This window comes from Echiichthys vipera (assembly GCF_963691815.1).
Source record: "Echiichthys vipera genome assembly, chromosome: 15".
In the NCBI taxonomy this organism is placed as follows: Eukaryota; Metazoa; Chordata; class Actinopteri; order Perciformes; family Trachinidae; genus Echiichthys; species Echiichthys vipera.
The window spans coordinates 19,306,190-19,419,086 of NC_139840.1; the positions used below are offsets into that span (position 1 = coordinate 19,306,190).

The following is a 112,897-nucleotide window of genomic DNA, read 5'->3' on the forward strand; positions in this document are numbered from 1 at the left end:
GGTGGGGGCGGGGGGGTTGACGTGTCTGCTATAAATGCAAAAGCAAACCCATCTACAATGCAATGTTTAATAGCTGAAATGCAAAGAGTGAGCACCACGTGAAGAACCAGATGAAAAGGTGCTTTCATTTAAATTCAGTTAAATCCGGAGGTGGCATCATAATTCACGGATATACCTCATGTGACTGTGCTGCTGTAGACCAGTGAGCTGCGGCTGCTTGCTGCTGCTGCTGCTGCCTCTGATGTTGATGGAGGGTGTGCTCTTTCCTCATGCCAGTCTTGTGAACCAGAAGCTGGTGAGACAGAAGTAGAAACACGCAGTCAGACCGGGTCGACTTGTGCTTGCAGAGAGCCAGGGCACTTTCCACGGATTCTTCATCACGATGGCTTGGAGAGGAGGAAGAAGAACACGGTTGTTTTTTTATCGACCAATCTATTATTTAAACTAAGGCTGGTGCAGGGTATTGTGTCTTGGCCCGAGGACTCGGAGGAAAAAGAAATAAAAGGTAATGTCTCAATTTAAAATGACAACGACACGTTGCTACGGCCGTGTTTCAGTCGACAGTTATGGTGATGATGATGGTGGTGGTGGTTAATTTGGGGGAAACCGGTGGTCCGTGAACCTCCGCCGGATTACCTCAGCATTGTTCTCTCGGTGTACTGTTATTTATCCGACATGTGTGGACTGCTTCAGCCACGGATTACTGCTGTACCTATTAAGCCCGTGTCTGGTCACAAAATTTCCCAAACCAGAGGTGTTGTTCCGCTGCGGGCCTGCCGACTGGATCAAGGCAATTTTTTCCTCACTATGCCAACGTAGCGTTGTTAGCATAGCGGCTAGCTAAAGCTAACGTTAACGGTTAGTGCTTAACGTTCGTTTCAACTGTCTGTTAAATGTCTGGCGACCGTTAATATATTTTCGTATTGCAAATTCAACGTTAACGGGAACAGTCTTTTTTTTTTAAAGTAAGATAAACCCTGAAGTTAATACTTAGGTACACACTGTATCTAAGTTATAGCGTTGAATTAAGGGGACCTTCAAAAGTTCCGTTATATTTACGTTTGTCTTGCTATAGCTCCCTGAACTTCGTTAGCCGTTAACGTAGCTAACGTTAGCTTGGTGAACTAACGTTACACGACGGTTAGTTACAAGCGAAAATAAAAACCTCGCCTTCGACATGGCCCCGGAATATAACGCTTTTGCAACTGTGCATAAGAAATGAGTGTCAGTCACTGCTGCTGCCATTGAAACCCGTTACACACAGAGATGTGGTGAGTTTAGAAGCTAGTGTTGGACTCTATAACCAAGCATTTTAAATCATTTTCTCTGCTGCTAAATTAGCAATTTCCATTTAGTTGTGTAACGTAACTGTTGGACAACGTTCCTCTGTGGCAAGTTGGTTAAGCTGGAAATGCAATATCTCTAGGTGGGAATTAACCCTGTGTTTTGACTACTAAGGGTATCAACTGGTGTTAGCTGCATGTACATTTGTCTGCATTGTACTAATACAGAAAATACAGTTGAATTTATTCCGCCAGTGTCTTTTTTTTCTCCATTTGAGCTATTGTTTATCAAGTATATTCAGTGATCAATCTGAACAGTTTGTCAGGTAGCTAGAGTAAAACCTATGTTTTTTGTTGACCTGGGGTTTTTGACATGCAACATGATGTTGATGTTGTTTCTGTAGCTATAGATGGGTTAAGTTGCAAATGAATCGGCCTCTTTGGGACCAATAAAGTTGTATGAATCTGAATAAATTTTTGCAGAGGTATTATCTGAGCTCCACTTTGCTCAGATATCTACCCCCCTGTGCTAAAGCTTTTACAGTTCCTCATTTGCACTTGCTGCAAGCAGTTCTCAGGATGACAAAAATATCCCCCATATGGATTATGCTATATAAATATTTGAAATATATCACATCTGAGAAATGTAACCTGGTGGATAGCATCTGTTGCCTCGTGGATTATGAACTGCTCTTTCGAAATGCATTGTTTTGCTGAGGTATTATAGGACTTATTTTGCTCAGATACTTCCCTGTGCTAAAGCCATATAGTTCCTCATTTGTACTTGCTGCTAGCAGTTCTCAGGTTGACGCAAAGATCCCTTGTATGGACTCTGATATATAAATATTTGAAATACAGTATGTCACATCTGGGAAATTCTGCCCTGCCTGTTGTTTCACTAGGGACTGTTTTTTTTAATGAAAGCTGTAAACTGTGCTATTTTAAAAATGAACATATCTGGTGTTGAAAGCAGTTGCACGATGCTGGGTTACTGTTCATAAAATGGTAGATGACTCTAGCTAATTAGCAGAGTTTGTTCAAAACAGGCCAGGCCAAACTGACACACAGATGACTAATGGGTTGTCTTGTCAGCTGTCAGGCGGCAAGGAGAGTGGACATGATTCACTGCATGTAGTATGGCATGTTTTGCTGGTTCAATGTGTGTATAATCTGGGCGGTCCATATCTAGATCCTGTGTTCCTGCAGCACTTTAACTGGTAGGTTAGATTAATTGAATGAAGCAATAATTTTAGGGTGGTAGGGGAACATGCCCCCCCTTTATCTTATAACGGTCATCTTTTCTGCAGCATTGAGGGTGTGGTTTCCTGCAAACTACTAAGAATGTTTTTTTAAAAGACAAATGTTTTTAACGGATACTTGGACAACTGATAAGTAGCAGTGTGTAGCCAATAGCCATTATCAACACCATAACATAATAACCACAAAAACGGACATCCTGGTTTTCCTTACTGCTTCTCCTACCAAAAAAAGTTCAATAAAAGAAAATATTTAGTTTTATTGCTTTCTTCAAGACACGGTTGAATAGTCTTCAAGGATAGAGGGAGAGAGATATCAGATTCAACCTTTTTGGAGACTGAACACAATCTTTAAAAAACTACCTACCATCCCATTTACCAACATTATTTTCTCCTTTTTACATATTTCCCTTAATCATCCTTTTACCTCCAACCTGTCTAGAATTTTGACTTGACCAATTCTCTCTCTCCGCACTCCCCCCCTCCCTGTGGGTGTGTGCTCTTCATTGCTCTTGCTGTATGTTATCGCCTTGTTGGTTTTGTCGTTTTTTTCCCCTTATTGCGGACAGATGAGTTTCTCGTTCGGGATGTATAAATACTATGTCCCTGTACCCTGTTGTCATTTCAGGTGATGACCTGGATGGTGCCATGTGAATGACTGAAGACCATGAAGCCCACACACAAGCTGCTTTTCATCCTGTGCCCCATGCTGGTCCTGGGCTTTATTTACTACTCCTCTGGGAAGCTACATCTACACGTCTGGGGCCAGAAGCCTCGTAAGTTACATCTCCAGTTTGTAACATTAATTAATCACCTGATCATCCATTTGTCATAATCCTTTTGAGACATACACATTAATGAGCAAATGTGTTTGACACCTGTCTCTGTTTTGCCTCTGTGTGCTGACTGCCATTTAACTGTCCGTCTATTTCAATCTGTTTCTTTGGTTTTATTCTACAGTCTCTCTGCTTAACCGTATGTCGAGCCTTGTGTTGGTGTCTTTAAACCTGACTGTCTCTGATACTAAATTAGTTTTTCATTCACTTCACCAGAGCACCGGATGTGGTCGGGAGAGCTTAATCAGATTTTCTTGTACTGCCTGTGTTAGTTGCTCCATTTTTGCCCATGCGGGTTGTCTCACAGATGGAAATCTACTGGCAGCTGTCTGCCTTGGCTTCAGTGAGAATACCTATGAAAGAGATGAAAGCCTTTTCTGACTTTGTCTTAGGCGGCATGCTAATTTTCTCTCTTTTTGAGATGAGAGGAAATAACATTTTGAGATTTCCACACTTGGATGATGAAACCAAAAGTCACACACTGAAAATGCAGTTTTGCAATACCCTTTATAATGTACTGAGAGTGCATGTCTTTGCTGCTTGTCTTTCTGCCACTTTCCACTTAAAATTACCCAGGGTATCTTTGGGTGTTGGTTATTCAAATTCAAATTCAAAAAAATGAGTCAGTGTGATGTCCTTACAATGTTGGATATCCTTAGTTCAGAACAGTAACAATGATAAACCTGGATGTTTGTATATTGTTACTATGTGGCTTACTAAGAACCACTTCTTTAAGCAAAATATGAGATGAAACTGTAGCTTGATGATGGAGGGCGTAGGGGGTGATGTCACATTTTTTGGGGGTGCTCTGAAACAGCTGTTAAAATCCAGCAGAGGGGGCTAGAAGATTTCTTAAACAAATGAGAAACTTTCTTGCCTGGGCCTCCTACAGAGTACATTTTCTAGGAAAACATTCTCAGGGAACAGCTTTTTGCACAGAAAACACGAATGCCAGTGTTTTGAACCAGATTGAGAGCATAGCTGCAGGGAACAGCATTCTGTCTAAAGAGTAAAGCTTGGAGAACTTTTTTATTTTTTTCCTTGTGTTGCATCATTAGTAGCTTCACACTGGCTATACTTTTAGTCTATGGAACTGGAGTTTTTGTAATCAAAGACCATACCACTTTGGATAAGCCTGACAGAGGAGTGTGTCCATATAAAGTGTCAAATCCACTGCTTTCTTAACTGCTGCCTGTGTGATGCAGAAAAACAGTAATGCGCAAAACTGATCTTAGGTAGATGGATTATGTTGCAGGTCGGCAATATGATGACTCAGCATGGCGTACTGAAGTCAGGACCAGTGCTCTGGCATTGAACCATCAGTTCACACCACTCTAATCAACAGTGCCAATTATCAGCAGCCGACTCTATTTATCTATGCTCTAATTATCTATATTGCTATCATCATCAGGAATATTTGCCCTGAGCTTTATTCATGATGCGTTCCAGTTGAACTGGGAGTTGTAATTTTTGAGTTCCCAGTCAGAAATTTGAAATGTAACTCTGCCTGAAGTCGGATTTCCGACTCAAAAAGACTGGAAAACATCACCTACGTTTACAATCCACCGTGGATGCGCCAACAGCAGTAGTGAAACTCTAGTTATATAGTATTTATTAGCACCTCTGTCTTTTTTGTGTCTCATTTTTATCAGCTGTACGCACAGTACTGTCCATCTTCTATTAACAGAGTTTGTATGTGCCAAATACTGCATAATGCGTTGTTATAAGCCGTTAATGCTAATTATGGTTTACCTGGCTAACCTGGCTAATGTTGCAGTTTGTCCACATTGTAGTGGCCTTAGCAAACTACCTGATATAAATAATTCCAAATATCACTAACTTTCTATAGACTACAAATATATAGTTTATATAGATAACAGTTTTCTTCAGTATTACAAAAGCTTCTTTTTTTGTGTGTTGTATCACCGACAATATGCCCGATCAACAGATGACCTTGGCTGTGCTCCATATCAATGAGATTTCTTCAGCTGTGATTAAGGTCTCTGTTTAACAAGGCTTTTGGTTTTCTGTTGAGACACCTTTCATTTTGTCTAAATTCAGCATCAACATTCACTCCAAATTGGTGAATATAAATGCTTTCAACCTTGTAGCTTGTACCGTCACCTGCATGGGATTGAAATTATATGCAGTAAGTTTATTTTAACAACCGCATGACACCCTTTGATGTGAAGAGATCGAAAAGAATGTAGCTTATTTTTGTCCTGACTAGTGGTTCAATAAAACAAAGCAAAAACATAGGAGCTTTGATTGCAGTGGGGGAAATTGGCTTTCTGCCTTACTGTGGTGCCAGATGTTTAGTTTAAAGAGGGTCAAAGGAGAAAGAGGAGCATGTGGACGGTCTCTCCTGCCCTCTGCCCTGGTCAGCTTAAGCTATGCTGTTTCACTGAGAGGATCAAATCTGGATGATCCCTCTTCCTCATTCTTGAATTGTAGACTGTTACTGCTCCACATCAAATGGGACACATAGAGGCTTATGCCCTACACATCCCTAAGATCATCCCAGTAGTTATTCTGTACCTTTTTTTTTTTCCCATTGCTTGATGGCGCAAATATATGCTTATTCATAGGACACCTCATTTCTGTCTTCTTGCAGCAGAAAGCACAGGTTTGAGATGAAATCCAGGTGAAATGTCAGCGAACTTACCATTGAAAATTGATAAAAAACATTGAGCTTAAGTATTTGTCAAATTTTCTTTAATGCCTTTGTAACGATTTATACGTATGTGCTTAAGTAATAAGGCCATTGTACCCATTGATGCTATCAGGTGAATTCTGTTTCTGTCCTGTTCTGTCCCTTGATTTTTATCAGTGTTGACTGCAATGCTGGTATTGTTTTCACCTGGTTTCAGTGTGTTTAAGATACTGTCATAAAACATTACAGGTATGTAGTTGAGATCGGCAGATAGATAGGCAATTACAAAACTGTTGTCATTGATCTGTATTCATGGTTTGAGACACCTTTAAGATTGTATTAAACAGTCATTTGATCGACTTTCCCAGTGTAGCAGGGCTGAAATTACTGTTGATCATGTTTAACTAGTAGTATAGTATTTTAGTATTGTATTAGTGTTTGACAAAAGAAACTGGTAAGTTATGCTGGTGGGAATAACTAAAAAGTGTGTTTGGTTGTATTGTTAAACACTAGAACTGATGGAGAGTAGAGGGCTACAGAAGAATGATTTGAAACTTTCATCCACATTTCGTGGTCAGCGGGTGGAGTTTGATGTTGTCAGGGAAACAATAAGATGTTTTCATGTTTCAGTGCAGTGTGGATGGCGAACTTTTATAAAATAATCAGTTGAAAAGTTGTTTTTAAATGTAAATGGCGATTTTTAGTTCAGTTGTTCAGTTGTTCCAAATAGATTGGCCACTTGTCATCTTCAGCTTTGCTACAATGCAGTTGGAGCATACTTCCTTTTGAATCCAAAGCTTCTTAACAGCATAGTCACTTATAATAGTTAGTTATGTTGCTAGTAACAGAAACAACCACCCCAGGACGTTAAATCCCACTTAAAATTAATAACTGCAGGGTGAGAAATGAATGGCGTTCCACCAGCCAAGCTGCGAACGTTTGTGCCAACAAGCCACAGCTTTCCAGCCCTGTTAATTTTACCCTTAAACCTTTTTTTAAAATATAACATTGAAACAGTTAATGAAAATGTTGTTATGGCCTAAATCCAGTTGTTTGATAATAGTCATTCTCTGTGTGTTGTCAATCGAAAAAAATTAAGAATATTTTTACACTTGGCTCATACATTTTTAAAGACAGATGATCTTTCAAAGTGGTATTCCTGACCCCAGCTTGTTTTTCAACATCAGGGATTGCCTTCTCTTGTGGTTATTAGTGATACGCCTATACAGTTTCAGCTGGAACAGAGTTTAGCGCTTACTTATACGTGAATTTGATCTGCCAGAAGTCTTAACATTGAGGGGCTGTGCTGTACTTGCAGCTTTTTGTGAGGTTGTGTACTGCAATTTAAATGTGCAGAATTTGATGCTGTCCTTTTGTCACAAGGAGCACTTCTTGTTCTTGTTCTGTTTTGAACTGTGGTTTTGTCATGCAACATGGCAGCCCCCAACCCCTATCCTTGATTGTTTTGATGGAAACAAGACCTTTCTCCTCTTTTCCCCCTGAAAAGTCTGTGTGGAGTTTTGTTTGAAGCTATCCCACTTTTTAATTACTGTGAAGGTCCACAGTTTGTATCTGTTTGGTATAACAAATAATGATTAATGGAATTAAGCATGTTCAGAGTAAGTCAGTCATTCACTGTGGGTCTATCACATCTTGTTACAGAGATGGTTCAGTACCTCTGACGTTGTTCTGTGAATCTATGATAGGACAGATGCCTTTTTTTAAACTTGCTTGGATTGTTTTTTATGTAATGTTTCTGAACTCTATGAATGGCACTACTGTGATGGTAGATATTAGAGGATCAGCATTAAACCTTCAGTGTTGTGTTTCTTTCTGTCTCTGTCTGCCTTTTGTGTGCATCTGTTTTTGTGCATAGCCACGGTCTGTGTTTTGCTGACGCTGATGTTGAAAACGTATTTTTATATTCTTACTTAGTACTTTGGTCTTGGTTAATAGTTACTTCCACAGATACAGTGATGATCTTTTTTTCAGTGTCTTCACTCCCTTTTGTTTTCAGAGAGTGATGCAGAAGAGGCAACTGTAGTCCTGACTAAAGGGGCTGAAGTGAAAAGAATAACAGGTAGAGGCACTCTGCCTATTTATCCTGGGTGACTGTCAAACAAGCGGGTGATTTTACTCTGGGCTGAGGTTGTTTTCTGCTAACTCAACAATGAAAGCTTTTCATTTTTACCACTTCCATCTACATAGCCTCTTGTTTTTTGTTTTATTATCATAAATGTTTGTGCTCATTCACTCATTCAGTTCTTATGAGCATCGGGCAACTTTTAATATACCACTGCCATGATAACCTCAAAAGTACAATTGGTGCTTTCTGCAGTTAATTTGCCACTTCATTGGGCTTTCCACCTTTTGAATGAAGATTAAGACTCGGTAGCTTTAATCCCATTAGGCTGAATTAAAATTCTAACTTCTCCTTCTCCTCTACTTATTCTATATCTTCTGGCATTTTTCAGTTGGCTTTATTTTCAAGTCCAGTGCTGCCATAACAGACTGACCTCAAACGGTGCTGACTGACCATTTTGTGTTTCAGAGTTGGAAACAGACATCACCGTGGGACGAATAGTAGGCTCAGGTACATCTGCAGCCCCACCAACCGAACCCCATACTCATCCTTGTTGTCCCTCCACCATTTAAGAGAAAATGAAGGAACCTTTTAAAACCCTGCGATACTTCAGCAGCCACACTCGGGCTGAGAAGCTAGACATTTTGAAAACTGTGTGTGTGTTACTAACAGGGAAAGCATTTTTTTTCAATGTAAAAATTCAATTCTTATAATAATAAAATATTGAATTTGGTACCTATAACAACAAGTGAGGAATTACACAGTCATCATCCTCTACATGAAGCTGCAGTGTGATACAACACTGCCCTCTGTTGTCTTGGCTCAGTAATAGATGGTTGGCAAGTGAAGAATTCTGCAGGAGTTTTGGTGCATAGTACTGTAAGGTTCCACAGACCAACATTTGTCTTACTGTTAGGACGCCTCCGCTTTAATTTATCCCAAGCTGTTGCCTCAACTTGGCCCTTTGGCTGCTTTATGCTTCTCAACAGAAACATAATGCATACACACACACACACACACACACACACACACACACACACACACACACACACACACACACACACACACACACACACACACACACACACACACACACACACACACACACACACACACACACACACACACACACACACACACACACACTCACTCATTTTGGCTGCCATGGCAAAGCCCCCAATCCTCCAGGGGGGTGCTTGGATCCTTCTCTCAGCCGTCACGCATTCCCATTGTCTTTTTCTTTATCTTTCTCCTCCAGCTTCTCTGTGAAGACAAGATCCGCAACCACAGGAGTAATACCTCACTCTTCCTACTTTCAACTAATGCTCATGACAGCTCAAATGTAGTCCTCTCTGTCATGCTAATTATAGCATTTTACTGACAGAAATTTATATAATATGTTAACTGTTTTATAGATTCTGTAATTATCATTATAGAGTATAAGACATAGATACTCAAATGGCATCATTGGGAATACATTTTGCAATTTTCGATAAATATATACCTCTGTGCTTCTCTGTCTTCTGCCTCAACGCTTCACCAGGCACCTATTGGCTGCCCCTTTGGTTGTCCATAGGTGATCTCTAACTTTTCTAACTTTATTTTAAACTCAACAGATTGTTTTGGCTGGCTTCTCCCTAACCTCGCTTGTTTGTCACAAATCCTTAATTCTAATGCTTTATTTTCTTTTACGTTTGCCATTTTGTTTTCCCTGTGAACGATGCACAGGTTGTTTACAACTACAGCCAGCGAGCTGATAGTTGAAATTATGTACATTGGATGAACAGTACTAATGATCCAACTATATAAAGTTTCCAGATGGCGTACTCTCTATCTTTGCTTTGTAGATCTGTGTGGTAATTTCCCTCTCCGTTCTTGTCTTTCTCTTCCAGTGTATGATAAGCAGGGCTTTTTGCTGCAGCTGGACACAAAACTGTGAGTACATCTCTTTCTAGTAAACATTTGTCATTTAATGTAATATGTTTGGCAATTCTACATCATATACCACATGGGATATTTCTTGTTATATTTAGAACAGATGCATTTACATTTATACTTTGACTCCATTAGTTTAGATATGTTTTACAGTTTGTTCCACTGAATTCATACAGGTTCTGCTTGATCAATGAGGAAACGTGTAGCATGAAAACGTAAACCTTCGACTAATTAATCTCACTTTATTTTTTTATTTTTTTTTAAATAAACACAGCATCTCACTGGAGCCCTAATCAAAACCTGGTGACAAATTTAATTTGGCGGTTTGAGTAATACATTAAGAGATTTTGTGAATTGAGATGTAGTTGGTGTTTTCTCCTTTACTCCACAGCGGCTGCAGTTTGTCAGGGTGAGAACATGCTGCATTGAGTCATTACGCAGCTGTCATCGTGTCAGTGTGTCTGTTGATATGTGTATAATTCCCTGAATTGGTTTGACACTCTTGCTCTAAACTGCCACGATAAGGCCCTTACTCTGGCCCTCCCATTACCATGCAGGCAATAATCACATGCTCCCATCACCACCCCAGCTCTCACAGGACACGTCTGTTCACACTGCACACACACTGTAAGCAGTACGTCAGCACACACTTTAAGGTGGTTTTCACATGGGTTCAGTTTATATCATACAGCTCCTTTATATTATATCTACAGTGTCATTAATTACTCCATTAGAGCACATGCATACAATAGCGCAATTCATCTTAAAGCTAGTAATTACCGGTAGTTGTAATGTATTTCCGCAGGTGGTTTAATGGAAAACTGCCCCCTAGATTCCATTCTCACCAAATCACATACCAGCTTGAGGCCAAGCAAGTACATACAGCCTTCTAGCATGCTGAAATATAATATATCACCATAGAGGAGCAGTACATTGTTCAAAAGCCCCAGTCAAGCCCCTTTTCCTGCCAACTCTGATTTTGGGCCTCACATGGTGCAAAGACTTGGGCCTCCCTCCCTTCTCCCTGTTTATTTGAACTACATTCGTGGCATTCATCAGGTTATAAATGATCATTCTAGTAATCGGGAGGTTCTAGTTTTAGCACTGCCAGTGTGATTATTTGAACAAGGCCCCTCTGCTTTGTCTCGCCACACACACCGGTGATCCGCTGAGCTGTCGCTGAAGTCTCCAACTTTCTAAGAATCCCATTTTCCCCCAACTCTCAAGCAGATTGTTTGACAAGCTCAGTTTTTGAGGCTTGGAAATGTGTCTGTGTAATTGCTAATCAGTTATCACGATGTGTCTGATTAATCGCCCCCTCTGTTCTTTGAATGTACAGGCCACCAGAGTTGGCATACAAGTATGGCAACCTCAGCGAAGGAGTATGCAAGCCAGGATATGCAGCAGCCAAGATGACCACCATCTATCCTAAGTGAGAAAGACATCCTTTTCTTTAAATTTCACATTACAATGTGGATATGCATTGGATGCAAACTCTTTTTATCATGAGCTTCACAAACAAAACCTTTTAATTGCATGTTAGCAGGAGAAAAACTAAAACTGTCACTCGAGCATACCAAGACGCATGATGTCACTCAAGCAACTTTGCCTTAAGGGGTTGAGTCCAAAACAGAGAAGCCCCCACATTCCTGTCCAATCTTCCCCAGTTTCAATCATGTTTCCATCATCTTCTCCCCCACTACAAAACCCTGACTGTTTCCTTGTGATCCCCTCCTTACACAAAAGAATCTTTGTCCCCTGAGGTCTCCCATCGTTCGCCTATCAAATCTTACAGCCTTCGAGGCTTTCTCTGTGAACGGCACCAAACAACTTCCTGTCCTGACTCATCACAAGCTTCCTGGTACCCAGCCCACACAGTCCACACAATCCTCCATGGCTCTCTCTGATGTCATTGGCTCTTTTGATTTCTCTATTTGCCGTACATTTCAGCTCAATCTATAGGGCATTGTCCCAGCAGCATTCTCAGAGCTAAGCTAATAGAGGGGCAATTTAGCACATCACTGAACAATAGGCAGTGGCACTTCAATGCAGTTCTTAGACTAGTTATGAGACAAATTTCTATTTCCAAGAATAAGTATTGAACTCTATTTATCTATTGCCAAACGATGCACAATTACATTCAAAGCGTTAAAAAATAGTATATTAGTCAGACAGTAAACTCCAATACATTACAAAATGTGACATTTATAAGTATTATAAAGTAGTATAAGTGTTTTTCCCACTTTTATTTTCAATCCTGCTACCAACCCCCCTATCTAACTGTTCCCCCCCTGCCTGTGTGACATTCTGACCCAATATTCTGTTAAAATAAGATGCTCTTAAAGTGTTTAAATGATGCTATCCAAATCATACGGCATAATATACTAACATATCCTAACAATATATACAGTATATGTTGAATGAATTGACAAACAACCTCTAAACAACACCGTCAGCTGTAAACTGCAGTGCTGCTTAACAAGACAGACGGAGCAGTTTTGTGGAACTGCCCTCTACCTATGTGAGAGGCTACGCGTTAACAATGTCCTCCCTCTTAATTACTTCCGCTAATCAGCCGCACGTGTCGGATCAAAGTTCTGCATAACACAGAACCCCCACCGGGAGCCCACTGATTACTACCACCTTCAACCCAGTCACACATAGGTCAATGAGCACAACTTATGCTGCACTTTGTGTGAGCTTGTGTGTATGTATGCGTTTGTATGCATGAGTAAGTGTATAATTGAATCTGCACCATCTTTACCACATCCTGTGTGAAAAGGAGTGAACCTATTTACATCCTGTTTGTTAACTGTTTACCAGGCAAAATAGGTAAATTTTAGATCTAGATAATCCTTTCTTAGTCCCACAGTGGGGCGATTTTTAGTGTTAAAGCAGCAAATAGGATTGTGCAAAAAGTCCTTGTTAGCATTTTGTTTGAATAGGCGTGGCCTACAGTTCAGCTGTTAGAGAAAACCTACTTAACCTCTAGCAGTGAGGTCCTCTTTTGGCTCTCCCTCTAATCATCTCCTGCTTCCTCCATGTTTGTCTTCTCTGAAGCCCCTTGCCCTGCAGAATCCAATTTATTTTCCACAACTCCCCTTGCCTCCGCTTTACCCAAAACTGTTTGTATTGGAGCCTTAAATCAAGTGTTGGCAGTGAACTTGAAGCGGCACGGTTATGAAAATATTGCCCATGAGAGATGGACCAAGCAAAGGAAATGAGCACAATGAGTTCCTGCCTGTTGGCTGTTTTGGGAGCCCTCTCTTTTTATTTAACAACAAGCAGCCCCCTGTCTCTCTGCTTTGTCAGGATGTCAGTGACTGACTGTTGGTCAGGGCTCAGTGACTTGCAATGGTCCTGTGTTATTTATAGCTCCCTCTGGCCTCAGAAGTCCTGGGTTTAATGAATCTCCATTTGTTTTGGCAGGACAGAAGTCTCTGAGTGTGTGTGTGTCAGGTGATGTGAGGAGGAGAGAGAGCCATACATAACAGCCTCTCCTCTTGAGTACTCTCTCTGCTTTCATGCAGGATAATGAGGGTATCAAAGACTGATTAGGGTGGCTGGAGGAGGTTTAAGTTAACCGGAAGGCCTTCCAATAACGTCAGCCATGTTTGGTCATTGTGCTTCAGAGCTCCACATATTTCTTGGCAGTGTTTTGCCATCTGGGATTCCTGCTCAGAGAGAAGGGACGGTGATGGTGCTTGTGTGTTCCCTCCTGATTCCGGTTTAAAATGCCTTTGCTAGTTGCTGTAGTCGGATTATGTTGACTGTGGGAGCCATGATTTATGGTTGGTGAGAAAGAACAGCCGTGTTTGTGTGGGGTGTGTGACAGCACACCATCAGTCCCTCAGCAAAATGCAATAGTGTCACTGGTGGTCTGGTTTCCGCTAATCTCTGTAACTGTCTTTTATCATAAACAAAATAATAAACTCCAGCTCAACAGATCTCTTCAAGGCGCCTAGCATTGTCTTTTCTGTGTCCTGATTGATTATTTAGGTCTGACACGGAAACGCATGGAGCTCCATGCATGGTAACGTCAGAAGAGAGACGAGTGCGCCCCCCCTCAAACCACCCAACTACTATGACAGCAGGTCATAAAAACACACATTTATCCTGGAGCCACACTTGCAGAAGTGGCACGTAGCCCAGCACTCGGGTCGCAGGCGTGACTAAGAGGAAATGGCTTCTTTTGATTTTAGAGCTGCTATTAATCAAAGTGGAACACACTCATACAGGCACACAGAATAAGGAAGAGGCAATGCTGGAGGTAGCAGTTCATGGGGAATTAAAAACACTGGCCACAAATGTAGTTTTGAATATCAAATACTCAGTTTGTTTTTTAATGGGGCAGGATGACTTGCTTCTCTCCAGAGCTGTTTAGCTTGATATACAGATATTTCATATTTTAGACTCAACTAACCTTTCACACTCGCCCCAAATCATTTGCGGAAAAGCATTCTGGCATTAGTGAATTGTCTCAGATTTAGGCCTGGATGTAGAGGTTATATTGATGGGTTATGTACTGCAGTCGCCTTCTGTGTTGCTCCGTGCCTCTCCGTTTTTATTACCTGCTTAGTTTTTTTGCTTCACTACTAATGTGTGTGCAGGCTTTATTTGTTTTGGGAGGCTTCAGCAGAAGCGGCGTGGATGCTGTTTAGATTGACAGTGGAACAAGTGATTTTGTTTATCACTTTGTGGCTTAAACATTGCACAGTTATTAACACCAATGTCCCAGGTGGAGCAGGGATTATGAAGCCACAGGGTCTCTCTATGGAGAGTAGAAAGGGTGTGATAGGGGAATGCACAACAAAATAAATAATTTCTCTTTCTTCTTTCTTTCTGTGTGTCTTTCCTGCTGCTCATTGCAGGTTCATGAAACCAGCACCCATGTTTCTTGATCGGAACTTCAAACGTCTAGCAAAAGTCACCAATTACTTACCTCCATTTGGATTTAAAACACAAGGTAAGAACAGTTCATTCTGTTTCCTTTAAACAGTGACATCTACTGTACTTTTCTTGAACAATGAGCCTCATGCAACATGCATCCTATAGAAATGACCCTTCATAATAATGTTGACATTATCCTTTCTGATTCTGCAAATCGAATAAAATAATTCTAAATGTATTCCATAATCAATATTTTGAATAAATATCATCAAACAATATCATGAAGAACATCTCAAACTGCTTAAAATTTCATATGGAACCACTTCTTCTTTATTTTAGTGACAGTACAACTTTACTTTAAGGTGCTCTGATAGTGGGACATATGAGGCGGGGTGCAGAGTCTAATATTGTATTATTTACGTGCAGGTGGCATTCAGCATGTTTACACGGGTCATTTACACAGTTTTCTGAAGTTAGTGTTGCTGTTTCTCTGAGGTTTACATGCTATGGGAGCTTGACTTTGGCTGCATATTACAGTATGTTTTTCCTGCAGTGCCTGGCATCTTAATGTAACAAACCATCTGACTGAGTTGGTACCAAGCTCAAATGTGTGTTTTCAATATTGATCAAATGGTTTACAGTTTTTTTTTTAAGTGGCCACTATCACAATTGTGTCAAAATGATGACATTTAAAGTAAAGTCTGCCGACCTTCTATCTTATCATTATCATCAGCAAGCTTCTGATACTGTATCTACTTGAGGCACATTGATGCATCTTTGCGAGACTCGTCAAGATATCAAATCAAATCAATCTTTATTTATATGGCACTTTTAATACTTTTTACAGTAGCACAAAGTGCCATACAGAAAATAAAAGCAAAACAAAAAACGAAACAAAACATGAACAACAAAGGAACACCATGAAAACCCAGACCTCCCACCCCCAAAAATATACACACAGAGAAACACAACGACATACACACTCACACACACACATAGCAATACACACAGCCACACCATACACTAGCTGTTACTAAGGAGACATGGCTAGGCACCGAGATCTGAGGTGAGGAAGAATCTACCTTTGGGGGCCGCGCACACCGATAGGAATCATGGTGCATGGCTGCAGGGGCCCCGCCACAGGGACCACCCCAACCCAGGCAGACAGGTGCACAGCACTGACATCGGTGGACCAGAGACAACTCCCGGTGTGGTCGGCCCCCTGAAGGAGATAAGTCACTGCGTTGTCTGATGTTCTGAGTGAATTGTAATTTTGTTTCTTTCTTTTTAAATTGCTGAAAAGAATCAAGAATGTGGGCAGTGATTCAGAGGTATGAAACCAAGCTTTGAAATATACGCGCTTTTAATACTCTGAAGTGGTGGCTCAGCTGTGGCCAATGTTCTTTCACTTTACACTTTTTCATCATTTGTCATTGTTGCAAGGCTGGTATTTTTGGCACAATATATTCTGCCTTAAGCTCATTAGTGGGCCTTGTCCTGAGTTGAGAGGAAGTGAGATAGGAAATCTATCACAGTGTACGTTTAGTCACCTTTAGTCAGTCGGAAGCCGTTTTAATTCAAGAAATGACCTAATTTTGCAACATCCATGCTTTGTTGTTGTGACTTCTGGGCAGGGATGGTTTTCAATAGCTGGTTGCTGGTCATCAACATACTGAGATTTATTAATCCCTCTTATCGAATCTTTTATCTCTTTTCAGTCTTTTCTTTTAGCAGAGAGAGGCATGGAAAACATATCGGCAGCTTGTACATTCATTCTCTAATAGTTTAAATGAGGTTTTGCTTTTCTCTGGTTAATGTGCTTTCTGCAGATGGTGTCTGAATTGCTTGACTGTAAAGTGAAAAGACACATTACTCTGTTACACAAAGGTTTTTTGTAGTTCAGTAATGACCCAAAGAGTGGTGACTCTAGAGAAACAATATGGCTGATGACCTAATGTCAATTTAAGAATTGAAGTTAAGGATTGAATTGATATATCAAGGTATTTATCTGATCAATGAAATGATTGACAGGACCTTCAGTATTTGACATTATAGTACAGTAGGCTACGGCCATTCTTTAAACGTTTCGGATACATTTAAGAAACATGCTTATCTACTAACATGCTATATGACATGTTAAATAGAGTTTTACCTCCTACCTTTCTGCCTCGACCTCAGCCAGTGTTATCACCTTGACCAGGCTGAATGTATGAATATAATTATTTTCTAGTTATTAATTTACAATGTAGGCACCATAGGCTTCTCATCGGTGATGTTTATGAGATTAATTCTATTTTGGGACCAGGGAACTTGTACGTCTCCCAACACTTCAACTTTAATGTTTCCACACATAGTGCTTGTACTTGTTCCCTGACCTTAACACACTCCAGCACTTCAGATATCAAACCAGTACACAATGCCATGGGAACTGAAGAGATAACATTAAGCTGGCTTCAGTGACATGCTCTGTCACATATTTTCCAACACTTAGAAGCAGAGGGTACACTGAATGTTACCTTTGTGCTCTGGCAAGTTCTCCGATGTCATATGAACACACACACACAGATTGTCTCAGTCGCGATCAAAGAACACTCCCTGTGTGAGTGTTACACCTGGTTTCTGTTTTCTCCACGGACTGTGATTGGCAGTGGGGTTTCCCTTTTAGTGCTGCTCATGTGAAGAGATGATACGTGTGGATCTTGAATAGAAAGGCACAAAGGATTCCAAATTGGGAACATGGAGTGGCGGTGGTGGGCGGGAGTTTTATTTTTACTTTTTATTCTGCCAAGAGGTATCTTTGGCACACATCAACCACAGTAGAGAACAGTAAAGCTGTGTTGATTCACTCCCAGAGGGGAAAAAACATACTTGTCAGCACTGCATGATGCCAGTCAGCCACTGAACAGTCAATTTGAGTAACAGCCTCAATCAATTGTTTAATATTATATTGTCTATATATAAAATTTTATTCTCTAGATATCTTTCTGAAGTCCAAAGTAAATTTAGTAAAGCTGCTTATACGATGTTTGTCAGAAGCAAAAGGCTTTTGATTTAGGAGAAAATCTATATTTGCATAGTGCTTTGAGAATATGCATCACAGCCCTTAAGAGTGTTGGCTAAAGGGATTTAACCGACTGAAAAGTACCTTCGTACAATATTTCCTACTAGTGTTGTTTAAGACGGATTTAATTTAGTGGAGTGCAGATCGCACTAATGTTTTATGATTGATGCTAGAATGTATGGTGCAGAGTGATGGGTAAAGGCATGACCCGATGCCCTACTCTGCCTCTGATCGGCTCACACTGATACTCTTACTCTAACCTTTACCGATCTCACTTCTCATGCCTTAACCTAACCAACCGTTCAACCAATCATTGAGGTCACGCCTTTGCCCGTTTTGAAAGTGTTCGTTCAACCAAAAAGGCCCTTCAGCTTTCATTCCTTTAAGGCTCATGTTAACTGATAACAATAATAATTATAACTGTGTAATACTTTGAAACTGTGATATATTATGAGACCGTTATCACACCATGTAAATCTTGTACTTTTGTAACCCTACTATCAATCATGTTTTATTAATAAGGAATATAAGTATAATAAGTTTAATGTTTACACAAGCTCTACCTCAGTCACATGATAACACCGTTGATGTGACAGGTAATTTAAATGCTTTATCTTCTTTGTAACATTAGAATTAAACTTTCTGAAGTATAATTTTTCGCTGCAAGTGAGTGCACTTGTGCTCTCATCAACTTATTCAGAAGTTGTATACATCATATGATATAGTTCCTGTACATGAACTTCTGTCTCAGTAAAGTCGACCCTTCAAATTGAGATGCATTGTCTGATTCTGTATTGTGGACTGATTGATATTTGATCTGTTTTTTTTTTCCCACTTCCCACTTGCCCACCGACTGTAGGCCCACACACACCATTATGCAACCTTAAACAGTTAGGAGGAAACATGATTCAGCCAGAAACATGTAGCAAACTGATTTGAACACAGATATTCAGTCTGCAACAGGAAAATAAAGACGGTACCACCTTGGTCCCTACAGCTCTGCTTCAGAGTTGTTCAGTTATAAAGAACATTGATAAATGAATCACCATACTGCAATCAAATTATGGTTTTTCGCTTTTCACCATGGTAGTTGATGTTGAGTCAAAAGCCTACTAAAATGCAGGCCTGACAAATACCTCTTCTCTCATCACATGATTCTTTTATATTGTTTAGGCTACACTCTTCCCAACAATTTGTCTGTGTTTGTGTTATGTGATGCTTCCGAACTTCCTCAATGTTACCAGTAAAGATTTTTTAGATTTCAAGAGTTCCACGTTGGACCAATGTCTGAACCAACAGCCATTTGTCTTCGGCTCTACCACGAGACATACTTTGCTGAAATGTTTACCTCGGTTACTTATAACAATTAGCTTCCATGTCGTCCCCTGGAAGAGAGTCCTGCCCATTGCGATTTTTCACATTTCACGCGCTTGGATCCAGGTGTGGTCCTCGGCCTTGTGTTTATGCTGCTCGGGGTGATGCTTGACGCCAGACATCGACACCACATCCAAACAATGGGCTGTTGCTCTGCTCGCCTCTCCTCAAAAGGTTAATCATTAGGATCGTTAGCCAGGGTGAATGGGGCTGTAATGTGTCTTACAAACTGCTTTGAGGCCCCAGTCTAAACTCTCTTGTTCTCACTCTCCCTTGACTCTCACTTTTGCTGTTTCTATTGACCCCCCCTTTGCAGACTATGTGCAATATGGTGATTATATTAAGTGGAGTAGAGAGGGCAATGAAAATGCCTCATTTTTTAACAATGTGACGCGGGAAGACTCTTTTCTTTACACTGGGGTGCAGATAAAAAAAGATAATTAACTACCATCATTAAATCCATGTCATTCTTCTATGAAGCTTCCGCATTACTACAAATGTTACATGGATCACAGATAGTAACAATGTTTATAGAATCTGCACATTTGGGATGTCATTATTAGCAATTAAAAGTATGAGAGGCCTAAAAATGGTCAGGAGAAGAGAGAAATATATGTCATATCTAATGCAAGAAGCATGACTCCAGCAGAATGCCATGTAGAACATGGCAGGAATGTGTGCTATGGCTAAACATCCCCGTTTCTCACCCTGCGATCTGGCCACGCAGGGAGACGAGCTCAACATCGCCCACTTATTCAGGAGAATGTGCTTGTTTGAAAACAGCATTCCTCTCTGAGTGCTTTTATGGGAGAGTTTCTACATACACACACATACCATCCAGAACCCTGTATGTCTGTTTCTTTCGGATTCACTCCTCTTCGCCTTTTTCCCTCTTTAATCCCATCACCACTATTTCAGAGGGCTGATAGGTCACTCCTTATCTGTGACTGAATAAACGGAGAAACGTGTTCTCTCCTCAAACTGTCTTAAGACCACCTAGATTGTTATACCTCTAGTGGTATGTTAAAGTCCCTGGCAGTTTGTCAATCTTCAAAAGGAGCAGTTCCCTCAAATAAGTCATTTTCATGATTAGAGAACATCACCTCATCTGTGATGTTGAACCGCTGCACTGCTCCATCAGGAGTGCTTTAGGTGACTGACCCTGACGACCATGCTACATTTTCCAGTGTCAAATTACGGAGAGAATTGGAATTAGTCTCCCATTCATTGCCAAGAAGGCAATTATCCTGCAGTGTATTTTTTACAGAGACTGCTGTGGGCAATACAATTACCTGCACAAGTGTTTACAAGAAGTACAGTGTAGGTGACAACTTAATGTAATCTCAATTGTCCTCTTATGGGTGGTTATTTCTTTTTTTCCTCCACAGAGAGAATCATAGACAGCATTTTAACTGCCACCAAAAATTATGGACTGGGAGAGGAGCTGGACAGGTAATTATTGCTACTCACCCACATCAACAGGAAGTCCTGTTTTGTCTCTCCATCACTTCTAAATGTCACTAACTGACCCTCCTGCACTGCAGTCTCAGCTGTAAAAGATGCATCATTGTGGGCAACGGGGGAATCCTTTTCAACAAGTCTCTGGGCTCCCGTATCGATGACTACGATGTTGTAGTGAGGTAAGATGACGCCATAGTAAAATAAATTAATATAAACGTCTAATCTGTCCCTCAAAACAACAGTATTGTGTGTTGATATAAGCAAAACAGCACGAAGAGGGTGCAAACACACTGTTTGTATATTCAATACGTATCCTAACACCTTTTCTTGACCCAAATTCCACTCACTGAGACATAGTTTTTTGCGTGCAGGTTGAATGAAGCCCCAGTAAGCGGTTATGGCAAAGACGTGGGGACCAAAACCACCATTAGGATTACATATCCAGAGGGAGCTATCCAGAAGCCTGACAGCTATGAGAAGGACTCGCTCTTTGTTTTTTCTGCTTTCAAACCACTGGATTTCAAGTGGCTCCGACAGATGGTGTTCAAGGAGAAACTGGTAAGGATACGTTTAAAATCATTAAGCAATCAAAGTGAAAATCTTATAACCATATAAAACATATAAAACAACCCCAGAGATATAGGAATGGTGATTCAACGGCTACTAAAAGAGCAAAGATGTTTCAGGTGTATTTAATCAGGCTCGCTTTCTTATTTAGGATTATTTCACATTATGTGTGTTTGACCTACAGTACACTGCAGATCATTTCTGCTTCTGTGGGTGTCTAAATGTGTCTGAATATCTGAGTTATGTGTTTTGTTATAGCAGAACATAGCGGTCTAACCTCTGATCACATTCTGTACATTCCTTTCTGTAGAAATGTAAGCCGTTTTCATAAAGGGGTTAAGAGGACAACTTGAAATCTCTGCTGTGTAATGGGGATGTTTTAGATGGTTTGGATGTTTAATGGGCAACGGACACTTAGGAAAATACAATGACTATCGTTTTTTGTTCTTATTTAGTTAATCTTCTCCATGAAATCTTATAAATTCAGTTGACCTCTTCTTAGAGTTTTCGATGTTTCAGTACTAATATTTCAAATGAATTTACCTCAGAACAAATATTTCGATGTCGTTCAGAACTTAATGATTGCTGCAGTTAAATGACAGGCTGGGAATTAACCTCTTAATCTCAGGGGTCAGACTGAATGACAGAACTGGCTTTCCCTTATCTCTGAGTACAGAAGGCAGTCATATTTAATTTCTTCTGTGTCCTTTTATATCCATTGTCACAAAAAAGCTCTCATGAGCACTTTCATTGTCTCTAGTATCTCTTTATTATTTTGAGTTCATTCAACTCCAGGACAGTGGAAGTACTTAATACAAGCTCTTCATAGATTCGTTAAAATAAAGAGAGTCGTATTTTAAAGTGTCATACCAGTGTTTTTACATGTGTTAATCGATTTAGTACAAATCTTTATTTTTCCTAAGAATGGAGTGTAAAAGATTTGTGAAGATTTATATTTTTTCATACAGTACTTTGGCAATACTGTATGTTTCCCAGGAACGTTTAAACCTTACTGCAATTTACTGAGAAAACATCAACAAAAAGATCGGAAATAAAAAAAAGAATTATAGGTAGATACTGTACAGTATGTATGCTCTAGCAAATGAGCTAAACCATTCACCACTTGTACAATCAATAAAGGTTGGACATGTGAGGGATGCCTCTGTCTAATATGGCAAACCAGAATTTGGGAAACCTGCTCTATTTTCCAGCACAGCTGTGACTTTAGGGACCAGCTGCCAGCTGTAGTTTTTACAAGGTGACATTTGTCAAAATCATATGAGTGGGTGAAGGGGGAGAAAAAATAAAGAGGAAAGGACAATACAGTTATAATCTGGAATGAAAAGGGCATACAATGTCAAGCTGATACCAAGTATGGGGTGAAGTTGGATTTAAGGTTGGGAGAATGGAGGAGAGCTTGATGGAAAGGACAAAATGAAATGGGGTAAAGGGATAATAGCTGGGGAAAAGAAAATGAGCAGTGGAAGGTAATAGTAAAGTAAAATGGAGGGAAATAGCTTGCTTGGCTTGCTGATGGCCTCTTCAGCCTTTGATAGGGCCCAGATTTTTCTGGTGTGTCAGAAGGAAAGGACAGTGGAAATGGCTGCCTGGGATAATTGATCTGGCCCCTGGCATCCGACTCAGCGCTCTTTGATCTGCTGAGGAGGGAAGAATGTTTCTCATTGGTTAAAAATTGGGGAACAAAAAAAAAATCAGTGTTTGGTCAGAGCCTTGATGATAATATGGAAGGAGAGAGTTGACAGATGTGCAAAACCTCATATTTGACCTATGGATAATGTCTTTCCCTCTTTGTTTTAATACATCTGTAATAGTTGATTTACTATCGTATAAATATATTGCTCCATGTACATTTATCCTGTGTAATTTACTCTGTTTGCACGAAGTTAAGGATCCTTTTAGTTTATTTTTGGTAGAGTATTATAGCCATAAAAGTCATATAATATATTATACATGTGTACATATACAAACTTGACACGGATAACACACCCAAAACATTTTAAACCTAGTAAGATTCCAAGGTTTAAAGTACTCTAAGCCTGTGGTAATGATAGGCTGCTTTTTCTAGTTATTGTGCCATTAGACCTGTAAGAATATGTGTGGGTTGGTGTTTTCTAGAAGGAGTATGCATGACTGCATGTCCCTTTCTCTATTTTGTTATAGCTATATGTGCAATATTGTGTAGCAGGTGTTACTTGATTTTATATGGTGATTTAGATTAACTAATTCAAGTTAATTTAGGATTTATGTACTCGCTTAAAAGCTTGTTATTATAGACACCATGCCCATTACGGTTGTGAATTCTTGCTAATTGCAGAATACACGCATACAAGCAATCTGTTGTGGTGTGTACATTTTAGCACATAACTAGCATAAAAGCAGAGACAAATGTGGAAATGACCTTTCTTTAAAACCAAATGTTACCAGAGTATCATTATCAGTTTTACGATGGAAAGTGGGTTTTCAGTCGTCAACAACAACAACAACATGAAAGAAACTGAATTCCTGTTAAAAGAGTTCTGCAGTGAAAACATAAACATGAAGAGGTGTTTATGTGTGTATGTAGATGTGCCTTATGTGAACACTTCTGGACACATTTCCAAAGACAGTGACTCATTATTGTTTTATTTTTTTACTAGACAACGGGTATCTAAATCAGCTAGAAGAACGCTCTAGGAACACAGACCTGCATCCACAGGAAATATGATTTTTTTATTTCCCCCCTCATTGGTTTTAGTGATATTTCTGGTTTGGTAAAACAGCGTCCCTGCCAGCGCACCATGAACTGTTTAGATAGAGTGGTACTGCAGCACGGGAGATGGCGAGACACGGCTTCCAAAACAAAAACTCACAAAATGACAATATATTCAGATGATGTTCTGTGCGAAGTTGATGAAGGAAAAGCTGCTAAAATCAGAAAGCCGTACAGTGCACTGTGTTGTGTCGAAGGGCTGTTTGTGAAGAGAGTGACGCACTGCTTTTCCTTTATGTCCATTTCGCGTTAATGGGAAACACGGTGGATTATGTGTTTGCCAAATTAGAAGACATGCTTGGGGACAGAATCAGAAAATATGGTGAATCAAATTTATCAGGACCTTTGTTCGGTAATTGGATCTGCGTTATTATTTTTGTTGTTTTTTGAACGGAGTTCTGCTGTTACAGACACCAGCTCAGAGCGCTTCTACACACCCAGCAAACTGTACGTGATCTGCTTTAATCTTCGTTTCAACTTGATTTGTTGACCCTATTATTATTATTATTATTATTATTATTATTATTATTATTATTTTTATTATTATTATTATTATTATTTACCCTTTTATAGCATATTCCCACCTTTAACTTTATACATCCATGGCCCAACCCGCAGAAAAGTTAAAACCGCGAGCTTTCATGAATTTTGTGTTGACAAGGAGAATCCAAATGTAGTCTTCGTGCCTAATTATAATGGAAATGAAAGATAATTATATGTATCCCCCAATGACTCAGATCTGCTCCTAAATATAATGGGTTCTTTCTTGGTCCATGCTACACCCTTCCACCAAGTTTCATGAAAATTAGGCCAGTAGTTTTTCTTTAATCCTCTTAACTGACAGACAGACAAACCAAGCTGAAAACATAACCCTTGGTGGAGGTAATAAAAGGCAACCTGGTTTGAGAGAGTGATGCCGTCTTCTTTATGATATGCTAGAGGAAATCCTCACCAAATGGCAGCAAGCATTCCTCTGTTTCCTTTAAATCCATTTAGTCCATCCCAGAGGGAGACGTAATGTAACATAGGACAGCTGTCCTTTGGGAGCTTTCACGTCTCTTGGTCCAGAAGGGGGGGTTTTCTTTGTGAAACCCACACACTCACTGCTGCAAGGGATGCAAAACCTTTTCAGTCTTCCTCTGTGGTTATGAAAGAAAGTGTATTTTCTTCTCCCTCTTCTTTAAAAGGTTAGTGGCGGGTACACAGTTGTTGTGCAGCCGCAAGTGACTCATCCAGCCAGTTGTGAGAGTGCTCAACTCTCCTGCGCTATTGTGCTTTTTCAAATGCATACAGCGCGTTCTTGGATGGCTGAACTGAATACAAATTAGCGAGGCAATTTCCCAATCTGTTATTTAGTGTTTTGTACACTCACAAACACTCCCACGCACGCGCACAAGTCCAGATTTGTAAATTGACCTTGGTCCTTCATTTAGTCAGTGAAGCCGTCTACTACATATACAATTACAGTACTGGAGCATCACAAGGCTTCAAACTTCCCTAATCCCTCATTACCACAGGTCTACATGATTACGGCTCAACTTTGTCACTGTTGTAATGTCCGACCCCACATACGCAGCCGCCTGGTTGATTGCCCGGTTACATGCTGTTTAGAAATGTGCTCAAACACGATTTCCACAATTGTCAATACTCTCTTTTTTCCTATTTGTCTAGTTTTCGATTTTTCCCTCATGCACAGCACGCGCTCACGGTTCATGCACCCACAGCCGCAGTTGTTTGTATATCCAGGGATATTTTCAAACAGAGCCGGTGAAGGATATACAGCCGGTGGTAAACACAGGGTTCGAAGGTGGAGTGCCGGTGTTCTTTCTCTCCTGTTTGTTTAGAGGAGCTCTCCCTGCTCTCTACAGGCCAGAGAGTGAAATGATGGATGGAGACAATTTAAGGAAGAGAGTATTTCTCCTTTAATAGAAATACTGCCAGTGGATCTTACTCAGAAGTATCAAAATATTGTCATGAAGCCAATATTTAAAAAAACATTGCACATCTCTTATGCAATGCCAGTAACTGAGCATGGAATAACCAAAATAGCCAGTTGCTTCACATCAACAAAAAATTTCCAAATGATTGCCTTCCTGCTAGAATATCATTATAAATCATTTCCTTTTGTTAATCTCTGTGCAACAGCCAGGTTTTTCAGTTTAGACATGTCTTTTTAGCACAAAGGGTTTATTGTACCGCTTTCACTGAGAGATACTGTGGGACAGAAATAACAGATATATGGCTCATTTTTAAGCCCAAACATCTGTGCAGAAGCCCAAAGTAGCATGCATACATGCATCCATAAACATTTACATACTTGTAAACATGGATTTTGAACATGATCCAAGTGACTAACATAGGGTCCGGATGACACTGATTACCATCAGTGTTACATTTCAAAAATGAGTCACCTACCTACCTACTCCGGGTTCCTTTTTGGTAGTGTTTTCTGACACAATGGTTGTTGGGTAATTGAGTATTAATGCAAGTTTAGGAGATCTTTAGATGATTAGAAGGACTAATTAGTTTTTTTCTCAGATACCAGCAGGCACTGCCAGGGTCAAAATGCTGTCAAGGGTTGACACTGTTTTCACGTTTGTCGTCATGGGACTGTGGAGACAAGGGTTTCACACACTGGATAACCTAAGAGAGGCCAGAAAAAGAGACTCCACCATGACCTCAATGAGGGCAGAGGTCTTGGTATGTGTCAAGAAAAGCAAAGGCATATTGGGTGAATGCTTCAGATTCCTGGCTAACACACAGCAATAAAATAACCAATGTTGTCCAGAATTTTACCTCTAGGATTTTAGAAACACACATCCCCTGCTGTGCATCTAAGCATTTACCAGCTACTTAGGAAAAACCTCTCTTTCCTTTCAAACATTCTTTCTGAAATGGTTCCTCTTCAGTGAAGCACTTATGTGGTGAGACACTGCAACTTGTAAACTCAAAGGTCTAACATGTACACAGTGCTAATGACCTCCAGAACAACCGTAATTGTGATCGTTAGCAGTTCAGTGCTGCCGTTTTTGTTTCTAAATTGCTCTTAGTCTACCTTCCGGAATCCACCTCGTTTGAGTCATCCTCTCCATAAACATCAAACACGACCACATCCTCAGAAAACAAGAAATGGACAGATTGCATGATGGCTGTCAGGCAAGGAAGGACGGACATCTGTGTCATTCCAGCCATATTATGAGATTAAAACACACAAGAATAGGTCAAAACTTTGAAATGATACATTCTGTTTACTGTATCTGGTGACAAGATTGTCTTGTTTTACTACTTGTGGTCGGCAGAAAGCCGAGGTTTGTTTGTGTTTGTTTACACTGAAGGGCTTTAAAGCCACCTGTAGTAACCTAGCAGATGTGAAACTTTTTGTTCTTTCTTCTCATGTTACACTGATGTTCAGTGCTTCACATTTCTACACTTTTTACTCAGTCCCTCGGGAACTCCAAACTCAGAGATCTACTTCATTCAATGCATAGAAACATTTTAGTTTAAAGGTGGATTAAGTTTTATTGGCCAAACTGAAACCAAACCACACTGAAAACCATGAACGCAAACCTCTAAACCGAGCATTTAACATTTGTAGGGTGAAGTGCAACCGTGCCTTTATTTTTTTTTAGTTTTCTGCAAGTGGAAAAGGATGTAGTCATCATGTTTATGCCCAGCGTAATTTAAGTCTTCAACACCATAACCCATCATTACTTTTCTCATATTACTAGTAGTTTTGTACATGATTTTAATTGTGTTTAGATGTTTTGAACACAGCTAGATGAGGGAAATCTCTGGTAGTTAACTTTTTTCCATTTTAGCACTAATTGTGTCATCATTCTTTTCTTCTATATCTCTAAGTCCACATCATTTTTTTCCATCGGTTTGATCCCTCACTTGTCTTGGCTTACATTAGGTCTTCTCCTCGCCCTCTGACATTGTCTTGCTCTAATCCTGCGTTTTAAGCTCCTTTGGTGATGGTTTGTATAGCTGTGATTTTCCAACAGCTGTGAAATTACAAGACAAGTACACTACTGTTGTGACTGACAACGCTGACACAGAGAAACTGAGTGCTTTTATGGTATTAATCTACATCCAATGATGCATTAATGGTAGCTCCTTTTGCATCAATAACACTTGGGAAGCAAAGCAATAAAGGGGACATTTTCTATGTTGTCATAAGAATGGATAATGCCAAAACACCAATCTAGCTAAGATGTGTATGACTTTTGCTTGTTCAAGGCTCCGTAATACTGCCTGTTAAGAATTAAAAGGAGGTCAACTTCAGATAGTGAATAAGTGTTTCCGTCCACCTGATTTTATGCTTATTGAAGGGTTAATTGCAAGAAATGCTTTATGTTTGGCTGAGGTGGAAAAGTTGGTAAATCAAATATGCGCTAAAACTGGAAGGAAACTGACTGACTAATGTCAACACAAGTGGAACTTTAACAACTCCATTTACTTTCTTCTGACTGAGTGATGTCAACCTCTCTGCAGTATATCTCCTTGCATTGCAAACAATTAACTCTCCCAGTTCAAGGTTGTTTTAACAGGTGCTTTATTGAAGAACACAGCCTTGCGCACACACTTAAATCTAATAATCCAGACCAATTTAACCATAAAGCTGTCGCAGGAGAAGGGAAACAGCCATTTCCTCTGTGACCACAGTCCAGCGACAGCCTATACACCAAAGCCACACACTTCTTTTCCCCTTTTGTATGTGTGTGTGTGTGTGTTTGTGTCAGGGCTCGGTAAGTACGTGGTGTAGGAGCACTCTGCAGCTTCCTGTGCCTTACTGGTCAAATGCCACTGGCTCAACAGTGTTTCTCTTGACAAACTCATACATGAAGAGGTTAGCGGTCAGTCCGCAGTGGAAGCCACATCCTGTTCCCTGGAGGCTATTTGCTTTGAGCTTTGAGTAACACTGTTACAGTGCAGTTGTTTAACAGTCTTTGATGAAAACTTTCACTATTGCGAATGACTTCAAAGTTTGTTTTAACCTTTATTTAATTTAATTAGCCTTCTTATTAAAACTCACCTTGTGTCATTGTTGCACATTTTAGTGTTCATTGCATTTACTCTAGTTTGAGAGCTAAACAAGGGTGGAGCGTTATCATCAACTTTCCCTGACCATCCCAACTAGTGGAGCATTGAGTTGGTGTCTTTTCATTTAAGCAACTTCCCACATTCCTCAACTCATAACAGTACCCACAGGTCCCTCCCTCCTGACAGGCATGAATCCTTACATACTAATTGCTCTTATATTTCTCAAAGCCACCCTTACTTTGCCAGTTGCTTGAATATCTTCAAAGAGATCCGCTCCCCGTGGCATTTGTGTCTACATACATGTCAGGTCATTTCTGTGTAAAGTGAGGGGCGTGTGTTGAGTGTCATTAGCTTCTCTCCTTCTTAGTATAAAGAAAAAAAATGCCTCACTCTCTTTTATTCGCTGTACACAGACGCGCACACATCCAAACAGCGCTGCTAAATAGATTCCTGGCAAACACAAGCTGTGTTGACAGGAGAGATGAGCTGCTGGTCCTGTCACAGCTTGCCGAAGGCACAGAGCAGGGCCCACGTTCAAAAAGAGCCGCCACTGTTGAAGCCACAAAGCCAGCAGACTTGTTGCTACTGCCTCTGCCAACACACACAAACACACGCACAGAGTCGTGCATCACTGTATCAAAGGCGGCCGGGTGGGTGCTCGACTATTTGAACAGGTGATTCCCATTTACATCTGCTCATCGAATTGGCTTCATGCCTCTAAGGAACTCGCACTGTCGGGCGAGTCAATCATGCATTGCTAGTTTCACGTTCATTTAGTTTATCTTTGGAAATAATGCTGTTAAGGAGACTGATATGTTAGATGTTATCTTGGCAATTAACATGATGTAGTCTATCATTTTCATGGGTACTTTTTGGGAGTTTGTCTGTTTCCTATAAAAAAAAAAGGGTTCTGTTATGAATGAGTTTAACAAGTGCTTTTCATCAGAGGTGTATACTATTATTGAGTTGTCTCTGCCAACCTGTCTGCTACTGATGATGATTGGTGTGCTTTGAACCATTTTTCTTTTTTGTTGTCATATTTAACCATAGATGATTGATGTGGCCACTGTTTTGGGCAGTGTGATTTTCCAACCGCAACATAACAGCAGATATTTAATGTAGACTTAACAAACGTTTTTCCACAATTAGAAATCATGCATCATGTAGCAAATATCAAGTCTGACCAAATGTGGAAGACACTGAATTTGCCACTTGTCTCTCAGGGGAACAGAAGCTGTGATCAAGAGGCAATATGTTCTGATGGAAAAGTCGTTTTTTCTCTCTGTTGTCTGGTTTTAAGTCAGGTGGAAATTACTTGATGAATTAGTGATTTTAAATGTAGCCTATTTAAAAATAAAACAAGACAGGGTGAAAGTATGTTTGAATCTTCTGGTACTTTGAGAAATACTACAGTGAAGAGGTTCAAATGTGTGCTGAGATGCATTTGGAATAACATTATTCCCTAAAAAGGAGACAAATAAATGTAATAATATTTTGCTTAAATAATGAGATCCTTCATATGAATCAGTCCCCAAACATTTTACTAAGGAACACTTTAAGCACTAAACACTGCAGGGCAGCTGTACCCCTCACCCACTGCTCGAGTCCCCTCCTACCAGGAGTCGTAATTACTGATGTCCTGTGAACCCCTCACCCTGACTTCATCCGTTAAAGGCCCAAAAGCTATTTCCCTAATCAGTGTAGTAGGGGTCTGGCTTCTGGTTGGCTTCTGTGTTTTATGTCAGTGTTACAGAGGATAATCTAACTTTGATGTTCAGTTGGTAAATTGTAGTTGGCTCTCCACCGTGGAGGTAACATCATGTGAATGTCAGTTTTGTGTTTTTTGCACATGAAACTGGCCTTGCAGAGAAAAAACAGTCCAGTATTTATGTTGACAACTACTAATGCACCACTTTCTGTTTTTCCTCCCCTGTTTTTTCCCTGTGTTCCTGTCTATTTCCTTACCTATACCTCAGAGGGGTACAGAGGGTTTTTGGAAGTCGGTGGCTCACTATGTGCCTCGGGAGCCGACAGAGATGAGAATCCTCAATCCCTACTTCATCCAGGAAGCTGCCTTCCAGTTCATTGGCCTGCCCTTTAACAACGGCCTCATGGGCAAAGGGGTAAGACACATGCAGGAATCAGTCTTCAGCACTTAGACTGTGTTTTCAAGGGAAACAATTGAACTGAGAAATCTGATACTGGATAATAATGAACTTTATGTATTTATTTTTATTATATTTATATAGCCCACTTTAAAAATATGATGAGACGATTCAGACTTTAACTGCACCAAACAATTGTTTTACATTTACTGTATATTCTGTATACAGGACAGACATTGTGCAGAAATGATCCATTTCAGTGGTACAGCACTGAAGCCAAGTTTACGACAGCACTGTGCTCTGCAGTTACAAATTTATCTTTAATTGATGTAAGAAAAAATGCATACGTTACATAATCTACTGTGTCTAGAGGCATGTAAGGCCTTTGACCTACATTTTATCAGTCATGTAACAGTCGCTCTGATCAGGGAACACTTGTACCAAATTAAATGTACTTTTTGTCAAGTTTTACCATCTTTTTCAGATGTGTATATGATCTGCTTTTCAGTCGTGTTTTACTCTTGTATGTTTGTTCTTGAATCTTATTTTCTGGAGAAATACCTCAGAATGGCAGCATAACCACCACCATTTTCAAAATAAAAGGGAGAATTAAAGTATATTAAAAAAAATGCCAAACAATTTCTGATTGTTGACATTGCCAAAATGTTGAATACCTGCTACAACCCTGCTCCAGTCTGACTTCTACACTGCTGCACTGTTTTTATTCAGTGTTAGAAGTATATATATGGGCTTTGCTCATGGATCATGTTTGTCTGGACGCTGCTGAATCAGCTCTTGACCAGAAAACTTTTTGTTGGAGAAATAAAGTGAAAAGAGCAGACAAATGTATTGATCGTGATTGTATTCATGTATTATTGAGAAGTGTGTTTGGTTGGTAAGTAGAGGGGAATATTGTTAGAGAATTAGAGAAGACATGGGATGTGTATCACCGTAACTCTGCCCTCTGGGGCCACCAGAACACCCCTGCATGAACTCCACTCTGCAACATGTGTTCAACATGTGGGTATCTGGCCCGTGTGTGTGTGTGTGTGTGTGTGCGTACATGTGCGTACATTTCTAGGTGTTTGCAGCATGTATTGTATGAAACAGTACTGCAGAGTTGTATGATTTGGCACATTCTCCCCCTAGAACACTTTTCTGTCTATCTTCTGACCATCGCAGTTAATGTTTATATATGTGGAAATTAATGAGGAGGCCTATTTGTTATACTAGTGTTTATGTTGAGTGTGTATACGAGTGTGTGTGTAAATTAATCTGTATTAGAGCACGCAGTAGGGGGTTGGCCAGCTGCTGGTTCAGCTCCACCTACCCTGAGGGCTGCAAATCAGGGTAATGATTTAAATGGGGCCTCCCTCCGCGCTTTCTTCTGCACCCACTTTTTTTTCCCTGACACACACTCTTTTTTTCCTCTCTTGTTCTCCAACATCCACACACACAGCCCCTGTACCCCCCAGATCTCTGGCAGCCCAAGGCGGTTAGGAAGCACAGTTCAACCCTGTAGATCACTGTGTTGCAGCAGGGGTCTGCAGGGGTCGCGTCTTAAAGGTAATAGTTAATCACCAAGTGCTCAAAGTCAGTTAGCAGCAGTGGAGCAGAACAAAGTCAGAGGTACAAAGGCAAAAGGGAAGCTGATATATGAGAGGGACAGTAGACATCTGTCTCTGAACTAGTGTCAGAAGCCATGATCAGTTTCGAAATTTTATGAAAGTGGTGATGCCGCACATGTTTTGTCAATTTTAATCCCTGTGTTAGTCTAAATACATTTTCATGAATAAATGATGCTCCTGGTGCGTATACGCTGTGAGGTCCTGACGGCCTCCATCTCTGTTTTTTTAACTACAGAACATTCCAACTTTGGGAACAGTTGCTATAACGATGGCACTGCATAACTGTGATGAAGTGGCGGTTGCTGGTTTTGGCTACGACATGAACACGCCCCACGCACCTCTGCACTATTACGAGACGGTCAAGATGTCCGCCATTAAAGAGGTGAGTTTTGTGAACATCTGAGCACAGCATTAATTTCTAGTGTGTTTTGGTCAGAAAGTTAAAAAAAATCTGTTGCTCTGTTCTACAAAGTTGGCACATATCGTGCATAATCATAGCGCTCTTAAATTACCAGATTTTTAAATGAAATCTGGAGTGACATTCTCCCCTTGCTAATGAGAACATTATTTTCTGGCTTCACGCTGAAGAATAACTGAAGAAACAAAACACTGTAAACTTTGATGAGGAGGGACCACCGCTCCTGTGGAGGAGGGGAGAGGTGAACTGGCCTACAGCCAAAATACATTCTGTACAAAGCCTTCACTGTTTAGTCTGATGGTAATATTAGTGTACAAAATGTGCATGAATAAAACTTCTATCAGCTTTTGTATTTGCATCCAAAGATATAGCTATATATGTGTGGAGTTGCACTGATTGGATGTCTCTCTCTTGTTTTCTAACTGACGAAGTTATTCAGAAATAAGAGTTATTGACAGCCTCTTTGGTGCTGTTAAAACTGTGAAGGTGGGAAGAAAAATGTCTGCAGAGTGTAGCTCTGAAACGAAATAAAAACTAAAACCGAAGAATGAAAGCATCAAAAGGTTAAATCTGTAATTTACCAAGATTGAAGTTTCGCTGGTCTTCCATCAGTCACTGAATCAACATACAAACGGCTTAAGTGCGTCGTTTGAGCGGCCATTTTCTAAACGCCCTCCTTCCTCTCCATCAGTCAAGTCTTCCTCTCCGTGTTTACACTGAAACCCAGTGGAATCAAAGATGTCACCCGTGTGCTGACACATGTAAACCATGAGCTCAGTATGAGGATAACCTTTGTCTAAACTCCCAGTGAACCTTTAACATTTATTATCATCATCTTCATCAACATTGTCATCCGCCACACATGGCTAATTAATGGGAATACTTCTGGCTTTTGTTGTTTGGAACACTTTTAACCACAGCCAGACAGTGTGATGCTACTGAGGTCATCTGCTATGAGATGCTTTATTTTCTTTAATTCTCTGATTTCAGCTGATCAAACTTATTGACAAATTGATTTAGATTTAAATGATTGATTTAAATTTGCTGTGATCAATATTTTTATCTAAAAAATAATCTAATGAGTACTTGACTGTGAATGCTTGTTATCACCCAACTGTGCAGTTCCCCTCGGCTCTACTGAGGTTTTTGCGGTTTTGATTCACACTCGCAGCTGTCATTGACCAAAGCTTTGATTAATCCGCTGTACGTTATCTGCTCAACCCCAAACGGCACACAGACAATTAGCCTTCCAGCTGGTGAACATAGTGGAGCAAAAAGGGGATAAATAACCAGCTGTTTGATAATGATTTAGTCATATAAGCGTAAAAGGAGATTACACGGGAGATCAAAATTAGAGAACAAACTATTGATACTTCATTTATTCCGAAATATTGCTATTTTATCAGAAGCGAAGATTTAAACAATGTTTTCTTCGGGCTATAGGATTCAAAAATGAATAGGAAGTGTAGAGGCCACAGCTTTGAATGACTTCAGCACATCTGCGCCCACATCACTAGTTTCTCACACTGCTCTGGTTTGATCTCGGTCCATTCTGACTCAGTCTCTTCCACAGTTCAGTAACTGTAGTGGGTTTCTTTACATTGTGTGTCTTTACAGACATTACTTTGTTGCCAAGGGTTTTCCAGAGATTCTCTACTCTTTAAGGATTTAAAGATATCTTGAACTGAATTTTGACAAGGAGAAATAATGATTTAAATATCTTTAAATACAATTTTTACTAGTAAAAAATGTTATTGTGGATATCTTTATCATTCTGACTAGTAAGAATATAATTTTGACTAGGAGAAATGCTACTGTAGATATCTAGAATGTAACTACAGATAGGACTGTGATTTGATTAAATGTTAAAAACCGCTTGCCATAGCTAGCTGGCTAATTACCAGGCCAGATAGGAATATTGTACAGCGTAATTATTTACCTGCAAATGTCAACATCGCTCTGGTTGGATGGTGAATGGTGCTGGTCAATATTCTTCAACATCAGCTGTCAATCAAACAGTAACACCAGCCTGCCCTACCAGAGGCTTGGGAGCTAAATCCTGATGCATCTTTGAAGGCTTTTTTTCTTTTCAGAAATAACATTTGCTCAGTTTATCATGACAGCACACACAGATGTCAGTTGGACTTAATTACAGCCTTGTTTCTCATGTTGGTTTCCAGTAAAACTGTAGCTTATTGTTCCTTCTGGTCCTGCTGTGACCCATCACGTAGGGGTAGGAGGTCTGACCCAGACGGGCCTAGAGTCTGTAGGAGAGTCTTGAACCTGCCGGATAGACCAGAGGCAGCTGCAGGGCCCAACCTCCTTTTAGATCTCCACTTTTTCCTCTTCTTCCCATTCCCTCCTGTACGTTTCTTCCTCCACCCTTTGTCTCCTTTATTTGCTCTGTGGCTGTTCCTTAGTCCCTGCATCCCAAAGCACCACACAGGAACCACCGGCTCTGGTTACATGTCGACCCACTGGACTGAATCCTCATAGCACAGTAGGGAGGAAAGCTGACCCACTGTGGCTTTACTCATATACCGTATATACACACCCACATGTATAGACACTGGGAAGGGAAAGTCCTCAACCTACAGGTTCAAGTGCATATAGCAATGCTTTTGAAATACGTGCTCATGAATGCTAATGTAGAAGTATCCACATGATGATCATGTTTTTTTCTTCTTTTGATTCTCCCACAGTCATGGACACACAACATATCCAAGGAAAAGGAGTTCCTCCGCAAGCTGGTGAAGGCTAACATTATCACAGACCTGACCAACGGTATCTGAGTTTACACCCCCCACAGTCTCTTTCTGCCTTTCCCAAAGGACTATAAAACAGGAAAATGAGAAATGGATTGACTCTGGAGAAAGAACCCTTAGAATCTGGGTGGCCTGCACACTGTCTGGGTTTTTTTCATATCAAAGGAGATTATTTAACAAAAAAAAACATACAGGAGGGTTTTTGTGGAGAGATGCACACATGTGCCTTCTGAACCAAAGACTCCTGCTGATTCAAGCAGGGAGCGGAGGGGTTGGACACAGGGAGGACTGGATCTGCCCAGTTCCTGTCTTATCAAGGGACAGTCGCAGGAAAGCTCTGCTGGCCCCAGCGCTTCAACGTTTACCACTTCACCACCTGGAGTATCACATGAATGAATGGTAAGGAACAGAAGTGACATGTTGACATACAGATGTCAGGATTCAGCTTGACTCACTGGCTGACTTGATGAAGGGACAGAAGAGAAAGGAATGAAAAGAGGACTGTTACGGAGAGCGTGCGGGAATGGGTTGAGTATTAGCAGTGCCAAACGTACCTCGTACAGGGGAGAGGCCGTCCTCCTCCTTTTGCTGCCTGAATGTATTCACTTTCCTCAGTGTAAATATCAAAGATTTTTACTGTGCTTTTAACAAGCTGCAGCAGCCCCCACCCCTGTCCCACCTATCCCCACTCTCCATTTGTCCATTCATTCATTTTTTTACTGCCTGTCCAGGGTCCAAAATTAACACTTGCCAAGCCAGTTGACGGTAGATAAATCAGTGAGGGTCACCTGACACACAGACTTGGGTCACTTTAAGACGCTAGCAGTCGAGTGTTTAAGTAATATACTGACTTCAGTTTTTGTAACTTTGTAAAAGAATTATATTAGTGACTCTAATAAAGCAGGTTCTTTCTTTCCTCAACAAAGTGGCTGTGTGAGTTATCCACATGTGGCTGCTTATATCAAGTGAGAGGTCACCGAAGAGATTTAGATTCTCAACACTAAATGGCATTGAAAGCACGTATCGGGAAGAATTGTGTATTAATTATTTTGGTCTGTCTAAATTATTTTAATTGTGGGACTATTTGTTTTTAGATTACCAGCTCTGGCAGGTGAGCCCAAAAGTAAGACACTGCATCTCTCTCTTCCACCTCTTTGTCTCTTTGTAAATCCCTCCTCCTCTGGGCTCATCCATGTCACGGTACTGTCTTCATCTCTTCATCAGCTGCAAAGCCTCCAGGCTGCAGCGTAGACATACAGTAACGTGTCCTGGTCAAGGAGAACAGATTCTGTATGTCGGATCCCTCCTCCAACCTCCTGTTGCTGCAGGTTTTAAACAAGGTTTTATAGATATATATACATATATATATATATTTTTGGTTCAAGGTTCATTTTAATTATTTATTTGTCATTGTCACAAAGTCCCAACTGTTTGGTCACAGGCAGGCCTGCTTTCTGTTGTTTTTGCTCAGAGAAAAACGCAAACGTTTGAATTTGTGTTGTTTTTTTCTTTTCACCAACGTATTTCCTTAGAGACTGCATCATCATTTAAGTTTGTGGCAGAAGCAGTGTTGTGATTAAGCCAAATAAAAACAGATTCATCAATGACTTTGGTAATAAATTATGTTAGACAGCAGCCTTTTATGTCTGTGCTTTATGCGGTTTATATTAACAGTGGACACATAATAGCAAATTTCTTAGATTTGAGAGAATCTATGAGGTGGTAATCGCGGCACTCAATTGTTAAATTAACATCACATGTGCTGATCAGGCCTTTGCACTTTGTAGATGAGGGTTCTGCCACATGTTTCAGTATTTTAACACTGCATGAACATAGAAAGTGTTCAGTATTAATCAAAACTTTTGCTTCTCCTTCTGCTTCCCCCCTAAACACGATGTGACTATGTTAACATGTCGCATCTGTTTTCCTTTTTGTCATATCAAATTAGTGCGATAATCACTTTTACATAGTAATTTTAAAAACAATTCAATGAGGGTTTTCAACTATTTTCTGTTTCTACGTGGTCTTGTTTGGAAGTGCATATTTACTGTACATTGTGCACACACAGATTCACTTCCTTTACTCTCAACCAGTAAGCTGCTGCTGTTGCATCTGCTTTGTTGCTCCATACGTTCCTGTTCTTGATTAGTTCTAACAAACACCGCTGGGATTCTGCAGCAGCGTGTCCGACCCAGTCCCTTCAGAACGGCTTCACCGGGTTTGAAGGAATGGATCACTTTTTTCTGGAAAACTTGGCCCCATTTGGGACTTTTGCTGAGAGCAAAGGTACAGGGAATAGCTGACCATTGCACTATCATGAGGCGCTCTCAGTGCCTTACACCTCATCACCTGGATACTGTAGCGAGGAGTTTGACCTGTGAAAGTAACTGCAGCTGATCCAGAATGTAAGATCAGCTTCAGGTCAGGACAGGCCATGTCTCATTTCTGTGATTTGGAACCAGTCCATTTCATATCTGTGCTGTATATACATTATATACAGTCTAGGAAGACCTGAAGCCCCATACTGGTTGTTTTGTATGTTTTAGCCCATAAACTACATATCTAAGTGTATGTTAAATGTTCTAATACAAAAAACTTTAACTTTTTTCATGGTTGCTCATTGCTCATTAGTACTATGAGTTTCTGGCAGCTTACAATTAAAGGGGCACTCCACCGATTTTACAACTGATGTTCAGTTTACTCGTCACAAGGAGTACTTCTCAGCCTGTAAGAACTTGTATAATCAGGAGGGAGCTTTCTAAAGTCCAAGAAAATGTTGGATTCAATGTTTTTGGAGCTCATGCTAGGGACTAAACGTCAGGATATCTTGCTTTCTGCTGCTACGTTTTGGATTTTAATTGTCTTTTCTTTTTTTTAATTATTCCCATTTTTATGGAAGTGCAATGTCAAATCACTGGAGTACCTCTTTAATGCTTGAATGTTTGAACATCCTTTGAATGCGAGGAGAGTTTGAAACTGGCCCCTGCCGACTGCTGCAGGGTCGTATCGCTATAATGTGACTTGACAAAAAATAAAGGAGACTGATTATGCGTAGCAAACAGGTAAGATTTATAGCTTACTGAAATCATTTGATACCAGTGGCGTCTAAAATCTCAATATGTTTTGAAAAAAAAGGCCATTAATAATGTAAAGTATGTGTAGTCAGCGGGCTAAAACATGCCAAAGCACCAGTATGGTCCTTAAAGCTTTGAGACTAAACAGACCCTCCGCTGGAGTTTCTTCTGTTTTTTCTTCTTCTAGGTTTTTCATTTTCATTTTTACTCATGCTGGAGGAGTTCGAATGGATTGGACCCAAATCGCCTCTACTTCATAACCTGTTCATTTTAAAGCAGAATGTATATTCGCTTTTATCAATCATCATATTTATGAACATTTTCTTTCTTTTATTTTTGACATGTACATTTTCACCACCACCATCAGAAAGAACTCAAAGTGATCGAAGGTGTTACCGTTTGTTTTTTTATATACAGTTATAAATGGCTTTCTGCAACTCAATAAATACGTTTGTAATGGATATTTGCATGTTGTTTGCATCTTTTGACAAATGTGGAGTAACTGGTTGTTTCCCCAAACATTCTTGCTTTTGTCAAAATGTTACGGGGGGGCGAATGTCTCCGCAGCACACATTGGCCCTGCAGCATGCTTTGGGTATTATACTGTCTGTGTGTCACTTAGTCCCATTCAGAGGTTACAAACTGCAGGAAGCTCACAGTAAAGATGAAGAAGGGATGAACGGAGGAGCGTGGACAAGGGGATTTCCTCTCCTGCTCTGTATCTCCTACCTGCAGAGCCAGAGGAAATCATTTTTCAATTCCCCATCCACCGGACTTCCTCCCTAATGTACTCTCCTTTTTTCTCTTGTGTGTTTATGTCTGGCCCTCTGACTCTCACTTTCCTCCCCTCACCCATTCCTCTTCCCTCATTCTTTTCCATTTTTGATGTCTGTTCCCATCCCTATGCCGTGTATTTTCTTTTCTCTTCACCTGCTCCACTCTGAGGTAGATCTTGTTTCATTGCTGTGGCCATGAGGGACCCATTCAAGACCTGTTGCACGCACGCACGCACGCACGCACGCACACACACACACAATAAACACATGGGCTATTCAGCTGCAGCCATGAATCTCTCACTCACTTTCACACACCACAACATTGTAATAAACCAAGAGGAGTATTGCTGAGAAGGAGCGAGAGCTGGCCGTCCAGCTGTGGCTGCTGTAAGTCAGTATTGGTGTGAGGGGAAGGAGGACAAGACGCTGAGGGCCCTTAAAGCGCCACTGGACCATCCCATCCTGCTGTTAATGGGGTGCCAGAAACTTTCGGCCCCCACAAGTCACGCCTCACCGGTCACCAAAACCACCTCGCTCTGGCTACTCTTGACTCAACAGATTTCCTGACCTCCGCAGGGTGGGATCGAATGCTTGCTCCCTCGCAGCAGGAGGATATTTGCCACCTGGGATCTCGTTGAGGCAGCTGGCCCGGCTGTAAGCAGTCATTTCTGTTGGTCCGGCAGACAGGGGTATGAGCACGTCTGCACCTCTTCAGCCAACAGGCCTTTTATTCTGTGCGACAGGTTCCCCGCCCCACCTCCTCTCCGTAGGATTGGAACGGAGGGGCCACGACCGCCGGGGCCTGAAATTTAAACTTGTAAAAAAAAAAAAAAAGTTGGAATGGTTAGAGAAAACACCCAGTCGGACACCCATTTTTTCCCCTCTGTTTACTCAATGTCGGGTCAGCTGAGATGAGGGAAAACAACATTCCCTCCTTTGCACTGTGTCCCACATTCATTGAGTTTACCTTTGTCTGTGGATGTGACACACCTACAGGGCTGTCATGCACCTGCATCACTCCAGTGTTTCTTCTTGTCCTGTTAGCCTCTAAACTACAAATGACACAAAATGACACAAAACATTTCAAAGAATTGTTAAAAGATGGCGAGACCTTGTGTTCAGTGTTTCTGATCGTCTCCTCTGTTGTGATGGAAACGCACAAACAAGGGCTCATAGGCGAGAAGCAGGTCGGAAACATCTGTAAGTTAGAAAACACTCCTCAGTCAGATATGTGGCCTTTAGGATGAAGTATGAGGAGGAAAAAGTACAAAAACATTTGCACAACACCTTGCTGTAAAGACGGCAATACATCTTATACTCACAGTCTCGGATCGCTCTGGCAATATTGTGTTCAATAATGCTAATATCTTTATTTGTAGCTAGCCTGGGGGCCGGATGTCAGGCCCTCTGCTATATTTTGCACAACACCTTCCGCTTAACCCCACCCAAGATGATTGTGATTGATTTAAAGAAATACAATACAGCCAGAGTTGTTGTTCGCCTGCTTTTTAGTGGAGTCACACCCTAATCCAGCGCTGGAGTAGATGAAATCCCCAAATTGTTTGCAATTTTACATTAAGAAACATTATTTTTAAGTTGTTGCACTAATGCCGGCGCAGTCTTTCACAGAGGGGTGAACCCTGCCCTATCTTTACTTCAAAGAGATGTCACCATCCTGTGATCCTGTTCTGCTAAAACATTTAAGTAGCAGTAGTTTTTCTGATATCCTCCAAAACATAACCTACATAGCGGAGGTAAAGAGATTTAAACTTTTTACCTGTTAAACCAGCTCCTAAATCTGTAAAGTTAGCAGTAGTCAAGAGGACTCCTAAATCATAAATAATCCTAAAAATGGCTGCTGCTGGCAATCTGACAGAATAATTCCAGTTCCTTAGTAAAGGTTTGTTAATAAATTGGTTAATATGACTCATTAAGTGTATTGACTTCTCACCAGTGTTTTTAGGTCACATAATGTAGGTTTCCCACACAGAGGCACTCTGTCTGTAGACTCTTGTTGCTTAATATTTACTTAAATGATTAATTGATTATCCAAATTGTTGCTGATTCATTTTTGATTATTCAACTTATCATTTCAGCTGTACTCCCCTGAGATAAGACGAGACAAACTGAAGTTTCACACTCTGCTCACCCTCCATCCATCCACATAAGAACGCCTCTAATCAAGCCACATGCCGACACTTTGCTTTATGATTTGTTTGTATGAACAGTGATACAACAAATCTGGAGAACGCCTGCGAGAACGCAGCTTTGAAATGCTCTGATGAAATGTAAATCACTGCAGATTTATTTGCGCGTTATGCACTCGTTTGAGCTAATGTGGAAACACGTTGTTATGGAGTTCACTGTTTTGCTCTTCCAAACTACAGTATGACTTTGTCCCACAGATTTGGCTTTATTTTATAGATTTGAGGGCCTGAGGGCTTTGGACAGTGTGCTGGATGAGGGGAGTTCCCAGCTGGAACAGGCCCAAGAAAAGAGAGGCACCTTTAAGATGGAGACAGCACAGAAGAGACGGAGAGGAAGGACCTGTGCCTCCAGAAGAAACCAGAGAAACCTTGGAGGGAATTTAAAATGACCTTAACTGTCCATCAAATCTGGAACAGTCACTTGTTTCTGTCTCTCCCTTTATCATCATTTAGCATCATCACTCAAAATCCAAAGCACACACCCGCTCCCCCATCCAGTCCTGAACTTGGATGGACTCAGCAGCTCCAAAGGCCCAAAACAGCACCCTGTATCCTTGGAAACCACTGTGTACATCCCAAAGAGAGTCGCTACATAACTAAATCATTTAAGAATATTTTTATATCTTCTTGTTTAAAGCTGTTGCCATAAATTTAGTTTTATATTCTTACAAGGAAATGAAAGATATATGCGTGTTGTGCTTGCACGGTGTTTAACTGTTGGTGTACAATCGGTGTCATGCTGCAGCTCCCTCCATAACAAGGTCATCGCCACTGCTCACGTTGATAGATGGTGTAGACACACTTCTTAAATTTGTTGCCCTGCTTACAGTGTGGTGCCTTCTGCTAAAACTGCCACCCACCTGCTGACTTATAGTTTACACAGTGATTCATTTTATTGAGGACATTTTTCACTCTGGAGTTTATTATCTGATCTTCTTAAGAGGAGGACTGGTACTTTTTAGCAGCCGTGTCAGTTTGATGTGTGTGGTAATGTGTGTTTAAGGAGTAAAAGAGGCTTGTTCTGGGCAATACTAGGGAATTAAACTTTTACAAAGCCATATTTCACTTGTCTTGGATCTCAACAAGACACAAATATTAGATTTTTATGATCCTAGCAGGTCACCCTTCCCTCCTGTACTTATTTAACTCATCCTATCCTATCTGACGGTAACATTCCTGCATGCCATGCACCTCAGCTGTGTGCATTGTTGCTGTGTTGGTCTCTACTAATAATAGCGTTGCGGCTGAGACCAGGGATCCTCCCTGCATTTGTCTCTGCCTTTGCGTGGAGAGTGGGCCTGGAGAGAAAATCTAAGGAGCTGTTTACCCAGCCTTTGTACTCGGCGGGCCTCAGTGTTTGCCCTGCAGGGAGTGCCTCAGCCGGAGGGCCCTTCCGTGTGTTGAAGAGTGGGTGGGTGGAGTGAAGTGGGGTGGAAGGACGAAACGGGACAAACCTGCAAGGTGCAGGGGGTGGAGTGTGGCCAGGAGCTCCGCTGGGTGAAGGTGTGTGGGGTTGCTGGTGCAGTGAGCAGGTGGTGTGTCAGAGGAGTCCTCTTCCCATCCTTCAGGCCTGACAGCAGGTGACACCGTCTGATAAAGAGGCCAGCGCAGGACTGACTGGACAAACATATGAAGCAGGGTGGCAAACACACCTGAGTGTGTGTGTGGAGGGGGTGTGCGGGTGTGTGTGTGTGTGTGTGTGAGTGTGTGTGTGCTTGTGTGTCTGCGTGTGTAGGCCTACGGGTGCAATCCATCATGCATGTGCACATGGAATGATTTCTTAGCGGGCCAGCCTACTGGGCACAGCTCAGGAGCTCAAGGGGTCAATGAGCTGCTGGGCCACAATTGAGCCTCTGTTTGAAGTGACAGTTAATATTTATTGTTGGAAAGTAAATCAATAAAGAGACACAAAAAAACACAAATAGATGTAGAACTACCAAAAAGACAGAATAACGGATCACAAAGAGATGAGTCTGCATCTTTTGTAGTCGTTTTGTGTCTCTTTCAGTCTGGGTGCTCTGTAGGAAGTGTTATGGGGACCTTTTCCATGTATGTGCCCAGGGGCCCATTGTCTCATAATCCATCTGTGTGTGTGTGTGTGTGTGTGTGTGTGTGTGTGTGTGTGTGTGTGTGTGTGTGTGTGTGTGTGTGTGTGTGTGTGTGTGTGTGTGTGTGTGTGTGTGTGTGTGTGTGTGTGTGTGTGTGTGTGTGTGTGTGTGTGTGTGTGTGTGTGTGTGTGTGTGTGTGTGTGTGTGTGTGTGTGTGTGTGTGTGTGTGTGTGTGTGCGTGTGCGTGTGCGTGTGTGTGTTACAAGTGGAATATACCGTAGTGAAGCATTCACATGTGTGAGTCAGGGAGTGTAAACACTGAAGGACAGATGTCACTCGCCGGATTCTTCCACTGGAACTCTTTTCCAGAAAGGCTCCATGACCGTCCTGTGTGACAGTCACTCCCCTCTCTCCCTTCCTCCCTCCCTCCCCAGCGCAGGAACAAAAAGACATCTGAGCTTTGTGGATGGGGAAGAAAAATCACAGCACTTTGTAGAGCGGTCACCGCGCTCCGGTTTCACAAAGTCTCTGACAGGCGGAGCGGCGCGCTACATGTTTTTACGCATAGCCTCCAGTCCTGCGAGGCATTGTAGACGTTGTTTAGTAGCTGTGTAGTAGACTCCTGAGAAGACACCGGAGCGGCACAGTCTCTGATAACTGGATACCTGAGTCCAAAGTAAGAGAGTTTAAAAAAGAAAAACAGAAGGTCCTACTTGGAGACGCGGACCATAGCTGCGTAAAGGCGTGACGCATGGACTTTTTATGTTTAAGAGATATATTTTGACCGACACAGCAGGTTTTTTCTTTCAGTTTGAACTTCACATTCAAATTTGCTTAAGCCCAGCTGACGCGTGAAAGAAGGAGGAAACAAGACTTTCGTCCTAAATTAGGGGACCGCGCACAGTCTCCTCGGACGTTTTGATTCTCTGTCGACCTTGACTTCACTTTTAAGTGACGCAGAACATGTTGTGAGACATTTCCCGCGGTGTTCTTTACTCATTAACCATAAGAGCTGTTTGGAGGCAAGACTGAACAGGTTACTGGAGGTAAGGAAAGGGGAAGTCATGCCTGAAAAACTGGCTTCATTTCACTAAACGATGGTTGGACGTGAATCAGCAGAGAGACTGAGCACGAGCGGCAAATTGAGGGCAAACACTTTCTACACTTGTGACTGTCTGTCCTTCTCTCTCGGTCACCGTGTAGGAGGGTTTGTGCCACCGCAAACAAACTCCTACTGAATTAGATTTTATATAGGCTTCACCCTGCATGCTCCAGTCTGCTGTAAAGTTTATTTTCCCTGACATGTATACAACTATCCATCTTAACAAGTCATTTGGTCACGTATTCTTTCTTAAAATGCACATTTCTTTAAAAAAAAAAAGAAAGAAAGAAAGAAAAGGGACATTGCGTTAAAGATAACTTATCACTCGTAGAGTTGGACATGTTACAGGATTTATCTAGAAGCGACAAGAGCTGACAGAGAAGGAAGGAGAAGGAGCCATGATTAATTTCACACAGAGACATCTATGTTAGAAAGACTTGCTTCAGGATTATTATTTTTGAAATGGTGTTATTAAAAATTGAGAAAGGATCTCACCCAGCGGGGATATTTCAATCAAACTTTAACAGCCATTATACAACTCTTAATAATATGACTAATATGACTTCAGGCCGCAGGTTAACAGTCAGTATTCACCCTGCACCCTCTCTGTTCTTGTCCAGGGTGCTGAGACTCTGCAAGGAGCCGTGACAGGAGACCGGCCAGAGAAAAAGGGATTTTTTTTGGCCTGCGTAAAAAACGAGGAGGAGGCGCCTCTCGTGTTGAAGCAGAACCGCTTTAGATGGATTCTTCATGTTTGCTTCAGCCTCAGTGGAGACAGCCTGCTCTGAATGCTCACAAGCCGTGACAATAAGGTGTAAAACATGACGCATCGCAGCGTATGGATAGACAAAAACATGTGCTGCGCCCAGCGTGGAAGAAGCTGCTCTCCTGCCCTCTCCGGTGCGCACTTGGAGCAGAACGCGCACAGGACAGCGGGTAAGGCGCCATTCAGATTCTATAAAGTTGTTTATGAAGGCATTTAGAAGAATATTATTGGGCATTTTTATGCGTAAAGTTGCTGTGAAAATAGACTTGATGTTTGCTGTGACAACACTCAAATGGCTGTTTGATGTTTGGCTTCTTTTCACATCACCCTCCTGCTCGCACCTGCCAGCTGGTTTATGCTCCTCTGACTCTGGGGGTCATTGTGGTCTGGATTCAGTGTCAGAATGAACTTAGTGTCTATTAGCACAGTTTGAGAAATGCAGTCTGGCCGGATGAGGATGGAGGAGGTGTTATGTTCTCTCTGTTTTATGAAGTGAAGTTTTATGATTTATGATCTGACGTGTTTACAAGGTGCCAGGAGGTGAGTCTTAATTGTGGAAAAATATAAATCAGTGTGTGTGTGTGTGTGTGTGTGTGTGTGTGTGTGTGTGTGTGTGTGTGTGTGTGTGTGTGTGTGTGTGTGTGTGTGTGTGTGTGTGTGTGTGTGTGTGTGTGTGTGTGTGTGTGTGTGTGTGTGTGTGTGTGTGTGTGTGTGTGTGTGTGTGTGTGTTCTTATGGATGGGGAGGAAACAGTGGCAGTCAGTTCCAGTGTGACCCTCCTCTGTGATGCTGCATCCATTTCTCTTCCCTCCAGTACCTCTGAGGGGATCAGGGACAGATCAAGTCTTTAAGCTTCAGGTGTTTTGACGTGCGGTTTGTTTGTTTTCTGTGTTCGTTACTCCACCTACATGAACATGAACATCCTCTGAACTCTGGATTTTTTATCTTTAGCCCGCTCACAGATCCAGTTTGGGGTACTTCCCATCCTAAAATGTGCAATTTGTCCGGGTTTGTTATCTCAGAGATGTGAGAAAATCTGCACGATGCGTCAGTGAACCTTCATACTTACTCTCTGACTCAATGTCCCACTGACTCACTGAGTCATGTGCATACAATGTCACTCATGCACGCAGACGAGGCTCAGTCAGAGGACGGCGGGCCTCAGATGACCAGAGTAGAATCTCGCTTTTTTTCTTTGTTTCTCGCCTCTTCTTTACATTTCAAGACTGGTGTACTTAATGAATGTGTGTGTGTGTGTGTGTGTGTGTGTGTGTGTGTGTGTGTGTGTGTGTGTGTGTGTGTGTGTGTGTGTGTGTGTGTGTGTGTGTGTGTGTGTGTGTGTGTGTGTGTGTGTGTGTGTGTGTGTGTGTGTGTGTGTGTGTGTGTGTGTGTGTGTGTGTGTGTGTGTGCGTGTGTGTGAGAGAGAGAGAGAGCTTTGGCCTCACCTGAGACATGTCACACATCCCCAGCAGGCACCCCCCACTAAATACCTATAAAATGGGTGAAAACATGTCGTGAAACAACCTTGTTTTTTTTACTGGTGTCGCTCAAAATCGCCAGTTTGTTCTCAGGGTGAACATGAGAGCGTCGTCTCTGCTCCAGGCATCTCGCACTCCCCCGTCACGCTGCCACAGCTTTCACTTCCTCCAGTCAAAGGTCACGGGGTCAGCGGTCCTCGCCGAGGGTCAGGTACAGCAGGGCCGGCGTGTTCGCTTTACCAGCAGCCTCCTGATGTGTGGTCTGGTTTGTTTTAACTGGCATGTGGCTTTACGAGAGCTAGCGTGCCGTTTGTTGTTGTTATGGGTTTAATATTTTCTTGCTCTCATGCTGTTTTGTGTTACTAGTCCGACTCACACACGAGCAGTCGAATACTCGTAATTAAAATGACAAAATAAGTTGTTGTTATCACAACTCATCCTCAAAAATCTGTCCAACTTCATCATGGCTTCCTCGCCCACTTGTCTTCATTACTCACTAAGCTTTCAGCTGCAGAGCCACATACGTATGAAATTACTTTGAGGTATTTCATTAAAGACTTAGTCAGGATAAAATCCCTCAATTTTAGAAAATGTAACTCTGTAAGATTGCATCTTTGTCGCCAAGAATAACAGAACATGCACCTCACCCTGCAATCGAGGGGAACGAATTTGAGGAAAAAAGCAGAAAGAAACAACAAATTCTAAGAAAAATATTTAAATAAACAATAAAAAAAAACAATGTTTCGAACCAAACAGGGTCGTCTCTTTCTGCTAACATCACCTTTGCTTCGCCACATTCACATTAATGGTTGGATTTCATGACTTGAGAAGGCAGCATGTTGCAAATTGTCGAGATTAGACATTTCTCAACCTTGTGTTATTGGGCAAGACTGTGTTAAGTAGTTAAAAAGGCAATAAGATGCAGTTTTCCGGAGTAAAGCTTTAATATAGTTAGGAACGCAGCAACTTCTCACATTAAAAGCCCTTCTGTTTAATGGGCACTTTATAACCCAATTAAATGTTTAGCTAAAAAAGTGTAAAAGTAACTTTGTTTCTCTTAAACCTTACATTGCAATGGGATGTTCGATGGACTTAAGGTGATTATTCAATATGCACCAAAAAACTACACTTTTAAACACCCACAAAACAAAACAAACATAACATTAGTTAAATACGTCAAATTAAGCCCGCCTAAATGACACTCAATACCTTTAGTATTCAACTAGCACGAGACGCATCTGTGTCTTGACAATAACTTTTGCTTTACAGCCTAATAATGTGTTTGTAATATATTTTACTCGCCAAGACCCTAGCGTTAACCCTACTCGTTGCAATAAATTCTCTTCTTTGTTCTACATCTCTTTAAAAAAAGAGAAAAAAGGAAGCGATCGCAAGTGCAGTTAACTGTTGGCTCAACGTGAATCTGAACTTGTTCGTCCAGTATGTGTTTAATGAGACTTTAAGAGAACTAAGTAATGTGCTGTCAATTAATCAAATTATCCATCTGAAATAAATCTGCAAACATTACACTATACTTTCAATGTTCATCCAGTTCCCTTTTAACCGTGTGTTTTTCTCCCTGCTGATTGATGGAGTAGAGTTTTAGATCTGATATTGCATTGTTATACATTTCCAGGTCAGTCATTCTCGAAGCACTTTAAAGATTGTTATGAGACATAATAAAAGTTCGATTAAGTCCTAAGTCTTGTAATACAACTTTAATTGTTGTGTAAAAAGTGGCCACAAGAGAACAATAAAGATAAAAACTGAGGGGCTCCAAAAGTCTTGACACAAACACAAAGTTGGAAGGGGAAAAAGGAAAATGTTTGATTTATAGGCAAAAATCCATCAAACACAATGACAAGGAACAGATTCAAGTATTTTGCTCCTTCCATAGCAACGTTAAAATGCAGTGAAATATTAAAGGAGGAGTGTAAATCTGCCGTTTAAAGATGGACGTGCGCGATGCTCTGGGAGCCTCGTCCGTATAGCTGTGTCAGCCTCGGTGTGTAACGTTACTCTAGTTGTTTTGTCCCAGCACTAATGGAGAGAGTGCAGTGAGAGAGATTGATTATGCAACCTGAAGTGCCACAGGGCAGCTTCAATCTGGAAGTGCTTAGAGTACGCAGCGAACCACAGTGATTCCTTCAGGGCGAATTGAAGGAGGCATGATCTGACAAAAAGGAATTTCAATTTGTTAGATATATTCCTTCAGACGAACGCTTCCCATGCTACTTTTGTTTTTGTCGTGGTCCTCGCGTTTGTAGCGTTTGGACAATCTCGTGTAAGTACGCCCAGCGAATTATTTCTGTCTCTGATCTTTGGATTGTTTTGATGTTGTTGAGCATTTTTTGGCTTCTTCAAGTTCAAACAGCTTAAATAATTTCGAACAAAGCAGCAGTTAATACTTCTGGAGCCGCTGATGAAACGTAAAAAGCGAACTCCTGTCCTTATCGTGAAATCTCCCTCCTTAAAACAACTTTTTTCACGAAATACAGAAGAATGTTAACTAGCCCGGAGCAGTGTTTGTGTCTGTGAAAGCTCTTTCTTTATACAATAAGCTGTATTCTTCTGAAATTAGCAGGTCAGATTCATTAATCATAGAGTCTGAGGGCTGCTTTGAACTATCAGGCCAGGTCATTAAACCCAGTCTGTCTGGGGCGCGAGCGGGCGACACGGAAACACTTTGGAGAATGCTGGTTCACCCACAAGACACACTAATAATGACCAATGTGAGTGCGTGTGTGTGTGTGTGTGTGTGTGTGTGTGTGTGTGTGTGTGTGTGTGTGTTTGTGTGTGTGTGTGTGTGTGTGTGTGTCACAGATGGCCACGTTTCTGAGTGCTACTCTCGGGCTCAGTGTGGGCTTAATTTGGAGAAATAACAACATGAGATGGGAGCAGGAAAAGGTCGCGAGGGTGGGAGAGGGGATTTCTGTGCGTGAGTGTGTGTTTTGTATGAAAGGTAAGGGGTTCTGTGTGTGTGTGTATGTGTGCAAATTGACTTCCTATTAGGAATATTGGTTTTACAAAGTGTGTTTGAGAGAAATTAGGCCAAAGGAGAAAAAAAGACAGAACCAGAGAGTGTTTTCTATCTTCATCTCTCTCCATTCTTTCCCTCTGTCCTCTTTGCGGCCTTTTAAGCGCTGTGGTCCTCACAAACACTGGAAAGTGAAATCCTACCCTCTGATCATCGCTCCAACGTGGCTAAAATGTGTTCCCATTTAAGGTGAGGCTCACCCAACCGCTCTCTGTGTGGCGCCCTTTTAAAAAACCAACTTAATCAGGCAGGAATTCAGGTTATTAGGGTCAGAGACACAGTGGGGAAACTGCCTTAGCGAGAAACAAAGTGAGGAAGAGCGAGGCACAGTGAGGATGCAGATGTGTCGCATCAGGAGGCTGTCTTTATCTCAGCACTCATGGGAAAACAGGGCCCAGTGTGGTGGATAATGGTGTCCAGTCTAATTTACCTGAGTGGGTCACAAGACGCTCATACGTCTGTTGCATTTTGTGGCTAATCAGTACTAACTGCACACTTAATCTTGTAGACGTCGTGGAAGTTACAGCTGATGTGGAAAATCCTACAGTAGGCTTATTATCCTTACTGTACTGGAAACATCTTTCTCTTCTTGCTCTGCACTTTTTGAAAGCTGACACAGTTGTGCAATAAAGGATCATTTTAGTTTATTACAACTTGGTCTTATTATGGTCTTTGTTATTTACTCAAATGATGCTTTGATGTTGAAATACATACATATTAATTTATTTTCCACTGGTGTCCACTGGGTTTATTTCATCCCATGCATCACACATGCACACATCTTTACATGCAAAGACGGCGTCTCAAAGCCAATCACACAAGTATAAATGATTTCAGATTACTTAGTGACTCTGAAGCAGTCACATTAGTAGGCCACTGTTGGAAGAACGACTGTAGTTCAGTTTTCCTTTTCTCTACAGTAGATGAAATGTTATTGACAGATTGATGGAAACACTCGTGATGATTAGTGGGAAGACAGAGCTCTTGGCAGGAGTTGACAGAGTTCCTACCAACAACAGTAACAGCTATTATTACACAGATTTACCGAAGCGATTATAGACATGTAGAAGAGCAGAAACACAAAAGAATTTGAGTTGCATATCTGAAACCAGCTAACAGGGAACATGAGGGTCTGAGATATCATCATTATATATCGGTCAATTTCCTCCGCTGTGAGCTCTATTACAGCCTCCGCTCTCTGGGGTTTGTCTCTCGCAGCTTCACAGTGAGAATATGTTTCCGTTAGTAGAACCAGGTGCAGGTGGCTGAGACGATGACAGCAGCTCTCTCTCTCACTCTCTCTCTCTCTCTCTCTCTCCATCTGTCGTAATGATGCCATCAGGGTTGCAGCTCGAGGTTAACATGCTGGTCACACACGACACTTTGATGTCGCCGTGGAAACCCGCTTTTTATTGCGCCTTTCGTGACCCGCTGATCCCGGAGCTTTGATGACCTGCAGTAACTCTCCGCAGCACCTTTTGGCAACTTGAACCTGCACGTGTGAGGGAGTTAATCCAGAACTGTTACACTTCAAACACATTGTTTTCTGGTAAAAGCGCTTCATTCATCCCACTGAAAATCCATTAGACACGTTTCTGTAGAGCTCCTCTCTTTGGTGTGGAGAGAAGGCTGCAGGGTCAGTGGAGTAAATCACTGATCACTCAGGTTTATCATTAGACAACCAATAAGTTTGCCTCTAATAGGTACTTCTAATAAGGTCCAGGTTGGACTGTTTAACCCTCCGGGCAAAGCTTGAAAGAGGTATTGTTCTCCATAATATGTGGATAGTTATCTCTGCACAAACTGATAACAAGCCAGATAATCACCTTAATATTTAAGATGTATCTGTAAGATGCTTTATTTTTTTACGCCTCCACACCGGTGACAGTTGAGGTGCTATGTCTGCTGGTTTGTTCGTCCGTCCCTTTCTTGTGAACGCAATATCTTAGGACCACCTTGAGAGAATGTCCTCACATTTGGCACAAAGGATAAACTGATTAGAGTTTGGTAGTCCAAGGTCAAAGGTCAAGGTCACTGCAAACTCACAAACCATGTTTGGGCCAAAGATTCCTACGCTAGTTCTGAGAACAACAAATGTCACACAAATGTCTAAAAGGATACAAATGATAAAGTGATGACATTCTATATCCAAAAGGTCAACGTCACTGTGACCTCAAATTGTTCTGTCCGTTATTCAGCGCCATAACTCAGGAACAGAACAGGAGAAATTAGTTTGGATACTGAACTTGTGAAACTGATCTTGAAACCGTGCTGATTGTTCAGATCTCCAGTGCTGCCGGGCTGAAGATGTGTGTAAAGCATTCAAAAAATACACTTATTACCTTTACTAAATTCTTTCAAGGTCTTCACTACGTTATATAAGTCAGGAAACACATGGATTTAAACAGCAGCTTCAGTGATTAGTGGAGGCGAACAACACAAAAGGCCATAATTCTAGTTTTTCTTTTTTTGGCAGCAGCTGTCAGCACATCATCGACACATTATCATGTTATAAAGATGATATGAAGTCCTTTGGAGTTGCTGTCCGTCCATCTGATCCAATATTCACTCACCTTTTTGCTCTATTTCAGTCTTTTCGGTTTTCAAGCTAACCTTTCACATTACTTGTGACCTTTTGATTCATTGTTTATATAAAAATATTGACTACAGCAGCCTTCAATATTGATATAAGTTTAATCTGGTTGTGCAAATGATTCATAACTTATATTTTTGCTATTTGCTATTTTTTTAATTTATCATTTAGTCCTGTAACATTAACTTGTGTCCTTTAACCTGTCCCATCAGTTCAAATCCAAATATCAGTTTTTATGTGATTTACAGTAAAGATAACAACATTTGAAACATTATCAAATAATTAAACATTTTATTGATTATTAGTGAGCATTTGTAGACAGTAGGCACAGCAGTTCTTTGAGCTAAATGCTAACTTTATTATGCTAACACCCTTCACAGTGACAATGCTAAGGTGCTGATGTTTAAGTATGTGTATTAAGTATGTGTTTACTATGTTCATGCTAGCATTTGCTAATTAGCACTAAACACCAGGTGAGGCTGTGTGGTTATAAACCAAAAATATTGGATGGGTTGAAATGTTGATCTGAAGTCAGGGGATCACAAATGTCAGTGGAGTTCATTCTCTGGGGACCATGAACATTGTTACAAAATTTCAAGGCGATCCATGCAATAGTCCCTGACATATTTTAGTTTGGACCAAAGAAGTGGATCGCCCGACAGGCCGACAGTGAAAGTTGAAGCCCAGCTCACCCCGGCCCGTGTTTTTCACAGTCCATCACCCTGCTCTGACAGATAAGGACAGGTTGTCTCAGCCCACCAGCGTTTCCCTCCCTGCGTGTTTCTCTCTCTTGCTTCACTGTCTCTTACTGGCCTGAAAGAATCTCAGACACCTACAGGCTCAGATGTTGTCAGTCAGTTAATAAAACCTCCTGGTGGGAGAAACATAGAGAGAGAGGGGGGGGGGGGGGGGTGAGGTCATACAGATTCACTCCTCTCTTCACCATCCTTCTCCAGGCTATGGAGTGTCCACACCTCTGATTGCCACGGCCGCCTGCGTGTGTATATGTGCTGAAACTGTGTGAGAAAGTGACAAATATGGGGTGTTTTTTATGAGAAAGGATTATGAGAAAAGGGAAGCTGACAAAGGAGAAACAGGCAAGAAAAGCATATGTGTGTGTGTGTGTGTGTGTGTGTGTGTGTGTGTGTGTGTGTGTGTGTGTGTGTGTGTGTGTGTGTGTGTGTGTGTGTGTGTGTGTGTGTGTGTGTGTGTGTGTGTGTGTGTGTGTTGGGTGGGAGTCCTCCCCACCTATCTGAACTGAGGCATGGGACCACCTGATATCTGTTTCTCATTTCGCCGGCGCTCTGTGGTTTTGCAGCAGTGACAGGCCTCAGAGTGGAAACTGGCACTAACGAGCAATTACATCCTGCCTGCCTGCCAGGGATTATGGGATTACAGACTGACCCTGCTTCAGTCTGCGCTCACTTTCTAAACTCTCATTTTGTCATTCCCTTGCTTGCCTTTGTTCACCCTATCTCTGCTTTTGGACTTCTCTCATTCAGTGCTTCAATTATCTTTTTCTTCCCCCTGACAATAACCTACTCTCTATTTTTAATTCTCTTTATCATGTGATTTTTTTTCTTTATTAACTCATTCTTTCTATCACTTTTTTCTCCTTTGGCTTGGTGGCTGCCTCGCATAGTTAAGGCATGCTGTCGTTAACCGCTGAAGGGTGAAATTGTTTTAGTCGGGAAAGGGGAAGGCAGCGTATTTAATAGGAGAAAAAGACATTTAATGTGTATGAAGCTTTAAATGAAGCATGATGGAAATGAGAAACAGGAGGAGAGGATAACTCCTTCACATCATATTAATGTAAAAAAAAAAGTCGTACAGTAGTCTTGGCGTTACACCCTGGAGCCTCTTGTGTGACATATTTCTGAAAAAATCAGTCAATAGGACGCTACAAACTAGATTTAAACAAAGTTACAGAGCAAGTTTTTTTCGCACTGCTCTCTCTCTCTCCCTGGATGCATATATGCAGAGCTTTGGGGCACATGTAAGTACAGAAGATATCATCACGTTTTGTTGGACCTCCGCAGGTTTCTCAGTGTCTGGTAGTGATCAGACAGCTCTCCTGGTGTTCTGCCTTTCTCCTGCATCTCCTCTTACACTGCAGGTGTCTTTTATTGAGCCAGAGGTGATTTACTGTAGGACTCTTGTTTTTCTCCTTGCTCCTGCAATCAGGCGGCCGCGGTAGTGACAGGTTAAAGCTGGAGGTCAGATCATTTCACTCTGTGCCGCACAGCAGAGAACAGTGTCTCTAATAGGTCATTATCAGAAGAAGTTTGGCTTTTAGAGGGAGGCAGAGCTGCAGGTCCGAGGATGTAATAGTATACGGTAGGCACTGAGATCAGAAGATCACAAGCACATTTTGCAAGATGTGTCTGTCGGAAAGAGCAGTATTAATAAAAGCATGAATTACACAATTATTTCATTATTTACAAAGGCGGAGAGCAGTCCCAGTGAAGTTGAAAAAAAAGGGTTTGATGTCTGAATGCTGCCAAATGTGCAATAGATACGTTGTAGGAGCTGAATTTGATGCTTTTGAAGTTCATTATTATTCATCATCACATAAAGTTTGAACAATCTACAGGACACGAGGAAAATGTGTTGTGTTGTCATCAGCTGTGTCCCTTTGGACAAATTACTATTTAAGATGCATTAATAATGCTCATAGCCATCACTGGAGTCAGCAGAACTGCCACTCTGCCAGGCTAGGCCAGTTAGCTTACTGTACTGCTGAGCTAGTTTATGTATGTGTTACTTTTCCCTTTATTATGATTGCAATATAATATATGCCGTGAAAATTTGAATCAAGATGTTGGAGCTTCAAAAGATATTACAGGAAGTAGGAAAATGAAGGTAAATTAGCTTTAGGTAAGATTAACTCACTGGCTAGCCTTATTACAGTCACTGCCGTTTGGTACTTACCCCCTTTTTCTATTTATTTCAAATGTTCAAAAATCACACATTTCTGTATAATATATCAGGTCAGATTTGGCTGAATTTTTACCAATTACTGCTAAGGCTATCTCTGAGCCCGTCGGTTTTCTGTCTGACTGCGGTTTAGCCTCTGGGGGCAACAGCTAATATTTCGGGCTCTCCGGTGTAGCCAGCGGATATCCGGGCCAAGACTTCCTCTTGCGAGCGGTGTCCATTGTTTTCGGTCTCACTTCCAACTTGACATGCAAGGATGAAGTTGAAGTTGTGAGGCGTCGTCTTTATAAACAGATATCTGCTTTTGAATGCAAATGAATAATAACAAAAAGATAATGAAACGCTAAATCGTCGTCAGATGATAGCCGCATGACAGAAATCACTATCGCTACCCAGATCTTGTCCCATTGCCTACAGATTCTACATGTCTATGCATAATTTGTTTATAGAGATTATTGCTATGGTTGATATCAGATGATGTTGTGGCAATGATGAATAAAAACTCTCTTAATATCCCTGCATTACTGCATACTAGTGCTTTTCATGATTTTCAGTGAACTGAGCTTTTGTACTGGCAACCTTTGTTTTAAAGCTGATACTCTTCTTTTTACCTCGTAAAACAAAATCCACATCCATCCTCTCCAAGCACTTAAACAGCATTTGTAAAAGCAGTTCAGAGCAGCAGAATACGCTCTGGAAATAGTAGCTGGCTCAGGCTTTATGGGTTTGCTTCAGGAGGGCTTTTCCACTTAACTAACTGTGAACAACAACTGGAGCGCAGACGACCAACAATGCAAATGGAAGGTGACAAGAACTCTCCCTGCTGCAGACATCCAGCCTGATGGACAAACCAAAGGCTTTAATGGGAGGGAAGAAACACATGCTCGGCTTTCTAAACACACATAGAAACATGCACATGCACGCTGTTGGGTCTGAAACTGTGCACACATCATGAGCAGGCTTGTGTCAGTCTGGAGCTCTTCAGGACCAGAGTGACACTCCTTCCCTTCCTCCCGCACCCACCCCATCCCCGAAAAAGGCTGGAGGCATCGGACTGTAAACAGCTCCAGAGTGCAGGAGTGAAATGAGCCAGCAGACTGGCCCGCGTAGACTCCCAGCTCGCTGATCTAAAAGGGGCTAAACACTCCCAGGTGTGGTATTAGGGTCTCAGTATGGCACCTCTCCTGAGACCCAGCGAGGATCTGTATTACTCTGTCCCGCCTCACACTGCTGATGGTTTTAAATCAGCTCAGAGACAGAGGGAGGTGGAGGGCTTAGGAGTCCACACAGTTTGGTTTTAGGTTGCAGCGGTGGCGTGCACTCTGTCTGTGTGGCTGATTTATGCTCACTTTGTCTCCCTCGTCCTCCTGTTCCCTCTCCAGGCCCTCAGCGTCTGTAACTTAGCTTTCCTTCGTCTGCGTCGCCGCAGCTGGAACATCAACAGGTCTTATCGTGACCTGAGATCTGTAACCTTTTGTCAGTCTTCCATCTCATTGCACAGACAACTGCTGGGATTGTTTTTGACTGTTATATAAACATGGTACACTACATATCGGCGAGATCGACAAATACACGCTCAAATACGTAACTGTGGGTGCAGTGTTGCTGTAGTTCAACACCAAGGTTATACAAAGCATCTTAGAGATGGCTGATGTGGTTTCAAAGCACAGGGATGTTTATAAAAGATTGAAACAGGTCAGACATTGGTGCTGAATTGAGGAGCTGATTAGAGAGAAAGCACACTGACTTTACTTGTGTAGCGTTTTTCAAAACAAAGGTACTTTACGGGATAAAGAAAAGTGAAATGAGGAGTAAAGGATGGTGCACAAACAACAAAATATGAAGTTGTGAAATTTTAGAAGAGGCCAAAGGAAAGTAGGATTTACAATGCTTTTTAAAAGCTTTAAACAGCAAGAAACCCTCCCAACTCTTTAAATATAATGGAATAATAAATTCTAATTAAATGCACAATAGGGGAATTCCCCGAGGAACGGAGCACCGGTGATGTGCCAAAATGTGCCGGAGGGCGCGTTTCACATCTTTTGGCGACAAACCAAACACCGTTCATCTGAACACAATGCCCACATTGCCATGACAGTAACCTGTATTAAAATGTGTTGCAAAATCTCTTTAAGCTGTGGTTCCCAATCTGAGGGTCCAGATCCCCACAAGGGGTCACTCAGTAAATATGAGGGGCCGTGAGGGAAAACAGAAAAAAAAGATCTGCTACACACATTTTTTTTCAGACTTGTTTTTCTTGATCTTTGCTTTCATGTTGTGAATTACCATTTGACCTCTACATACCTCTAAACATTTAACTGGCTGATCTGGTCATAACAAGTAAACAACCTGTCATTTAAAGTGACCAGCCAAAAACGCTGGGAACCACTGGACTGAATGATTCATCCAATGGCAGTGTGTATCGGCCGGTCCACCTCTCTGTTCCAGACTGAACTATCTCAACAACCTTTGGATGGATCGCCATGTAATTTTGCACAGATGTTCAGTGTATCCTCGGCTGTGATCCTCTGACTTCTCCTTTAGCAATACTTTTCTGTAGAACTGATGCAAGATAGATGAAAAGCATGTAAAGGTAATGGAAGTACGTGATACTCTGACCTCGGATGTGAGGGGGTGACCTCATGTTATGGGATGGTTGCTCCACAGCCAGCACAAACCTCCACACTGCACGTACTATATATAAACATCTACATCCGTGACACTTCTTATCACCTGTCCTGCATCTCTGTGGTTTTTTCGTCTGGGACCTCCGTGGAGTGCTCTCGCTATGCCTGGTTCCCCCCGCTTGTGCCTCTGCCACAGGAATAACCCTGAAGAATGCCTTTGACAAGTGTATTGCAGATGCGGCCTTTTGTTGCCGGGCTGGGGCTGTTTGCATGGATGTATGAACCCGACAAGCCGACACTAGCCACGCTGGTTGGCAGCAAACACTGGTCTTTTACTGAAGCAGCAACAAACACGCCGTCCCCGTGCATTGAGGACGTGATTTATGTGACATGTCGGCTTTCTCAGGGGCCTTTTTTGTGTTGTTTTGTTTTTACAGTATCTGGACAATTGTGAATGTATGCACATCATATTGCCCGCATATTGTGCCTTTTAGTTTATGTTAACCTTTCCGAGAGGAGTTCAGGGAGGAGGAAAGTTGACAGAGTGAGGCCTTGTTCTTGTTCTTACATTCCTCTCTTTCTCTTTCTCTTTCTCTCTCTCTCTCCAGGTGGGACCAGATGGAGGGTTCGGAGGAAGGATAGACAGGAGATTACCTCAGTAATGTCAGCCAAGGCCAAGGTTTGTCAGAAACAGACGTTGTTGCTGAAAGAGCACCCTGAAAGTGTCTTTCTTCATCACTTTCTCACTCTTCGTATTTGCCGTTCTTGCTTAATAATGAAATCACGGCCACTTCAAATAACCTAGCCTTATCATTTTCCATTTCCACTGTACAGACCTCTATAAACCAGAGGAGGAGTTATGTGTAGGTATAAATTGTTAATGAACTCCATCCCCCACAAGGCTCAGAACTGAGCTTTCCATAAAAAGCTTATATTGGAAAGTTTTCTGAGCCAGTGGACGAAGTTTGATCCGGAGCGGAAACAGCGCCGAGTTATTTGACTTAAGTATTACTGAAGAGTAAGTGAGATCATGTTTAATGAAATAGGCTTAACACGGAGCACTGCTGTAGCTTGTTTAAGAGCTTTTGAAGAGCTGTGTGTATCATGAGCTCTTAGAAGTATTATCTCATTTATCTGTTTTTAAATCTGTAAACCGCTCTGTCAACTTTGTTAAGTGCAGTCACCACGGAAGCCAAAGACCCAAACAGCCAATTCCTCGGGTGGTGACACTCTTTTATTTGTAAGTAAATGAAGAGAGCTCAAAGCCAACATCAGAACTCAACACCACTCTGTAATTAATAGCTTTCTACAAACATCTGAGAACAATCTACCTCAACAGTCTACTTAAAGGAATATTTTGGCTTTTTGTAAAATACACTTATCCACTTTCTTGCTGAGTTAGATAGATAGATAGATATCAGGCAGCGGGGACTAAGCTTAGCACAAAGAGTGAAAACAGAGGGAAACAGCTAGCCTGGCCCTTTCCACGGGGCAATAAAATACAACTACCAGTACTAAAGCTCTCTAGTTAAAGCTGCAGTAGGTAAAAATAAAATGTGGATGTAGTCACACGTGTATCCTTCCACTAACTCCACTGAGTCCCTCCCCGTCAGCTCGCTCTGGGCCGTTTGAACTTCTCATCTCTTCATAAACATTATAAGTAATAAGAGACAATGTTTTTTTTTCTTCTGATAACAAGTGAATTATCTCAATATCTTGAGCTTGCTTTCTCAAGATGACGAAATAATTAACTTGTGATCTCAAGATAACGGCAGAAAAACATAAGCAATCACCCCCTTTCTCACCTTCTGTATTATAGCTGCCCTCAGCTCTGTTTGGTGGATCCAGTGAACTATAAACCCGCTGTACTCTACCTGCTCAGCACCAAATGGTCGACAAAGTTAGTGGCTAGCTGGTGAGCAAGGTGGACTGTTTAGCAGCTGAAGAGTCAGATCTTTACCTCAGGCTTTTAGAGACCAAAACAGAGCAAAAGTAGAGTTTTTTCCAAGTGAAACATGATTCCAACTAAATGCATTTTTTATGTGGATCTTTGTGCTGGACATGTAAACAGTCAATTGTTTGTTAACACATTTATAAGGTCTGTCTTGTTTACAGCTTGTTACCTGACTCCTGAGTGGCCAAAAATTAAAATAATGAAGATGAAAGAATGATCAATTTTATATAATTTTATATAAGTGCTGAAAAAAACGTACCAGTGAATGAAAAATCTTCACTTACAGAAAAGAAAGTACTTGTAATAAGTTACTCTCCATGCCCCCTCTTTTGTTTATTTATATTGCTTATTTTAGACATGCAAGAAAGTCATTCCCTTATAATTTATTTTTGCACAGCTAACATGTGGCTCGTGTCTCCTGTAGGTGCTGCTGTGGGTGCTCCTCTCTCTGCTGCCTCTAGTGGAAGGAGCTCATATGAAATCTGGTGCTGCAGGGGCGGGATCGGACTCCGGACGCGCTGTGGGCATGATGGCAGGCCAGGAGGAGCGAGAGCTTCCTGTGACACTGCCAGAGGTGGTAGAGGACGAAGAGCAGGAAGACGACAGTGACCCTTACTCTACTTGGCACTCTGTATACGGTACTGAGGCTATTGTCTTTTACCAGGCAATGTTAGAGTGTAAGGAGGGCACATGCCATGGGGATCGGCTTTAAAAAAGTCCTTTTAAGTTTTAAAAGTAGCAGTGAAATTGTAGATTTTGTAGGATAATTTCTCTTGCACATAATTACCTGTTCTTATATTCATACTGTATTTGTTTTCATTACAACTCTCTCTGTCTACTCCTCTTTCCACTCCATTTTAGACCCCTTTGTAATAGATGAGGTGGATGACCATCCCAGTAGTCGCTGGGCAGGGCGCTCTCCACGCTCCTCTGACCCCTCAGAACCTCAACCCAAGGGATCACCAAAGAAAAAGAAGAAGAGGAAGAAGAAAGAAAAGGAGGAAGAGGAAGAGACAGGAAAAGCAAATAGAAAGGGTAAAGGTAGGAACAGGCAGCCAAAGCAGAGCAGCAGGGACTGCCGTGTGGAGAAGAGAGAGATGAAGGTTCGGGACCTGGGTCTGGGGTTTGACTCTGATGAAATTGTCCTCTTCAAGTTTTGCGTGGGCTCCTGCCAGTCTTCGAGAACAAACTACGACCTGGCACTGAAGGCGCTGTTGGAGAATGGCTCGCTGCCCCGGCGCACAGCCCGCAAGGTCAGCAGCCACCCCTGCTGCCGGCCCGACCGTTACGAGCCAGTTTCCTTCATGGACGCCCAGACCACGTGGAGGACCATCCAGTCATTATCAGCCGCCAGCTGCATGTGTATGGGCTGAAGACATGAACGAGGGAGAAAGTGACGAGGAGGGGTGTCACCCGTCCTGAACAGAGAGGAGTCAAGAGGCTCAGCGTGAGGAAGGCCTGGGTGCAGGGAAGAGCCACAGGGGGGCGCTGTAACACACAGAGCGAGGATGTGACCTAGGCCACTTGTTGGCTTCCTGTGGCGTATTTCCTGTTGAGGAAGAGCTTGGGTGCAGCTGGACAGTTAAGGTCAAAGTCAGAGACTGAGGGGGAAGTCATCAGGGAATCAAAGTCTGGATTTATTGTTGCACCTTCAAAGGGTGAATTGTTTTCAACTGAATAACTGGTAACTAACGCAGGATACTCCGAACCAGTTAATACACTTCAAAGACACTCTGTTTGTCAATGTGACTGTTTTATATGGGCGAGACCTGAAGGCTGAATTTCAAGAGATAGAAAGAAAAGACACACTTAAAGGACTGACTGTGTTTATATTCTAAAACAAAGACTGAGACGATGCTCGCCGTCACTCACAGTGAAGCCGGCTCCTCCCAAAAGCTAAGTCATTTATTTTCAACATAAAAAGAGGGACTTTACATTGTATCGTCTCTATGTTCGGGTGAACTCAGCCAAATGGATGCCATGCATCTTCATGTATTACTGTATAAAAGTAACATATATTTATTTCTGATAAATTATTTATTTATTATAGCTTCATATGAGAGCTGTTTTTATTAACTCTGTGGATGAATATCTATTTATTACCGAGATTCAGATTTCATGTTGACAGTTACGCGCTTGCATACTAGTACATACATTTTTTTATTAAGGTGCTCATGTTCACATTTATCTTACGCCTCATAAACCTGGTCTTGTCAGCTGATTCTGGGCAGAATTAGATTGGATGCTATAGTCATTCCTGAAACTAATGGAGTGATTTTGTAAAACAGAAACATGACCCAAATGCTCTGATTCTCTCCTGTATGTTTCATCCCAGACGTCCGTGGATGTGATGGATATCAGACAGATGTTGACCTACATTGAAATGATGTGGTATACTTAATAAATATGTGTCCTCAAGAGCACCTCACACACTTGAGACGGACATGTGGTTAATGATATCAGTGTTTTCAAAGCGTCATGGAAACAGTCCAGAATGTAAAGCGTTTATACTACAGGACCTCGACATTTCTCATCTTAAAGTGGTGATTTCCATTCAGTTTTCACACCCTCAGTATGTCACATTATTATTATTATTATTATTATTATTATTATTATTATTATTATTATTATTTCATAGTTTTCTTTATTTTTGTATGGCATTATCCTCTAAGGGAATAAAGTTTTTTTTAAATATATTCCTCTTGTTATCACTATTTACTTCATCGTTTACAGCTTAAAAATGAAGTGACCTCCGTAATGATTTGTTGCGAGCAGGATCAACTACCTTTGACTACCTTTTGTTCTAGTTGAGTTTAAAAAGGACTTTTTATGTCGTAGAGCCACCTGCTGGTCTAAAATAAACAGCAAAATGTGAACCTGTTGTTAGTGTTGCTCTCCTGCCACCTGTCTGTTCAGCTGAGAACATTTACTTTAAAGATCATTTCTTGATCTTAAAGCGGCAGATCAGGTCGAACTAAGCAGTGTGTCATTTTTATGCATCCGCACAGATCAAAACCAGCAAACACCACAGGTGGTACAGCTTTCAGCAACATTATTTATTATTGTTTTAAAGGTGATATGTTCACATTATCAAAACATTATATGCAATTGTGCAATACAAAACAAGATTTAACAAGGTTCAAAAGGTCTACATTCAGTCTCCCTGCATCATGCAACACAGACACAGAGTCGATTAGCAGCATGTGGATTTTTTTATATAAAAATATGAAATGAACAACGACAAATAATGAATAAACATGTGTACAGTGTATCAAACTCTTGGAGTATCACACCTTTTTATATGTACCCATGGGGTATGGTTTTGTTTAAATTTCCATGTTTGGAAATCATCGGGTGTCCTTTCAGCAGAAGTTTTTTTTATGGAGCAGATCTGATTCCACTACACTTGTAGCTATTGGTCAAATTCTGTTTGCTCAGGGACACTGGAACAAAAAATGTTCAGCAGCTTCTTCTTTTTTTTACCAGCATTTGAAAACAATCCCCACCTGTGTGGTAGGCTCCTGGACATCACCTCAATGGAGACATATTCTGGTTCATATGAATTCATATGAACCAGAATATGTCACATTAACTGTTTTCCTTTTGTTTGATCCCCAAGTACTTAACCTTAAAATAACGTGTCTTCTTAATAAATTACATTTAGATACCTCTGTGCAGCAGGTTGAGATCAGTCACAGTTAGCTGCTTAGTGCTGTTTCAAGTGTTCCCTCCATTTTAAACTGATGTGGCTCAACCACCAAAAATAATCCAGTTAGGTGGTTCAAAACCATCAAAAGTGACATTATGGCGTGTATCACTGTCAGCTTTGATTTTTCTCACTGTTGAATTGAAAAGTACCTGCGCGCTATGAAACATTTCTAAACCGATGCTGACAGTTAACAAATGTTGATCAAAGGCATTTCTCTGTCTGACATGAACTCGGTGTGCTGAACGTGCAGGTGACAATGTCCACTTTTCTAACGTGCGCGGAGAGGAGCGGCGTCGCGCTGCGTCCTGGAGACGCTGTGGCCGCCGCCTCTTGTTTGGTACCATCCGCGACCTCCTCTTCACATCCGAGGATTTCGGTTGACTCAACGCTGAACGGGTGGAAGTTGACCTGTGCCGTGTCGTACTCCCACGCTTGCCTCATTGCGAAGTCTGTAAAGGTTGTATTCTTGATGGACACCCGGTGTTCCACGTCGTTTCTGTAGCTGGCTGTGCGTAACGATGCGTAACTGGTGTCGTTGCTGTTTAAAGACGGAGGGGAGTGTTGGCCTCCTACCCAGTCGATGTTGTTGTCGCGACCGTCCTTCACGCGGGCCACAATCCTCTTCAGCTTCTCGCAGCCCTTTAGCAACAGGTTCTTCCGGCACAAAATGTACACCCATGGGTCTAATATGGGGTTGAATGAGGCGAAGCGAATCGCCAACAGGTCGCTCCCGTAGTCGGGCTTCCCCCCAGCAGAGACATAAGCAGGGTCGTATATCTGGTTCACGAAGATTCGCACCTGTCAAATATAAACAGAGAATGTCTGATAAGTGACTTCATAACAAAAGAAACAGAGCAAATAACTACATGTATTTCACACGCACCGTGCGCAAACATTGGGATAGATTAGTAATGATAAGATAACATGTTGTCCTTACCACTAAAGGGATGGAGCAGACCAGGAAAACGATGGTCATGAAGATCAGAAGCCAGAACATTTGGATCTCCGCAGCTGAAGTGACTGGCGACAGCCGGGGGAAGCGGCGACGTGGTCCTCCCTGCTCACACAACTCCGTCCTGACTATTCCTGTCCTCTGGTTCATCCCCACCAGAGACCTGCACACCGCCAGATTACAGAAAACGGTCACTGCGATCAGCACCAGCATCACGCCGCCGTACAGGAAGGAGTAGCAGGCTCCGAGTGGATCCGTCGCCCTCCAGTCCAGAAAGCACCAAGTCCCGGGAAAGTGCCTGACGTGCTGCCCGAAGCCGAAACTGGGCATGATGCACAGTACAATGTTAGCCAGGTATGTGACCAGGAGCGCAAAACGTGCCATTGTCCGGTCTATGTGCTGGGAGTAGAAGTACGCATGGTTTATGGCCAAGTATCGTTCCACCGCCATAGCGCACAGAATGGACATCCCGGCTGAGCCGAAGAAGAGCATGGAGAAAGAGAAGAAGTGGCAGAGCAGCACTCCTCCTGGCCAGCGGCTGGCCACATATGTGGCGATCACCACCGGGCTGGTGAAGCATGTTCCCAACAGATCCGTGATGGCCATCCCGCAGACCAGAGTGTAGAAAGTGGTTTCCTTCTGCTCTTTTTTGGAGATACACAGTACAACTATGGCGATGAGGTTCCCCAGGACTCCCACGGCGAACATCGTGGCTGAAGTGACCAGAGACTTGGACTCCAGTCGGAGCTCAGGGAACGCACTTTGGTTGTGACTGAGAGCGAGAGGCGGCAGCGGCTCAGAAACATTCGTGTCCAGTTCTCCAAACGCGAGAGTGTCGTTGATCATACTTAAAACCAACAATACACACGAAGTTAAAGTGCAGGAACTTTCTTTTACGTTAGGAAAACTTGCTCTGCAAATATAGATGGCTAGATCAACTTAATTAACTGTAAAATAACATCCTAAGGTATTTTCTGACAGAGCATAACGTGCATCGCATTGAAGGTCTTCTTCTGTGTGTAGTTGAGCGGTGTGTTTGCTGCTGATGCGCCCATATGAAGGAGTGTCTGGTGCTGTTTACACCGCTCGGTGCTGCGGGTATTTAAGCTGTGTGCTGATGTCAGGACAGTGACGTGCGGGTTTCCCAGGATCATATTTCTTCAGCCAAAGAATCAATAATCATAATTGCTCGCCATGTATCGTCATCAGAGTTAAAATGCAGCAATCGATCAATAAACATACAGTATATATCATAACTAATATCACGTCAAATTAAAAAATAAATAAAAACCTGCTTTTTACTATATTGTCTGCATATTTGCATACTTCCATAATAAAAGCTACCAGATATTTTCTGGATCTAGAGGCTAAATACATAATGGAGCGTCTCCAGCTGAGATAATGCAATATGATTATGATGATCACGTGATTGTGAGAATGCAGGGTTATTACCTATGGTTCATTAGGCTGGATGGGTCGATTAGAGCAATAAAACTTGTTTGTTTGACCATATATGGTGCAGACCTGTAAAATAAAGAGACGGAAATGTTCATAAATGCCAAACTTCAGCACCAAGGTCAGCGCCTCAACACAATCAGCACCACAGAGACAGTCATCACCCCCCCCCCCCCCCCCCACTGCTGTTTAAAACCACACACTCAACATTTAACCTTGTATCGATTACTGTGTCTGACTAAGTTGCAGTTGATGTCACAAAACAGACCATGAAATGGTCAATTCAATTCATCAGATACTTCATTGGGAAAGTGTTTTGGTGTCATCCAGTAAGATTCCTACCTTTGAAATGTAAATTGCACTCTTGCACTTTTAGTCTGATTTCTAGTTGTGATCCTTCAGTCCATCAGTCACATCAACCACAAAGCTCCACATGCCTCTTTTGCAGAATGTGACGCTTGGGTTACAAACCGTCAGCGTAACTAATCAAATATATTTATGGCCCTCGTCTTTATGTGGAGACTGGATTCGACCCCCGGGTATTGACACATACATGCATCCTCTCCTGAGACAACGACACAGTTCCATAAAGGCAACACTATCAAGAAGGATTTCTATAAGTTGCTTTTTTAATATTTTCCTGTAAATGTATCAGGGTATTTCAAATAAATCAACCCTAAAAACAAAGAAGATCAAAATGAGAGTTTTTATATTATTGCTGCTTTTGAAAACCTCTGTTAAAAAGAGTCTACTGAGGCTTCTGTATCTCTCATCTTCATAAAACGACATCTTGTGACGACAGAAGGCGTCAGTTGATTCAGGGAGCCATTCTTTCTTCTCATTGTCTGGAGTTTTTCACAGATGAATCTCAGCTCCAGCAACTTTTTTTTTCTTCAACAGGTGTTGAAAGGGAAGGTTGTGCTGAGGCTTGAATCAATCTTAATTTTTTAGCTTCATTAGTTTTGTCTCTCATCTAGATTTTTCATAAGCTTTTGTGGATCTTATGAAGCCATTCAGGTTCGACCCTAGACATTTAGGGGCCCTAAACAGGATTTGGTTTGGGGGGCACCCCTTATTGTAACATGTTCACATGGAACTGAACCAGCTTGTGTATTATAAATATCAAGCACCCATAATCTACAAATAAGCAATACATTACTTACTAAATTTTCCATTTTTCACGTCTCTGAGCTTATTTTTTGTCCTTTTTGTTTGCAAAAAATACACCAAATATTGTCAGATTTTGTTTAGGAAGTTCAATTGTTATTTCATTATGTCTCATTATTGTCTTATTGATTCATTAAAGTGAATATTTTCTACAAAAGCAACTGCTTATATCGGTGAAAGGGGTAGGGCTGGCTCTGATGCCATCTCTTCTTTTTTCAATTCCTTTGTAAAATGTTTAATAAATCATACATTATATATATCCCTACGGCTCATAGATTATATTATAATTTCATGAGTAATCATAATAAATAATTCAGTAGGCTAATTCTCAGTGGAAATTGCACTGTGCAATGGGGCCCCTATGGTGGAAAGTGGTGGAACTTTTTAAAGCTGGCAATCACTGACAAATCCCCCCAACTGCGCCTCCCGAGCCTCAGCCTGCGCCTGCAGGGCATGCTTTGCGCTAAATGCCTTGTTAACCAGGGGCTAATTACACACAGAGAGCGTAAATTAAATGTAAAAGACACCTCATATTTGCTCTGTGTGCTGGTCGCAGGTGTTTTGACAGCATTGACGTCTCCTCCCTTACATTTCAAAGATATGAGTCACTGAACTGAAGCACACATTATTTGTCAAGTTCTGCTAGGAGTTTTAGTTAATACAGTATTTTCTGCAGTTTCAATTATTGAACAGTGTGTGGAAAGTATTCAGTTCCTTACCTAAGTAAAAAAATAATACCACACTGTCCTGTATTTAAATTACGCAGGGGGAAATAAAGCTGTATCCTCCCTTCAAAACTACCAGACTCCTTTGACAAAAACAGTCATTTTACCACGCAGAACACAGGGGTTTTGTTAGCTCCTTACCATTTAAAACACCAAAGTCACACAGTAACTAAAACTAACGAGAGGAAGCAGTAGACCAGCAATTCCTGTGTTCTGTGAGGGAAAATTAACGTTTTTTTCATTGGAGTCTGGTGGCTTTGAGAAGAGCAATATAACAGCTTCAGTTTTTAACTTTACTGTTGTTGTTGGTGGAGGTAAAGGTTATTTCTCTCTATTTTATATGCAGTTTGGTACTTTAATCTATAACAGTCCATGATATTACATAAGCACATCATATGTTTTCTAATGATTCCCTCTTAAGCAAAAGTATGGAAAATGGAAATACTCAAGTAAAGTGCAAGTCAACTGTAAAACCAAACTGTACTAGAGTAAATGTACTTTGTTACCCTCACATGTATGTGAAATATAACATATACATACTGTAACATACACGCACAGCCTAAAAAGTATAGAGTAAATAACTGATATTATCTCATAGTGGTGTAGTGTCTTCGTAGTATACACCTACTGCTATAAATCCTATAGGTAGACTTTAACTATTTACAACACCTTATACTACACACACACATAAACATACACACACACACACACACACACACACACACACACACACACACACACACACACACACACACACACACACACACACACACACACACACACACACACACACACACACACACACACACACACAGCAGCAGCAGTAGATAATCTAATCCCAGGAAATTAAAGAATTCATCATACACTATGTGAAAAAGGTCCATCTAATGGTAGACGGTGATCGGTGTTGTGGCTCTCTGTCTCTGTCTGCGTAAGTGGATTCTTCTCCTCCTCTCATGGAGCGATGCCTCCTGGGTGTGTGTGTGTTTGACTCGGCTATAATAACACAAACCTTTGGGACGTCAGTGCCTGTGATGCCCACACATAAAAATGTACTCTTTCTCTCTCTACACACACACAACCTGAGGGACTCTTGGTCGCCCACACACTCGGCAGACATTGGTCTAATAAGGTTTTCTTTCTGAATGTGTGTGCGTGTGTGTGTGTGTGTGTGTGTGTGTGTGTGTGTGTGTGTGTGTGTGTGTGTGTGTGTGTGTGTGTGTGTGTGTGTGTGTGTGTGTGTGTGTGTGTGTGTGTGTGTGTCAGTGGTCTTTTCGCACAGCACATATGATCTCTGTGGTTTCCCCATTCATATTACAGGACTTTAATATCTTTTCAGAGCCTCTAATCAAGTGTCCTTGGAGGGTTTGTGCCGTCTAGAAGGATGCTGAGACGTTGATACACATTCATTAAGTTGGCTGTAAAAGGAGGAGGCTGATATATGTGTAAACCGCAAAGGCTGGTTTAATGGTGTTAATGTTTTGAGTGGGCTTCTCAGTTCTCACTTAGCAATAACGCGTGAGAGCTTTGGAAGATCCCCACTTCTTACGTACAAAACGTTATAATCGATCTTCTGTCTCGAGGTGAATCAATATGCAAGTTAGGTATTGATCTGCATGAAACGCGTTTGCAATCGAAAAGAAGACACCGTGCGTTACCATAGGCTCACTGCAAACACGCAATTACAACAAATCCTTTGTTCCAAGTTAATTTGACATCATGTGATCAGTTGTTTGTCTTACAGCGGAAATGATTTTGGCCGTGACCTTTTCAACAAACAAAATGGAAAAAAACAACAACAGTGTCTGTTTCTGTGTGACTCACCAAACACCTTTGGCGTCATCTTTTAGTTTAACTGTTCTGTAGGCTGATTTAGAGGAATACTTTTGGGAAGTATGGTTTCTCACAGAGAGTTTGATGTACTGCACAGTAAGTATGAAGACATAGCCAGCTTAGCTTAGCATAAATACTGGACTGAAGACAGGTAGTCTGGCTCTGTGCAAAGATTACAAAATCTGCCTTAAATCTCACTTGTTTAATCCCATCAGGATGGTATGAAATGTATATTTCTTGACCAGGAGACTCCAGGAAGTCATTGCTTCCACCAAGAAGCAGTCCAACACATAACCTCCTGTAAGAAGTGACACCAAGGGGTCCTGACAGAGCGTCCGTATCTGACGAGCTGGGATGAGAACAGGTTGGTGAATCCACAACTTGTAGTTTTAACACTTGGAAAACAGGATATAGTGTGCTAATTCCCAGGTTTTATTGTAGGTCTGCTTAGCTGATTATGCTGCCTTTGGACCAAGCCAGGTGAGCTGTTTCCTGTTTCCAGTCTTGATGCCTAGCTAGCTAATCATCTCATGGCGGTAGCTTTGTATTTACCATACAGATACAAGAAGTATCACATTTGTTATTTTTGTCATCTTCATTTCTAGTTTATCAAAGCAACTGCAGGGTTGTAGTCCCCTCAGCTTTATGCCAAGGCCGTTTGGCTGAATAATCCTCACAGCCTGTACAGGTGAGAAGACATTTATAGCATTCAAATCCCTTACTTCAAACTTTTCTGCCTCTTTTTCTTTCTCAAAACAGAATCAAACCCACGCATAGGATACCCACACTTGTTTTGCCAGACAAACTGACAGTTAGTCACAGCTGCTGGAAGTCATGATTTCAGAAAAAAAAGCACGAGTAAGAAAAATGTGCTCCTTTTCCTTGGACATATGTGAAACCTTGGAGGATTAATGGTTCAGAAGGAAGCCAATTTATTTCTGCCGAGGATATTTGCCTCCAGTTCCCAAAGCGTGAATCTTTGTATGGATAACTCAGAGTGCTTCAGTTCTTTAGCAGCAGAAAGAAAGAGAAAAAGACTGCACAAGGAAAAGAAAAGAAAGAAAGAAAGAAAGAAAGAAAGAAAGACAGCAGATTAAGCGAGGTACAGCCCCTTTTAGTCACACACTCTTGCTCCTGAGGGGTTCACGGTGATTTTCTCTTCAGGGTAAAGTGAGAGAATGAGATGTGGCGATGGCTCTGTGACGTCTGTGCCGCTGCTGTAATTTGACGGTGATGCTCTACTGTCTCTATGCCGTCACACCGCTCAGTGCTGGTGGTGCCATCACACTGCTGCAATGTCATCATCAAGCTTTATCAGATTTTTGTCTTCTCCCACCGCTGCTCCCTTTCCCCCTCACAGAAGATCCAATCACACTGTTGCTTCTGCAGCAGCCTGCCAAGCTCATTACACTGGGGAGCTAAGGCTCATTTACTCTATCTACACCACTCTTTCTTATGTCTTGTTCTACTCTCTGGATCTCTCTATGTTGCGCCTGTCCTCCAATTAAGGCTTTGCATTTTCATTTTATACTCCCACCTTTAGGTAAAAGTTTGTTTTTTTAACAAGGTAATTTTTTTTTGTGGTATGATCTTGTATCTTGTATTTTCCTGTGTGTACATTATGGAAAGATGCTTGTTGATTTAACATTTGTGTATGTAGGGCTACAACGTGGTCTATTGTACTTTAGATGGCAATGATAAACCCTCGCCGGGTGCAACACACATCTGTTCCTCCCACATACACACACATCTGTACCAAAACACTAGCCTATAACTTGACAGTTGTTTTGTCATGTACTTTGAATGCTAACATCCCACACATGCCCAGCTACATGTCAACTACAGGTCAACTTTGTGGATGCAAGTCCATGTATATGTACGTCCCACACATCTCCATCTTTCAGCTTGCCTCATGTCAGGAAGCCTGAAGCTCACAACGCAGTGTAAGAAGTGGACTCAATGGCCCCCTCTTTGCTGTGTCTAAGTGAACAGATGTGGAGATGATGACTGGTTCGGCCTGCTGAGTGCAGCCATCAGTGCTAATGGTCCTCCATACTGCGCTTTTTCACATCTTGCATCAGGTGGCTACAGGATATTAAACATTTTTATCATTTGAGCCACTGAGGCAACCGCACAGCTGAATTTACTCCCAACAGAAAACTACACGCAGGCTCACGACTGAGCGATGTGTGCCAAGTTTTTAACAGATTTAACAATAACAGATGTTTAATATGTTGGTGCAGATGCAAGTCAGTAAAGGGCTTTTCTCACCACATTCTCTTGGCCCAGGGCTACATGATTTACACTTCCACTAGCTCTAGGTTAAATGTCTTTTTGAACACATAACTCATGTTAACATTTTATAATTCAATTTTTTACATGCGTTAAATCAATTTCATGGGGATAACCCTGCAAACTGGGACCCACCTTACCCTTCTCTGCAGCAGGGCCAGATAGCTTTTGCTTAAAGTCTGGGTTAGACCACTTAAGATGTGCCCTGAGTGCCAAAGGCTTTCTTAGCCTGGGGCTTAGTGCTATGTGAAAAACACTTGAGTGTCTTACTTTCCGGGGTTGAGAGTGCAACCAAACCAAATGTGTGAAAATAATACTCATGTCATTTGTCATTGAAAACCCCATATCAGTCAACCACTAGTGTGAATGTAGAAATTGCATGTAAAAAAATTTACATTTTCATGTAAGTCATCTGTTGGCTACAGTTACAAATACCAGTGACACCTAGATTTTGATTTTGAGTAAATATCTCTAAACGTCGGTTGACTGTCTGTTTAAACCACAACATCTTATTTTCTAGTTCTACAAATTCAGAAGCTATGATGTGTGGCTGTGTCCTGGATAGGTTAATGTTTTACAGCAAAGTTTATTAATGTTCACTGGTAAATAAACCAATAAATAAATAAGTAAATAACTAAGTAATTTTGCTGTTGAGGGATGTAATAATGTTAAGTAACATAATTGCTTTTTCAAGTAGTAATAATTTTATATATATATATATATATATATATATATACACAGTAAACATTTTTATTTTTAACTTGTCCCACACGGCTACTCAGCTGATGAACACACAAAACAACATTTCCGTGCAAAGATTCAAATATAATGACGTAATCTCAAATGAAAGTCACAGAAGCGAGGACCTGAATGGTCAGTTGGAAAGAGGTCTTATGTCACATATTAAGAAGTTTCAGCAAGATAATGATGTGAACAACACAGTTTTTTTCCTAAATTCTTTAACTCATGAAAGTTTAAAATCTGCGACTGTGTCATCTGTACAATAATGAGTTCTTCTGTGAAACTAAAGTCAGTTGGCTGCAGCATCTTCCCTCGTACACACAGTGAGGACCGTCCACTGCCCACTCAGGTATTCTTTTAATGTGACAATCATTAGTCCTATTAGCAGTCATCTGACCTTGTCTCTGATGGAAATCCCAAAACAACATTAATTACAATCTTCACTGTCTAGTCTGCAATTCCCAGACATTAAAGTATCTGTTTCCTGCAAGTGAGAGGAAGAAATCACATTATCCACAGAATTTTGACTAGTTCAATAAAACTCAAAGGTCTAATAAAACTCAACAATCACATCATCTTTCATTGTGTGTAATGATAACAATATTATGATTTTTATAAGGGCATATCGACACTTTGGAGGTTATTTCTGAAATATCCGTACAAACATATCCACACGCATTTTAAAGAAGTTACATAGACAGTTTGTGGGCTGCTGGCACTGAAACGTAAAACATCCAATGAATGTGTGTGTGTGTGTGTGTGTGTGTGTGTGTGTGTGTGTGTGTGTGTGTGTGTGTGTGTGTGTGTGTGTGTGTGTGTGTGTGTGTGTGTGTGTGTGTGTGTGTGTGTGTGTGCGTGCGTGCGTGCGTATGTGTGTGTGTGTGTGTGTGTGTGTGTGTGTGTGTGTGTGTGTGTGTGTGTGTGTGTGTGTGTGTGTGTGTGTGGGATGGAGGAATATCTTGCCAGAGCTAATTGTTTCACCCTCTGGGTTTAACACTCATATCATATCAAATGTCCTACAACAGCAGAGTTAAATGTCAAATCAAACCTCATCCACCCACAAAATATCTGCAGGAAAGACATTACACAAGTACATTTATAACATGAAACATAATTCTTTATTTTTAATTATTATGAACATTTTTATCAAGTATATTTTAGACTTTTTGCTCCATCTTTAAATCATTAACATCACTTCCTCTGTAACTCCAGTGCTCTTAGAGAGTTTAAAGGGAAAATGTGCTTATGTGCTTACTTGCGGACAGATAGATAAAGAGATTGATGCCGCTTTCGTGTCCGTCCATTTGATATGAAGCTGGAGCCGGATATGCTTAGCTTAGCTTAGCATAAAGACAGGGGTAAACAGCTAGCTTGGCTCTGTCCACAGGTAACAAAATCTGCCCATCAGCAGTCATAATATTCACTTTTAAACACGTTATATTTTGTTTCTTTACTCAGCACAAAAACCAAAGTGATTTCCTGGAGTATCATCTGGTTGTCTGGAAACCTCACTGTGACGACAAGATTCTGCACCACGTTACTGCGCCAAGAAAAAGTCAGACACATAACTCCCTGTAAAACCACTACTTGTGCAGACTTTTTTGGGAGGAGGGCTTCAACAGACAGGCGCTAAATCAGAACATTTCAGACAGAAGTTGAGTACAGGTTTAGTCAGTATGACAAATAAAATGTGGTTTTACATTAAAGCATGTAAACAATGTTTTAGTAGAAACCCAAAATCCAAGTATGAGCCAGAAAATGAGCTTAATATGAGACCTTTTATACGTCTATTCTGATGAATACTTCAGCCCTTTCTTGATACAAGGACCGGGTTATTAGTCGGATACAGGGCTTAATGTCACAGTCTGCATTTAGCCATTAGCCATGTTTCCTTTCTGATATAATGAGCCACTATTCTTCTTCCAGCTGTTCCCCTTGTTCCAGTCTTTATGCTAAGCCGTGCTAACAGGCTGCTGGCTCCTGCTTCTCATATAACTCTTGGCAAGAAACCCCAGACACAGCAGCAACATAAGTAAGTTGTTGGAGGGAGAGGGATTTGGCCAACCTGCATCATCAAAACCTTCAGAGCAACGAATTCTCATCGACAGGTTCGTATGATATCTTATGAAATATGACACAAAAATTTAAGGCCGCAAAATGGTGGCAGGAAGTGGACCTTGACGGTTAGGTTTAGGCCAAGCCCCCACCACAGTGACTTCCTGGTTGATCCAATAAGGAAGTGACAGAAATTGCCGTACACCCAGAGCAGTTTCTCATTGACCCTCATGTTAAAAAGGCCTTTTTCACAGCGTAATTAAACCTGCCTAAGGCCTTGTACAAAAAACTATTCTGCTCTGTATGTTCAGGTCATATATCCATGACAACACTGAGGGGGTCGAATTTTTTTGTACCAGGCTAGTGAATAATAAGGGGCGCGGCCTCTTGAGTGACAGTTAGCCCCTGACCCGTACTTCTCCTCAGAATTTAACGTCAGCCAGATGGACGTACCCCCCCCCCCCCCTCCCCAGTGTCACAAACATGCCCTTTTTTGGTAAGAGGAAATGAGGCGGAGTTGAAGTCTGACAAGATGGCCACTCCCGTAGGCGAGGAAAATTGGATCGAGTTGAGAGAATGGACAGAGATGCTACGTACATTTTTTATAAAGTCTATGGTTAAGGCACCAAAACTACCGTAATGTTACTGGTTACATTTAGGCAATTGTAAGGGTAAGGCATTAAAACAGCTTGGTCAGGATTAGAAAAAAAGGTTGTGGTTTGGCTTTAGTCTTACCTTTGGGACATGAAAGGGTGAAAGTCTTGTGTTTTGGGATCCATCCACCACCGCATCTATGCTACAGAAGTACTTTCAACAGTAATAAATATGTGGATTATATACAAATTACAGCGCATTTTCATAGTTATATGTGCAAACAGTGAATGAGGACTGCCTGTTCAGAGATCACAGAGAGACTCTTCTCCCACCTAGATACAAATTTACGTCATGAAGTCATTAAAATGATAACCTAATTAGAATGAAGTAAAACGAAGCAGCTTGATACTTCTGTTAAACAGAGTAAGAAGCAGCAGAGAGAAAGACATGTGCATGGTGCCCCATGCAAACTAATTAATTGATAAAAGAATGAGTTGCTTATCTGTCGTCATTATCTTCACCCCCCGAGCTGACAAAGATCTATTTCACTGCACTAATTGAAATATCTGAACTGTGAAAAGCATCCGACACACAAACCACAGGTGATGCTGCAGGTGTGTATTGACTTCTCTTTGCTGTGGGTCAGGTCAAGAAATGACAGACTGGGGTTGGAGCCATGTTCACAAACATAAACCTAATCATATGATGCAAAGCAAAATTACAGGTGTGAAACCTCCACAAAACCCTAACCCAGACCAAGGGGGGCCACAACCAAACAGTTGAACCTTGGTCCAACAAAAAGAGATGGTGTCAGTCCGGGTCAAACTGAACCACAGTTCGGTCCGGACTTTGGACCAATCACAGGCAGTTCCATCAGGCTGTTTAGTAGGGCTGTCAGAACCGCAAAAGGAAAAACAATGCAACAAAACAAAATGAGCAAAGAGGTGGAGACCAAATGTTTTATTTACATTATTCAGACAACTTTATAAGAAGTTCTAAGAACTCACAAAAGTTCTGCCTAAACTCCCTCTGCAGGGGTTGATCAGGGCTACATTCACGCCACTGCGTTTTGTTTAAAAGCATATCTATTGCTATGTTTTCAACCTCGCGTCCACACGATGCCGAGCCCCTAAGATACCCAAATCGATCAGTCTTATCACATACGTAGGCTGACATACCTTTTGGGATTTCAACCTTCCCTTTGCCGAGGCTTCCCCCAGCGATGGATAATGCATCATACCACTCTCATATCTCGCTTATTTGTTTGCAATGGCTCCAAATCTGTGTTTTCCGTTGCCTACACTGCCTAACAGTCATGTTTTACCTTCAGTAACAGTTCCACCTCATCATGGGTCTATGTAAATACATCTCTGGTCTTGTACTTTTACCCACTGCTGTTCTTCCTCAAAAGTATTTTCTTTATTATCAAAATATACATCCATGATTTTAAACCACAGATTGATGTTCAATCAATCTGCTGCCTCTTGACACCATCATGCGCAGCTCCAGCGTACGTGAATAGTCACGTAATATGCAATTATTTCTGATAAAGAGCTAAAAGGCTTGTGTGGATGAAGATCATTTTTGTTTTGAAAGGTTGTTTAGAATGTAAAGGTAGTGTTGGTGTAGTCCTAGGACTTGCCTACAACAGAGATCACAGAGCTGCGTCTGACTCACCCCAATAACTTTGCCACTTTGCCAACCCGGCAAAGAGAAATAACTTGCACATATTTCCTCCAATTGTTTTACTGTCTAAGTGTTTCCAGACAATTTGCCAATCAAGCAGTTTCATTACTGCAGACAGACTGTCAGCACTCTGGCAGCACCTGACGCTTTACTGGCAACTGAGGATGTTACGTCGCTGCCGCCTGTCATCGTGTACTGTCACAGGACTCCAGAAGTTAGATAAACTGATCTGAACTCACAGTGTCGAGATAATGAACAAGGTGCAAAATGATGGGAACTGAGCTGCAATTTATTCTCCAAATTATATATATATATATATATATATATATATATATATATATATATATATATATATATATATATATATATATATATATGTAAGTGTAATGTTTTATTCTACTGCAGAAGTTTTAATATGTGGGCTGTAATCAGTGATTTTCTTCTGTTAAGCGGTTTCCCAGTCATTATTTATGCATTATATTTAGCTGCAGACTGTTGTATTAAGCCCTGCAAGCATGAGTTGCCAAATGAAAAGAGCAGGCTATTATCACAGTAGAGGTAGTGTTTCCATGGCGATGGCACGATGGTTTGCTCTGAAGTGTTTCGAAAAAACATTAAATTGTTTTGAAAGACAGATTACCTTATTAAAACAAAATGAAGAAAAAACACATATTATTGTTGTCTCAAAATTTCCATTTCACAGGAGTAAATAAGGTCATTTTTCCAGCGGAGATTTGAAATTGCTTCATAAAGCCAATTTTAACAAACCAGAGAGGAATATGAGCGTGGAGGTTTATTCTTGACCTTGAGAATGGTAGTTTACACAAACATCTTCTATAGATAGTATTTCTTTTTTATTGTGAAGCACTTTATAACAGTCTAGTATCTGTATCTGTAAAAAACAGTAAAAACCAAACAGTATCTGTTTTGAAAAGTGTGTAACCCTGATAAACAACTCTTATTGGGTAATCTAGGTTCGAGAGGAGCTAAGTAACATAACGACCACACATGAAAACACCAGACAAGATATATTTTAGACATTAACCTTTACTCTCAAACGTGTGGAAAAGTACGAACACTGAAAATAAAATGTTTCCTTTTAACAATTTGAGGTATTCAACAGTGGCCACTGTAATTAGCACTATACGTTTTACCATCCAATCAGGAATCTCCATTCCTTGACATAGTGGAAATACCGTTTTTAGAGAGTAAGAATAGAAGAAATAAAATGAATAATAAAATAATCTTGAAATAACACATTCTAATGATATCATCATTTACTGTATTAAAGGGTATTACATTATTCTAATAAATGTGTTTATTTGCTTTAACCCTTTCTTTGTCACTGGGTTACAAGTGCTTTATAAATACTGTTATTTTTATATTATTCGCTCTTAGTAAGAGAAACCTTTTTTTATTTTTATAGTCAAATGAACCAACATCTCTTTACAGATTAATTTGAATCCAAAACTGGAGATATAATGTAAGGTTTTCACAAAACAGTAGGAAAATATAATCATCTAAAATATAAGCTTTAACGTCATGGTCTGTCCGCATGACATATAACTTTTAGATTTTACAGAATACTTCAGGTGCCCTCATTCTTTGCTGCTGGCTTTATTCTTTGTCCAAACTTTTGAACCACCTGCAGACGCTTCATTGTCAGCATGGAAGAGAAAGCCCTCTACAGCATGTTCCACCAGGCTCTGTCTGGTTTGTCAGGGAGAAGTTTACCATAACACCAGTCAAAGATCTGGCACACCCTACAGGGTCTCTGCAGGGGCCTGGTGTCAGTGAGACAGTATATGAGGGAAGAAATGCACAAAAGATGGGGAATTGTTTCCACTGACAGTCGGTGCAGAGTGATCTGTTGATGGTAAAACAGGTCCGCAGACTTATTGTGAGAGGGGGAAGTGGTCAACAGTTGCTCTCACCGCAGAAGCTGCTTGTTGGCTGCCACAATAATCTTTTTGAACTATGTGAAACACAAAACCAATAAATCATCTTCACACTGCTCTCGAGTAAAAGGGATGAATGTGGTTTCACTCAGACAAGGGATTTATAGAGCGAGCAGGGCTGGACGTGAATACTAAATCTGACAGGACAGAAATGCTTCTCAACGTTTAAAGGGGGCTTTTATTATCTTGACTATTACTTGGTAAGATGGGGAGAACTGAAGAACTGGATCCCCACCTCCCCCGGTCCACACGCGAAGTGTCCTTGGGCAAGACACTGAACCCCGAATCGCTCCCCGTGCTGCGCATGGGTGTGTAAATGTGGTGTGAATGATTAGATTAGATGGTATGTAGATGTCCACTGCCATCTGTGTGAACGGGTGAATGTGACAAACACCTGTGAAAGCGCCTTGAGTAGTCAGAAGACTAGAAAGGGGCTATATAAGTACAAGTCCGTTTACCATTTACAATCTAATGTAACTTAAAAATCAGAAAAGCGTGATGTTCCCCCAGAGGATGCACCCTTCATGAGTCATATCTACTGTCTGCTCATTTAACTCTCTACGTCATAACGAATAATGTGGCTATTTCTTTAATCAGATGAGTAAACTGAGCACATCGTACACTGTCTGGGATGACGCTATAGCTTATCCATATATTTTTACCCAACATTTTTCATTAGTTGAAAGTCAAAGCTTTACTGTCCAAGTCATCCTCTTACAGTGCTTTGAAGCAGCAGGAAATATTGATGTCTGTCTCAGCGGCTCTTTATGGGCACAGGGGATTCAGTAGCTTATACCTCTGCCCCTCTGGCTCTTTCAAGTTAAGGAGTATGTTCTGTCTTTAACTGGGCTTTTGATGTCAAAGTGTTTGCCAGCGATATTGATCGTGTGTCGTTCTAATGATGTAGGTTTGTTTGAGTTTGGTCCTCTTTTCTTCATGAACACAGTGGGTATATGAGATATCAGGGATCATTTGTCTGCTTCGAATTGATTGATTTTGGTTCCAGTCTGGTTCGCTCCACTTATTCTACTTATACATCTCTTCTTTTTTTACATGTCTCTCTGGTGGCCTCTCCTTATTATCTCTATCCATCTGAAGGTAGGCACCTTCCACCCCCTTTTAAAGATACATCCCTTCCCTCAGAGGATCTAATTGCCAGAGATGGTCTGAGATGAATGTAAAGGATTGGGTTATTAGTACGGCAGGCTCAATGTCACAGTCTGCCCTTGCGCACTCAGCAGGCTGAGTCATATGCCATGTTGTTCTGAAATAATGAGACACTATCCTTCTGAAGGATTGTTTCTGGTGCACTACTGTGTATGCTTCAATATACTGTAACATGCAGGAGAAAATATAAATAATTATTATAACTAAAACCAATTATTAATTTAAAGATATATGAGATCAAAGCGGTGTGTAGTACTTTGCTGCAAAGATGTTTTAAATACAGAAGTAACAAAGTCTTGCATGCATAGTCAAAGTGGACGCACAGTACTTGCTATTCAGTATGCAAAACCTCATTTGAATTTTCATTTTCTCTGTTGTGTAACACAATGTCTGCCAATTTGAGAATGCAAGGCCCGTACTTTAAGTTTATTTTACATTATGTAAAGTTTATGTAGTGCATACATTTTAATAAGCTGTGAGATGGAAATGAAAAAGCAAATGTATTATTTTGTTCTGAGCTTGTAGAACATATGGCAAATGAGGTTTCAATTTGACTTAATTGATCATTTTTCCATAACGCAAATGCCTTTTTGCATATACTACATGATCAAGAACTTAGAGTAGAGATGGGGGATCGTGTTTTCACTCTTCCTTTTCAAACTGCCCAGTGATTTGCCTTCTTTCACTTCATTGACATAAAAAACCCTCTTCTCTTTCTAACTGCAGTGTTTAAATGTCTTTATTTATTTTTGTCTGTTTTATTGCATTCAAGATAAACAAGCACTGGTAGAAGAAATACTTGAATTAAAGTAGGAACACCATCATGTTTTTGTGTTTTTTTATGCTTTTAATGTTAAATATTTCCACACTTTAAGGGATTATACTGTTAATTCCATTGTACTGGTACAATGACAATGAAGACAATTCATTTCAATGTATTTTAATATTTTGCTTCTGCTTAAATATATTTCTGCTTGAGTAAAAGTACAGACAAATTACCAGCAAATAAAAAGTATTCCACCTCCAGAAAGGCTTGTATTAATGGTAAATATATAACTTTGGAGCAAAGCACACATTTAGGCACTTTTAAACAAACATAAACAAGTTGCTTCACAAGATCAAACCTTTATTTCTTCACATTGGTAATCCCGAGATGATATCGAAATTAAAAATAATTAATTAAATATTATTTTACTATTCATTTCATGTCTGGAGAGCTCACACAAAATGTTCTGCAGAAACCAAGGAGCAATCATTTCTTATCGTCATCATCTATTAAGTCCATTTAGTTCACAAAAGGTCTTAAAACCTTTTCAAACTTAAAAGACAGAGGGTAAATACAGATATATACAGACAGTCAGTATGACAGAAATAACATGTTTTTAACATTTTTTTAACATTAAAGCATTTTTATTTTCGTGTCTGGTCATGTTACCATGAGCCATCCCATACAGGATTATACAGACATCTAAATGTATACAAAAAGCGTGCCACAGATGTCCACAACAACCAAAAACTAAGCATATTAAAACATAATAATATAGTAGAATAGGATTTCTGCAGATTCACAGACATGGCCCCATAAATAACAAAACAAAACAACACATGAGCATAAACACAGGAGTTTTTTCATGTTTTTCTCTCGTACGTAAAATGTTCTAGTAGAAACCCGTGATACAAGTATGAACCTGAAAATGAGCATAATATGGGATGCTTTATACACATTAGTGACTCGTATTGTATACGTTTATCATTTGTTTTGTATGTAAAAGCAAAGTAATAGATGTAGCTGCTAAATAAATGAAAAAGTTACAGTGTTCCCCTCTTAAATTAACGAAGGAAAAGTAAATATTAGCATGAAAAAAGGAAATACTCAGGTAAAGAGGAGGTACCTGAAACGTATACTAATACGTGATTGTAGTAACTCTCCCCCAACAAACAGGTGCAGCTGAGAAAATACCTTTACCTACCCTACCCTTTGTGCTATTCTCGGCCTGAGGTGAAAGTGTGTATGTCCGTGTGTGATGCCATTATCTAGGCCAAACTGAAGCACCTGCATGCACCCACTTCTTCTCTGTCAAAATAAACAGACTTGAGGAAAGCTGTTCTTTATATAAAGATTAAATTGCATTTACAGAGCATGAATGAGGGAAAGTATTTCTTGTACTGAAAACAGAGAAAAGAAACAATATGTGAGATAAGCTATGTAATAGTTGGTTTATGCCTTGTTTTTCCTGAGCCAAACCCCCTGCATACATTATTCAAAACGAATCAACCACACAGAGACCATTACTCGATCTGCAGCTGCTTTTTAGGAGTGCATATTAAAGAGCGACACATAATTAGCTGCTGGACTGGGAAGAGGCTGTGCACAGACATTAGTGTGTGTGTGTGTGTGTGTGTGTGTGTGTGTGTGTGTGTGTGTGTGTGTGTGTGTGTGTGTGTGTGTGTGTGTGTGTGTGTGTGTGTAAGTGTGTGTGTGTGTGTGTGTGTGTGTGTATGTGTGTGTGTGTGTGTGTGTGTGTGTGTGTGTGTGTGTGTGTGTGTGTGTGTGTCTGTGTGTCTGTGTGGATAGGTAAATGGTTGGGTGGAAATGCCCTTTGCTTTGATAGGTTACAGGACAGGTCTGTTTCTGTCTGTAGCTCTTTTGCAAAGAAACACATCATGACAAAGGCCAGTGAAGGAAAAGAAGCAATGAAAAGAAGGAAACAAATGGTGCAAATGTTGCTCATATGACACATCCGTTTACTCTGCGTTTTTGTGTTCGGGGCCATAATGAAAACCCCATTAGCTTATGTCAGATGGGCCAGCAGAGTAACTCAATGCACTTATCCTGTCCAGCCTCATAATCATGTGTACAGCACAACATCAACACTCATAATACTCGTTATTTGTTATTTGCTTTATAATGTGATGTCAACATATTTCCCCCAGGTCATCAACAAGGTCGCTGTATGATTAAAGGAAGTGAGAGGCACCAACATCCACCATTTGTCCACATAATAGTGAGAGTGTTAAAGGTCAGGTAGGAATAATGTCCTGTGCTTCTTGCTAATTGTAAAATGCATGTTGCTGAGAGGCTGTGTGGGCTCTAGGTGCATTTAAAAGAACATGGTGCACTTATTAAAGCTTTTATAAAACTCTTCCTGTAATGCACATTAGATGGATCTTTCCATGCTGTTCATTTTCTGTTTATCTGAAATACAGAGTCTTAAAAGTTGTTGTGGTTTCGACAGAGTCATGTGATGTCATAGTTACCGTATGTGCTGGAGTATCTGCAGTAACATCAGAGGCTGTGTTTACTATAAATGTGCCTCCTGTTCAGATCGCACAAGAACAGTCAACTTAAAACCCACATGTTGGAATCTGCAGCCCGCAGGGGAACAAATCACTTGGATTACAACTCAAATGTTAACCAATTGAACTATTGGCGAGGGCGGCCTGACGCAGAACGTGTTGCTTTTCATAACAGGAGTCCACATGAATCATGTTCAAGATGGAAACTTTTAAATGCTGTAAAAATGCCCTTTCACATTTTAAATCCACTGGAAAGTTTATAGCTTTAGTGCTGCCTTAGAAGAACTCTGATCAAAGTGTTGCAGGCAGAAAGATCATCGTGGCTACATTTCAATGGAAATAACCAGAGAATAGATCATTCATTTAATGTTAAAATGGAAGCCCATGAATTACATTTATGGCTCAGGATAATTAGTAAATGAATCAAGAAGCAAACCAAAAACTGTGGAATATTAAGCTTGACTTGTTGCCCTTTAACACACAATTTCTAGTGCGTTGGTTCAACACGTCACCCACCGAGGCCTACAAATATGGAGACAGTGACGATGTTTTAAAATGTATAAAAGTTTGAGGACCTGATCCTGTTTTACTTTTTCATGAATCAACCACCATTACTTCCTCATCACTTTTTTACATTTCACTGACTAATGGTTAGTGTGTATGTGAGCCTCGCACTGATCACACACCCTCACCTTCCCTTGCACAGATCGTTTCCCACACAGCTGAAATATTATGGTGTTACTCAATTTATTTGATTAGTCAACCTTGTCTAATGACAGCAGCTCACACACACACACACACAGACACACACACAAGTATATATGTACAAATATGTGAAATGATAGATGGTTTGTTGCTGTGTTGGATGCCTTTTTGCATGTGTTATTAAAAGATAATGAGGGTGTGATAAAGCAATGCAATGAAGGAGAAAACACTCGTTGATGTTTGTTGCCCATTTTGCATCATACCCTCTATAATTTATATTCATGATCAGAGTTGAATGAACCTGAGCTGCAGCCCTGACCTAAGACTTAAAAGAAAAACAAAACATTCCTCTTTTGACCTGTTTAAGTGTTTATCCTTCTGACTGGTTGAAAAAAAAGAAAATTAAAAACAGGAAGAGCCTTATTTTCAATATTGTTTTGAGGATTTACTGCAAATGCACAAATTGGCACATACAAGACTGACGAGCCCAGAGCTGGTTTGTAATAACCACCCCCTACTCTCTCTCATCTTCCTCCATCAGCCGTCATTTTATTCTGTTTAGCTGATTATCACTGTGACCTGTCAAATCATTAAAACTCATGTGTTTTATTCACAACATGGCCACCAGCTGAAATCCCAATTGACTTGTATTAGGCTACAATACTGAGTTTCACAATGATGGGGAAAAACAAATTAAACACGAACAACATTAGTACAGACAATGAAAGAGAAAGAGAAAATAAAAGTGTTTGTATGTCATGTACGGTACAATCTATTGTTTTAAACAACGCTTTATTTTATTTTATTCATCAAAAATACATACATCATATTCAAGATAATACAAGTTTTATACAATATAAACAACCAAACGAGTGACACCAATAACAAATACATAAATAAATAAATAAATAAGTAACTAACTAGACAAAGCTAAATAATAATAAATACATAAAATTGCATACTAAAATTTAATTACATTTAAATTTAATTTAAATGAAATAAGAATCAGTCAAAATACGAGAGGTCAGTGATGAAATAAGATACAGAAATATTCAATGTAAAATAATAATATATTAAAAATATTCATTCATTTTTTTCATAGTTTCATCTCATTTATAAAAACATCATAAATAGGAATTGTTTTTAACGGGAAAACCGCGCTTTATTGTGGAGGAGTTCTCTATTTCCGGATAGCCATGTGTGTTTCACTCAAACGTGACGTCACCAGTCTTCATGTCAGCGATTGGTGGATACAGCCACAGGGGGCGTCCCTCCCCGGTCTTCCATTGGCTGCGGTTTTAAACCCCCTCTCTCTGATTGGTCCGGAGCCTCGCTCAGCTATTGGCTGAAATCACGCAGCGGCTGTTTGAAAATCGTTGTTCGCGTTCACAGAGTTCACAGAAATACAGGAAGAAAGACGAAGATCAGGACAAAATCTGTCTTCAAACAAAGGTAAGAACTCAAGTCAAAGTTTTCCCTTCACATTATTTAAAGTTCACGTTGATCGCGCAGTGAAGTTTAATTGTTACATTTAAAATCGAGCGATGTTTGATGACTGGATGAAGCGCAGCTGCGTTACATTGTTGCAGTTTTGTTTACTGTTGTATTTTACCTTTATGCATTTAGTTCTCTCCTGTTCTTGTCTAACTGAATAATTGTGTTTATGCAGTGGAGGAAGAAGTCCTCAGAGCTTTTACTTCAGTGAAAGTCGTAACACCACACTGTAGAAATACTGTTACAAGTAAAAATACTGCATTTAAAAGGTTACTTAAGTAAAAGTACGAAAGTATTTAATTCAAATTGTACTTAAAATACAACAAGTAAAAGTACTCCAGCTGAAAAAGACTACTTTTTAATTATTCTCATTTTCATTCTTGCAAAGTTTTACATCCACAAGTTTAAATTTGCCAAAGTCTTTTTGTATTTACACTGGAGGTGTATTTTAAAATGCTAATAACAAGAAGGCTATCAAAACTATAAATCTGTGCTCCCACTTTAATATCTTTGATTCAATAACATTTTTATTGCCCTGGTGTATCTTACGTTTTAAATTTATCGTTTTCATTTATTTCTCCATTTATGTATGTATTTATTTTGTTACGTCTATTTATTATCAAATTATTAATGTGATGCTCGTCATGTGGTTTGATGCACTGTTAGTGTATTTTGTTCATCAATGATAAAGCTGATGAGAAAACAAATACTCATTATTCAAAATTTCCTGTTCAGAATTATATATTATTGGATTGTAATTATCGATAGATTAACGTTAATATCACTTTAAGGTTGCAGCTGATAAATGTGGAGCTAATTTGATTTACTTTAGATCCTTCTGTGTAGCTTAATCTATAACAATATGTTATTTAAGTTGTTGATAGTATTTTGTTTTAATACTCTGAATCTGTAAAGTTGCCAAATAATTGTAGTAAAGTACAATATTTCCTCTGAAATGTAGTGGACAAAAGTAGCATGAAATGTATTTAGTTAAGTAAAGAACAAGTACCTTAAAATTAGAGTACAGTACTTGAGTAATTGTACTTAGTTAATCCCATCACTGGTATTTTGTGTGATAATTATTGTATGGCTGATGAAATGTTCACTGTTTCATGCACCGTGTTTAGATCTTTATCTGAACCCGCCTGAGCAAACTGTTGTTGATGTGAACTCTTGTATTTGGCAGGAAAGTTTCTACAATGTTACCTGGGGACGACGGCGCCCAGCTGCAGTGCTGTGTGACGGTGGAGCAGCTGAACACCTCCGGACAGGCCACCCGGAGGCAGGTCATGCGTAAAGCCTCTGTTATCCTGGGCCGGAACGAGTTCCAGGAGATCATCCTCCGGGTCCACGACGGGAAAGTGCCGCAAAATTACCCTCTGAAAGAATTCAAACTTTTTACCAAATTCGCCAGAGAGGGGAAGTGCACCGTGAAACTGCTCCCTGAGAACGTCCAGGTGCTCCTCTCTAACTGCCCCCCTGACCGGCTGAACCTCTTCCTCAAAACCCTGAGCATCAAACACCAGGCCCGGCTGAGCAGCAAGCCTCTCAGCGGGCGAGAGAAGCTCAAAGCCGGTCTGCCACGCAGCTTCGAGGCCATCAGCCCCCTGCAGCAAAAGGATATCCAGAAAGTGAATGAGCTGAGGAGTAAAGAGGCTCCCAAAGGGCTCGGGGACCGCACCAATAAGACGACTGTGGCAGGAACAAGGCAGCAGGTCAAAAGGTCGAGGAGTGACACTAACTTCAGCCCAGTGAGTTCAACACACAACCTTTCATCTTTCATCCAATTGTCTTTATCTGAAGCAACATTGTCCCTCTTGCATCCATGACATATCTATACTGCAGTGGTGGAAAGTAACTAAGTACATTTACTCAAGTACTGCACTTAAGTATTTCCATTTTATACTTCTACTCTACTACATTTCAGAGGACATATTGTACTTATATTTCACTACATTTATCTGGTAACTATAGTAACTGTCGAAGATTCAGATAATTAATACAAAAAAATTACAAATAAAGTAGGATACAGTGTTATAGATTAAGCTCCACAACAGTCTATAAATTAATTAAAATGAACCCCACCTTTATAAGCGGCAACACTAAAGTGATATTTACATTAATCTATCAATAATTATAATCTAATAATGTCATATTCTGAAACGGGCCATTCTGCATAATGAGTACCTTTTGTACTTTAAGTACATTTTGATCCTGACACTTTTGTACTTTTACATAAGTAACATTTTGAATGCAGGACTTTTACTTGTAACAGAGTATTTCTACAGTGTGGTGTCACTACTTTTATTGAAGTAAAAGCTCTGAGTTCTTCTTCCACCACTACTTTACGCCATCTTTTGTATCTAATGTGTCACTGTCTGTGTGTTCATTGTCTCAGGTGAAGGCCAACCCCAGCAAGAAGCCCATCTTGTCTCTGCCGTCACGTAAGCTGAATAAAGAACAGGCAGCTGTCCTCGGTGCTGTGCTGAGTGGCAAGAACGTCTTCTTCACTGGAAGTGCAGGTGTGTGGGAAACCAACAAACAAGTTTTTTATAATAACTAGATGTATAAAAAAAGATAGAGCTTGCATGTAGGGCCGCAGCAATAAGCAGTTTCCCGGTTGTCACGGTGACTGTACTATTTTAAGGGTATTGAATAATGGTTTCAATTATGATAAAATGATTTTTCAACCAAACAAAAAGATGTCTGTTTTCATCTCTAACTGATGATGATGATGATAACCATGTGAAACTGTATCCAAGGGTTCTTAGTGGTGCTGGGAATCCTTGAAAACACTTTTTTAATGTGTTTTCAAGGTTTGAAAAGTGCTTGGATTTTTAATAAAGTGCTGGAAATTAAGGTTATATAGGATGCCAAGTCTAATAAAGAACAGATGACACATTTTGAAACACAAAAGTATGTCACAAAACTTAATTTTGTTTGCTTGCAGCACAATAACATGTAATTTATTGTGATGAAGTGCAATAATCAGTGCACTGTACATACTGTTTGTACTGTATATAAATATGCAATTTATCACAGATGTAAAATGCTTGAAAAGCTTGAAAATGCACCTTTTTAAATGCTTGAAACTGACTTAAATGACTGAAAAATGTGTAGGAACCCTGTGTACCATGAAATCGTGATGGACTTTTTAGTGTTGGTATGTACCAGGTCAGCGCTCCTTTTTCTGCTCCTCATTTCAGTGTTAAGCAGCAACACTGAATGATCAGGTGAGGGCAGAGTCGGCACATTAAACTGATTTGTATTGCGCTTACAAAGCCTATAAATACAAGTGGCATGTTGAAGCAATGCATTCAAATTAATGTTTTATCTTTATTATCGAAAATGTTAAAAAAATAGAAAGTTTCACTGTCAGTCACAGCTTGACTTGCATGATACAGTTTTCTGTCTCACTGATGCTGCCATGAAGTCACGTTTTAGGCATTTTGTCTTTTAACATTTCCTCAAGAGAATCTGATAGAAATCTCCTTTCATGACACATTTTTACAGTTCTTTTCCTCTGCCCATAAACCACTTGTGTAAAACGATTGTCTGCTGAGCTCTTTTTGAATGTGCGTGTTCTTCAGGCACAGGGAAGTCCTTCTTACTGAAGAGAATCATGGGATCTCTTCCTCCAAAGAGCACCTTTGCCACAGCCAGCACAGGAGTGGCCGCATGTCACATCGGAGGAACGACATTACACAACTTTGCTGGTGAGTCGTCGTGGCTCTGAGGCGATAGAGTTGATTTAACGGAAGCACTGACACTTTCTCTAGAGCTGCACAACATCAAAAAGTTCTATAAAGGGTTATCCAAATAACTAGTCAATTATTTTTATCCTATCCTGAAACGAGTCTGTTCTTTTGATGGATGCAGTTTTTACGGGTGTGACTCGAGGCAGAATCCTTATCAGTGAAGCAGCAACCAACTGTTTTGTCATTAATCTACTGATTCTGCTCTTCATTAATCATTTAGTATTTAAACCAAAAGTGAACAAATGCCATCACAATTCCCAGAGCCACGTTGGCACTTTCAGATTGTTTGTTCTATCAGACCGACAGATATTCAGTTTACACTAGTATCAAACAGTGAAAAGCATCAAATCCTCACACCTGTTACTCACTGACCGTACTTCTTATTTTGTGCTAACCCTTTTTATTTATTTCTTAATGTATTTAAAGTAGAGCTGCAGCTTTTATGTATTTACATCTTCGTGATGCCGTATTTTATCTGAGGTGACGTCAGATGTCTCCCCACATTAACTGATGTTTTTTTTTACTACAGTCTATAATCTACAGCAGAGGGTTTGAATTGAGTATTTGCAAATCTGTCATTAATCTGCGTCCCCTCTGACCATCTTTCTCTCCAGGTATCGGTTCCGGCGCCGCCCCGCTGGAGCAGTGTATCGAGCTGGCCCAGAGGCCCGGGGTGCTGCAGCACTGGACCAGCTGTAGACACCTCATCATCGATGAGGTCTCCATGGTCGAGGCCCAGTTCTTTGACAAACTCGAGTCAGTGGCAAGGTGAGACATCTGTCTAAATAATCACCTCATGATGCTACAGTATATCATGACTGAAGTCTTTAGTAAAGGGACTGTTTTCTGTGTTTGGCCACTGTGTGTCATTAATTATCATTAAAGGCAGGTGCATATTTGCTTCCTAAGTGGCTGCAGCTGTTGAAGTACTTAAATTCATTTAGTAGACATAAATCATAGATCGTCTAAACCAAAAAACTTATTTCATCAATACAACATTATGATAATATCACTGAGTAAATCTTTACTAAAGTATTTGACATCATGTTTAGGATACTGTGCTAATAATTTGAATTAGCCATATTCACACACCCTGATGATATATTTGATTTAATCTTTTTTTTTAGAAAAACAAAGGACTTGTCTAAGCGGACTAAATACCTTTTATAAAGCTCTTTCGGACAGCTGGTTTTGAGTAAACACTACCTACCTGTTTCTAATTCATAAAATTGGAACTATGTTTTAAAAGGTTTAAGTAAGATTTAACCGCAGAGTTTAAACTGTGTATTGAAAGCTTCAATATAGGACTTGAAAGTTGTAAAAATGTCAGTAAAAAAAAACATACTCTCATAATGTTTTTAGTATTGCAAAATGTTAAGATTCAGTTTCCAAACACACACTGGGGACACTTTGGGTTTGATTTCCTCTACAATATCACTCCACTTTAAGTTGTTCCTCAGAGTTTTACTGACGGTGTTTCAGCAGTTTTCTTGCACATCAACAGTATTTATTCTTCCGTTTTGTTTTTGCCACAGTTTCTTGTTCAGCTAGAATAGAAGATTTAAAGCAGAGTGTTATTGACGCTCCGCAGCACTCTGAGTTAGATTTTGTGACACATTGAATAAAATAAAATGCAAAAATCAAGGCTGTCAGATTTCAAAAATAATGCAGCAATATAGAATTTATACTCCCTGTATTCATCTTGTGTGGCGGTCTAGGTCGGTGAGGAGGTCCACTGAGCCGTTTGGAGGCATCCAGCTGATTGTATGTGGAGACTTCCTGCAGCTGCCTCCTGTTTCTAAAGGAAAGGAAAAGGCCGGCTTCTGCTTCCAGGTCAGACAACCTTGGACTGTTTTAGAACTTCCCTATACGGTGCCAGAAAGAAGACAAATTGCCAGTCCTGTATGTGTGATACTGAAGAAGTTCAATTACTTGACCAAGGAGAACAGAAGAGTCGTCAACATAAAGTAGTGCATGAAGCCACCTCAATTCTGAGGCTCAAACAGAAAAAATCAGATTCTTATAGCAAGAGGAGATGTGCTATTATGCATAAACGTGACATTAAGGAAAGAAGTGAATGTTATCATTAAAGTCTGCAGCCGTATGTTGCAGCCTACACAGTCAGATTGAAGGCGCCAAGGGAATCGTGACCCTGGCAGGCTCCAGGGAGTTTTCATGTCAGCCAAACTGACGAAGACGTAACCTAACAGAGGACCACTATACTAACGAGGATTGAACATTAACCCAAACTGTCTAGGGAACAAGAAATTCTCCCCGTCGCTCTCCAAATGTCAGCATCGACCATTAAAAAAAACACATATTGGTCGATCACTAATAGGAATTCTAATATTTTGTGTGCTCCATGTACGTAAATGGAAGTATGTATGAAATCTGCCATGCATTGGGACTGAGGAAGTGTTTTATTTCCTGAAAAACATTAATGTATGTTATTGAAAAAGACCTTTTTCCCCCCTCCTCCAGGCCAGGAGTTGGCGTAAGGTCATCCAGGTCAACATGGAGCTGATGGAGGTGCGGAGGCAAACTGACCAGTCCTTCATATCCCTGCTGCAGGCAGTGAGGGTGGGCAGGTAAAGTAATGGGCAAGCAACGTAATTGCTGAAAATAGCTAATTTGACCTGAGTGCACACACATTTATACCAAATGTACAGTATAATGTGAATTACATAAATGCATTTAGAGCTGTTAAAGGTCTTTCAGGTACAGCAGGTCATTGTGTGCCATGCTGCAAAAAATGAGCTTTTCTAATGGAACATTTCTGTCTTAAAAACACCATTTAGGGTGACGGAGGAAGTCACCGCCAAGCTGATGGAAAGTGCTTACAATCACATCGAGAGGGACGGCATTCTAGCGACCAGGCTGTGCACACACAAGGACGATGTGGAGCTCACAAATGAAAACAAACTCCAGCAGCTGCCAGGTGTGAATTACTTTTTCAGCTTGAAACAGGTGTGTCTTTGTCTGGCTGAAACCTGTTTCCTCAACTTCTTTTTTGTTGTATCCTGTTCCAGTATACTTTCATTTGTCATGACTGCATCGGGGAAGTATGTTTGACACTTTGTGTTTGTGTTTTTGCCTGGCCAAATCCTATTTTCTTTGCAAAATTATTATTTATGTTATGAATCTCCCCTTGTCCATCAGGGTCAGTGCGTGTGTTTGAGGCCCTGGACAGTGACCCAGCACTGGTGAAGACGATAGACGCTCACAGTCCCGTCAACAGACTGATCCAACTCAAAGTGGGAGCTCAGGTGAGCCTGTGTGTCCGTGTGTGTCTGTGTGCAGTGTACTTTTTATTCCACACAATCTACTGTAATTTGGCAACATTGCACTTTCGATATGTCTCGAGAATACTGCACTCAGTTTGAGTGAAGACATGCTCTGCTTTGCTTCGTCTTCTTAAGGTCATGCTGACGAAGAACCTGGATGTCACTCGAGGTTTGGTGAATGGAGCGCGAGGAGTTGTGGTGGCTTTTGAGTCTGGAAAACATGGTCTGTATTTTATTCTTGATTATCTCGATACATAAGGATGAAATGTTTGCTCAGAAAGACAGAATTTCTCATATATTTAGTTAGAAATATTCCCATAGTGGAAAGAGAATTGCAAAGGTTCACTTTAAGGAACAGTCACTGGAGGATATTTAATAGAAGAACAGCATAATGTCTCATGTATCCGCAGATCAGGCACAAACAAAATGGTGAATTCCTTTAATTAAAATATCACATTGTGTATTTTATTTTATTTTCAGTAATAACAGCAGTGGTAGGTTTTTTGTCTATGTACTGACTCATTCCCCGTTTTCTCAGGACTCCCACACGTGCGTTTCCTGTGTGGTGTCACAGAGGTGCTGAAGCTCGAGCGCTGGGTGTTTAAGTCCGGCGGTGGGATCCACCTCAGTCGACAGCAGCTACCACTCAAACTGGCCTGGGCCATCTCCATCCACAAGAGCCAGGTGAGTACGGCTCAGGTCACACAAAAACACTGAAACAAATGCTCACCAAATCACTGTGATGGCATTACTGTCTCTTTGCGGAAGACATTGTCCAGTGTTGCCATGGGACACCAGTGTCCTTTTAATGCATGACTCACTAGATGAATGGTGATTCAAATCCAATTAGCTTGAAAGTAATTATTTTTTTGGACTGCATTTGTAGTCACCTCTAGACTGCCGGAAATGGCTTCAGGTTTGATTGCTGCGTGTGACTCGGCCTTGAAGCTCAATCATTGTCTACAGAATTGCTCGTTATTGAAGGTTAATCAACAGGTGAGGGAAGATGAGAGCGATGCCAGAAATAAAGACTGTTTAAAAGAAGAATCTCGGTTTTATTATGTTTTACACAGGGACGGTTTCTATGAACTCACTAGCAGTTGCCTATTATCAATAGATTTATTTCTGACTCCAGCCAACAGAGGGAACATAAAACTCTGCATCTTTTAGTCATTTTCATAAAGAAATTTGGTACAGACATTTAGGATAAAGTGTAGTAAATTTCGCCGTCCTTTTTGACTTCTTAATCTAACGCCATCATAGGGCCAAATTTGTCTTTTTGTACCTGCAGAAGTAATGACATATCGATCAGCCTCAGCTGTGTGTTTAGTGCTGATTGGCAAATGATGATGTGAACTTGAGTGTTCACATCCCAGGATGGTCGTGTGAGGGCTAAAATACTGCCAATGCACAACATAACACCCTATTGAGTTTAGTCCCATTCAACTATGGCCTGTAGATGATGTGAGGCCAAATCCGATATATCAGAGCTTTCAGAGAAGTCTGCCCCAGTTGTAATTTTGATGTTGAAATTGACATGAACACTATATACAAGTCAGCGTGCAAACTAAATACAGTCCAAACGCATACACTATTCTCCCACAATGCAATGCACAAAAGAACAGCTGCAGAAAGATTAAAATAAATCGTAGGTGGTGGTTAAAGTAGTATCAGATCTTAGGAAAAAACACGATGATGAAGTTTGATTGGATGTAGCTTTGCAAAACTGCAGTTTGACAACCAACATCATGCATATTTTATAGTGATAGACCGATACACCAGGTGGCCGATATTTGCATTTTTTAGGTTTATCGTTTCGACTGATGCAGGCTGCTCGCCAATATTTTTTTCCCCGGCATTATTTAGAGACAGACGTCCACAGGCAGCTCAGTGTTGCTGCAGAATTTTTTTAAGTTCAATAAATGTTCCCTTTTTTAAATTAAGACTCGTATCATCATCCTTGTGTCATTTTTATGATGTAATTTGAGGGAGCCAAAGTAGTATCGGCTCAAAAAAATATGCAGTCTGTATCTGTCAACGGCTAAGGCTGATTAGAAAAAAATGATTGGCATCAGCTCTTAAAAATCCATACTGGTCGATCCCTAATAATTTATAATTTCCTTTTTTTTTAATACTATCTGCTGCAACAGTATATCCCATGTAGCTTTGTAGTTGGTGATGAAAATAACTATGGCAAAATATTGTTATGCGCTTTTGAGCATGAAATTATGAAATTAGATGCTTTGTTTTTTTTAAAACAAAGAAAAACTTGTCTCAGTTTGCCTATAGTCGCCCCACTCTCCCATCTCTCCTCCTGTCATCAGTTTAATAAAGGCAATGATATCGGAAGAAAAGGCTCCTCAGCTTCAAAAATCACACATCAGGCAGAGAGAAACTCTGCACAACAATGCTATTTGATACAGACGCCTGGTCAGACTCTGAATCAACACAATATTACAGCTACCTACAAATGAGCTGTGGCTGTGTAAACACCAGCTCCCACACCAAACTCGATATCCTGACCTCACACACTGAAATTGGTTGGAGAGGAAAAAGGGTCCCTCTAGGTAATTGTGTTCATTGGTCACGACCGCTGCCACCAATGTTTGATCTACAGCAGAGGAGCTAACGCACAGGGAAATGAAAAAAACAGGCAATCCCTCACCTGCATCCCTTCAGAGGAAATGAGCGGACATAAAATAATAATAGTAATACCTGAGGATAACCGGGTGGGGTTGGAGATATTGCCTATTTCGCTTTGAATCTTGTTTTTGGACACATTTTATGTAAAATACTGTTTTATATTTATATATATACTTACATACACATGTACATATGTATATGTTATTTATAAATGATCAATCAATCTGTGCTTTATTTTTAACTACAATAAATGAGTTCTGATCAAAAATGTATTTTCTGAGCTGTAATTGTTTTTCATTTGTTTTAGGGAATGACACTTGACTGTGTGGAGATCTCTTTGGCGCGTGTGTTTGAGAGTGGCCAGGCTTACGTGGCCTTGTCTCGGGCTCGGAGCCTGGAGGGTCTCAGGGTCATGGACTTTGACCCGCGCGTGGTCAGGGCAGATCCAGACGTTCTTGTCTTCTACAAGAAACTGAGGAAGGAGAGGCTGCTGATGCAGGTGAGTGCAGAGCTCTTCTCCGTGTCACCGACACTGAATACAAGTAATTACTGCAAGATCACATTAATGATGCAAAAAGCACAATTGAGAAATTACAACATATTCTCCCTTTTCACACACTGTTCTCTTTAAACACAACTTTGTCTCCACTGCCCTCTGCAGGCCTCCATGGATGATTTTTACAGCAACAAAGAAAACTGTTCGTGAGGATGAATTCATCTACATCCTCTGTGACATTATGCACTGTGTGCATGAGTTATCTACATATATGCCCATTCTGTTTACATCCTCTTGGGACAATTTTTTCTTTTCTTTTTTTAAATGACTGCAACCCAAGATATCTACAATAGTCTACCTCATGGTTTGCTGTTTAAACAAGCTGCACTTGAGTCATGCTGCCACCTTCTGGTCATGTTTTTAAGATCTTATTTTTATATTTATTATCATGATGGATGGCATGTATTCCAATAAAGTTTTGTAAACTTATCTCTGCATGAAGCATTGTTCTTTCAATGAGCCTTCTGAATCACACTTTATAAAATAAAATCAGAGAGACATCTACAGGGCATCATTACTTAAAGTGTTCCTTTAATATCCCCTAACAAGACATTATAACGCATCATTTATCATCTTCCCATGCCATGTAGTTTAATTTAAAACTGTAAATGCTATAGTTACTTTATAACATCTACATTTGCTCATGGATTTAATGTTAAAGTCAAAGAACGCAGGTTCTGGTCATGTTTACATTGTAACATAAGATTTGTGAAACTCCTGTGAGATGATTGAGGGTAGGATAGATTATCAGGCAGTGGAAGTCTGCCACCTAGACACAACCTCTATTTACTGTTCTATCTTGTCCATATATTACCCAAATATTAAATTAATAAATAAGTCTAGTCAGGCAATCACTGCCACCACAAAATAATAAAATGTGTGGAAATTATGCAACTCAGACATACTGGAAAGCAAAGAAAACCTTTATTTTCCAGCCAGAGTGATGGATCAATGACCAAACCTGAGATACAAATGCATAACTACCAGAGCAGCGTCCTTGATTTTGCATTTGAACTGACCAGTGAGAATAATCATTTGAGTCTTTTCTTTGCACAACCTTGATTCACTTATTACCTGTACAAGCAGGCACTCATATTTTATATTTATATTATTACTGCTTCTGCCCAGTCTTCACTGTGTACAGAACGGATGGCATGTATTTAGTTCAGGAATCCAACAAACTTAATTTACAGTAATACACACGAGAACAAAAGAACTGTACTGGTTATTTTACAATTTTAGCAGATTCTACGGCCGCATGTGCTGGGAGCTGAGCAGGCAGGTTATTTCACGTTGTGGAACAGCTTGTGCGCCACCTATAGAGAGAACGGAGAACACAATTAGCATCTTCATTAGAAGACAAAGGCTCAAAAATCAAGTCTCATGCACTCTGGTTTCTCATGCTATTTGGGCACTGAAGGGGAAAAGAAAGGTGCATCATATTTTTCTCCACTTCCACCATCTCTTTTGCCTCTCACTTACACAATGATCCCGTGCGTGCAGGAAGTCAAAGAGTTCTTCTGTGCATTCCTCGGCAGTACTGGATTTGGAGCCGACTCGGGCTTCACAGGCTTCCAGACGCTCCTTGTAGTGCACACAGTGCTCAGTCTCCTCACATTTGGCTCGTATCGTTTCTAGAGGGTCCTGAGAGGGACAAAAAGCCAATGTGGTATTTATTGTAGAGAATTAGGCATCATAAAGACTAACATTTCTTTTATAAATAAATTAATCATCACCATATCAACATCATACAACTAGTAATATACATGTGTGTTACGTGTTTAATACTACAGCCAGCAGCTTTGCACCAACACAATTAATAGTCTCCACTCTAACATCGAAACCTGAATCTTCAGCCTCACACTAAACATTAGAGCCTTCGGCAAATCAAACACGGATACATTAAAGCATGATGCACAATCATGATTTCTGATTTTTATTGTGATATTTGGAATGAAACCAGTGGTAGAAGAAGTACCGTTGTCTTTTACTAAAATAGAAAGATACTGAAGTTACATAAAAAGTAAAAGTACAAAAGTATATCAAAGTTTATGCAGAACTGTCCATTTTAGAATAATGTGTATTAGTATGATTGATGCATTAATATGAAATGAATATGCTATCACTACTTGAAAGTGGCCTCATGTCCTTAAACCCTGTCTGTCTTTTTGTAAACGTGTCCCCATGTGTCCTTAAAGGTATTTCAGGAGACCTTTTATGAGAAAGATTTGAGTGTGTGTTAATACACACATACAGACAGACACAAACTCACCACCATGTCTTCCTCTTCTTCTTCTTCCTCTTCTTCCTCCGCCTCTTCCTCGGGTGCCTCTTCCTCCTGGTAACCCCAGAACATCATGGGCAACTAATTAGTTTTGGCCTGCTTTGGCTACATTGATGCTCACCTGATTTAAATGGCAATGCAACTTAAACTCCAATCCACCACATATTTAAGACTGCATAATGTCATGAACATTCAAATAAAATATCAAGTCCACCTGTGTTACATCTATTTATATGGGGACATGACATGTACCACAGAGGTAGGCCAACCCTGGACCCACCACAGTAAAAACGAGCGAGATATCAGTAAAAACCTAAACATTTAACGTCCAGTTTGTGTAACAATTTAAGCAGCCGTCCACGTTTGATATTACAAGTAAAATAGGTAAACACTAAACTCGTATATTAACCGTTGCACCGCTAACTGACCACCAGGGTCGGTCTGCTGAGCTGAGTAACGTTAACTGAACCAAACACAGGCACAAACAACGACGTAAGAAGACAAGTTTATCGATATTTTCAGTACCTCATCGTCAGGGTCGCCGGACGTGATCATCTTCCTCTCAAAAACCATGATTACGACTCTGAAATTCACCTAAAACAGCGACAGAGGACTGATATCCCACTTAGAGCGACCCACCGCTGTCGGTTGAGGACGTGAGGTCGTTTGCACTCAGGAAGTGTCGAGAACCGTCACCGGATACGTTTCCTATTGGTTCTAGTGATTACGCAATTTAACCCTTGTCCAATCATTCACTTAGATTGTCTGTAAGGCCCGCCCACAATAAGAATCATCGCGTACGGAACTTTTGTTTTTGATATTGAACACGGACCAAAAGAACTGTAGCACCGCAAGATGGCGCTGCTCTTGGACACCAGGCTGCTGCTAAGAAAAGTTAAAGATTTAAGGTGTTTAACGCCGAGACGACACCGAGTGAAGGAGAAATGGGTATGTAATGAATGCAGAAACAGATGATGCAGTTGATAATGGTCGTTATTGGTATGATTATTTCCTCTCTTGGATTTTTAAAATGTACTTTTGTTGCTTTCTAGAATATCTAGCCACATAGCATAGAGGTTGTTTTCATCTTTAATATGTTTATTATTTATAAACATTACCTATCTTACATATTACAGAGTTATACACAATGCCAACAATGTATTTCTCTTTTTGTCTGAACAAAGACGTACAGAAACAAGAAGTAGATAATTCAATAATAATAATAATAATAATAAAAAAAGATTGAGTAAATCTAAGTCAATGCATGTCAAATTTGTTGTGAGATAGGACATATATATATATATATATATATATATATATATATATACACACATGACAGAGAGAAAGTCCTACAAGAAAAAAATAAAAATAAAAGTATTAGAAGAGTACAGTACAGTACATACAGAGTAAAATCCAAGCTGGTGTCACTTAAATAAAGTGAAGCCAGCAATTGTCCAAATTAGAGTTTCATGCAGCTCTGATCTCTCTTCCATGTATCTTAAAAAAGGTTTCCAAATCTCGTAAAAATTTGCCAGATGAACCTCTAAGTGTATGTTTTATTTTTTCCTATTTCATATAAAATAAAGTAGACCTGATCCATAGTGTGGGATGGAGGGATGGCATCTGTCCACTTCAGAAGGATTAGGCGGTGGACAAGCAATGTACAGAAAGCCAGAAAGTCACACTGAGAGTTGTTCAAGCTGGTACTCCAAAAGGGGCTATAGACGACTCTAGGACCTTTTGAGAGTATTTTAAATATCAAAGTCCAGTAAGCCGTCCGCTTGGAGCAGCTCCAAAATGTGTGGAAATATGAGGATGGGGTAATTTTAAAGCGAGTGCACGCTGGATCTATGTCCAAAAATGTATTTCCAAATGTAGAAACAATAATAACATCAATTAAATGTACAAAGACAGTAAAACATTAGAAACAACAAAAACAGCATGGGGTCTGTTGCTAAAGTAAGGGAATACATTTGAAATGCCTAAATATTAATAATAGTTTTTTGTCAGTTTATATTTTCACTGTTCCATAGTGGTCGTAAATATGATTTAAAATCTAAATCTTTAAAAATAAAAAAGGAGGGTAGTTCCTTAAGCCAAAACATTTTATGGATACAGTATATATATATATATATATATATATATATATAGATAGATAGATAGATAGATACCTGTATAGTATTTTTGCTAAGATAATGATTTAATTAATTATGTAGGTTTAAATCCATCTTTGTTAGTATTACATTTTTTTATAAAACAGTTTGTATGGCAACGTAAAGTACTCAAAGAAAGTATTAAATTTTGACAATTACAGCCGGACGAAAATATTAGCCCCTGAAGTTATAACATTGTGTTAAAATAAATATTAATATCTTCAATTGTGACTTATGGAGCTAAATGTGATCAATGACACCCATGAAATTGTCCAGTTTAACACATAAATTAACTTACTGCTGATTCTATTGCGCTCTTGTACAGTGTAATTAAATGTATATCTTTTTGTCAGATTTCCATTTAAAGATACTATTGTACCCTTACCTGTCCTTTTGAAATCCTGCCCCCAATTGTATATGTTTAAATAATTAAACTCACATAGAAACAGAAGACAACATCAAACCAAGTAAAGGTGTAAAATCAGTGTTTTGACGTCTCCCTGCTGTCGTACAGGCCGCCACACGTCCCAAACACCCTCCCACCAGGCTGGCCCTGCAGCACTTTGATGCCACCTACAGCATCCAGCTGGGGCAGCAGTGGCCATCAGTCCGAGTCGCCTTGCTGTCACAGAGGAAATACGGAGCTCTGCTCAATAATTTCTCCCATGATGAGGTTCTGGCAGACCTCCAAGCACAGGGGTGCAGAGACTTCCTCAGTGATGCAGATACAGAAGGTAGGCGTGCATTTACAAAGGCTCACTCTTACTCTTACTCAAGCATGGCATGCAGAACTTAAAAAACTTTGTCATGGTTTTTGTGTAGTTTTCAAAATGTCGAATAGAAAAATATCATAACTCAGTTAAAGAATTCAATGGCCCTTGTTTCCATTTAATTGTGCTTATTTTGCACATATTGGTTTTGATTTAGCAAAAATTCTTCTTATATTCCGGAGATTAAAAATTTGTTTTTAACTGTTTTGTTTTTTTTTGCTGTGGTGAACAAGACTCTTTATAACCATGATACAGACAAGTAGAGTACACTTTGAAATAAATATAATTATATATATATGTATGGATGGATATTAGAATCAGGGCCTGCAACTAACAATTATTTTTTATTATTAATGCCAATTTATTGTCCAAATTAATCGTTTGGTCTATATAATGTCAAAAAATAGTGAAAAATGTCGACCCCAGTTTCTCAAAGTCCAGCTGATGTCTTTAGATCACAAAGTCACAAAGTCAAATATAATGTGTTTAATATGCTATGAAACTTTTTCTGCTATTTTTGCATGAAAAATTACTTTTAACATATAGTTGGGGATAATTTTTTTATAGATCTACTAAATTATTAGCCGACTAATTGTTGTAGTTCTAAAGAAAAAAAAAGATAAGTACTTTTGTTTACTGTGGAAAAACTACTTGCATGTTTGTCATTAAAGTAATCAAAAGCAGAATCTCTCGCCTCTTATGATCAATTCTGCATTCTTTATCGTTTCTGCAGCTCAGCCAAGCTTGAAACAAGAACCCGAGGTTGCAGCTGGAGAGGAATCCAGGGGTGATTCTGTGAAGAAATCTGACGGTGATGGTCAGCAGCCATCTTCTCTACAGCTCAGTCCTAACATCAAGTGCTTAGTGTTTCCAAGAGGAGATATTACAAGATTCAAACCTGCTAGGTCAGCTTATAATTCATTCAAAAAATAATATTTTGATACATGCCTTTTCTTTTGTTTACCTTGTTTGTGTCTTTCGCATACGTTTTTGTTTTTAATAATGTAAAAAATTTATTTAGTTTCAAAATGGTTCAGTTGAACATTTAGAGGACCATGTTGTCTTCCAAATGAACCAAGAATGTTGCAATTATCAACTTAATTCTTTGAAGTTTTTACTCAAAAGCAGTCTGATTTTCTTGGTGTCCCTTTCTCCTCTGAAGACCAGACATGCTTGGGTTGTTGGGTTACTACCTGATGGACGCAGCGTCTGTGCTGCCGTGTCTCGCATTGGATGTCCAAGAAGGTCACAATGTTCTTGACCTCTGCGCTGCTCCAGGAGGCAAGACGCTGGCTTTACTTCAGACCCTGTGTGTAGGTCAGAGGATTGCTCTCGTCTTTCAGTTTTCCTCACTTAGTGCTGTCGTTCAGTCTTGTCAGTTTTACATATTTAACCATCCATTGCATGTGTTTTAAGGTTTTTTGTGCGTAAATGACAGCTCACTGTCTCGGACCATGCGACTGAAAAGAGTCCTCCGCAGCTACGTTCCTAAGACGTTTTTTACAGACAAGACACTACGCATCACCTCCTTTGACGGCACCAAGTGGGGGGAAATCGAAGAGAACACTTTTGACAGAGTAAGCCAGTGTCATGTAAGCACGTTTCCAGTGCTTGAATTAATGACTTGTTAATCTAATTTCACGACTTTCCTCCTTTTCTTTTCTATCTTCAGGTCCTTGTTGACGTCCCCTGCACCACAGATAGACATTCAGTCATGGAGGATGACAACAATATATTTAATAAGACCAGAACCGGTGAGAGACGGATGCTGCCGCAGCTACAGCTGGAGCTACTGCTGTAAGTTTTGGTGATGGTGTTGTTGTATTTTGTCACATCCATATGAATTAAAGCTACAAGTGAACATGAAGTGAGCAAACCCTATCTCCATCCTGCAGGGCGGGAATCGAAGCAGCTTGTCCGGGTGGGGAGATCCTTTACTCCACCTGCTCACTGTCTCAAACCCAGAACCAGAATGTGGTCGAACAAGCCATCTCCTTGGCTCAAGAGAACCACGGCATCCGCCTTCAGGTTAGTCAGACACACACAAACACACACTGCCAAAAAGGAACTGTATTTTAATGGTACAACTCAACAGTAGTAAAATGTAAACTATCATTAGGGTTCTGACCTGGAATATCATGACCTCCTGAACTGAATTAAAAAAACATAATTTTTTATTTTACTTTTTCCCCCCTTATCCCGATCATATCTACATTCAGGTTGTTGATCTGCGACCCCTCACACACATGTTTAGGAAAACCTTTCACTTCGCTCCTGACCTCCACCTGGGTGAAATGGTCATCCCACACTTAGCCGCTAACTTTGGCCCCATCTACATGTGCAAGCTGAGGAGGCTCACATAGACTGTGGACTTTTGAATGACTGTGTTGCTGGACAGATGAGGTGATCCTCTTGACTCGTCTTTATGCATAAACTGTAGCTGTTGGAGCACAGTTGAAGGAGGACTTTTCATCGTGGCGGTGAACTGTTGAAACACTGGACTACAGTTGGTTAAATGTGACAGAAAACACAGAGAATCCAGGGGAAGAAGAAGAAGAATTCCTTTATTAGTCCCGTGAATGGGGAAATTCAATTTTCACTCTATATTTTTCATTTTACACACACACACACAGGCACAGACAGGACCTATATACATGCAAGTAATGGAGAGATGTTAGAGCGAGGGGGCTGCCAGTGACCGGCGCCCCAAGCAGTTGGGGATTCTGTGCCTTGCTCAACAGCACCTCGGCAGTGCCCAGGAGATGAACTGGCACCTCTCCAGCCACCAGTCCACACTCCACACATTCCTGGTCCACACAGGGACTCGAACCAGCAACCCTCCGGTTCCCAGCTACTACCGCCCCCAGGAAGGACCAGGACCCTGAGATCATTATTGTGGACATCATTAAGCAGCAGTTGGTGTTACTGCAGGGGCCTGCCAAATAATTGTTTAATCATATTTTGAAGGGTTTTTTTTCTTTCAGAAATGAAAATGTTTCTGAAAATATACATTAACATGAATCCACCCTATTTTCAGCAAAAATAAATCTGCCTGTTCGTGAGAAAACGTACTGTTTGTAAGGTATCCATCCACAAATACAGTTAAACTAAAGGGTTCTTTCACGTATGTTTAACATCAAAACATAATGTATAAATAAATATGTCAACAATTATTATTTGAATTGCTTAAAATGTGTGTATAGGCTTTAGGCCGCCCTACATGTTTTGGAAGGCCCAGTTTAATGTTATACAATGTACATAGTAGGGGGTCCCTGCTCTGTCTGGGGGTCAGCCTAAAAGACATTAAAGACCCCTGATTTAGGGTATTCTTGATTGTTCAAGTCAGTTAAAACTCTGATTTTAAAATATTTTTTGCAATGTGTCTCTATAATTGTAGTCCAGTTATTCCCCTGTAGGTGGCGACAGCAGCTAAGATCAAAGGTATCCTACATATGCTGTGCCCACCCCACTAGAGGACAGAAGCAAAAGTCTGTAAAGGTTATATGTAGACAGGAGATCCACTATGTATGTATGTATGTATGTATGTATGTCTGTCCTCACAGATCACATTACTGAAACACAAATTTCTCTCTAAACTCTTCAGTGAAAATGGATTTGGCTTGTTCTATGGTTATTCATCAGGTTTGATGGCTTTGCCTAATAAAGCGATATGTGGGCGTGTGGAAGGAGGGCGTAATGAATAGACAGGTAATGACTTATTTGACCATTTGGCTTCTCACATCTGAATCCGTGCAGCTTTCATTATTATATCTGGATTGGCTGTTTTGCATTGACATCACTCAGAGGTGAAGTGTTTCCTGTTATCACTGCCTAATGTGAGCGGAGAGGTGCCTCTTTTTCCATCACACCGCCGATGACCCTTTATGTTGTCCTGGTCAGGCAATGTAGCGTGAAAAAGGTGTGTGTGTCTAACGAGTCCACCATCCACGTCCCACCGTCATTAAGCTGCTCCAAGTGCAGGAGCCGACTCCCATCCCCGTGCGGGGATGGACGGCAGCCATGCGGCTCCCAGATGAACATTAAAGAGGCAGCAGAGAGCTAAAATGGGACGTCTCGCCCTGTTTTGCCCCTCCGCTTTTTTATTCCACAGATGAGTGCAGATAATTTTCTGTGCGATTGTGAGTGATTACTGTATTACTGCGGTAAAAGGGGGATGTATCTGGGAATGCAGAGGGAATTAATGACACATAAAAACTATTTTTGTATTGACTGCTTTCGTCTCCAGGGCCTTCAATGCCTCCTCGCACATCTTGTGATTACCTAAACGTATTGTAAATATGTGTTTCCTATGGGCTCTTACATAAATGTACATGTTTTAACACTCAGGAGACGGCAGACTGTTAGAGATGACTTACTCTCTATTCTGCCTGTCTATAGACTCGACTGGCTGTCTGCTTTATTATTGAATTAGCCAATGAACCGCTGTGCATTTGTGTCCCTGTGTGTAAGCCTGTGTTAGGGAGACATATGCTGTGTATTAGAAAGATGAATATTATGGATTTAACTACACAACCATGCTTCCATTGCATTTTCAAATACGATTTAAATGTTGCCGTTTTGCTAATAAACATAAAAAACACTGTAATAGTGTTGTGTTTTCACCTAGTACCACACAAGCTACTACTGAATGAATGATCTTGTACCCATTTGTAATGACCTCCATATATTAAAACAGAACACCTGCAGTATTTTGTTGAATGGCAGCAGAAGGGAAAAACAACTGAACTCAAACCTCTAAAGAGAAACAGGTTACAGATATTTATTTTGTCTGAATGAGTTGCCATGACAGCACTGATAATGTAGAGGTGGACGTTAAGGTGTCTTTATGTTTCGTAAAGATTCACACTGTGACTTAGTTTGTAGTCTGTGTGTTTAAAGCAGATGCTGCTGTTCCTGCTGTGGTATTTCCAGCCCAGAGGTGACGATCAGATGTGTGTCCCACTTAGCGGTGGGAGTGGGGATTTCACCAGTGGGGGTCTTTGTTGCAGACGCACGGTGTAGACTGAGCCCAGCAGGATGCTGCTGCTCTCAGCCACAGGGCAGATGGATAATGCTATATAATGTTTGTTTATTTTTTATATTTTCTTTTTCTTTTTCAGATTACAGCTGTTCCTATCTTGTACATTTTTTTAAATTTAAGTTTACAGACATCCTGTAATTTTTATCACGTTTCACTGAAACCTTTATTACAGTACGACAGAGTGAGGAGGGTCAGGGGACATGTGCAGGTCCACTTCTTCTCCAGATCCACTTCCACAACAGTGAAGCTCACAATTACTTTTACTGGGTCTCATACTGAACTCTAGAGGACATTTACACTCTGTCATGATTGCACTTGTGCTTTGATACTTTTGTTTATCATGTGGTTGGGTTGTTATGGTTAGAGTGGTCATCGATCGGTCCAGGTTTGATCCCCGGCTCCTCCAGGGAGTGGCAAGTGTCCTTGAGCAAGACACGTAACCCCTAACTGATCCGGATGAGCAGATGGCACCTTGCGTTGCCAACTGTGTATGAATATGTGTGTGAATGGGTGAACGTTGTCATGTGCTATGAAGAGCTTTGAGTGGCTATATAAAAGCAGTTGTAGGACATTATTACATTTTTTTTCAACTGTCAGAGGTTTTTCTGCACCATTAATACTGAGATAAACTTTCTTTTATTCAGTTTATTTCTCAGGGACTGTGCATATTGATGAACATTACTGTAAATATACCAGAATTAACCAAGAGGCTAGTTTCCATCAGGTGTCCCTGGCCAGGTGTAAAGTGGCGTCCTACAATCAAGATGCAGCTTCAAAACAACAGTTTCAGAAAATAGCAATACAGACAATAGCAGCAAACATAAGCAAGCACACATATGACATGTACAATGCAGCACTTTTGCAAGACAGACATAAACAAAAACATACAAGAGCAATCACAAGCAGACTAATAAGTAACATCCCTGATTGTTTTTAGCAATTGTGGAGTTGAGAACTTGCGAATCTATCCTTCTAATCTAATCTTTTTGTTATAATGTAATAACCTTTTTGTAATAATGTAATAACCTATTTTTATGATTTTCACGTTAGCATAATGGTGATTTGTGTAGCAAATTTTAGCATGTTCTCATCCCTGTCTAGTAATTTTTCCATAAGCAGTCTCTCAAATAATTTTCCAGTAAATTTATATACAACATACAGTATATTGATATGGGAATATACTGTAATATTACCTATAACCTACGTAACGTATGTGTTTTTAATCTCTTCTGGTTGTACAGGCCCCAGAAGACATAGTACATCCCATATCGTAGACCAGTCTAACTTTTATGTTACATTTTATGATGTCAAGTGAGCTATTTACATACTTTTTGTTGTCGCTAACAGCTAAAAGTCTTTCCATTCAGTACTGTCCTTTTTAAATTGCTTCAAACAAGCTTTATATATGAGCCATAAACCCAATATGTGATCTAAGCATCCTCCGATGGACTCACTGCTCCAAGAACTGGCTGAGAGCACTCCGGTTTGGTTCAGTGAGGCCCACATTGGAAATGCAACCGTAGGTTTAGGCTGCAGCCAGATTAAGAAGAGAGAATGGGGGTTTTCTTCTCCCTAAAAAGATTACCCGGGGAGGGGCGAGATTGCAGTCAGAGTGTTTAAGAAAAAAAGGACAAGAAGAAAATGGAAGATGAAGTGGAACTAAAGGAGGGTTGCCCATGAATCACAGTTTAGCCACCTGTTGTCTGCCCCTTGATATCACTCCTCTTGTTGTTTCTCTATCTCTCTATAACCCCCTGAGTCTCTTGCCTGATTCATTATTAAACATGTTACAATAAAAGTCAGTTTTAAAGGTCAAAAAATGGCAAGCGTTGTTATGTTGATTTTCATTAGAGAAGTTTCACCCTCGATCATCATTAATATGTTGAATTTATTGGAGCATTGTGTTTTTTTTGCAGTTTTTTTGCAGTGTATGCAGCTGTGAGCCTGATTGTACTTGTGCTTCCCTCTCCCTTAAGTTCTGCTGCTGGTTTCCAGGAGGGCTTTGATGTGTATCTGGGCAATGCACTATTAGGGGGATTTCCCTCGGCTTGACAGCTCAGAGAATATGCGGTGAAATGGCAATGCCAGTGGGCTAAAAGAATGCTGGAAACAGGATTAGGATCATATTCTGGCAGACCTTGTCACCTCCTGAATGGGCCGAGGTTCCCAACGCTGGCACTTTTCATTCTCGCCATGGTTAAAACCTTTAAGAGAACCATGGAGAGGAGGAGGGAGAAAAAAAGCACTGATTGAATGGTACACTGTGATTTTTGTGTGGGGGGCTTGCTCCTGGGGGCCGTGTGTGTGTGTGTGTGTGTGTGTGTGTGTGTGTGTGTGTGTGTGTGTGTGTGTGTGTGTGTGTGTGTGTGTGTGTGTGTGTGTGTGTGTGTGTGTGTGTGTGTGTGTGTGTGTGTGTGTGTGACATTTTTTCTTTTTTCTAATATGTAAAGCTTTACTTCCTGCAGTCTTTATTCTATTGTTTAGTTAGGTATACTTTTATAAAATACTTTTTAAGAAGTTAGGTCGACTAAAATCTCAAAGTTGAACTGCCTGACAGGATTAAAGCATCGGGTTCATATCTTCTTATTGCTGTGCACAATTTATTGGGTGAACTCTTGTTAGATCACGCACACGCACGCACACAAATACACACGTCATCACTTGCTTAAAGGAAAAGTAGATGGAGATGCACGTGAGGAGGTTATGAGGGTAAAGTGGTGAATATACAGCCCTGAGTGTTAGAGATGGAAGCACCTGATCCAGCATCAAGGGCTCAATACACTTGACCCTGCAGCAGTACAATCAAGCAATCCCTGTTCAACCCCCAGGGCTTGTGCTTGTGTGCTTGTGTGCTTGTGTGCGTGTACGTGCGTGTGCATGCGTGTGTGTGTGTGTGTGTGTGTGTATTTGGGGGATGGTTAAGAAAAGAGAGAACATTTGGAACAAGAGTACTGTGTTATGTTCTCTGCTCCAGAGTCCCATGGGAGGAAATCCTGCCGTGTACCTGGACAGATTCCTACCCCGGGATAACAAGGACATTCACTTCTGCTGCGTATCCACACCACAATTTTATCAGTCACACCATCAGGACGCCCTTGGTCGAGGACACACACACACATACCACATGTACAGTATATGTGGTGTAATAAAACACAACATGGTTAGGGTGAAGTTTTACATCCACATTAACGCTGCTAATCTGGTCAGATCATTATCCTCTTCTACCCGATTGTTGGATAGTGGTCGTTCATAACGGTCGGAGAAATGGCTCAACGCAGGAGCCAAGGTGCATTTGTTATTTACACACAGTCAGGGAAAACAATGTTAAAGGCCGATTCAATTAACATCAGAGCAATGTCACACAGCCACGTAAAGTTTACTGTGGGAAGAGCAAGGACATAATTTTGGATGTGAAATGCCCGATTGCCCCGTGTGTGTGTGTGTCTGTGTGTGTAGGGTTGGGGTGGGGTGGGGGTCTCTGCGTTTTGACAAACCATGCTGTTAAAGATATAATAGCAGCATAATCACCGCCCCGGGCCGTCATTCTTCAGGATAATGGCCTGCTTATTCATTGGGGATGGCTTATGTCTCCATGCGGCTTTTTTTATTTTTCAGAGTACGCTGTTCTTTTTCTGTCTCTTTTGCTCCCGTTCGCTTTGTCTCCCTGCAAATGCTCATACATTTTATCTGTATTTTTGTTATTATTATTGTTTCCTTAATTTGACCTTCTGTCCATCTCATCATTGTCTTGATGCTTTTCTTCACCTTGATTTTTCCTGTCACTTTTTCTCTCATTCTATAATTTGTGGGTGTTAAATATATCACATGGATTATATTTAACTTGCTTTTATGTATATTTCACTTTCCCCAAAGTAACAATTCAATTAATCTTTGTTTCTTCGATATGTGCACTTGATTTACAGGTTTTAAGGGGTCACACTACATGTGAAACTAATAGAGTAACTAATATATATCGACATGAAACTTCCCTAGTTGATTTCTGACATTAAGACAATTATTTTATGAGTTCTCTGAAATGCTGTGTTTGTGAGGTATTAATACTAACTAGTTTAGGAGAAATCTACAGATGCAAAAAGACAAACTGTAGTAAAATAAACACCTTTTCACTAGTCTGAAAGACGACGTGTCGTGGAATAAAACTTGAGAAATTGGCCAGTGCATGCATTACCTTAGTGTCTCTCCTTAAAGTGTGTGTACTCATTGAAAGGCAGATTTAAAAACACCCCTTAAAACACACATTTCTAAAGTGTACATCTACTTTTTGTATTTTCATTGTAGATTTTAACTGCAGCACACAACCCATGTCAGTGTTACTGTGTAAATATGCAGCACAGATAGTCTTCATTATAAAGATCTCCAAGCAATGTTTTTATTTGCGATTATTTTACAACAACACTAGTTCAAGTCTACATTGTTAGGGAGGAGTAAAGGAAACAACACTGCTGAGGGTCCGCTCACTCTCTCCTCCACCATTATTAATCTATCTACCACTGGACCGAGTAGTTTCACAGAAACGGTGAGTGGGGGGCGGGGGACGACATTGGAATAATAACAACAACAGAACTCAAATAGAGTCAAGAAGACAGCAGTACACAGAGGACTCGGGTCAATTCACTGAAATCTGTTCACTTTCTTTGACTTCAGGCTGGATTGCAACATACAGAAGGTGACAGTTTTCCAGCAATCCATATTTGTTCAATTTCTTCTTTTGTAGCCAATTGCAGAGAAGAAACTGAACACATTTCAAATACTAATTAAACCCAGGATCGTTACACAGAAAACCAAGAGAGGATGGGGTAGACAGGGCTGCCGGTGAGCTCAGCGAATACAATCTTACAATCTGACAGCTAAAGGAATTTTATCTGAGTCCATTATCAGTTATACAGAATAACTTTACAATTACCTTACCAGTAAACATTAATAGATAGAATTTTTTGTACATATTAAAATAATGTGCTTTTTTTTTCCCCATATGAAGACATTTTCTTCCAGAACACATTAACAGAAACATCAGAGACGTGTGTGATTCTCCTCATCAAGTGCTAACAGTCAGTCTGACTTTCAATGAAAAGCTGCATGTTTCCTCAAGAGAATATTAAGGCGAGAATAACTGCTGACAGAATATGGGTCCAGACATTTATCCAAACGTCCAAATTTGTTTACCACTTCATTTCGTATTCAAAGGAAATGTACCACGTCACGGTAAAGTGACGCCAATCACGTTGCTACCTTAATTGACCGTTTTAGTGCACAGACCTTTTGAATTCATAAAGGCGGTCTTAAATGGTATGCATGTTCATAATTGCATTTGCCCCAGCTCCCTCAGCCCAGGGCAAAATGTAATTAAAAGCTTTGAGAATTTACTCACTGAAATCATTTTCTCATTATCAAGCCAGCCTCTGTACAAAGTGGCATATTACTGGCCATTAAACTGGTAAATTAGTCACTTTTAATTATGCTGTTGAGGACAACACCAGCTTGAAGTTTATAGTTATTTATGTGCTGTTATGTAGTACATGCTATGTACATAACCACGCTGCTTAATTGAAATGTCAATGGTCCTGTGATAGAAATGGTTTTCTTTGCTGCACGAGCGATAACTTTTTCCTCCTGGCCAACGAGCCTATTCCCTTCAAAAGTGCCTCATTTATTCACATTATTCTTGTAAACATTACTTGCATTGTCTTTTTAACTGAGTGCATCCGTCATCAGCTGTGTGCATAATTTTTCAGTGATTCCTTTTTTTAATTATTTCAGAGGATAAGAAAGTCCAGCATTGGGTGTCTGTTGGAAACATCATCATATGAGTCAGGAATACTTTTCACTGTCCT

The 112,897-nt window shown here is 40.6% G+C and overlaps 6 protein-coding genes across 7 annotated transcripts; 4 read left to right on the forward strand and 2 right to left on the reverse strand.

The window, feature by feature from the left end:
• Window positions 1-253: 253 nt before the first annotated feature.
• st3gal3b (ST3 beta-galactoside alpha-2,3-sialyltransferase 3b) lies at window positions 254-39,634 on the forward strand. Of its 2 annotated transcripts, XM_083928550.1 has the most exons (13): window positions 254-505; window positions 3,168-3,315; window positions 8,046-8,108; window positions 8,580-8,621; window positions 10,004-10,046; window positions 11,386-11,478; window positions 14,918-15,012; window positions 20,760-20,823; window positions 20,916-21,011; window positions 21,204-21,390; window positions 31,189-31,335; window positions 33,181-33,327; window positions 36,066-39,634. In XM_083928550.1, exons 2-13 carry the CDS (start codon window positions 3,207-3,209, stop codon window positions 36,153-36,155), a joined length of 1,176 nt encoding a protein of 391 aa, XP_083784676.1. In that variant the 5' UTR covers window positions 254-505; window positions 3,168-3,206; the 3' UTR covers window positions 36,156-39,634. The 2 variants fall into 2 exon arrangements, with proteins under 2 accessions (XP_083784676.1, XP_083784677.1); XM_083928551.1 differs by lacking the exons at window positions 8,046-8,108; window positions 8,580-8,621.
• An 8,044-nt stretch (window positions 39,635-47,678) lies between these two features.
• Window positions 47,679-62,369, forward strand: LOC310957904 (uncharacterized protein; the record flags this gene model as incomplete). Its single annotated transcript, XM_083928644.1, has 5 exons — window positions 47,679-47,789; window positions 57,528-57,621; window positions 59,381-59,451; window positions 61,151-61,364; window positions 61,588-62,369. 5 exons carry the CDS (start codon window positions 47,679-47,681, stop codon window positions 62,097-62,099), a joined length of 1,002 nt encoding a protein of 333 aa, XP_083784770.1. The 3' UTR covers window positions 62,100-62,369.
• Window positions 62,370-64,409: 2,040 nt separating this feature from the next.
• Window positions 64,410-66,242, reverse strand: ptger4c (prostaglandin E receptor 4 (subtype EP4) c). The gene is made up of 2 exons (XM_083928502.1): window positions 65,373-66,242; window positions 64,410-65,233 (listed from the first exon to the last, which is right to left on the reverse strand). Exons 1-2 carry the CDS (start codon window positions 66,231-66,233, stop codon window positions 64,637-64,639), a joined length of 1,458 nt encoding a protein of 485 aa, XP_083784628.1. The 5' UTR covers window positions 66,234-66,242; the 3' UTR covers window positions 64,410-64,636.
• Window positions 66,243-86,497: 20,255 nt separating this feature from the next.
• pif1 (PIF1 5'-to-3' DNA helicase homolog) lies at window positions 86,498-97,021 on the forward strand. The gene is made up of 13 exons (XM_083928054.1): window positions 86,498-86,514; window positions 87,743-88,307; window positions 88,955-89,078; window positions 90,147-90,272; window positions 90,929-91,082; window positions 92,033-92,147; window positions 92,796-92,902; window positions 93,113-93,252; window positions 93,474-93,580; window positions 93,734-93,821; window positions 94,137-94,282; window positions 96,549-96,740; window positions 96,903-97,021. Exons 2-13 carry the CDS (start codon window positions 87,756-87,758, stop codon window positions 96,945-96,947), a joined length of 1,896 nt encoding a protein of 631 aa, XP_083784180.1. The 5' UTR covers window positions 86,498-86,514; window positions 87,743-87,755; the 3' UTR covers window positions 96,948-97,021.
• Window positions 97,022-97,699: 678 nt separating this feature from the next.
• Window positions 97,700-99,743, reverse strand: LOC310957370 (cytochrome b-c1 complex subunit 6, mitochondrial-like). The gene is made up of 4 exons (XM_083927912.1): window positions 99,607-99,743; window positions 99,070-99,135; window positions 98,280-98,441; window positions 97,700-98,113 (listed from the first exon to the last, which is right to left on the reverse strand). Exons 1-4 carry the CDS (start codon window positions 99,652-99,654, stop codon window positions 98,081-98,083), a joined length of 309 nt encoding a protein of 102 aa, XP_083784038.1. The 5' UTR covers window positions 99,655-99,743; the 3' UTR covers window positions 97,700-98,080.
• Window positions 99,744-99,936: 193 nt separating this feature from the next.
• On the forward strand, window positions 99,937-105,152 carry nsun4 (NOP2/Sun RNA methyltransferase 4; the record flags this gene model as incomplete). Its single annotated transcript, XM_083928983.1, has 8 exons — window positions 99,937-100,029; window positions 101,749-101,968; window positions 102,738-102,909; window positions 103,167-103,321; window positions 103,421-103,581; window positions 103,677-103,801; window positions 103,900-104,032; window positions 104,224-105,152. The coding sequence occupies 8 exons, from the start codon at window positions 99,937-99,939 to the stop codon at window positions 104,365-104,367; spliced, it is 1,203 nt and encodes a 400-aa protein (XP_083785109.1). The 3' UTR covers window positions 104,368-105,152.
• Window positions 105,153-112,897: the final 7,745 nt, after the last annotated feature.

Bases quoted from the DNA above. Each gene is read 5' to 3' on its own strand.
- st3gal3b (XM_083928550.1), top strand. From the start codon at position 3,207: ATGAAGCCCACACACAAGCTGCTTTTCATCCTGTGCCCCATGCTGGTC. The intron at 3,316-8,045 runs GTAAGTTACATC...TTTTGTTTTCAG, and splicing joins CGTCTGGGGCCAGAAGCCTC to AGAGTGATGCAGAAGAGGCA. The intron at 10,047-11,385 runs GTGAGTACATCT...TTGAATGTACAG, and splicing joins CTGCAGCTGGACACAAAACT to GCCACCAGAGTTGGCATACA.
- LOC310957370 (XM_083927912.1), bottom strand. From the start codon at position 99,654: ATGGTTTTTGAGAGGAAGATGATCACGTCCGGCGACCCTGACGATGAG. The intron at 98,442-99,069 runs GTGAGTTTGTGT...TGTCCCTCTCAG, and splicing joins AAGAAGAGGAAGACATGGTG to GACCCTCTAGAAACGATACG. The intron at 98,114-98,279 runs GTAAGTGAGAGG...TTCTCTCTATAG, and splicing joins TGCACGCACGGGATCATTGT to GTGGCGCACAAGCTGTTCCA.
- pif1 (XM_083928054.1), top strand. From the start codon at position 87,756: ATGTTACCTGGGGACGACGGCGCCCAGCTGCAGTGCTGTGTGACGGTG. The intron at 88,308-88,954 runs GTGAGTTCAACA...TCATTGTCTCAG, and splicing joins GTGACACTAACTTCAGCCCA to GTGAAGGCCAACCCCAGCAA. The intron at 93,253-93,473 runs GTGTGAATTACT...CTTGTCCATCAG, and splicing joins CAAACTCCAGCAGCTGCCAG to GGTCAGTGCGTGTGTTTGAG.
- ptger4c (XM_083928502.1), bottom strand. From the start codon at position 66,233: ATGATCAACGACACTCTCGCGTTTGGAGAACTGGACACGAATGTTTCT. The intron at 65,234-65,372 runs GTAAGGACAACA...TATATTTGACAG, and splicing joins TCTGCTCCATCCCTTTAGTG to GTGCGAATCTTCGTGAACCA.